Source organism: Bos indicus x Bos taurus, chromosome 8, assembly GCF_003369695.1.
Source record: "Bos indicus x Bos taurus breed Angus x Brahman F1 hybrid chromosome 8, Bos_hybrid_MaternalHap_v2.0, whole genome shotgun sequence".
Taxonomy (NCBI): domain Eukaryota; kingdom Metazoa; phylum Chordata; class Mammalia; order Artiodactyla; family Bovidae; genus Bos; species Bos indicus x Bos taurus.
This window is the reverse complement of record NC_040083.1, coordinates 10,147,570-10,291,748: the sequence shown is the minus strand read 5'-3', so window position 1 is coordinate 10,291,748 and position 144,179 is coordinate 10,147,570. Positions and strand designations below refer to the sequence as shown.

Genomic DNA, 144,179 nt, shown 5'->3' with positions numbered 1-144,179 from the left:
AATGAAACTGGAGCTTATACAGAGTGAAGTAAGTCAGAAGGAAAAACACCAATACAGTATACTAACGCATATATATGGAATTTATAAAGATGGTAATGATGACCCTATATGCGAGACAGCAAGAGACACAGATGTAAAGAACAGTCTTTTGGACTCTGTGGGAGAAGGCGAGGGTGGGATGATTTGTGAGAATAGCATTGAAACATGTATATTATCATATGTGAAACCGATCACCAGTCCAGGTTCAATACATGAGACAGGGTGCTCAGGGCTGGTGCACTGGGATGATCCTGAGGGATGAAAGAGGGGTTCAGGATGGGGAACATATGTACACCCATCGCTGACTCATGTCAATGTATGGCAAAAACCACTACAATATTGTAAAGTAATTAGCATCCAATTAAAATAAATTAATTTTTAAAAATAAATAAATAAAATAGCCTCTCCAGAAATTCTCATGTCTCACTGACAAAACCAAAATCCCAGGTTCGTAGCTACCAAAGGGGCTGAGAAATGTAGTCCTCTGTTCTAGAAAGCATTGTACTCTGCAATGTGATACTAAGGAGGAAGGTAAAAAGGATTTAGGGATAAATAACCTTTAATCTCACCAATAGTGGGTAAGGCTGCTGCTGACACTGGCTTCTGCTTAGCCTACCAATTGGCTTTCCCAACCCCTCCAGACTCCAAATCATAGAAATTTCAGTTAATGTAGGCATCAGGCCACAGGAAAAGAAAATCTCTCTTTAAAAAGTTCTATTTTCTTTTCTCTATCTCTCCTCTGAATTATTCCTTCTTTTGTAGGACTATGCTGAAATCTAGATGCAGATGAATAACACAATATATTATCCATGGACTTCCCTGGTGGTCCAGTGCTTGGGAATCTGCTTGCCAATGCAGGGGACACAGGTTCGATCCCTGGTCTGGGAAGGTTCCACATGAAAAGTGAAAGTCGCTCGGTCATATCCAACTCTTTGCAACCCCATGGACTATATAGTCCATGGAATTCTCCAGGCCAGAATACTGGAGTGGGTAGCTTTTCCCTTCTCCAGGGGATCTTCCCAACCCAGGAATCAAACCCAGGTCTCCCACATTGTGGGCAGATTTGTTACCAGCTAACCCACCGGGGAAACCAAGATTCCATATGCCTCAGGGCAACTAAAGTAATGCTCAAATTCTGCAAGCCAGGCTTCAACAGTACGTGAACTGAGAACTTCCAGATGTTCAAGCTGGATTTAGAAAAGGCAGAGGAACCAGAGATCAAATTGCCAACATCCACTGGATCATTGAAAAAGCAAGAGAGTTCCAGAAAAACATCTACTTCTGCTTTATTGACTACGTCAAAGCCTTTGACTGTGTGGATCACAACAGACTGCGAAAAATTCTTAAAGAGATGGAAATACCTAACCAGCTTACCTGTCTCTTGAGAAATCTGTATGCAGGAAAAGAAGCAACAATTAGAACTGGACATGGAACAACAGACTGGTTCCAATTCTGGAAAGGAGTACATCAAGGCTGTATATTGTCACCCTGATTATTTAACCTATATGCAGAGTACATCATGTGAAATGCCAGGCTGGATGAAGCACAAGCTGGAATCAAGATTGCCAGGAGAAATATCAATAACCTCAGATACACAGATAACACTACACTTATGGCAGAAAGTGAAGAACTAAAGAGCCTCTTGATGAAAGTGAAAGAGGAGAGTGAAAAAGCTGGCTTAAAACTCAACATTCAAAAAATGAAGATCATGGCATCTGGTCCCATCACTTTATGGCAAATAGATGGAGAAACAATGGAAACAGTGACAGACTGTATTTTGGGGGCTCCAAAATCACTGCAGATGGTGACTGCAGACATGAAATTAAAAGATGCTTGCTCCTTGGGAAAAAAGCTATGACCAACCTAGATAGCATATTAAAAAGCAGAGACATTATTTTGCCAAAAAAGGTCCATCTAGTCAAAGCTATGGTTTTTCCAGTAGTCATGTATGGATGTGAGAGTTGGACTATAAAGAAGACTGAGCATCAAAGGATTGATGTTTTTGAACTGTGGTGTTGGAGAAGACTTTTGAGAGTCCCTTGGACGGTAAGGAGATCCAACTAGTCCATCCTAAAGGAAATCAGTCCTGAATATTCATTGGAAGGACTGATGCTGAAACTCCAATACTTTGGCCACCTGATGTGAAGAACTGACTCATTAGAAACGCCCCTAATGCTGGGAAAGATTGATGGCGGGAGGAGAAGGGGATGACAGAGGATGAGATGGCTGGAGGGCATCACTGACTCAGTGAGTTTGAGCAAGCTCCAGGAGTTGATGATGGACAGGGAAGCCTGGTGTGCTGCAGTCCATGGGGTTGTAAAGAGTCAGACATGACTGAGTGACTGAGCTGAACTAAGCCCATGTACCACAACTACTGAAGCCCACGTGCCTACGGCCCATGCTGTGCAACAAGAGAAGCCACTGGAACAAAAAGCCTGTGCACTGCAGCTAGAGAGCAGCCCTCACTCACTGCCACTAGAGAAAACCCACACGCAACAACAAAGACTCAGCACATCCAAAAATAAATAAATTAAAAAATATATATATATATATATATATAGTATCCTGAATTTCCCCTGTATTTGCCCCAGTCCTAGAGCCCCAGGTCTCAGAGAAGGAGCCACCCACACTTCACGGAAGCAGCAGTACCACCTGGCCTGCCTCATGACCCTGTGTGTCCCATTTTGTTTCAAGCGCCTGGGCCAGGTTGGGATGCTCTATGGGGGCCATGGCAAGCCAAGACAGAGAATCTGAGCAGAAGCCCCAAAGTTGTGGAGCAAAGCCATATCCCCTCTTTAGCACATAACCATTTTCCTTTTGAGGAAGAGAAGACCTAATGGTGGGCCCCAGGAGGCCATGTCAATGAAGTATCTATGAACTAGATTCTCTGACCACTGAGTAGCCATCGTGTCCAGAGAACCCAGAACCAACAAAAGAAAGTCCTGCATAGTATATGCAGGACTGAACTGAGCAACTGGGAGCTAGGGTTCTTGATGTCTAAGAGGGAAATTACAGGTAAGAAAGGAAGACTGGGATGAGCCACGTGATACTGGATAAGAGTTGAAGACATCAGTATGAACTCATGTTAGCCTTATTATTAATAGATTCAGATATATAGAATAGTTGGGAAGATATGGAACAATTGTAGATATGTGTACTCACATGGATTAATATTAATATATACACATGTATTCCCTAGCTCTGTTCACAAAAAAGTCGACACCCAAGCAGCACCAAGAACTCCTAGCCCCCAGATCTTGTTATCTAAATACCATTTCCCAGGACTTCCCTGGCAGTCCAGTGGTTAATATTCCATGCTTCAAATGCAGGGGCCGTGGGTTCAATCCCTGGTTGGGGAACTAAGATCCTACATGTGGCCAAAAAATATATAAATGAATGAATGAATACCACTTCCCTGCCTAGGGCTGAGGAGTGGAAAACATAAGATGAGTCTGGAGTGTCTTGTCATGCCAGAAAGTAAGAAATTGTTTTAAAAAAGAAATGAGAAGTCACGTCAATGGTCAAAACTGGAAGAATTTGGGTATTGAGATAAATATAGCACTGGATTATAATCCAAAGTGAATCATTTCATAAATAAATAAGTGGGGAAGAAGAAGAAGCAAATTGTCCTTACAAAAGCATTACAAATAATTTATGCAGATGATGCCCCCTGCAGGAGATGGAGCTGAATCCACGACTCTCAGCGTTCACCCCCATATCCTCCACCCCAAGTGTGGACCAGATTTATAACTGTTTCCAAACATCACCATGTTGAAAGAAGGAAAAGTAACTTGAGACTGAAGAAACCCAGCAAGCTCGACCTTGATCAAGGTTAACCACCAGTGATAGGTCATGTTGATATCATGTATCCTGTTATATGATGTGACAGGAAGCATGCTTCTCCTCTTAGGTACTCTTCTCTAACCCAGCCTAACCATAAGAAAAACATCAGACAAAAACCTAATTAAGAAGCATTCTGCAAACTACCTGATCAATACTCAGAACTGTCAAAATGATGGGGGAAGAGAGACTGTTAGAGACCTGCTATAGAATAAATGTTTATGCCTCCTCCTAAAATTCTCATGCTGAAATCCTAATACCAAGGTGATAATACTATAAAGTAGGGCCTTTGGGTGGAGATTAGGTCATGAAGGCGGAGCCCCCCATGAATGAGATTGAGTGAGTGAGTGAGTGAAGTCGCTCAGTCGTGTCCGACTCTTTGTGACCCCGTGGGCTGTAGCCTACCAGACTTCTCTGTCCGTGGGATTCTCCAGGCAAGAATACTGGAGTGGGTTACCATTTCCTTCTCCAGGGGATCTTCCCGACCCAGGGATCAAACCCGGGTCTCCCGCATTAGAGGCAGACGCTTTAACCTCTGAACCACAAGGGAAGCCCATGAATAAGATTAGTCCTTCATAAAAGAGATTCCACAGGGCTCCTCTGCCCCTTCCGCCACCTGAGGACACAGCAAAAACATAGCCATCTATGACCAGGAAACACACCAAATCCACTAATGCCTTGATTCTTGGACTACCCAACCTCCAGACTACGAGAAAAAAATTCTGTGTTTACAAGCTGTCCAGTCTATGGTGTTTTGTTACAGCAGCCTGATCAAGTTAAGATCGAAAGAAACCATGGAGACGTAACAAATAAATGCAAGGCGGTAGCCAGGATTGGATCCTGGAAGAGAAAAGGTGCATTAGTTTAAAAACTAATGAGATCTGAATAATGTCTAGTATAAATAAACTAATTACCAGTTTATTAATAATTAATGTGGCAATGCTGCTTTTGTACATTTGACAAATGTGCCACTGATACAAAGATGTTAACAATAAAGGAAATGGAGTGAGGGGGCAACCAGCACTCTCTGTATCAGCCTGGTGGTGTTTCTGTTCATCCAACATTGTTAGTTAATTTCGGAAACAGTTTGTCAAAACAACCTGACTCACCTAAATCTGCCAAGGGAACTCCTTCTCCCAGGTATTCCCATAAGTATGTCTTTCAGATCTCGGCCCAAACACCACCTTATCAAGGAATCTTTCTTTGACCACTCTATTAAAAATAGCAAACCCTACCTCTAGGGTAGGGTAACCCTACCTGGTTACTCTAACCTGCTTTTTCTCCCTGGCACTTATCACCACCTAAGACTCTACATGCAGTTTATTGGTTTATTTTCTTCCTTCCCACCTCCTCCAACCAGAACTTTTCACGAGGGCAGGAAATTTTGTTCACTGCTGAATCCTAAGCACCTGAATGAGTACCTAATATACAGTTAGCACTCAATAAACATTTTTTGGATGAGTGAATGATTGAATGAACCTTCTTTTAAGCTATTTAATTGGGTTTTCTATGACATGCAGACAAAAGCATTCTAAATAATATGCATAAACAGTGTTTTAAGTCAATGGAGAGCCAGAGCCACCTGACACAGGCAGGGTCACCATGACTTCAGATTCTCAAGAATGATGATTTGGGTCACCCTATGGAAATACATCACTTGACTGACGAAGGTCCGTCTAGTCAAAGCTGTGGTTTTTCCAATAGCCATTTATGGATGTGAAAGCTGGACCATAAAGAATGCTGAACATCAAATAATTGATGCTTTTGAACTGTGGTGTTGGAAAAGACACTTGAGAGTCCCTTGGACTGTAAGGAGATCAAACCAGTCAATCCTAAAGGAAATCAGTCTTGAATATTCATTGGAAGGACTGATGGCTGAAGCTCCAATACTTTGGCCACCTGATGTGAAGAACTGACTCATTAGAAAAGACCCTGATGCAGGAAAAGATTGAAGGCAGGAGAAGGGGACATGACAGAGGATGAAATGGTTAGATGGCATCACTGACTCAATGGATGTGAGTTTGAGCAAGCTCCAAGAGTTGGTGATGGACAGGGAAGCCTGGTGTGCCACAGTCCATGGGGTCGCAAAGAGTCAGACATGACTGAGCAACTGAACTGAGGCTGATGGAAAGGCAAGGGCTTCCTTGATGGCTCAGTGGGAAAGAATACACCTGCCAATGCAGGAGACACAGGTTTGATCCCTGGTTGGGTAGATTCCCTGGAGAAGGAAATGGCAACCCATTCCAGTGTTCTTGCCTGAGAAATCCCATGGACATAGGAGCCTGGTAGACTATAGTCCATGGAGTCGCAGAGTCAGACATGACTTGGCAACTAAACAACCACCACCATCATGCATCAGACACTGTTTCAAATGCTTATCTATATTACCTAATGAAATCCGCAGACTAGTGGACACAGCAGGGTAAGGAGAAGGTGGGATGACTGACCTATATACACTACCATGTGTAAAATAGCTAGCTAGTGAGAAGCTGCTATATAACAGAAGGAGCCCAGCCTAGCCCTCTGTGATCACCTGAAGGGTGGGATTGGAGGTGGTGGGAGGGAGCCTCAAGAGGGAGGGGATATATATATATATCCAAAAGCAAGATATATATTGCTTTACAAGCTATATACACACACACACATATATAGTTATGACTGATTTGCATTGTTGTATGGCAGAAACCAACACGAACTTGTAAAGCAATTATCCTCCAATTAAAAATTTTAAAAAGTAATAAAATCTTTACAGCAACCCTACAAGATAGGTACTATTAGTCTCCTCCTTTTACAGATGAGGAAACTGAGTCACAGGGATGTTACATAATTTAATAAAAGTCATACAGTTAGTGAGTGGTAGACCTTGAATTTGTACCTAATTTGACCCCCAGAGTCCACACTTTTAACTACTGCTAAATATTGTCCTCACTGTACTGACTATATGCAGAAAATTTCCTATCTTGTGGTTCTGGTAGAAGTTAGAACCCAACCACCATCTTAGAACCATTTTATTTTTAGAACCATATAACCAAAAATTCAAGAAATTCACTTCCCCTGGTCCCCTTGCAGGTCAATCATGAGCATAGAATCTAGACTCCATCATCTGAGGTCACTGCCCCGGACTCTAAGCCAGTGGGCATTTTGTAAAGAAATAAAAATCACAGAGAATGTTTTCTGGAGGCAATTGCATTGTACCAAGACAGAACTCCCGAGCCACATGGCAACAAAACTATCACCCTGTCCAGCGTCTATGTGCTGCCCACACATGCAGTATTTGGTGGTGGAGTCATCTGGTCAGAGAGACAGAACGAGTCTACAGCGGTAATTTTGATCCTGATTTCTGGTTATACAGCCTCCAAGACTAGTTTCCCAAGCAACTTCCTCCATGTGCTTCTCTGAGCTACCCAATATCCTTTTTTTAAGAATGATTAGATTCTGCATGAATTCATTCATCTACGATATTTGTTTTTCTCTTTCTGACTTAGAAAACAGGCATGTGGACACTTGAGGGGAAAGTGAGGGTGGGACGAATTGGGAGAGTCTGACTGACATACATACACAACCACGTGTGAGACAGACAGCTAGTGGGAAGCCGCTCTACACCCAGGGAGCTCAGCTTGGTGCTCTGTGACGACCCAGAGGGGGGCTGGAGACAGGGGTAGGAGGGAGGTCCCAGAGGGATGGGATATCTGTACACAAATGGCTGACTCACTTCATCGTGCAGTAGAAGCTAACACAACCTTGTGACGCAATTATACTCCAATAAAAAATGATTATTATCTTATTACTGGGTTTATATTTTTCCTTTTTAAATTGAGCTACAATTGACATTGAATGCATCTCAGGTGTACAAAATAAAGATTTATATATGTATATACTGCAAAATGATCACCACAGTAAATCTAGTTAACATCCATCACCTCACAGTCCTAATTGGTTTTTTTTTGAGATGAGAACTTTTAAGGTCTACTGTCTCAGCAACTCTTAAACATATAATACTGCAATATTAACTGCAGTCACCACGCAGTACATTACAACCCCAGGACTTATTTATCTTACATCTGGAAGTCTGTCCCTTACCTACACCCATTTCCCTTACTCTCTACCACTCACCTCTGGCAACCACCAATCTGTTCTGAGTTTCTTTTCTTTCAGATTCTAATGAGTTGGCCGAAAACTTCATCTAAGTTTTTCCATAAGGTGTTACAGAAAAACTCGAAAAACTTTTTGGCCAACTCAATACATGCAAAGTAGATCATACAGTATTCACCTTGCTCAGCCTGACTGACTCCACTTAGCACAGTGCCTTCGAACATCCATCTTGTCACAAATGGCAAGATTTTCTTTTTTTTTTTTAATGGCTGATTAATAGTTTATTGTGTACATGGACCACATCTTCTTCATCCATTCTTCCATCAATGGACACTTAGCTTGTTTCCATGTCCTGGTCATTGTAAATAATGCTACAGTGAACAAAGGAGTTCAGATATCTTTTCAAGATAGTAACTTTGTTTCCTTCAGATAAATACCTAGAAGCAGAATTGTTGGATGATATGGTGGCTCCATTTTTAATTTGTTGAGGAACCTCCATACTGCTTTCCATTGTGGTGGCACCAATTTGCATTCCCACCAATGGCGCACAAGGGTTTCTTTCCCAGTAAGCGTATAAGAAATGACTTTGCTACTAATATCAAGCAGAATCAATTCTTGTTGCTGGCCATTAAGGACATTGATATGTGAGTCCTTTCCTGAGGATAAGAGACCCAGAAACATCTAGGCTCTAGCCACACCTGGGAAGCTGATGGCACAGTCATGACAGAAGCCTCTCAGTACAGGACTCATGTGGGTTGTGGTGCCTCTTGGAAAGAGAACTTAAGCTCTGTTCTCTGCTGGCCTTCATCTGCATCTTGTGTAACAGACTGATGGAATGGCCATGTGTAAACCTCTGTTCAGGAGGGCTAAGGACCCTGTGATGGTTCATTTTATGTGCCAACCTGACTGGGCCACTAGGCACCCAGACATTTGGTTAAGTTGTATTCTGAGTGTGTCTATGAGGGTCGTTGGAGATATGATTACCATTATCAGGAGACTGAATATAGCAGATGGCACACCCCAGTGTGGGTAGACCACACCCAATTCACTGGGGGCCTGAAAAGAACAAAAGGCTCAGCAAGATAGAATTTGTTCTCTCTCTGATGGTAAACACTGTCTTCTGCCTTTGGACTCAGATGGAACTTACACCACTGATTCTCCTGGTTTTTAGGCCTTCAGACTACATCTCTTGGGGCTTCTCAGCCCCCATAATCATGTGAGCCAGTTTCTCAATAATGAATGAATGAATGTTCTGTTTGTTCTGCTTCCCTGGAGAACCTTGACAATTACAGACCCTCTTGAGAGAGAAATGATCCTAGGTGAATAAGGAAATGTATTTGATCTAGTAAGGAAAGGAAGGGCAATTCTTTTTTTTAACTTAACATTTATTTATTTATCTGGCTGTGCTGGGTCTTAGCTGTGGCCTGTGGGATATATTTCCCTGACCAAGGATCAAACCCAGGTCCCCTGCATTGGAAGCACAGAGTCTTAGCCACTGGACCACCAGGGAAGTCCCAGAAGGACAGTTCTTTAAGAAGAGTTGTTACACTTAACCAGGATCTCCTTGACTTTAGACAACTACAGATCACTTAATGAGCCAAATTTTAGGTCATTTCTAAAGACAGCCATCATAATTTTAATAATAAGAACTAGATCTTTAAAATCCATACTGCTTATTTCATATCAATTGGAAGAGTGGAGAGTTTGAAATATTTAATTCTTTGACTTGATGACAAAGTTTGTGTCACCAGATTCCACACCGACTTGGTTTCTCCTCTCCACTTTTTTCTACCTAATTATAAAACTCTAAGTACCAATTATAAGTTATTGAGAATGGCAGGAAGAGTTTGGCTCTGTGAGATAATGCTAGGTATTTGGGTTGAACAGGGACACGGAAATCATGAAGAGATGACTCACTGAAGACTTCTTTCAGCTTTGCATCAGATGCTCTGTCAATACGCATATCACATTCAAAGCTGCAGAAATGACTCTCACTCAGGAATTGGTGCTGAATGGATTCCTAATCTACCCTTTAGAAAGTAGCTTGTCATGCTCCATTGCAGCCCTTGGAGGTAATTTTAAAATATGGCCAATAATCATTGATTTCTTTCTCCCTGAGAAAAAAAAATCAGCAAGTGCTGGAGAAAAAGACAGACTTTCTGCAACTGAGCTATTTGCATCACGGAGAAGTTATGGTATTTTATTTTCTGTATTAAAATTCATGATTGTTCAGCCCTGAGGCAGTAGGCTCAGGCTCTCAAGACAATAAACACAATGCTGAAATACACACTTGAGCAAAAACACTTGAAGTCCTAGAAATGGGGTTTATGACATTTATCAGTGTCATAGAGAAATGTTTTTATTTCCTTCCTAACTTCAAAACTTGAGAGCTGTGTTCTCTGTGACAGCTAGGGTACTTCAGGGTGGAAGAAGTCTGGTACTTGGTGCCCATTTCTTGACATCCTGCATTAAAAAAAATACTCTGCCACTGGGTACAATTTGGATGGATTCACAATTTTCACAATTTCTATTAACCTTAAATCAAGATCAAGATGTGTTTGAAAATGTAGGCTTTATTATTATTTGGGTATGATGAGGCCAACAGATCAGGAGAAGATTGCCATTGAAAAAAATAGATTTGTTAAACAGAAACAGACTTAGAGAACAAATTTATGGTTACCAGAGGGGAAAGGCTGGAGGGGGAGGGATAGATTGGGAATTTGGGATCAACCAGTACACACTGCTATATTTAAAACAGATAACCAGGGACTTCCCTGGTGGTCCAGCAGATAAGAACCCATCTTCAAGGGCAGGGGATATGGGTTCGAGCCCTGGTCAGGGAACTGAGATGCTGAGGTGCAGCTAGCTTGCATGCAGCGACTACTGAAGCCCAAGCACTCTGGAGTCCAAGCGCCAACTAGAAAGAAGCCTGTATGCCACAGCGAAGACTCAACGCAGCCAAATAAATGTTAAAAAACAGACAACCAGCAAGGACTCACTGTAAAATAATGTTTTTAAAAAATAAAAAATAGATTTTTTTATACAGATCCCAAGAAGTATTTTTATACAGAAGATTTCTTATGCAGATCCCAAGAAGATTTTTTATACAGATCCCAAGAAGTAAGGGCACACTACACCAATGGGGGGGGCGGGGGGCGGGCAGCACGTGAGGAAGCCCCAGGGTTGGTTACAAGGCAGAGGGAGAAGGCTCTAAGCAAGAGCCTTTATTGTGGCTCCCTTGGAAAGGAATAGGTAAGGCAGGGCAAAGCAACCAGGTCTTTTGGTTGTTGTTCAGTTGTTAAGTCCTGTCTGACTCTTGGCAATCTCATGGACTGCAGCACGCCAGGCTCCCCTGTCCTTCACTATCTCTCAGAGTTTGCTCAGATTCATGTCCATTGTGTCAGTGATGCTATCTAACAAGGTTTAGGAGTGGCTAAATAAATATTTCAGCAGGCCCTAGGGCAGAGCATAGGTCCCTACTTTCTGCTATGTTGTGTTGGAGGTGTTGGTGCCGATGGATGGTGGCCTGGAGTGTGAGAGCCTGATAAAGAAGGTGTTTGGGGGTGTGTTAGTCACTCAGTCGTGTCCGACTCTTTGTGACCCCATGGACTGTAGCCCACCAGGCTCCTCTGTCCATGGGATTCTCCAGGCAAGAACACTGGAGTGGGTTGCCATTCTCTTCTCCAGGGGATTTTCCTGACCCAGAGATCGAACCTGGGTCTCCTGCATTACAGGCGGATTCTTTGCTGTCTGAGCTACCAAGGGCTCTGAATTGGTTGGTGTGCATATGAGAGGCAATTCTGGTGATTTTCACTTACTTTCTCTAGGAATTAGCTATTCTGGGAGGAGCAGTCCCTCCAGTGTCAGCAAGGCCCCAGATGTCGAAGTGTCAGCACACAGACAATAAAAGACATGCTGAAGGTGTAGGGACTGTTATATACTGTTGACCAACAACTGTTCTCGGTAAGTAGAGCAGTGTGAACATGTGCATGACATTACAGAGGACTTTTCTTTTTTTTATTCCAGATATACTCTCTATGCTTTCCTTTTCTTTTTAAAAATTTTTCTTCTTGGTGTACAGTTGATCTACAACGTTGCGTTAATTTGTGCGGCACGGCAAAGTGAATCGGTAATATGCATACATGCATCTTTTCTTTTTAAGATTCTTTTCCCACATAGGTCATTATAGAGCATTGAATAGGGTTTCCTGTACTATACAGTAGGTCCTCATGAGTTATTTATTTAACTTTTAAACATTTTTATTTTATACTGGGCTATAATTGATTAGCAATGTTATGATAGTTTCAGGTGAACAGCAAAGAGACTCAGCCATATATATATATACATGTATCCATTCTCTCCCAAATGCCTCTCCGATTCAGGCTGCCACAGAGCACTGAGCAGAGTCCCTGTGCTATACAGAAGGACCTTATTAGTTATCTATTTTATATATAGTTGTGTGCATATGTCAATCCCAGTTTCCCAGTTTATTTCCCCCCCGCTTCATCCCCATTGGTAGGACTGATGTTGAAGCTGAAACTCCAATACTTTGGTCACCTGATGCAAAGAGGAGACTCATTTGCAAAAACCCTGATGCTGGGAAAGATTGAGGGCAGGAGGAGAAGGGGATGACAGGGGATGAGATGGTTGGATGGCATCACTGACTTGATGGATGTGAATTTGAGTGAACTCCGGGAGTTGGTGATGGACAGGGAGGCCTGGCGTGCTGCGATTCAGGGAGTCGCAAAGAGTCGGACACGACTGAGCGACTGAACTGAACTGAACCTTCATCCCCAGGTAACCATAAGTTTGTTTTCTACATCTGGAATGCCCCTTCTTGCTTTACAAATAGCTACATATATTTAGAGGAGGTACCAACACTAATTTTCTAGTCTACACCATCACTCATGAACTAACTAATCAGCAGCTATGTGAAAAAATCTCTTCTGCAACATGTGCTTTTTTAAGTGAGAAACAAGACAGTAAGTTTCCAAGCACTTCTCTCTCATGTATGTGACACACGTATTCCAAGAGCTATTTCACTCGCTCTACATCAGTAGTCCTGTCCAACTATACGCGATGGTAATTGTGCTTTCATACTGCCTGTGATATCCAACAGCATCATTTTTTAACCGCATCATTTTTTAAATGAATTTTTCAATAACTCGTTATGCTTTCTCTCCAAGCACATTTGTCATCACATTTGGCTGGTTTTATACGCTTCCCTTCAATAGCATAAATAACACCTCATTTTGCTCTGAGGATTGCAATTCTATATGATGCCTCTAGTTTTGGTCTCCCTTCTACCTTTAGCAATAAAATTAATCAGGTGGAGGTTTACTAAAGAGGTTTCTATGCTTCATTTGCAGGAACTTTGATGGCTCTGTATCACTACTCGACAAAGTTTCAGACAACATATTAGGGGGAAATAGGTGATCAATTGAACACAATCCAATTTCTAATTTATCATCACACTGCTTCTTTGCACTCCTCTTTTGACAAACAGCATGGTTTTGCTTTTTCTAGCACATAGAGTCACATACTACATTGGACTTCAGGGTTTATACTGTTTTCACCTCTATTTTTATGCTTCAATGAACCACTCCAAAGCCATCGATCTTTCTTTGTAAACTAGAGAAATACTATGACACATTTTAAGCTAGAAATACTCCCTTAAATATTGCTTTCACTGTTTCCAACCAGCTTTGATATAAAATATTCTGTTCTCCATTTCACTAGTTTTCTTGACATTACAATATAAAAATTAACTATGATGAATGCAAAATCCAATAAATGCATACAATAATCCAAGGGCTTTCCAGGTGGTTCAGTGGTAAAAAATCTGCCTGCCAATGCAGGAGACGCAGTTTCAATCTCTGAGTTAGGAAGGTCCCCTGGAGAAGGAAATGGCAACCCACCCTAGTGCTTCTGCCTTGGAAATCCCATGGACAGAGGAGCCTGGCAGGCTACAGTTCTTGGGGTCACAAAGAGTCAGATACAACTTGGAGACTAAGCGCACACACACCCATACAATAATCCACAACTGACATAGAAGTACAATGAGCTAGACGAACTGAATTCTACTCACTAAAACATTACATGAGATGATAGAGCAAAACTGGAGTATATACACAAACTTTCTTGTAATATATACAAGACCTTTGAGAATATGAAACATAATGTAGCGAGATTTCAGTTAAAATAAAAACTGAGATTATAAATTTGTAAAACTGATATGAATAATATGGTCTTATTGTTTTTTCCAGCGGTCCAGTAGTTAAGATGCCATACTTCCAAAGCAGTTCAACCTCTAGTCCAGGAACAAGGATCCCACATGCCAAGTGGCATGGCCAAAATTGAAAAGTAAAAAACTGAAAATCCTTGTGAATCACTCGAAAGATGGGCAGGGACCACAATAATCACAGCAGGCTTGGTTCCCCTTTAGATCGTCAAGATTGTTAAATCAATCATGTTCGTTCCATTTTTTTCATATATTCTCACTTTTTAAACTTAGAAATAATTTTGCATTCCCAGAAACCTTTTTTCCTATTCACCCATTACTTTGCAATATCTTAAGGTCTATATAATCTTTTTAATCTCTTTTTCTTCCTAAGTCTGTATCAGAATTTATTCTGACTTTGGTTAGATTTGCCTTGCAGCTACTGAGCCCATTATATGATTTAGAGGCTTTCTTCACCTACTTAGGGCTTTCCTGGTAGCTCAGACAGTAAGGAATTCACCTGCAGTGCAGGAGACTCGGGTTTGATCCCTGGGTCAGGAGGATTCGCCTGGAGAAGGGAATGGCTACACACTCCACTATTCTTGCCTGGAGAATCCCATGGTGGGCTACAGTCTATGGGGTCACAAAGAGCTGGACACGACTGAGCAACTAACTCTCAGTTCCACCTACTTGCATCACTTAATGCACGTCATAACACAGGGCTTCTGCAGGCAGTGGGGAGCTGGCTGCTTCAGAAGGAACTGCTTCCTCTGTAGGTCAGAGCCACATGGCCTGGTAACCTGGGACTTCTCAACTGAAGCACCTAAAGAGGCACCCAAACTCTCAGGAACTACAAGATGAACAGTCCTGTCCCAAGATCACAGACAGAGAGCAGTTAAACCCAGCAGGGACATTCTCCTTGAGGGAGACCAGGGTCCTTGAAACCAACAGTCCTTCTGATCAGTGGGCGCTGGCTTAGCCTTTGCCAGACAGACTGGCTTCCTCTTAGGTCCTTTGACTTTCCTTCGTAATTCCAATAATGGTACCCAAATTCAACCCTCAACCAACCAACACCCACTCAAATTCCAGAGTGTTTGAGAGTCTCTTCCTAGGCTCCAGCAGTGAACTATGCTTTTCTTATGAGCTGATGATCCCAGCAGAAAGAAGGGGAGAAGGCATCATTAAAGTGGGCTCCAGCCAACATCTTATCAGAATCCTCAGCATGCATTCCATCCTTACACACACACACAAATCATATCTATTAGAACATTTCATGATTCTTCACCAGCCGAAGTGTGAAGTGGTGGTGTCTCCAGTTTTATTCTACCACTGACAGAAGGACATTCCACACCTGAAGAGGATGGAACTGCTTGTAGTTCCTACATCACTGTACACTGCCTTCCTGTGTGCTCCTGCTGGGGCTGCTACATTCCTCTTCCAAGCTTTCTTTTTCCCCCCAATATTTTTGTATTTATTTGGCTATGCTGGGTCTTAGTTGTAACACGTGGGATCTAGGTCCCTGACCTGGGATCGAACCCAGGTCCCTGCATTGGGAGCACAAAGTCTTAGCCAATGGACCACCAGGGAAATCCTCAAGTTTCTTCTACATCAAGATTAGCTTAGGTGTCACCCCTTCAAGAAGCTAAACACTCAGGTTGGGTTGAAATCCACACTCCCACAATACTTTATAACTGCCTCACTCTTAATGTTTATCACACATTATGTTGAACTTCTGTTGTGTTGGCTCCTTCTGAGCTGTTAGCCCCTCAAGTTAGAGGACTTTGTCTTATTCATTTGTGTATCATTGATGTCTAGCATAGTGTTGGCCACATGGTACATCCACAAAATATTATTTGTTGATTTATATTGAACATATATCACAGTGTCCAGCTAGACTGAAATGTGTGTTTTTCAATCCACCCACAAATGTTCCATGATTACTGCTATGGATTGATTGTCTGCATGCCCCCCAAAAGTGTATATTCAAAACCTAACCCTCAATAAACAAATTTATAAAAAATAAATGGATAAAAAATTTTAAATAAATAAAGTGTAAAAAAAAAAAAACAAAAAACCAACAAACCCTAACCCTCAGTGTGATGGTCTTAGGTTCAGGATGGTCTCTGATAGGTGCTTAGGTCATGAGGGTGGAGCCTCCATAAATAGGGTTAGTGCCCTTACAAAAAGACCCCAGAGAGCTCCCTCACTCTTCTGCCATGTGAGGACACAAGAAAAAAATGGTTTCTGATGAACTCATAAACCACCTCTCACCAGACACGAAATCTGCTGGCACCTTGATCTTGATCTTGGACTTCCAACCTCCAAAACTGAGAGAAATAAATTTCTATTGTGGATAAGCCACTCAACCTATGGTCTTCTGTTACAGCAACCCCAAAGGACTAAGACAACCAATTAAATCACAGTAATGTGCAATTCACATGATGATAAAGAATTTTCCTTTTTTTTTTTTAACATGCAACATTGGATTTCAAGAGCCATCTGAGATTAGACTATTAACCAGGTTTCTGCAGATGAACATCTCTGTCGAAACAACACCATGCTGTTTCTCTGATACTTGAAACTCCTGCTCACCTAGATCAGAAGAACTCATTCACATTGCCAAGGTCACAGGATTCTACAACAAACCGTGTGAAGCGGCCAACACGTGTGGTCAGCACTGAGAGATTCTCACCCTGGCAGAGGACCTGACTGCTTTGCTGGAAGGACTCCTTCAACCAGACCACAGTGTCAGTTTCCCCCTGAATCACCCATATTTCCAGTGCACTGTGATTTATTCTTTCTGCAAACCCTTTTTATCCAGCCTGATTACCAACTGACACATCACCACCACATGATTCCCATGACCCACTTTCTATAGGGTATTAGACTCGGCACCAAATCAGATTGTTTAGTCACGCTCAGGTGAAAATAACTTGGGGGAAAAACTTTTGAAAACCAACACTCATTCTTAAGTTTGAAGGAAAGGAGAGAAAGTAAAAGGGAGAGAGGGGAGGAGAGACAGAGGAAGGAGGGAGGAAGGAAAAGAGGAAGGGAACAAGAGAGGGAGTGAAGGAGGAAAGAAATGATAGAGAAAAGCAGCATGGACTACCTTTTAAAACTTAACAAAGGGCTTCCCTGATGGTCCAGTGGTTAGAAACCCACCTTGCAATGCAAGGGACACTGGTTCTATTCTTAGTCCAAGAAGATCCCGCATGCCACAGAGTGGCTAAGCTCCTGAGCCCATAAGCAGCAACTACTGAGGCCTGCACACCCAGAGGCTGTGCTCCATAACAAAGAGTAGCCCCCGCTGGCTGCAGCTAGAGAAAGCACGTGCATCGCAGCAAAGACCCAGTACAGTCAGAGATAAATAAATAAATCTTAAAAAAAAAACTTAAGAGGGTGGATTTTTGCACCCACATGACAACAAGCCACCACGTGATCACCTAGTTTCCTGAAAGAAGAATTTGCCCAGAATTCGCAACAGGGATGCAGAGAGGCCAGCAGTGCAGGCCGTTGTCTGGGAACACAAGCTTGAACCAACCACTCTGCTTTTTTAGAAAGCCTTGCTAAGAGACGTGACATTCAAGGAGGGCCTAGAGCCACCCACTCCCAACCCCAATCCTCCCTATTGTTCAGGTAAAACCACCAAAAGTCTTCCTACTTGGCCCCCAATAGTCTGAGGTACAGGATCATCTTCACTGAAGATCCTTTTAAATGTTTTAACATCAATTTTCATTGAATATCACTTCAGAAACAGGGGCTTCCCTAGTAACTCAACTGGTAAAGAATCTGCCTGCATGCAGGAGACCCTGGTTTGATTCCTGGGTTGGGAAGATGCCCTGGACAAGGATAGGTTACCCACTCCAGTATTCTTGGGCTTCCCTGGTATCTCAGGCAATAAAGAATCTGCCTGCAATGTGAGAGATCTGGATTGGATCCCTGGGTTGAGAAGATCTCCCAGAGAAGGGAAGGGCAATCCACTCTTGCATGGAGAATCCCCATGGACAGAGGAGCCTGGGGGGCTACAGTCCATGGGGTGACAAAGAGTTGCACAAGACTGAGCGACTAAGCACAGCATAGAAACAGTATATGAAATGTGATCCTGTTTTTTTTTTTTTAAAATCTCATTATTAAGTAAATGATTCAACCTTCCTGATAATAAGGACAACAGCAATTAAAACAAAACAAAACAAAACAAAACAAAACACCTTGGTGAAAGAAAGCCTGAGAAACACAATCCAGAAGAAACTAGGGAGACCAGAAGACTAAATTCAGGATTCAGTCCTGGTTATATCAATACCTGGGTACCAATACTGATTCTTGGATGAGAAAAAGGATAATAGGAAAACTGGTGAAATGTGCATAAAGCTGGAGTCTAATGGATACTTAAGAACCAATGTTAATTCAGTTTTGGCAAATGTAGTAGAGGAAATTAAGAGGAGAGTCTGTAGGAATATTGTACTGTTGTTGAAACTTTCCTGTAAATCTAAAGTTATTCCAAAATAAAAAATTTATTTAGGTGAACAAAAGCATGCCTGAGAAGCTTAGAATCAAGAAAAAATACAACTCCTAAGAGAGTCTTCCACGCATTCCTCTTTTTTTTTTTTTTAACAATAAGTTCCCTTAACTTACTGTCCTTATTTTTATGCTTGCTGTTCAGAAGCTCAGATCCAAATTCAACGCTGGATCACATCAGCTTCTTTAACCCTTGGAGTTCTCATCTGTGTTTCCTCATTTTTCCTGATCCTAATTTCCCATTGCAGGTAGAAACAGAGCCTAACCTTGCTGCATTTCTCCTATTATTGTCTAATCCTTTCAGGAAGGAGGTTCCGTATTAATTATATATGTGAAAATTGTCCAAAAGGACAGAAGCAAGATAGTCACGGCTCAGAAAGTCAGGGGTTATGGTGAAGGGCTCCTTTAGGCAGAAAGATGACTCAGGGGAGAAACAATGATTGTCTTCAAATAACTGATAGATTGCCCTTGAGAAAGCAGGAGAGACTTTCCTCTGTGTCACACCAAAAGGCCAAACCCCAACCAAGGGTAGCTCATCACTAGAGGCAGACCCTCAATTCAAAGTCAGGAAGAACTAACAAAGCTGACCAATGAGGGAGCAATTAGTTCTCCCAACCTAGAGACACTTAAGGCATAGCTAGATTATTTCAACACAATCCTCTCTTTTAAAAATGCTATTAAGGGACTTCCCTGGTGGCCTACCGACCTAAGACTCCATGCTCCCAATGCAGGGGGCCTGAGCTCCATTCCTGGTCAGGGAACTAGGTCCTATATGCCACAACTAAAGATTCTGCATGCCACAACTAAGACCCAGTGAGCCAAATAAATAATTCACTTAAATTAAAAACTCAAATGCTATGAAAATGCAATAAGTCTGAATAGATACATGCACATGTATGGCTGAGTCCACTTGCTATTCCCCTGAAAATATCACAACATTGTCTGTTAATTGGCTATGTGCTGTGCTTACTCATGCAGTCATGTCTGATTCTTTGCAACCACATGGACTATTGCCCACCAGACTCCTCTGTCCATAGGGATTCTCCAGGCAAGAATATTGGAATGGGTTAGCCATGCTCTCCTCCAGGGGATCTTCCCAACCCAGGGATTGAACCCAGGCCTCCTGCATTACAGGTGGATTCTTTACCATATGAGCCACCAGGGAAGCCCAAGAATACTGGAGTGGGTAGCCTGTCCCTTCTCCAGGGGATCTTCCAAACCCAGGAATCGAACTGGGGTCTCTTGCATTGCAGGCAGATTCTTTACCAGCTGAGCTGCCAGGGAAACCCTAATCAACTATACCCCAATACAAAATAAAAAGTTAAAAATAAATGAATAAAATGGATTTTTTTTTAAATGCAGTAAGACTGATTCAACGGGTAGCAAGACTCTAGTCTAGAGCATCTGTCAGGGATTCCATCATTGAAGAGGTTCAGCTAGGAGATCTGAACATTTCTTTCAGCTGCATATTCTGTGTAGTTCATACTACAGTTCTGGATGTGGAATGAATAAACATAACAGCAGTGTGTGATATTCATTAAATGCTTACTCTGCTTTGGGAGCTGTGGGGTGCACTTCAAAGCCATCATCTCTTGGAATCTTCCAGCAACTCTCCCAGCTGACCCATCAGGAGAGTTTATGCTCCCCGCAGTGACACTGCTTTTCACACTGCTCTTGTTCCCAGTGGCAGTGTTGGTGAGCTGGCTGCAGTGTGACACCCCAAAGGCAGAGTCTAGGAGAGCTACTTGTGTCTTTTTAGCAAGAGGTATGGGTGACTGAGTCAGGGGACCCATTTAGTCAACAGCTATGGCCTTGACAATCAACTTAATAATGTATTGTGCTAAGTCGCTTCAGGGCTTCCCTGATAGCTCAGTTGGTAAAGAATCCACCTGCAATGCAGAAGACCCTAGTTTGATTCCTGGGTAGAGAAGATCTGCTGGAGAAGGGATAGGCTACCTACTCCAATATTCTTGGGCTTCCCTGGTAGTTCAACTGGTAAAGAATCTGCCTGGAATGCAGGAGACCTGGGTTCAATCCCTGGGTTGGGGAAGATCCCCTGGAGAAGGGAAAGGCTACCCACTCCAGTATTCTGGCCTAGAGAATTCCATGGACTGTAGAGTCCATGGGGTCGCAAAGAGTCAGATATGACTGAGCAACTTTCACTTTCAAGTCTCTTCAGTCATGTCCAGTTCTTTGTGACCCTATGGACTGTAGCCCACCAGGCTGCTCTGTCCAGTGGATTCTCCAGGCAAGAATGCCATGCCCTCTTCCAGGGAATATTCCCAACCCAGGGATCAAACCCACATCTCTTTATGTCTCCTGCATTGGCAGGCGGCTTCTTTACCATTAGTGCCACCTGGGAAGCCCCAATAATGTATTGAGAATATGGCAAGTCTATCTGTTCAGGAAGAAAATATCCTTTTCCTCAGCACCCCTAGCTTCAAGTAGAATGTCCTTAAATGAATGCTGTGTCATATGTATAATATGGTACCTACTAGGTGTGTGACCTTGGGCCAGTCACTTAACTTCTGTCCACCTCTCACTCACTCTAGTGGGTCAGGCAAATATTTCTGAGAACACTTATTGCTAACATTTAGTGGTAAGAACCTGCCTGTTAGTGCAGGAGATGTGGGTTGGATGCATGGGTCGGGAATATCCCCTAGAGGAGGGCATGTCAACCCACTCCAGTATTTTTGCCTGGAGAATCCCAAGGACAGAGGAGCCTGGTGGGCTACAGTTCATGGGGTCACAAAGAGTCAGACACTACTGAAGTGGCTTAGAATGCACTTTGCTAACACTACAGATAACCGGTATTTTAAACAACATCCAAAAATCAAGTAATGAATGAAGGGCCATCTCAGTTCTTCATCTTGTGGTTTAAACTTTTTCATAAAGTACTCATTTGCCAGTGATTTTATTTTTAGCCTCAGTACCTCTTGGGAAGTAACTATTGAGCTCCATTTTTAACATCTGCAAAATGGGGACATAAGCCCAATGACTCAACCCTCCAGACTGTGGTGGATTATCATGCTGGGCTCCAGGACAACGAAAATGGTACTCTTTTGAAATCGCAGCTTCTGCCACAGGAAGGAGCTAATGATATTAACTGTTATTAAGCCATCCAGAGGAACATTTGGAAGCAGAATAGCATTGGCCTTATAGAGAATAAAAAACAGGAGTTTGTGATAGGGGTCTTGTTCCCCAAGAGGAATAGCTTGTAGGAAGAGAATCAATGTTGCCCAAGGTTCAAAGGAGACAGAACCTTGTTAATAAGGTAACGTTATAACAGTTTGTAACAGTTATAAAAATTTGTCACTGAGTGTCCAGATGCCATGTGGCATATACAGATCAATCAGACACCTTCCCTGCCCTCAATTACCAGCAGCTCACAGGAAAGGCAGAAAAAGAAGCAATAAACGAAGCAAACTGGGTCACATGCAATGATAGTACTGTGCCAGCACAGAAGAGGAAATGATGGATTCAGAGCAGTCTTGATAAGCATTCTGAACAAGGTGGCCTCAGAACTTGGTCTTAGGGTTGGTTAAGAATCCTATAGATGAGGTTAAAGGAGGAGGGAGGAAAAAGAAGAAGGTTCTGACCAGGAGGGCAGGTTATACATAAATTCACAGAAGCAGCCAAATTAAAATTATGACTTTCTGGGGGATTTCCCTTGTGGTCCAGTGGTTAAGACTTCACTTTCCAACACAGGGAGTACAGGTTCAATTCCTGGTGGGAGTTCAGGTCCCACATGCCTCAGTGCAAAAAAAAAAAAAAAAAAAGACAAAAGCAATATTGAAATAAATTCAATATTTTAAAAAATGGTCTACATTTTAAAAAGCTTTAAAAAATAAAATAAAACTGTGAATTTCTATAAAATGAGGAAGAGAGGGGATACAGGACATAAAAATAAAAGAGCAAGCTGAGAGACTTCAGTGGTTAAGATTCCTAGCTCCCAATAGAGGAGACATGGGTTCAAGCCCTGGTAGGGGAACTAAGATCCCATATATTTCTCACGCTGCCAAAGAAAATAAAAATTAAAAACAAAAACGAAGTGAAGGTCTAATGCTTGCTAAGGAAGTCAGCTGCCTTCAGAGGGGGTGGGGGGATTTGAGTTTCTCAGCCAGAGGAGAGGATTGCATTAATAATTGTGTTTTAGTAAGACTGCTCCAGAGGCACTGAAGAGGTTGTGATCTGAAGCAGAGACTGAGGCAGGAAGCTCAGGAAGGAAACTCTTACAATGGTCCAAATTCACACTATTAAAGGGCTCAGTTAGGGGCACAACAGTGAAGTGGAAATTGCATGTCATGGAGCTCTGCAGGATGTTCCCAGGGTCGGAGGTCCAGGTTTCTGGAAGGTATTATTGGTGTCCATCTAGTCAAGGCTATGGTTTTTCCAGTGGTCATGTATGGATGTGAGAGTTGGACTGTGAAGAAAGCTGAGTGCTGAAGAATTGATGCTTTTGAACTGTGGTGTTGAAGAAGACTCTTGAGAGTCCCTTGGACTGCAAGGAGATCCAACCAGTCCATTCTAAAGAAGATCAGCCCTGGGTGTTCTTTGGAAGGAATGATGCTAAAGCTGAAACTCCAGTACTTTGGCCACCTCATGCAAAGAGTTGACTCATTGGAAAAGAGTTTGATGCTGTGAGGGATTGGGGGTAGGAGGAAAAGGGGACGACAGAGGATGAGATGGCTGGATTGCATCACCGACTCGATAGACATGAGTTTGAGTGAACTCCGGGAGATGGTGATGGACAGGGAGGCCTGACGTGCTGCGGATTCATGGGGTTGCAAAGAGTTGGACACAACTGAGCGACTGATCTGAACTGAAGAGCCAACCACATTTGGTTGGCACTTCAGAGTTTCCACATCACTTCCTCTTCCTTCCACCCCTGGGCCACACATATCTTGCTCAGGGTGTCACTCCGCTACTATCCAGTCTTTCCTACACTGGGGTCCATTTCCAACAGGCTCTTAGAATCACATTCCAAATGCATTTTCCCACTGGCTCCAGAACCAGAAGTGGTTCCCAGTTCGACCCATGCCCAGCCCCACTTCCCCGCCCCCGGATTCCTGGCAGAAAATGGAGAGGAAGGACTTTGGATTACTAACAGTCAATCTATTTCATTCACATTTACGCCCCCAACTCGGGCCCTGGTGCCAGCCAAGGCCTGTTGTGTGTAAGTGACTGACTCGGTATTGTCGCTGGTGTTTCCTTATGTCATTTGCCAGGCTCCCACCCCACCTCCCCACTTCTCTATACCCCTTGCCTTCTTCAAAATCCAGCCTGGAGCTCACCTCTAGGAAACCCGTAAGTAGCACACGGATGACCACTATCAACTGGACATACCTGCCTGTTTGGGCTCCCTGCCCCCGCTTCTCTGCTGAAGACTGGCACCCCTAAAGGGACCCAGAGGGATGCCACCTATTCTCCCAAACTTGGTGGGAAACGCGGTTCCTTGAATTGCTTCCTGACAGAACTGCGCTTGTGCAGAGAGATTCCCCTTCCAAAGTCCCCAGCTTCCCCTTTACCTTCCATCTCTTCTCAGGGGAGTCGGGGGGGCAGAATATTTTTAAGACACAGACACCTCAGTCTCCTGGAATTTTGACCACCAGGAAGACTTTCAGGTCGTGGGGTGACCTGCCATCCTTCCTGCCAGCAATCTGCCAAGATTTCGTCAACTAGAGAAAGGAAGCTATTCAGCCACGCGGAGAAAGATAAATACTGTAGATAACTGGATAAAGCACTTGTAATCACTCAATGGCCCAGCCATCTTTTAATTACCTTGGGAAGAGGAGATAAGAATAATGGAAATCTACAGATAATCCATTAGTTGCAAAAAGCCTTCCACATCAAATGTGCAATTTAAGTTGAAGCTTACAAGACACAGAAGAGGCCAGGGAAGTGTTTTCGGGAAGGAAGTAAAATCCAAAAAAACAGGAAAGACACAAAAACGTTCTCCACAAATGCTAGGCACACCATAGTTATTACCCCAAACTCTGCATGCTCTTTCCCATTAACCAAAAGGCTAAAGTTTTTCCAGCGCTGACAAGTGGCATCGGATCACTCCCTAGGGATTCTCTGTTCTTTAGCCACTTAACACTCACAATAAATTTTCCTGTAGAGCCATTTAAAACATTATTCTCCAGGGGGTATTCTAGTTTACCTTGAAGAGCCTGTGGCATATATCCCAACCCAACAGCAAAAAAGCTTAAAATTCAACCCACTCTAAGAGGCAGAAAAGCCTGCCCAGCCCAGGTAACTTTGTGAGCCAGAATGGCAGCTGGTTCCAACTCTATTTCAGGAAACTCACTGTTACACACAAGAAAGGTCCATCCAGGAAAGGGAAAAAGACATGCCTGTCGTCACCCAAACATTAGTGGCAGAATCTGCTCCAGGTCTGGGTCCTCTAAATCTGAGACCACACTTAATTTAAAATAGAAAACTTCAGGACTTCCCTGGTGGTCCAGTGGTTAAGACCCTGCCTTCCAATGCAGGGGACATGGGTTCGATCCCTGGTTGGGGAAATAAGATCCCACATGCCACAGGGCAACTAAGCCTGCTCACTGCAACTAGAGAAGCCTGCGAGCCACAGCAAAGACCCAGCACAACCAACATTAAAAAATAAAGAAGTAAAATAGAAATTTCCTTCCTATTTGTCTGTCCCTACTATAACAGCCTGGGATGGACATGGGATATGCACCCCCCAACTCCCTTTCAGGAAGATCTGTGGCCCAGTTGTGGGATGCATGGTCAGCACATGGCCATCAACTCTCAGCTCCTTCGGGATCTGCCTCCCTGTACACGCCTGTGTCACCCAGGGTCACACGCTTCCTGGGTAGCCTTCACCCACTGACTTAGGCAGGGGGTAAAGACCCAGGCATTTCTGCCCAATACGGGTAATGCAAACGGGCAATTTTTACTCCCAAGCTCTCAGCTGAGCTAATAACGAGGATTTTATCAGACCCGCATGACACTGACTTCTTCCTCTGCCTGATCTCATTTTCCTCTGGCTTCTTTCACAGATGCTGATTCCCGACACACATCTCACACCCCAGACTCCTCCTCACTGCCAGCTCCTAGAGACCCTGACCTGCCCCACAGCCCACCGCAGGCCATGCCACACCACTCTCCACTGTCCTCAGTTTGGTCATCCCTGACTTACCCATCCTAATTCCAGGCTTGAACTCGGCCACCAATTGAGACAGACTTTCTCTCCTCACCCTGTACCCCGGTCTTCCCCTTTATCCTGAACTTCAACTCTCTCGAGCATGGTCTTTCTGCCTCCCCAACCAATGATGCAGCAGAATAGAAGCTCCGAAGAGCTGGACAGTCTCCCCACAGGCCTCTGTCCATCAACCCAGACCCATACAGGGGCTTTGGCTGACGTGGGATAAGCCAGGTTCCCAAAGCTGGTGGAGCTGTCACGTGAAGTATGTAAGAAGAGGCCCTCATGCCTTATCTTGGGAAATGCGGATCGCTCATGTACTGATGGCTGTCTTGGCTCTCTTGTTTTGCTTTAAGAGAATTGAAGTTTTTTAAAAACAGAGTTACCATATGATCTTGCAATCTTACTCCTGAGCATATATCAGGAGAAAACTATCATTCAAAAGGAGACTTGCACCCTCATGTTCATAGTAGCACTATTTACAATAGCCAGGACATGGAAGAATTGAAATGTCCATCAACAAATGAACAGATAAAGATTATCTGCAATATATATAATGGAAAATTACTGAGTCATAAAAAGAATGAAACAATGTCATTTGCAGCAACATGGATAGACCTAGAGATGATCATACTAAGTGAAGTAAGTCAGACAGAGAAAGATAAATATCATATGATATCACTTATATGCGGAATCTAAAAAGAATAAGACACAAATGAACTTATTTACAAAACAGAAATAGACCTACAGACATAGAAAACAAACTTACGGTTACCAAAGGAGAAAGGAGCCTGGGGAAGGGATAAATTAGGGCGTTTGGTTTAACATATACACACCGCTGCTGCTGCTGCAGTTGCGAAGTTGCTTCAGCCCTGTCCGACTCTGTGCGACCCCATAGACGGCAGCCCACCAGGCTCCCCCGTCCCTGGGATTCTCCAGGCAAGAACACTGGAGTGGGTTGCCATTGCCTTCTCCAATGCATGAAAGTGAAAAGTGAAAGTGAAGTCGCTCAGTTGTGTCCAACTCTTAGCGACCCCATGGACTGCAGCCTACCAGGCTCCTCCATCCATGGGATTTTCCAGGCAAAAGTACTGGAGTGGGGTGCCATCGCCTTCTCCAAACATATACACACTATTATATATTAAATAGGTAAACAGCAAGGACATACTGTATAGCACAGGAAACTATGTTCATTATTTTATAATAACCTACAAGGGAAAAGAATCTGAATTTACATGTCTCTGTGCATATATAAAACTGAAACACTGTGCTATACGTTAGAAACTAACACGACATTGTAAATGAACTATACTTAAATAAAATTTACACCTTTTTTAAAGAGACATTTTAAAATTAAGGTAGGATTTTGGGAAAAAAAAAACACAGGGCGCTTGGGTTGCAGTAAAATTTGACTATTGTGGGAAGAGTGCCCATGTCTAGTTTTCCCGAAATGGTTTTGATTTAAGCCTGCCATCACAGTACAGTTGGCAAATAGTGTTACTTTTCACTCTTGAGTGTCCTGGTTTGGTGATAATGAGGTCACCCAGTGTACAGGCCATCTGACTTCAGAGCAAGTCTCTGTCTATACCCCTCCCCAATGTTGGCCATGCTGAGAAAAAGAGATGGTGGCACTCTGGGTGATGAGTGGAAAGAACAGGACTGACGTAGGAATGAGTGATTATGGACCAGGCACCAGCCCAGAGACTTGGATGAATTCCTTAGTCTCTTCTTGCTTTATCTGAAAAAAATGGAAGTAATAAAGTACACTCAATCTTTTATACCTGGGTTGTTGAGAATATCACGTAGAATAATGGATATAAAGTTGCTTTGAAACTATAAAGCCCTATTCAGACATCAAATATGGACAAACTGAATGAATGAATAATTGATTGATTGAATAGCACGGGAGAGATGTTAGGTGTAATTATCATCAAGATGTGGGAAAGAAACTAGCATATTTTCCTAAAAGTCAGTAGGCCTCCCATTGAGAGGCAGAGTCTAATTCCCCTACGTTTGAGTTGAGTTGGACTTAGAGACTCACTTCTAATGAAGAAATGCTGCAGAGGTGACTTTGTGTGACTTCCAAGGTACTTTAGCCTGGCTCTTCCTCTCTTGACATGACTGCTTTTCCATCTCAGCTACCATGATGTAAGGAAGCCCAAGTAACAATGGAGAGCCCAAGAGTAGGGTTTCAACCCTCACCCCAGTTGAGGTTCAGCCTTTGAGGCTAACAAACAGACAGCCTTTGAGACGACTCCAGCTCCAGCCACTACCTGATTACAACCTCAGGAGAGACTCCAAGTGAGAACCACCTCCTAAGCCCAGTCAACAATAAATGATCATTTTGTTTTAAAAAAAGAAGAAAAATAAATCAATGAGCATGTGCTCTGAAAGCAAGATGCTCCTCTTAGTACACACTGCCTCTAAAGGATGTAAGAAAGAGTGCATTAAATGTGACTCTGGGACTTCCCTGGCGGGCCAGTGGTTAGGAATCTGCCTGCCAATGTAGGGGACTCGGGTTCAATTCCTGGTCCAGCAAGATCCCACATGCCTTGGGGCAACTAAGCCTGTGCTCCGCAACTACTGAAGCCCACACACCTGAACCCATGCTCCTCAACACAAGAAGCCACCGCAGTGAGATGCCTGTGCACCTCAGCTAGAGCGTATCACCACCAGCCACGACTAGAAAAAGGCTGCCTGCAGCAGTGAAGACCCAGCACAGCCAAAAATAAACAAATGTGACTCTGTCTAAGCAGCTAGAAATCCATGGCCCTGACACTAGCCTTAGAGAAGGGTGACTCAAAACATTTAGTTTTCTTTAATAACCAATTATGACTGTCATCTTCACATTTATCGTAATCTTTGAAATTACATTTTCAGGCACTACCATCTCTTGGGATAATGGGTCCATAAGCTTCTTGCATATGAAACACTTCCAGAATTTGAAAAGCAAACATGTGCTCCATTTCTCTACCACACTTAACCATTTCAGAACACAATCCTATTCACTCTCAAACTTAACCTTCCCAGACTGAGAAGTCTGGTGGTTTTTTTTTTGTTTTTTTTTTTTTTACCATATCCCCTACTGGCAAACCAGTGTGGTACCTAAAATAGTCAAAGGCTGTGGAGGCAGTACAAATCCCCAGTGAAATGAAATTTAACTAAGTAGGTTATTTATTAATTTGTGTATGGTTTTAATTGAGTTTGAAGAACAGCATGTGGGTTTTTAATTTGTATGAAAGAATGTAATCCATACTGAAGTACTTGAAAATAAATGCATAATGGTCTGAACTGAATATTAAGATTCTTATGGGTGATTTTTATTACATGTTAAAAACTACAACTTTTCCTTGGGAAGAAAGCATCACAATCATAGTACAAAACTGCCAGAAAAAGTGTGCCTGCATCAGGTCTCAGGTGGTTTCAGACTAACCATGCCTTGCCTTGCAGAATCCAGGCTATATTGCTCAAATTAATGGTGGCCACAGTTGGATCCCCAACCGAGTGTCCTCTACTCAACAAAAAGTCAGCTGTGATAAATCAGATCTATTCTGATTCCCATACACACAGGGCTCCGTTGCCTCTCCCTGTTGCATCTGCTTGCCAACTCTTCCCCCCACAACTGGAGTGCCTGTCCATCTTCACCCACTTTTCCAGATCTCCTTTTGCATTTCTTTCTTAATTTCCAACTTTGAGGACTGGTATTTTATGATTCTTTCTTATAAATCTTCCAAAGAAACAAAAAGAGAATTTGCATATTTTTAATTAAATAAAAGCTCTATCTTTTTAATTAAATAAAACTTCTAAACTATGTAAACCCTTTTATCAAAGGGCAATGTGCCTAAGACACGATGTGGGATCTTAATGGTCTTATTTTTCCTGTCTCTTAAAGCATGCTACTTTTCCATTACCTGGAAGGTATTGTTGCTCATCTTTCCTCATCATTACTCATCAACTGTTCCCAACTTTGCTAAAAGAAGATGAAAATAATTTTTAAATGGAAGGATGATGGCACTGCCTAGGAAGATGAAGCAAAATGAAGAAATTATCATTCTTTGGTTTTCTTGTTGCCAAAAGGAATACGTCATCTTTTCAAGAAGGTATAAAAGAAGCCAGTGGGCCCTATCTTTGTAGTCTGCTCTCAGCCTTCATTAAACTCAAATGACAACTCAGGAATTTTTAATTTCCTACCTTTAAAGGCAAAGAAAAGAAGACGAACAGAGAAAGACATTTCAAATTATTTGATAAACCAGAAAATGAAAAGCGACAGAGAGCAGCACTCTAGACTTGAATCATGATGGGAAAATGAAACCTGTAAGTGAAACCTCAGACTGCGAGTCCTCAGATGATGGTATCCTGATGATTCTTCCCAAATTTTAAGAACCAAGGTGTGAACGATGTATATTTAAGGTTGAAAAGGGAATGCAGTATTTTCTAATCATTAGTCAAAGGATGGATAATTGTTACAAGCACCTGGCCTATCCCATTTTGCTAAAAGGACATGCAATATTAACAGCATTGTCTTATTTTTTTATTATATTTGTGCCACAAAATTTGCTTGATTCAAAGGGGTTTACTATTTGAATTTTTACCAAAATTTCTAATGAGGTTGTTTTCCACTACTCCTTTATGTTCACTTCTATAAAGTATTCATAAAAATGAGTGAAAGTCGCTCAGTCATGTCTGACTCTTTGCAACCCAATGGACATCCATGGGATTCTCCAGGCCAGAATACTGAAGTAGGAAGCCTTTCCCTCCTCCAGGGGGTCTTCCCAACCCAGGGATCAAACCCAGGTATCCCACATTGCAGGCAGATTCTTTACCAGCTGAGCCCCAAGGGAAGCCTGGAAAGTATTCATAGAGTGACTCAAAATAGAAAAGACAAATAAACCACTGGCCCCCAATGCTGACCATTTTTCCCTCTGCCTTCTGGAACCTTCCATGTGTTCTAACCCACCCTGACTTTCCCTTCCCAGAATTATTGTCCCCTAAATCTCCACCATAACAATAGCTTCATGTTGTTTTTACATTTGGTTTCTTACCTAGAACGAATCATAATGCTCTTATGAATACACAGTTATTCAGCCAACAGACATGTGAGAGCTGTGACGAGCGCTGTGGGAGCCACAGGGACACGTCAGTAAGCACATTAGACATCATCCCTGACTTTAGGGTGGCATTTACTTCAGCTGTGGCAACGCCAGAACTTAATCAAGGGGGAGAGCAGTGAAAAATGTCGTAGCTTCAGTGTGAGACAGACCTGGATTTGAATTTTGGTATTACCATTTCCTGGGCTGCCCAGGTAGCTCAGTGGTAAAGAATCCACCTGCCAACATAGGAGACATGGGTTCAATTCCTGGGTCGAGAAGCTCCTCTGGAGGAGGAAATGGCAACTCACTCTAGTATTCTTACCCGAGAGATCCCATGATCAGAGGAGCCTGGCGGACTACAGTCCATGGAATCGCAAAAGAGTCAGACATGCTGAAACTTCCCTGGTGGTCCAGTAGTTAAAAATCTGCCTGCCAGTGCAGGGGACATGGGTTCAATCCCTGGTCCAGGAAGATCCCAAATACTTTAGAGTAACTAAGCTTGTGCACTGCAATGAAGAGTAGCCCCCACTCACCACAACTACAGAAAGCTCTCATGCAACAGTGAGGACCCAGGGCAGCCAAAACTAAAGAAATTTTTTAAAAAAAGAGTCAGAACTGAGCACGCACCCATGCATGCATGACTACTTCCTACCTGCAGGAACTTGGGAAAGTGTCTTTGCCTGTCTGAACCTTGTTCTCTTCATCTGAGCAGTGGCGGTTCCAGTTCTTTCCTTGAATAAGTGTTTATTAGTTTACTAGAGCTTCCATAATAAAATACCACATAGACTGAGGAGGGGCTTTAAAAAAAATAGAAATTCATTTTTCCACAGTTCTGGAGGTGGAAATCCAAATCAAAGTCCGGGCAAGGTTTCTCCTGCAGCCTTGCTCTTTGCCCTGAAGACGGCCACCTTCTCACAGTGTGCTCACACCGCCTGTCCACTGCGCACACACCCCTGGGGTCGCCTGGTCTTCTTATGCGGACACCAGCCATGTTGGACTAGGGCTCCACCCTTATGACCTCAATTAACCTTAATTATGTCCTTAAAAGCCGTCTCTCCTATGGACACAGTAGGGGAAGGAGGTGGTGGGACACGAGAGAGTAGCACTGAAACATATATACAACCATGTGTAAAACAGGGAACTTGCTGTGTAACGCAGGGAGCTCAGACTGCTGCTCTGTGACAACCTAGCGGGGTGGGAGGAGGGAGGAAGGTTCGTGAGGGAGGGGATATATGTATGCCTGTGGCTGATTCATGGTGATGTATGGCAGAAACCAACAAAAAAATAAAACCAAAAATAAATTAATTTTAAAAAACACGTGAATTAAAAAAAAAAAACCTATCTCTAAATATAGTCACATTAGGGATGAGGGTTTCAACATATAAATTTAGGGAGGACACAGTCTGCAACAAAGTGTTATAAGGATTAAAGCATATACCGTCTACAGCATACCTGGCACACAACAGATGCTCCATGTAAAAATATTAATTATCATTCAAGTCTTTCTGGCTCCTAGGTCAGCACTTTTTGCACCAAGTACTTCAAACAAGTTGAAATGATGTCTCACAGTTGTTACAGTATCTATAACGTTAGATATTATATGACACCTTTTTCACATACTTCCTATTGCTTTGAGATGTGGGTCTTTCTAGGTGTCTTCTGTCACTCCCGAGTCTGAGTATAAAGCCTCAAACAATGGGAAGCGTGTCTTCATTTGCACACCAACCAGGAAGGTCCTCACCCCACACCCCAGACCCCTCCACAGCCACTGGGGTTGAGAATGAGGGGTAACAGGTTTGTGTTAAGCCATTCAGATGCTCTCTTTTGGTGGTCCCAGATCTAGGGTGAGGCAGTACAGGATAATTCTGGAACATATTGTGCCAGAAAACACAAAGTATTCGTGTGATCAGTTTAGGACACGAGCCAATTTGAAGAACTCCCACGGGCCAAATGTGGGGCAGTTTGAGTGTCAAAGTAGAGTAATTACAGTAAGTGTTTGCAATACATTGAGGGGTTTTTTTTAAGATTATAAATTCTATACTGCTCCTAAAGAAGTTGGGGGGAGGGGGAGAGAAGGAAAATAGCGAAAACTTTTCTGTGTAAGAATCCCATTTAAAAATGAAGAAAGACTGATAGAAAATCATCACTTTTCAACCTCTAACATAGAAGTAATTTAGGCAAAGCTCATCAAAGAATATTGAATGAAAGTTGCAGGGCAACAGAATATTCACGCCGTCTCCAGGCTATCACCCCACAGATTTCTTATGAATTAGAAAAGTCAAACATATAGTTACAATGGAAAGACTTGGTGATTTCTATATTAACTAAATAATCAAGATTAAACTCACCAGAAATTGCCTCCTGATGTGATGAAGTAAGTATACAATATCACCAAGGTAATTGTTTTACCAAAAAATGTTTAACCTGAATCTAACCATGAAGAAACACCAGACAAATTCAGAATGAAGGACATTCTATAAGACAACTGGCCAGAAAACTTCAAAATGGTCAGTGTCAAGAAACACAAAAGAAGGCAGGGCGATTGTTCTAGATTTTTAAATGACCAGAAATATGCAGCATAAAAACCTTGACTGAAGATTATCATACTAAGTGAAGTAAGGCAGACAGACAAAGATACATATTATATGATATCCCTTTATGTAGAATCTAAGAAAAATGATGCAAATGAACCTATGGTTGGTCGGTGGGCAGGGCGGGGCGCCAGGGAGGATGGATTGGGAGTTGGGGATGGACATGTACACGCTGCTATATTTAAAATGAATGACCAACAAGGGTCTTCTGTGTAGCACAGGGAACTCTGCTCAATATTCTATAATAACCTAAGTGGGAAAAGAATTTGAAAAAGAATAGATACACTTATAACTGAATCACTTTGCTGTACACCTGAAATGAACACAACATTGTTAATTAACTATACTCTAATATAAAATTTAAAAAAATTTTAAAACCTTGATTGGATCCTCAATTTTAAAAATCATAAAGGGGAATTTGGGACGCTTGAGAAACTTTGAATATATATTGGATATTACCTGATACTGTTAAATTGTGGCTAATTTTCTTGGGTGTGATAAGGGTGGTTCAGAAGAAGAGTCTTTACCTTAGGAGGCAATGCTGAAGAACTTTAGGGGTTAACCTCATATCTACTACTTACTTTCAAATAGTTCAGTCAAAAATCAGCTTTGTGTGTGTGTGTGGTGTGTGTGTGTGTGTGTATGTGTGGTGTGTGTGTGTGTCTGGTGTGTGTGTGGTGTGTGTGTGTGTAGGCAGAGAAAGAGAAAGCACACAAACATGGCAAAATGCTAATTGATGAGCATTAATAAACAGTAAGGTTTATTCTTCTATTCATTCAACTTTTCTATGGGCTTGAAATTTTTCAAGATACCCTTGGGAGCAAATAATCTCTTTTCCTGGAATTTGCAATTAGGATTTAGAAATGTCATTCTAGGTTGATCACTCAAGCCTAGAAATTGAGTTTGGGTTGTTTATCTTAACAAGTAAATCCAGAAGCTAAGGGCAGCCACCTTCTACCACAGGCTTGGAAAAACGGGAAAAACAACCCAGATGAAGAAACAGAAGAATCAGATGTCCAGAATTTTGCAGAACAGAGAAAGCAGGCAAACCCCAAAGACAGACAGACAGACAGACAGCATCTCCTTGTTTCTGGATCTTTGTTTCTTGGTCTCAGGCCCCTAAAAAGGCAGCCGCATGCCTGCCAATGGGTTTTAGGTGACATTGCTATATCTAAAGTCCTCCTCTGGGGACTTCCCTGTGGTGAAGTGGGTTAAGAATTTAAGAGTCTGCCTTCCAATGCTGAGGACAGAGTTTCCATCCCTGGTCAGGGAACTAAGATCCCTAATGCCAAAGGCCGCAACTAGAGAAAGCTGGCACATAGCAATGAAGACCCAATGCAGCCAAAAATCTGTTTTACAGTTTTGAAAACCAAAGTCCTCCTTTTGCTGAAACTAATTTGAGTGAGATTTTCAGTTACTTCAATCAAAGTGTATGTATATTATGTGTCTGTATAGTGGTAGAGTTTTAATCTAACATTGCACATTGTAGTAAAATATACATAGCCCATGGGATTAACAGGTACAGAGTACCAAAATAGATGAGCAACAAGGTCCTACTGTGTATCACAGGGAACTGCATTCAATATCTTGGAATAACTTAAAATGGAGAAGAATCTGGAAATATATATATATACACCAAATCACTTTGCCGCACACTTGAAACACAACATTATAAATCAACTATACTTCAATTTTTAAAAATACATATATAAATCCATAGCATAAATTTGACTATTTCTACCATTTTTAAGTGTACAGTCCAGTGGCATTCCCGGGTGGCTTACAGGTAAAGAATTGGCCTGCCAGTGCAGGAGACACAAGAGACGCGAGTTTGATTCCTGAGTGGGGAAGATCCCCTGGAGAAAGAAATGGCAACCCACTCCAGTATTCTTACCTGGGAAATCCCACAGACAGAGGATCCTGGTGGGCTGCAGTCCATGGGTCACAAAGGATCAGACACGACTGAGCACGAAGGCACACATACACTATCAGTGGGATTACATACATTCACCTCCCCATGCAACCTTCACCCCTACCTATCTCCAGAACTTTCCACCTTTCCCAAGTGAAACTCTGTACCCATTAAACAACAACTCCTCAATCTCCCCTCCTGCAGCCCCTGTTGTTAAATGTCGCTTCAGTTGTGTCCGACTCTGTGTGACCCTATGGACTGTTGCCCACCAGGCTTCTCTGTCCATGGGATTCTCCAGGCAACTCTGGAGTGGGTTGCCTTTTCCTCCTCCAGGGGACCTTCCCGACCCAGGGACCAAACCTGCATCTCTTATGTCTCCTGCATTGGCAGGCAGGTTCTTTACCACTAGTGCTACCTGGGAAGCCCTTCCCACAGCTCCTAGGCAACCACCATTGTGCTTTACATTGCTATGACTTTGAACCCTCTAGTCATCTCCTGTAAGTGGAATCCTACAATATTTGTTCTCTTGTGACTGATTTATTTCATTTCATTCAGCATCCTGTCTTCAAGATTCATTTATGTGATAGCCTCTGCCAGCATTTCCTTCCTTCATGGCTAAATAATGTTCCTTTGTATGTACATACACATTCTGTTCATCCATTCATTGTTGATGGGTTACAACTAGGGTTATATCTACCTTTTGGCTACTATGAATAAGGCTGCTATGAATGTGGTGTTAGAGTTTTAAAGATATGCTGTGTGGGCTTCCCTGGTGGTTCAGACAGTAAAGCTTTCACCTGCAATGCAGGAGACCCGGGTTCAGTCCCTGGGTTGGGAAAATCCCCTGGAGGAGAGCATGGCAACCCATTCCAGTATTCTTGCGGGGAGAATCCCCATGGACAGAGGAGCCTCGTGGGCTGCAGTCCAGGGGGTTGCAAAGAGTCAGACATGACTGAGCGACGAAGCACAAGCACACAGAGTTTTAAAGATATGCACATAAAAAAGTTTAGTTCTATGCAGTCAAATACTAATAGAAGTTATCTCTGAAAGAATTAAGGACAATTTTTTAAAAGATTTTTTTAGAAACGTTTTATATTCACAGCAAAACTGAGAGGAAGATACAGAAATTTCCCACATACCCCCTCCTGCTCACATGCACAGCCTCCCCAGCCATCAACATCTCCCCACCAGATGGCACATTTGTTGAAACTGATGAACCTATGCTGACAATTACTAATTACCCAAAGTCCATAGTTGACATTAGGGTTCACTCTTGGTGTTGTATACTCTGATTGTGGATAAATGCATGCACTGTTCTAGTGTCTTATATTTTCACTGTCCTAAAATCGTCTGTGCTCCACCTGTCCATTCCCCTTACCCTCTAGCCCTTGGTAACCACTTTTTACTGCCTACACAGTTTTGCTTTTTCCAGAGTGTTATATAGTTGGATGGCATCACCGACTCAATGGGCGTGAGTTTCAGCAAACTCCAGGAGATAGTGAAGGACAGAGAAGCCTGGAGTGCTGCAGTCCATGGGGTCAAAATAGTCGGACAAGACTGAGCGACTAAGCACATATAGGTGTGTAGTGGTGTCTCATCATGACATATGATGCAGAGCATCTTTTCATGTGCTTTTTTGCCATCTTATACCTGCTTGCCTGATGGCTCAGACTGCAAAGCATCTGCCTGCAATGTGGGAGACCCAGGTTCGATCCCTGGGTTGGGAAGATCCCCTGGAGAAGGAAATGGCAACCCACTCCAGTACTCTTGCCTGGAAAATTCCATGGACTGAGGAGCCTGGTAGACTACAGTTCACGGGGTCGCAAAGAATTGGACACGACTCAATGACGTCACTTTCACCTTCTTTGGTGGAGTGTCTGTTAAAGTTTTCAACTTATTTTTTATTCCAATTGTTTCCTTATTGTTGAATTTTAAGAGTTTTTGTATATTATGGATAACACTCTTTTAACAGATGTGTCTTTTGTAAATATTTTCTTTCAGTCTGTGTCTTGTCTTCTCATTCTCTTGGCATTGTCTTTTGCAAAAACGTTTTTAGTTTGAATGAAGTCCAGGGTATCAGTGCTCCCTTTTACGGATCATTCCTCAGGTGTCTTATCTAAAGTGTCACCTTCATACTCAAGGCCATCGAAGTTCTCTCCCATGTAATCTTCTTGGAGTTTTACAGTTTTGTGCTTTACATTTAGGTCTATGATGGATTTTGAGTGAATTTTTGAGAAGAGTATAACATCTGTGACTAGATTCTGTTTTCCTTTTTTTCATTGGATGTCAAGTTGTCTCAGCACCACTTGTTGAAAAAACTGGGGCTTCGCTGGTGGCTCAGTGGCAAAGAATCCACCTGCCAATGCAGGAGACACGAGTTCAATCCCTGATCTGGGAAGATCCCACATGCCATGTGGCATCTAAGCCCATGTGCCACAACTATTGAACCTGGGCTCTGCAGCCAGGAGCCCATGAGGTCTAGCACTGTGCTCACGACAAGGGAAGCCCCCACAGGAAGCAGCTTGTGCAGGGAACTAGAAGAAGCCCGCGCAGCAACAAACCCCCGGCATGGCAAGCTCACTTACGTGTGTGCGCATTTGTTCAGCCCCACGGTGGTGCGTTCGTTTCTTAAGGCTGGGATACAGTGGGCGTCAGGGACTTTGTTCTGAACCTGATGAGACATGTTCCTAAGGGCACAGAACCGTTCAGCCTCCGGGAAATCATCCTCACATGGAAGAGAGGAATCAGATTTTGTTTTTTGAAATTGATTAGGATCTAAAGTCTGAAATAAATATTCATACTTTACAAAAAAAAAAAAAACCTGTTTAATGGGAGCAAAATACTTTATAAAAAATAAATTAAAAAAGAAAGACTGTCTTTGCTCCTTTGTTAAAGAGAAGTTGACTATTTCTACACGGGTCTCCAGATACATTTTTATGCTTTTTTTTGTATAGTTTAAAAATTATTTGCTACAATGAACACATATTGCTTACATAGTAAGAAGAAAAAAACTCTTTTCATTTTGGGGGGGAAGACACTGTTTTCTGTTCCATAAGTGGTCTTTCCACCCCTGGAAATTATTGGAATAACTGTGTGGTAAAACATTCATTCATTTAGCAAACATTTCAGTATGAGAAAATTCTGTATTGCCTGCAAAGACTGGCTATATCTTGAAGGTTTTTCTCATCCAAATTCAAGCTTTTTCTCCCTATTTTATTCTATAAATATTACTGTAACAACATGAAATAAACTTCTGAAAGCAGGGCGGAAAATCTTCATGTCGATATCTTTCTTGTTTCCCCCTAACCTGTGTCCAGATAATTTTTTCAAAAGGAAGCCTTCATTGAATTTGTTACAATATTGTTTCTGTTTGATGTTATGGTTTTTGGCCTGGAGGCACGTGGGATCTCAGCTCCACAATCACAGATGGAACCTGCACCCCCTGCATTGGGAGGTGAAGTCCTACCCCTGGACACCCAAGGAAGTGCCTGTATTCATGCCATTTCATCCAGTCATACTTAATCATCTGGCCTTCCTTTGACTTCTCTCTTCACAATCTACTAACTCGTTCACTTAAAACCCTCTGGAATCTTTCATATTTGGAGCATTTTCTGCTTTGTGCTAATTCTAAACGCGTTTTTCAAGCTTCAACGGTTACCCTGTGCGACAGACAGGATCTTGTCTCATTCTTGCCTGGTACCCAGCTCTGAGCATGGTGATGGGCACAGAGGAGGTCGGTAGCCCCCGTGCTTATTGAATGAATGAACCAGAGTATGGATAGCTGTGTTGGCGGGGAGGGGATGGTCTGTGTTTAGGCGAAGCACACGTGCAAAGCTAGACAATGAAAATGAGAACATCTTCCCCTCCCCAATCCTGAACCCTGACTCAGAGCCCTCTGGTGCCTTTTGTCTCCAAGCAGCAGGGAATCCAAGCAGAAAATTCACTATTAATGGTTCAATAAAACATTCAGGTCCTGGATGCAGCCCCATGGAGGCCGAGTGGCAGCCCGTAATACACATGTGCCAGCTCAGGAGGAAGCCCCAAACTCATTTAGTCTGATCTGTCATTAGGACCAAAGCCGGGGCCCCCCCGGGCCAGGCCTGGGGAACTCTTTCCCCATCGGAAGGCAAAGCGGCAGAACCAAGTTTTGGCAAGCCAGCTCAGTGTCTGGAAATTTCCCCTCCTGGAGGTCTGCACTCGGTTTTGTAATATATGACACAAGAGGCTCATCGCCTACCTTTCCCTCGGAGGAACAATGCCATTATCTTCAACCGATGATGCGACTTTGGTTTTTTTTTTTTAGGCGCTGTGCTCCTGTTATTCAACAAGATACATTTTGCAAGTGATTCTGACGGCACCAGCTCCTGTTGCTTGGGGAAAGCTCTTTGATTGTAATGATGGCAGACAGAGCTGGAGGTACCAGCTGTGTGCATGACGAGTGTGGTCCACAGACCCCAGGGTGGGGAGATCCATAGGAGGGAGGGAGACCAGCAGGACAAAGTTCTTAGGTAATGTCTTTTAATTGATGGTGAAAACATGGACTCAGAGATCCATTATTTCATTTTTGCAAAGAATGAAAATGAGTTTCTTTTTTAAAAAAAATATATGTACTTATGTATGTTCATGGTGAGAGCTCATTTGCTCAGTCGTGTCTGACTTTTTTTGTGACCCCACTGGACTGTAGTCCACCAGGCTCCTCTGTCCATGGGATCACAAAAAAGTCAGACATAACTGAGCGACTGAGCATGCACCATACACATATACAAATATATATATTTTTTTGAGAAAGAAAATTGTTTTCATTCATAATAGAAAAATATTTTATATTCTTTACCACTGCTCCACCTGGGAAGCCATATATATATACACACACACACACATATATATACACATTTTATATATATATACACACACACACACACACATATATATATACACACACATATTTATATGTGTGTGTATATATACACACACACATATAAAATCTGTTTTGTATTCTCCTCTCCCAAAACCATGAAATAGCTTTGGGAAGATAGTCATCTTGTGTGACAAACAGCATCATTTCGTGAAATGGCATTCTGTGAACTTTGTTTGGGGAGAGGGAGGATGAATGGGCCCTCCTCCCATGCGGAGGGGCAGGCTCAGACTGGCTGTGGCTGTTTCAGGCCCCTGACTGCACTGGTGAAAGAGAGATGTGAGTTAATCTAGAAACAGGAGGTGTCATGAGATTAGGAGATTTTCATGCGACACGATTTGCTGAAAAAACAGTAAACTTTCCGTGCAGTTGCTTGACTGTTTGTATGGCTATTTCTGACAGGATTTTGAGGTTGGAGTCATCCTTGGAGGAAGAGCCTCAAGAGGAGAACCCACACACTCTCCTGCTCTCTCTGATCAGTAAGTATTTAGGGGCTTTCCTGGTGGCTCAGTGGTAAAGAATCCACCTGCCAATGCAGGAGACAGAGATTCAATCCCTGATTCAGGAATATCCGACATGCCACAGGGCCGCTGAGCCCGCACACCCTAGAGCCCAGACTCCACAACGAGAGAAGCCACTGCAATGAGAAGCCCACACACCACAACCACAGTAGCCCCCATTTGGAATCTAGAGAAAATCCCATGCGGTGATGAAGACTCAGCACAACCAAGCATAAACAAAGTTATTTAAAAAGTAAGTAATTAGTGTTAACCCTCCCTTAACACTCCAAAGACTGCCCTGAGTCTATCACTCCTGAGCAAAAAGTCTCCAAGTCTTTCAATCACCAAGACAGAGCACAAATCATCGAGGCTACCATTCCAGGCCTTCCACTGTCTCACCCAGCTGGCTGGTCCAGCTTTCCGTCCGATCGCCCTCTTCTGCCAAGCCTCCTCCACTCCAGGTCACCTGGCCTGTGCACTACAATCCACCTTTTGGCATATACATCTATCTGGATCTCACCCATCCTCCAAGACTCAGATCAAAAGCTTCCCTTTCAGCCAAGCCTTTCCCACCACCCAAGTGGGAGGGGATTCATCACCCTCACACAGCAACGTATCTTCTGGAACAGTTTTACACACCCTTTTCCACTCTTACAACTCGTCTTCCAAGCCAGACTGTGAGCTCTTTGAGTGCAGGGATTTTTATTATAGCTCATTGAATCTCTTGCCTATTAATATGTGCCTTGTGTGATGAAATATCTGATGTTCAATCAATATACATGAGATTCGTTGACTTCAGGATGCTTGGCACTGTGCTCAGTTGAAGAGGAACAGGAGAGAGTATAAATGCATCCCTCAGGTGGTTTATGTGCTTCCCAGGTGGTGAAGTGAGTGAAAGTCGCTCAGTCGTGTCTGACTCTTTGCAACCCCATGGACTATACCAGGAATCAAACCAGGGTCTCCTGCATTGCGGGCTGATTCTTTACCAACTGAGCTATCTGGGAAGCCCTCCCAGATGGTGCTAGAGGTAAAGAATGCCTGACAATGCAAGAGATGCAAGAGACTCGGGTTCAATCCCTGGGCCAGGGGAAGATCCCCTGGAACAGGAAATCACAACCTGAGCCAATATTTTTGTCTAGAAAATCCCATGGATAGAGGAACCTGGTGGACTACAGTCTATGGGGCCAAAGAGAGTCTGATATTCAGCAGCTGAGCAGGCAAGTGGTTTGCAATCCTCCTAGACAGGCAAGATGTGAAACTGGCAGGGAACAGCAGGGGGCGCACCAGGCAACGCAAACTGCAAATCTGAATACAAGCAATTGTCCTGGCAAAGGTTCTGGAAGCTCAGGAAAGGAAAAGGGCAACTTTTAATTAGTTGTAAGGCTTCCCTGGTAGTTCAAATGGTAAAGCATCTGCCTGCAATGCAGGAGACCTGGGTTCGATCCCTGGGTCTGGAAGATCCCCTAGAGAAGGAACTGGCAACGCACTCCAGTATTCCTGCCTGGAAAATCCCATGGATGGAGGAGCCTGGCAGGCTACAGTCAATGGCGTTGCAAAGAGTCGGACATGACTGAGTGACTAACACTTTAATTAGTTGTAAGACGTGGTTGTACTTAAGATGAGCTTGAGAAGCAATTATATGTCATAGTATTTATGTGGTGGCTCCCCAGGTAACTCAGACAGTAAAGAACCTGCCTGTAATGTGGGAGACCTGGGTTCAATCCCTCAGTCAGGAAGATCCCCTGGAGAAGGGAAAGGTTACCCACTCCAGTTTTCTGGTCTGGAGGATTCCATGGACAGAACAGCCTGGCAGGTTATAGTCCATGGGGTCGCAAAGAGTCAGACACGACTGAGCCTCTTTCACTTTCACTTGTGGCTCAGTGGTTAAGAATCTGCCTGACAATGCAGGAGACACAGGTTCGATCCCAGGGTCAGGAAGATCCCCTGGAGCAGGTAATGGCAACCCATTCCAGTACTCTTGCCTGGGAAATCCATGGAGAGAGGAGCCTGGTGGGCTACAGTCCATAGGGTTGCAAAAGAGTTGGACACGACTAAAACAACAAGTATTTGTGTGATACCTTAGCATTTTCAAAGCCCCTTCCATTACATTGACTGAATAAATGTTATACCATGTTAGGTATTACTAGACCTATTTTAAAGAATAAGAGGACAAGGTCCTGGAAACAGGAGAGATTCAGCCAGAGTCACATGGCAGGGTACGGGCAAAGCTGGGACTCAAACTCCGATCTTTGGAGTTCAAATTCAATGGGCCTTGCAGGGCCCCCACTGCTTCCAACCGTTATCCACTGCCTTTAAATTTTGGATTTAAAGGATTTGGGAGTAAGATAATGAAGCAAAATGAAAATGGCATTATTGGGCACACCGGGGTAGGGGGTAGGACGGGGTAAAGGGATAATTAGGGAGTTTGGGATGGACATGCACACACTAAGTAACACACTTGTTATTTTAAATGGATAATTAAGGACCTACTGTATAACAGTGAATGAAACGTTGGGCACAGAACCAGAATCACGGACAGACGGGTGGTTGCCACGGAGGAGGGAGCTCGGGGAGGGATGGAGTTGGGGGTTGAAGTGAGCAGACGTAAGCTTTTATACGTCGAATGGATAACAGACAAGGTCCTAGTGTATAGCCTAGGGAACTATATTTGATATCCTGTGATAAATCATAATGGAAAAGAATGGTTAAAAAAATAATGCATATGTATAAATATGTATAACTGAATCATGTTGCTGTACAGCAGAAATTAACACAACATGGTAAATCAACTGCACTTCAATTAAAGAAATTAATTTTTAAAAGTAATTTAAAATATTGGGCAAGGGGCTGCATACAGGATAGATTGAAGGGGTGGGGGTGCTGGGAGCCCTGACAAATGGCAATAAAGATGAAATGATGACACTTGATAACTCTCCGAATACAGAGGATAGGGAAAGAGAGAGGAGGGAAACACTCAGTTATAGAGCTGAGCAGCTGTGATGATGAGGTTGTGACGCTGGCAGTGTGGGTGGGGTGCATTAATGTCCCTGTGGGTATCGAGGTGACATGAGTGAGAATTCCTGAAGGCAGTGAAAATGTGGCAGGCGGGCTGAGGCCTAAGGGCCTCCCCACCTTCGCACCTTGTGCCTAGTTTGGGACTTCCTTGGTAGTCCAGTGGCTGAGATTCTGAACTCCCAAAGCAGGGGGCCAGGGTTCAAACCCTGGCTGGGAAATTAGATCCCACATGTCACAACTAAGAGTTCACATGCCTGCAACAAAATGCAGCACAGCCATCTTCTTATTTATTATTATAATAAACAATACATTATTATATTAAATTATAATAAAGCCATCTTTATTATTTATTAATAAATAAGTAAACAACTTGTGCCGAATTTAACAGAGGGACCAGCTCCAGACCTGGAGAAGGAAATGGCAACCCACTCCAGTACTCTTGCCTGGGAAATCCCACAGGCAGAGGAGCCTGATGGGCTACAGTCCATGAGGTTGCAGAGAGTCGGATGCGACTGAGTCTGAGCAGCAGCTCCAGAGGGGTTTTGTAGCATTTGTTTATAGAAAGTGATGGAACATAAGCATATGAGAGCCCCCCGCCCCCAGTATTCATATGCTAACCCATGATCTGGAGCCTGTGAAGTGCCTGGAGGCCTTCTTCCTCCTGAGCATGGCAAGATCGCCACATCCCAAGTTCCAGGATACACCTCCTCGTGGGGATGGGACTCTAAGACATGGCCCTGAGAACTGTGCAGGCACCAGGCACATCAAGATACAGCAGAGCAGACTGTCCGATGCGCTGGCAGCTTGGTGTCTGGGCTCACCAGGGCCTGGGTAACCCCAGGGGAGGATGGAACCCACTGTGCACAGCAGTCACCCAGTGGCCCACAGTGACCCTTAGTTCCCTCTCTGGGGTTTCATCCCCCTTATCTGATGGGCACAGTATCACTTCCCCTTGTTATTAATACACATGCCCTCCCCCACACACCAAATTTGTCTGTTGAAGTGCTCATCTGCAGGACCTCAGAATGTGACTGAAGATGGAGTCTACTGGAGGAGGTGACTAAGGTTAAATAAAACGATCAGGGTGGGCCGCGATCCCGTATGACAGGTGTCCTTCTAAGAAGGGATGAAGATACAGAACACAGAGAGACCAGACCACGTGAAGACACAGGGAGGAGAAGACAGAAGGAGAGAGGCCTCTGGAGGATCCCCTAAAGCCCAGCCAGCCAGCCTCCGGAGCAGTAAGAAAACGAATGTCTGTTGTTCAGCCTCTCGGGCTGTGGTGCTTTGTCTTAGCTGCTCAAGTCGACCTATATATCCCATAATCCTGACACTGGCCCAGAATGAAGCCCAGCTGCTCCTTTCTACCCATTCAGAACCTGCTATTGACCTTCAGTATCTTAACATTTCGTTCAAAAAGTAAGAAAATATATCCCATCTCTCCCTGCTCACCCGAACGGCTCTCTCACTTCTGGACAGATCTGCAGTTAGCACCAGATTACGTACTTCTTCATTCTCTCATTTCTAAGCCACCAGAGTGTGTCCTGTCCCCAAGGCTAGCTTCTCGAGGGCGGGACACCTGAGTTCACCTCCTTTTGGCTCTCCAGTCCCAGCACTTGGCCAGATGTTCCGGATTGTAAGACCACCACAACAGGCTACTTTGCCTTGAAACTGGATTTGCCTAACTCTTATTTTTATTTATTGTGCCAGGTCTTAGTTGCAGGATCTCTGATCTTCTTTATGGCAGGTGGGATCTAGTTCCCCAACCAGGGATGGAACCCTGGCTCCCCTGCATTTTGGAAGCATAGCCCCATAGTCACTGAACCACCAGGGAAGTCCCCTAACTCTTCATTTAAAACAGTCACTACCACTCAGCCTTCCCTGGAAAACCCTCAAATCCCACTGCTGGGGAAAAGAGTCTGGAGAGAGACAGGAGAGTCTCTTGATTTTCAAAATCCATTTGTGTTTTGATTGAAGGTGTTTGACAGTGTGGAGAGGGTTTGCCCTCTTTGAAAATAGGAAACAGCTTCTCCGTCTGGGACCCTGCTAGCGTGGTTACTAAGGAGACCAATCGGCAGTAGGTGCCGTAATTAATCACTAAATTTCCAGCAGCCAAATCCCTGGAGATGAGAGGCTTTTTCCTTTGAGAGAGACAAGTCCTGGGTGGGTGGAAGGTCGAGGAGGTCATGGTGGGAGCCCAGTCCTGCCTGCCTGCTTCCTCCTGCAGCTCCCACGACTGAGATTTGCCAGTGATTGTTTTAAGAGCTTCTAAATCTGCCTCCAGGCTTATCTGTTAGAACCGAATGAAGAATAGAGCTCTTTTCCAGTTATTGCGGCGTGGGGAACCATGAGCAGCAAAGTCTCCCCCGACACCCTCTACGAGGTGGTGCAGGAAGTCCTGCACGGGAACCAGCACAAGCGCTGGAAGTTCTTGGAGACGGTGGAGCTTCAGACCAGCCTGAAGAACTCAGACCCTCAAAGGACAAACACTTCCTGGGCCCCGTCAGGCTTAAGTCCACTCCCTGCCCCAAGTTCTCTGTGTGTGTCCGGGGGAACCAGCAGCATCGTGATGAGGCCAAGGCTGTGGATATCCCCCACATGGACATCGAGGTGCTGAAGAAACTCAACAAGAAGAAGCTGATCAAGAAGCTGGCCAAGAAATATGATGCCTTTTTAGCTTCAGAGTCTCTGATCAAGCAGGTCTGACGAATCCTGGGCCCAGGCCTGAACAAGGCCGGCAGGTTCCCTTCCTTGCTGACCCACAATGAGAACTTGGTGGCCAAAGTTGATGAAGTCCACGATCAAGTTCCAGATGAAGAAGGTGCTATGTCTGGCAGTGGGCTGTTGGCCACATGAAGATAACAGATGATGAGTTTGTGTACAACATCCACTTAGCTGTCAACTCCCTCGTGTCATTGCTCAAGAAAAATTGGCAGAACGTCAGGGCCTTGTACATTAAAAGCACCATGGGCAAGCCCCAGTGTCTGTACTAACACACAACTTAATAAACCATACTCAACCATCAAAAAGAAAAAAAGATTAGATATATGTATATGTATGGAGAAGGAAACGGCAACCCACTTCAGTATTCTTGCCTGGAGAATTCCATGGACAGAGGAGCCTGGTGGGCTGCCGTCTATGGGGTTGCACAGAGTCGGACACAACTGAAGCGACTTAGCAGCAGCAGCATACGTGAATCACTGCTGTACACCAGAAACTAACACAACATTCTTAATCAACTATACTCCAACGTGGGCTTCCCAGGGGGTGCTGTAGTAAAGGATCCACCCGCCAAGGCAGGAGAGTAGGGTTCAATCCCCCGGGCAGGAAGATCCCCTGGAGGAGGAAATGGCAACCGATTGCAGTATTCTTGCCTGGAAAAAAATTCCTATAGACAGAGGAGCCTGGTGGGCTACAGTCCATGGGGTCATGAAGAGTTGAACACAACTGAAGCAATTTAGCACATACTCCAATATGAAATTAAAATTAAAAAAAAAAATGAACTGAATGGCTCTAAAGCTTGTAGCCACCTGGCTTGGGCCCCTTGATTGCAAGAGGATGGGGAGCTGGTACAGGCAGAGATGACCTTTCTGCTCCAATGATTTGAGTAAGTGGGTGCTGTCATTCAGAAGAGCAGAGGGCAGCTTGATGCTCCAAGACCAAGTCCCACCTCCAAGGGAAGCCCATGGGCCTCAAGGTCCCATGATTCAGCCACCAAGTGCAGAGGAGAAACCCTGTAAGTGACCCTGAGCACCCAAGTTGCACCCACAAAGTTTGCATCCCTGCTACTTGGCTCCTGCTCTTCCCAGAGGCAAGGTTCACACACACACACACACTCCCACACTCCCCTCACATCCACAGACACAACTGTGACCACAAATTCCTCTGGGCTCATTCCTGCCCTCCCCTCCAGGTGGTACAGGAAACAGCCCCCCACAAAACACAGCTTCATTCAACCCAAGGGGAACTTCCAGTTCATTCAGTTTAATTCTTCCATTTGGTAAAGAAGCAAAGAAAAATGCAGAAAAGTTAAGTGACTTTTCACTCTTGCTTTTTCTTTCTCTCCACTTCAAGGGAAGAAGAGTGTTTGGCCACCCAACACCCAGGGAATAGGAAGATGTTCAAAAGTAAGATGGACCATGGAAGATGTTTTTCAACTTCAGGTAACAGAAAACCCAAGAAAGTGGCTGAAACCATTAGCAATGGTTCCAGTGAACGGCCTCTGTATAGCCACCCCTTTGTCCTCTGACCTTGGGGGTCTCCACCCAACCTGGCTCTGGACTGGCCTTATGGCAGTCCTAGGTGGCCCAGCAGTAAAGAATCCATCTGCTAATGCAGGAGACAAAAGAGACACGAATTCAATCCCCGGGTCGGGAAGATTCCCTGTAGGAGGAGATGGCAACCCACTCTAGTATTCTGCAAAAGTTCATGGACAGAAGAGCCTGGCAGGCTACTGTCTATGGGGTCACAAAGAGTTAGATGTGACTGAGCACGCACACACAGCCAATAAATGCAGCCAAAGCAAATGGAGTGCCAGCATCAGGCTTAGGTAATCCCCCAGGAATTCTACATGCTTCTGCTTGGTGCTTGCCTGGCTGGGATATACTTACTTGAACTTGCACCCCAGACCATGCCAGACCAGCCTGCTCAGGGGATGAGAGAGACACAGGAAGGATAAGACACTTGGTAGAGAACAAAGGTGCCCCTAGCCAGCAACCAGCCAATCTATAGCCAACTGCAGTCATGAGGGCGCCTGAGACCAAGACTGCCCTGCTCCTCCCAGCCTAAGTAACCATTCTGCAGGATCAAGAACCAAATAAGTGATTTGTTGTTTAACAAATTCTCTGACTTTGGTGCGGCTTGTTAGGAACAAAGAGCAAACCGAATCCTAACATTTGAAGAAAATATCTTGAGTTTTTTCCCTTAGAAAAAGTTAGAAATTGGAAATCCAAGATTGGTATGGCAGCCCAGAGTCATATCTGACCCAGAATCCTTCCAGTTTGATGCTCCATCATCTTTAGTTCCGGAGAAGGCAATGGCACCCCACTCCAGTACTCTTGCCTGGCAAATCCCATGGATGGAGGAGCCTGGTAGGCTGCAGTCCATGGGGTCGCTAAGAGTCTGACACAACTGAGCGACTTCACTTTCACTTTTCATTTTCATGCACTGGAGAAGGAAATGGCAACCCACTCCAGTGTTCTTGCCTGGAGAATCCCGGGGACAGCGGAGCCTGGTGGGCTGCCGTCCATGGGGTCGCACAGAGTCAGACACGACTGAAGCGACTTAGCAGCAGCAGCAGCATCTTTAGTTCATGGCTTTCATCCTCAAAGCCATCTCATGATCCAAGATACCTGCTGAAGCTCCACTCATCACATTTGTGTTTCAGGAAGGCAGGCAGTAGGGTAAAGAAGGGGCCTCTTCTAGGTGAATTGTTCCCCTTAAAAGAGTTTTCCCTGGAAGCTCCACCCAATGACTGGCAGATTGATTCTCATTGGCTACCCTTGGCCACAAGGAAGGCTGGGAAAGCTAGGCTTTTAGCTGAGCACTTTGGACCTAGAATAAAACCAGGGGTACTGTGTAGTAAGGAAGAACAGGGAAATGGGTATTGGGTAGGCCACCAGCAACATCTGCCACAGCGTGTGTAAAATCAAGCTCCAGGCCCCAACATACATCAGGATGCAAAACTGATCACATACCATGCTGATCTCTCAGAGCTCATAGTGGTGGCTTTGCCCTATCATAACAAAGTGTAAGATTTGGGCAATAGAAACCTGAGTGGAAAACTGCATATGCCAGTCTCCTGGGCCTTTCTATACAGATGAATGGATGCTTTATTCTTAGAACTTGTTGCTCGTAACCTGGGGCAGATGTTGCTTGCTTGCTCTCTTACTGGCTGTTTTTTAAAAAAATTGAAATATGATTCATATAACATAAAGTTCACTGTTTTAAGGCACACAATTCAGTGGAGGTTTTAGTATATACACCAGGTTGTGCAACATCAGCCCTATCTAATTCCAGAACGGTTCCATCGCCCCCAGAAGAAACCCTGTACCCATTAGCAGTCAGAGCAGATGCTTTCTTTAATGCTTCTGCATCCAGTCTCAGGTCGATGCAAGACCCAGACTCACTACATGAGAGAGTGCTGAAGATCCTTGCAGCACTAGGCTCGAACCCTGGGATTCTGGATTATTTGTGGATCTTCTTGGGACAGCCGAGGAGGAAGTCATGGTGTAATTCACCTGCAGCTGGGAAAGGAGGGCTGCACACCGGCCTGCAGAATTGAAACATTCCCTGCCTAGGCTGCTATTGTCATTCAGTCTGTAATTCCTTGCAACCCCATGGACTACAGCAGACCAGGCTCCCCTGTCCTTCACAATCTTCTTTCCTGGCAGCAGGTGAATTACACCATGACCTCCTTCTTGCCCGAGGAGCCCTCATGGGCTGACCATGAGCTCTTTTCACACAGAGAAGGGAAAGAAGCTGCATGCTGCAGGGCAGGTGCTCGGGTGGCAACACCCTTATGTGTAGCAGCAGGTTTAAAAGCACTCTGTTGTGAGAGTAAGCTGTTGGCAGAGGGAGTTTCAGATTCAGTTGGTCTGATTCCATGGGAAGAGATGAAGAGTATGCAGAACTCGCCTTTATTAAAGGTGTCTTAGATTCCAAATACAAAGATTATCGTGTTTTTCTACCCGCACAGCCATCCTGGGAGGTATTTGACTTTCCCCCTTCATAGGAGGAAACCTGAGGTTCACAGAGAGAACTCGCTCTAATCAGAATCTCAGACATGAAGTGCTGAGTCTCGTATCTCAGCACCTTCCACTGTGAGCACCTGGAAGGCACCCTTGGGCCCCCCCTCAAAGCAAGTGTGGCCATTCCCTCCAGCGGCCTAGTTGTGGCTGCCTGCGGGGCAGTGACAGCAGGAGGGGACTCATCTGAACTCAGCTCTGGGCTTGTCTTTGTCAGTGGGAGCTCCCCCGACTTCTGCCCACTCCAGCTTCTTCATTCTTCAGGAGAAAAGGTTGCTCAAGGAGACTCCAGGACTGGGGTCTGCCTCGTCACTGTCACCAGGAGGCTTTTTTTTTTTTTTTCTTCCTGACTTGCCAGAGCTCCCCGTCAGTCCTCCCAGCGCCTCTGGAAGCAGAGCAGAAGCAGCTGTGGGATCCTGGCTGAGCAGCGTCCAGGTAAAGCAGTTGGGGGGTGGCCTGATGGGGAGCCTGAGATGTCACAGGTCTGAGCACAGAGCCAAGGCGGGCGGGGAACAGCCAGGAGGGACTGTAGGTTCTGCTGCTCGCTTGATTAAGGGGGTCAGCCGTGTGTATGTGTCATCGAGGTGGGCAGGGAAGGGGAGGGCTGTGCGTGTTGGGGGAGGATATATATGCCGGTGTGGCTGACACAGCGGAGCCTCACACCCGGAGGAGCCCGGTTACTGACAGCTCGCAGGTAGGCGACTGCGCGCGAAGCCCTCCGCCCCAAGACACGCTGCTGGGAGCCTGGGGAAGTGGCGGACTGGCGGGCGGGCGGCAAGGCTGTCTCCCCAGCCCCTCTCCTTTGTCCAGTGTAGATGCTGCTGGCCTCCCTTTAGATTATTCATTCATCTTTTCCGTTCTCTCATGGGGGTGAGGGCGGAGGGTAGAGGTGGAGGGGAGGGCTAAGGCTTTTATTCTGAAGAGAGATGCAGAAGAAGAGCTGAACTTGGAAAGGATTGGAAAAGTTTCCATTCTCCAGGTGTGGTCCTCACTTTGTCACTTGTCTGCGGCGAAGAGGTGGTTGTAGAAGTGAGGTTAGGGGAGCGGCAGGCACTGGCGGGGTGGGGCGGGGGCTTGCCTTGCAAGGCAACCCTTCGAAAGCGCCCCCCACTCCCGACCTACCCCTCCAGGCACACTTTAGGAGGGGTTTCTCTCTGTGATGACTTCCTTTCACAGTGAGTGCAGGCTGCTTTTCAACATATCACTGAACTCGATTGCGATTTGGCTTTTTCATCCCGAGGGAACCCTGCTCCCCTCGGCACCGAATACAAATCGCTAGTGGTGATGTGGGGAAGAGTCGGAGCCTGCCCTGGGCTTGACCGGTACCCAGCCGATCACGGTCGCTGTGTGTGAATTCCGCTGTGTATTTCCGAAGGGTTGACCTTGGTCTCCAGTCCCTCATTCTTTCGGAAGTCTGTTCTCTTTTTTGCATCTTTCCTCCTCCTGCCCATCTCTGCCACCTAAAGGTTTCTGCTGGGGTCCTGCGAAAATGACGTTCAGAACTCATCCAAACTCTGGCTCTCGCTCAGCCTCCTTTTCCTCTGTCTTTGTGCGTCTCTCTCCCTGTGGGTCTGGCTTTCCCCTCCCACCGCTACCCATCTTTATCCTCCCACATCTCATTCTGAACATGGCCAAGTTCTGGGGGAATTTCAAGTAAGTCAGGATGATTCGGGAAATGGACTATTTAAAGCAAGCAGCTTTGGACTTGAATACCCTGATCCTGGGTTTCAACATCTGTGTTTCGCTTCCTCGAGCAGCCCATAATTGCCCCAATTATAACCAATAACATTGTTCGGCAGACTAACAAAAGATGAGCTTTGCATGGCATTTGCCAGCAAGCCGAAACTGGAGTTTTCAACATAGAAGGTTTGGGGCTGGGGGGCGGGGGGTGGGAAACGGGTGACTGCCTGGCTTCTCCTCAAAACCTCCCAAGGAAATTGCTGCTCTCTGCCTGCCTGTGGGTGGCTGCTGCAGGCACGCTCCTCTTTCTCAAGTGTGGCAGGGAAAAAGGTCTGCACCCTTCCACCGATGATGCTGCAATACCTTTCACAAAAAGCATTCGCGTTCCTTTGGACTAGCTGAGTCTTCTGTGGGGGAGGGTCCCTGGAAAGACTGTCCCCCCAGCCATCACCTTGGTAGAAGGAACAGCTTCCACGGTTCCATGTGCTGCCTGTTGAGGGCGCTCTGATGCAGCTGCAGGGTCCTTGGGTGCAGTTCCGTCCTCCCTGGCTTTATCAGCTGAAGGCTGAGGGTACAGGGGATTTAGAGGATGCAGATTTAGCATTATCAAAAAAAGGGAGTAATTGCAGGATCAGGTGCAAAGCAGTGTTTCTGGAGCCCAAGACAGGAGCTGTCGCGAAGCTATTCTGTATTCAATCAATCAAGTATTTATTATGCTCCACCAAGCAGGGGTCGATCCATCAGAGGTGATAATAACAGCCTTTACATTCACACAGCGATTTACATCTTAACGCTTTCACACCCATCATCCTCGGCAACAGCAATGAGAGATGGTGTCATTATCTCCATGGCTCAGACGAAGAAACTGAAGCTGAGAGGTTAAATAATCTGTTTCAGGATGTGGCCGAGAGAGGACCGAGCCAGCCTTGCTGGCTCCAGTGCACGGCTCTCTACGAACCTGGGGTGCTCACAAACTAAGGGGGTGGGGATGAAGCAACACACAGTGAAAGAATTTGAGGACGATGCAAGGCTGGGTGTAATTAAGTCCTAAATTTCGTAGTCCAGACAGCAAGCGCTGTAGGAATTTGGAGGAAGGAGCGCTTTCTCAGAGTCCAGGATTTCAAGCCGGTCAGGGAAAGAGATAGAATCTGGATGACCCAAGGGGAGAGGGATGTGGAGGTGGCCGCCAGGACAAAGGCACAAAAAGAGGGCAAAGGAATGTACATGTATTGAAACCTACTGTATGCCAGACAGTGAGCTAAACTTATCTATATGTCTATTTCATGCTAATGTGCACACACACACACAGTAGGGATGGGAGATCTGGGATGAGTTTTCTATACTTTTATCCATACGCAGCGAGACCCACACACACCCCACAAGCTCCAGCTCCCATGAAGGAAATCTACCTGATAAGAATCTGGCTAGAGAACAGGAGTAACAACAGCTTTCATGGCTTGAATGGCTGGGAGCTCATCACACTTCTATTTGAATGCCTTTAGGTCCTCCTAGTCACCAACATGCCACTTTCCTTCTAAACACAAACTAGCTGTGAGATTTATGGCATGCCTATTCGGGGGGCAAACCGGTTTTCTGGACATCTTCCTAGATAGTCTATGATCACGTTCGGTGTTGATTTTCTATGATCCCGAGATTTTTCAAATACTGGATGATGCCTCAGTGTTGCAGATACACAGCATCACCAGCTCTGATGGGACTGACTGGGTGAGTGATGTGTGGAGCTGGCCCCCAAGGAGTCTGGGTCTTGGTGAAAATGTCAGCGGATCACCCGCACACACCCAGGGCTCTGCCTAGCCACCCAGGCTTGGAGCCAGCCTCCCCGTAGCTCACTCTCCACCCCTCCACCCAGTCCCCATTCATAGTTTCATTCATTCAGCCGAGAAACGTGCCTGGATTCCTGATGCAAGCCCGCAGTGCTGAGTGCCTGGGAAAACAGACCAGGCAGCTTGTCCTCAGCTCCTGGCCAATGTCACTCACTATTAATGGGTCCAGGCTGGTGGTCTCTGAAAGGGGTGTGTGTGCCCAACAGTCCAGCGGGCTTTGGAAAACACATTGAATTTTTTTATGTGGCTATCTTATCTTTCTTAATTTGCACTTTAGTGGTTATTATAATGTAGGTAACAAATAAATTGGGAAGATTTGCTCAAAACGGTTTGATTGCTTGAGGTATAAAGTTAAAGACATTTGAAGATTTTTGGTCTTGGGACTTCCCTGGTGGTGTAGTAGCTGAGACTCCAGGCTCCCCCTCCCAATGCAGGGGGCCTGGGTTCCACCCCTGGTCAGGGAAATATATCCTGAATGTATGCCACAACTAAAAGTCTGCATGCTGCAAATAAGACCTGGTACAGCCAAATAAATACTGGGAGGAAAAAAAGGGTACTAGGCTTCCCCTGTAGCTCAGTGGTAAAGAGTCCACCTCTACCTGCAATTCAGGAGATGCAGGAGACAGGGGTTAGATTCCTGGGTGGGGAAGAAAACTTGGAGGAGGAAATGGCAACCCACTCCAGTATTCTTGCCTGGAAAATCCCATAGACAGAGGAGCCTGGTGGGCTGCAGACCATGGGGTCGCAAAGAGACACAAGTGGGCACACATGCACACTGATCTGTATCCATTGTTCTTTTGCTGATCTGTATTTTCTAATGTTTTTGAAAGGAAGATTAAGTGATTTTATTGTAAAAGCGATGGGGGAAAAAAACATTTATTTTTTATATAGGGAACCACAGGCCAGAATCAGGAAGATCCAAGACAAGAGTGATGACACCTTTCCACCTTTGCGACACCACTGACAGTAAATGCGCCTCTTAGGAATTCCCTGGTGGTCCAGTGATTAGGACTCGGCATTTTCACTTCTGGGACCTGGGTTCAATCCCTGGTCAGGGGGCAGCCAAAATATTTTAAAATAATATAAATAAAATTAAATTTAAAAAATAAAAAACTTTAAAAAAAGAAAAGAGGGGCTTCCCTGGTGGCTCAGTGGTAACAAATCTACTTGCCAATGCAGGAGACACAGGTTTGATCCCTTATCAGGGAAGTTCCCACATGTTGAAGAGCAGCTAAGCCAGTGTGCCACAACTGCTGAGCCTGTGCTCTGGAGCCTGGGAGCCGCAGCTACTGAAGCCTGCAAGCCCTAGAGCCCGAGCTTCTCAACAGAAGCCACTGCAACATGAAACTCGCAATCGCAACTAGGCGGTGGCCCCTGCTGGCCGCAACTAGAAAAAAGCCCTCAAAGCAATGAAGACCCAGCACAGCCAAAAATAAACAAGCAACATTTAAAAAGAAAAAAGAAAATGGGTCCATCTCTGCTCTGAGCCCCAGGTGGGCTGTTGTAACAAATATCTGGCCACTTATAAAATCAAAAATATTAATATTGACCATCTAATCCAACTGCCTCTTTTTGGAGAAGGGTAAACAGAGCCCCAGAGAAAGAAAGGGCCTTGCTCAAGATCCCATAAGAGGAGTTTGGTGGGCTACAGTCCACGGGGTCACAAAGAGTCAGACATGACTAAGCACTCAAAGCTCAAGATCCCAAAGGTGAGTGCAGAGCTGGAGCTGGAACCCAGGCCTCTTCCTCCCAAGGCACAGGGCTCTTGTTCATTCATTGCCCACGAGCTCCAGCACACCCGGTCTGTGTGGGGTGGGGACATGCTTAGCCCTCCACCTTCTCTACACCCACCTCCCACTCTCTTTCCAGGTGGGAATTTAGAAGCAGAGGAGGAACCTTTTTGGATGTAAGTCTATTAGAGGAAGAAAAGAAATAAAAGGGATTCAGTCATAACTGGTGAATAAGCAAAAGCTCAATGTAGGAGTCGGGGTTGCTATGGGTTAAAGAAATGAGACGACAAACCCTCGTGCTGGTGGGCAATGAAAAACCCCTTCAGGAACTGGGGACAGGCAGCAATAAAGAGGGTGTCAGTGGCAATGACATATTTACACTACCATGTGTAAAATAGATAATTAGTAGGAAGCTGCTGAATAGCACAGGGAGCCCAGCCTGGTGCTCGGTGACGACATAGAGGGGTGGGATGGGGTGGGGGAGAACAGAAGACACACTCAAGAGAGAGAGGAGATATAAATAATTACGACTGATTAGAGTGTGCCGCAGAAACCAATGTAACATTTAAAGCAATTATTCTCCAGTTAGAAAAACAAAAACAAAAAAAGGTGTATCATGAGAGAGGGACACCCAGAGTTCAGGACAAATGGAGCTCCTTGCAACGAATTTACCTGCAGGAAAAGACAGAAAACCACCAAAATCCTGTTTCTTTTCTTATTTTGGTCACGCAACTTGTGTAGCATGTGAGATCTTAATCGCCCAACCAGAGATCAAAGCCATGCCCTTGTAATGGAATCAGTGTCCTAACCACTGGACCACCAGGGAAGCCCCCTTGCCAAGATCAGTGAAACGTCTGATGAGAGGATGAGCTTGGAAATCAGATGTGTTGGGGTCTCAGTTCTGCCACTTCAAGTTATTTCGCCTCTTCAAGCCTCAGTCTTCTCAATTGTAAAATGGGGGCAATAACATTTACCCCATAGGATGGATGCTTACAAAGCCATCAAGACAGTGCCTGGCACAGAGGAGCGTGCTAAATATAATAATAATAATATGATTACTGTTAAATACAAACGGAGACCATCCCAATAAATGCCACCAGAATTTGTCAACCTTCCCAAAGCAGGACCAGCATGTGGAGTTTATGGTTTCCCAGAACATGTTGTAGAGTCAAAATACCTGAGTTTAAGTCCTGGCTTTTTTATAAGCTGGATTATCTTAAGTAAGTTGTTAACCTCTATAAACATATGTTCCTCTCAAAGAGGGGATAATATTAACCCTAGATTATAGGATTGTATTGGGCTTCTCTGGTGGCTCAGATGGTAAAGAATATGCCTGCAATGCAGGAGACCCAGGTTTGATCCCTAGGTCATCCCTAGGTCAGGAAGATCCCCTGGAAAAGGGAATGGCAACCCACTCCAGTATTCTTGCCTGGGAAATCCCATGGACAGAGAAGCCTGGTGGGCTATAAAGTCCACAGGGTGGCAAAGAGACAGACACGACTGAGCAACTAATGCTTTACAGGACTGTGTAAGAATATAAAACTTTTGTTACCAGCAAGAACATTCATACATGTGGCTGATGAGAAGGATGGAGGGAGATATGCCTCTAGCAGAAAACCTAGTCCCTCTTGCCTTCTCCACTAAAAGCACTAAAATTACAGGCTTTCTCATAGGTCATAAGACAAAACTCAATTAGCTTTTAGCTTCCGCTAAAGCTTCATACGTAATCCTCCAAACAGATAAGCAACTAATTATATTGCCCTTGGAAGCATGATTACAAACAAATAGATTAAATAGATTAAAGCTAAACACAGTGGTATTTTATCTTTATAAAGAGTGCTGTGGCTGAAATAAAAGGTAATTAAACATTTCTTTACTCAATACAAGATGTTCAGATGCATACCATCCCCATAAGGAAGTGTTAGCTGAGTTTGGTTCACAAAGTGAAGACAAACCATGTAAAATTTAGACACATTCAGGGAAATCTTATTTACTGACAGTCTCTATTGCACAATTAAAAACAACAATCACAACAAATCGGTTGTTCCCCCCATTTGGCAGGTGAGAAGACTGAGGCTCTCAAAGGTGAAACATGCCCAAAGTCACACAATTACAAAATGCAAAGATCAAATATAAACGTAACTCAGAAATTAATCAATTACTCGTCTACATTGCTCTTGGCATTAACTGACACACAGCTACAAAGAAAGCACACAGATGTTGTTACAATTTCTCAAAAAAGTGTTAACCTAGAACACAGTTGTACAAGGGTTGTGAGGATTACCCAAAGCAACAAAGTGCTGTCCCCTTTATGAGAATATATACTAGTCGCTCAGTTGTGTCTGACTTTTTGCAATTCCATGGGCTGTAGCCCACCAGGCTCCTCTGTTCATAGAATTCTCCAGGCAAGGATACTGGAGTGGGTAGCCATTCTCTTCTCCAGGGCATCTTCCCAAGGGGATCAACCCAAGGCTCAAACCTGGGTCTCCCGCATTGCAGGCAGATTTTTTACCATCTGAGCCACCAGGGAAACAAGACCCTTTATGAGAATAATTACATATATTTTGAGCTTTTATTTATTTTAATCTCATTTAAATACCAGAAACCACCTGTAAGTTTGGACTGTGTGGTAACTCCAATTTTTAGGATTCTTTGAATTGCAGAGCAGAATGAATAGCACTGAGTAAAGATTTTTCATTAAACAGTGGCGTCACTTGTTAAAAGTAATGGGTAGCAATCTCTGGCTTTCGGCTTCTTTTACTGCTAAATGCCCACTGACATTCATCAATCTTTCTGTTTCAGTATGGACGGAACTTTGTTTTGCCACACCATACAGCCTATGGGACCTTACTTCCCTGACCAGGGCTCAAACCTACATCCCCTGCCTTGGAAGCATGGAGCCTTTAACCACTGGCCCACCAGGGAAGTCCTGGATGGAACATTGTTACAAAAAAGAAATAAAAACTTTAGCCTCCAGCATCAGCTACTCTTTAATGCTAACTCATAAACAAGGATAATAACCAATCACGCCTCCCCAGCACTCAATTGCTACCAAGTGTTTTTCATTAAACTTAAGTGAAACACTTAAGTGAAACACCCAGGATGCAATTTTAAGATAATATTATTAATCACATACCTTGATTAGCCTGGGGGAGTAGAATAAGAGAACTAGCTGAATTTTAAAAAACGGTTTTCTTATTTCTGAAAAATAAATTAAAATTTAAAATAAATAATAGCAAGGGATAGGACTTGGAGGGTTGAGTAGGGAGCTCAGAGATGACACATGAAAGGTTGGTGTACCAAGGATCAGAGTGAGGACTGGGCTAACCACAAGTAGATTTGATAAGGTTTCCCCAAGGGCCAAACAGTTTCCCATGCAAGAAAGGTATGGAATGGAACACATGCTCAATGTCCCAGGGGCTCATCTTTCCTTACCTCATCCTAAAAACCCATTTACCCAGAATTTGAGATAAGGAGTAACAGTCAATCCGCCAGACATTTGCTGAATGCGCAAGTTGCCACATTTAATGAAGTTCATGAAAAACCTCAGCAGGAGAGCATTTCATTAACATCTGTCACAACTTATCAGCTCAGCCTATGCAAACATTACGGATTGCAATTTTGTATTAGGAAGGAAAGGCAAAGGTCCTTTTTCTTCCGGCTTTTCCCTTCTTTCTGTGACGTACGGACACTGCCACCATGTGGCCATAGAGAACATAGCATGCTGAACAAAGTAGACTCAGCTGTCTCTCCGCCCAGAATGAAACTGAGTAGAATGAGAAGCTTAAAGGCAACTACCAAATTAAACAAAGGATGTAACCAAGCAGTCCTCAGTTTGAGACCTTTGCTGATATGGTGACTGTTTGGAACTCAAAAGATATATTCTCTTCAAAAGAGCCTATAAGTGGTGATGAGTCTTCATTGCTTGTCTACCAACAGGTTGCACCACTGCAGACTTAGCACATAGCACCATCCCAACCATGCCTCCCAGACACTGGCAACTAGTCTTTTTCCAGAACATGCATGGGGTTCCAGCTTTGGATGGCATCTGGCTTTGCTCTGGAGCAAAACTTGTTCCTAGCCCTCCCACCTGGAGTGGAACAATTAACTACCAGAAACTTGTCAGGCCATGGGCTTCCCTGGTGGCTCAGACGGTAAAGAATCCTCCTGCACTGCAGGAGACCTGGGTTTGATCCCTGGGTTGGGAAGATTCCCTGGAGGAAGGCATGGCAACCCACTCCAGTATTCTTGCCTGGAGAATCCCCATGGACAGAGGAGCCTGGCAGGCTATAGTCCATGGGGTCACAAAGAGTAGGACATGACTGAGTGACTCAGCACAGTGATTTGTCAGGCAGGTCCTGAAGTGGCTTCTATGCCTGAGCATCCCAGGCTCCCAGGGAAGTGGGGGAGCCTCCTAAACACTCCCCAACTCTTATTTGTGAAGAATAGGCACTCCTGAGACACTCCACTGTCATCTATCAGACTTTCTTGAGCACCTCCTAAGCACCTGGCCCTGTGCTGGGTGCTTGAAATTCAGATAACCATAGAACATGATTTCTGCCCTTCAGGAAGTCACAGCCCAGTGGGAGAAATAGACACGTAAGTCCAAGCTTACAGTGTAGAGTGCTAAGTGCCAAACGGCAGACAATAATAGTATTACAGAGTGAAGGCTATGTCCTGGGCTCCTTCTTTGACAAACTTTTATTATACTTGTTCTGTGCTGGGTGCTGTTTTAACTGTGCCAGGTTGATATTTAAAGATATCAACCCATTAATCATCCTATAAGATGGTTACTCTTACTATCCCGGTTTTACAGATGAGAACCTGAGAGGCTGAGTTGTAGATGTGGGATTTTGCAGACCCAGGCAGTCTGCAGTGATGAGAAGATGAGAAAAGACAAAGCCCTCCATTAAAAAAAAACCCAAACAAAGTAGAGCTACCATATGCTCCTGCAATCCCACTCCTGGGCATGTATCCAGAAAAAAAGCATAATTCAAAAATATACATGCACCCCAATGTTCATACAGCACTATTTACAATGACCAAGACATGGAAGCAACCTGAATGTCCGTGGAAAAATGAATGGATAAACAAGCAGCGATACATATATATATAATGGAATATTACTCAATCATAAAGAATGAAATAGTGCCATTTGCAGCAACATAGATTATCATACTAAGTGAGAAAGACAAATTATATGATATCACTAATATGTGGAATCTAATAAAGGATACAAAATGAATTTATTTACAAAACAGACTCACAGACACAGAAAACAAACTTACGGTTACCAAAGGGGAAAGGCTGTGGCGGGGGCGGGAGGATAAACCAGGGGGCTGGGATTAACATATACACACTATACTATATAGCACAAGGGACTCTACTCAATATTCTGTAATAACCTACATGGGGAAAAGAATCCAGAATACATATAAGTGAATCACTGTGCTGTACACCTGAAACTATCACAACATTGTTGATCAATTATAAAAGTAAAGTTTTTTTTAAAAGAAAACAGGAATCCTAGCAACCCCATCTCATAGGTCTGTTGTGCCTGTTTGATGGACAGGTCTCCAGGGCTCACTTCTTCTCTCCTTGATGTACCTCACAATGCCACACAGAGGAGACTCATCTAACTCAGACCAGGGAGGGCTTCCCCCAGGGGACAACTCCGTGTGAAGTGTGAGCTAGAGATGGGTATTCTGGGCAGAAGGAAGAGCAGGGACCAAGACACAGAGGCATGAAGGGACCTGATAGATTTGGAAATTATGTGTGACTCACGAGGACTGGAGGAGATTCAAGGTTGAATGACAGGAGCTGAAGCCAGAGAGCTGGGTGGGAGTTGGGCTGAGTCCCATGGGGGATCAGAGAATTAAAGAATGAGGGAATCATCAGACGTGGAGATGGCTTGATGGGAGGCTGGATCATTGGGTAGACTAATTAGAGGGTGATCACAATAACCAAAGTAATAAATCTCAACTAAGGTACTATCCCCTGAGATACAGGAGAAAGATGCATATGAGGCATATTCATTTGAAAAGACAGTCTGTTACACAACTTAGCAACTAAGCAACAACAACATTTGAATACATGTTCAAGTTCATTAGCACAGACCTCCCAACCGGTAGGGTAGAGGGTGAACCCTGTAGATGGCAAACATGACCCTGTTTCACCTGCAATGGGCCTCTCTTTCAGAAGGGGCTTCCCTTAGGAAGACAGCCCCAGCAAGGCTGCCTGCTCACCATCCCCTCCCACCCATGCTGTGTTCTCCCTTCCTCTATGTCTTTGCTTTTTGTTTGTTTATCTTTCAGCCGTGTGGCAGGTGGGATCTTAGTTCCCTGACCAGGTATCAAATCCGTACCCCCTCCATCGGCAGCGTGGACTCTTAACCACTGGACCACCGTGGAAGTCCCTATGCCTTTGGAAAGTCATTCCCTGCGTCTTCTCTGTCCTCTTGGCAGACTCTTTTTGTTATAACTGGAGTACAATTGCTCTACAATGTTGTGTCAGTCACTGCTGTACAATGAAGTGAATCAGCTATAGGTATACATATATTCCATCCCTCTTGAACTTCCCTCCCACCCCACCCCCATCCCACCCCTCTAGGTCTTCAGAGCGCTGACCTGAGCTCCCTGTGCTATACACAGGTACCACATTATCTAGCAATCCCAGTACTGGGCATATGCCCTGAGAAAAGACACATGTACCCCAATGTTCATTGCAGCACTGTTTCAAATAGCCAGGACATGGAAGCAACCTGAATGTCCATCAACAGATGAATGGATAAAGGAGATGTGGTACATGTATATGATGGAAGATTACTCAGCCATTACAAAAATTGGGTCATTTGTAGAGATGTGGATGGACCTTGAGTCTGTCATACAGAGTGAAGTAAGTCAGAAAGAGAAAAACAAATATCCTATATTAACGCATATATGTGGAATCTAAAAAAATGGTACAGATGAACCTGTCTGCAGGGCAGAAACAGAGATGTGGATGTAGAGAGTGGACAGGCAGACACAGGGGAGAAGGGGAAAGAGGGATGAATTGGGAGACTAGGATTGAATATATACACTGCCACGTGAAAAATAGACAGCTAGTGGCAACCTCACTCATTATTCAAAACCCATCTCAGATGTCACCTCAATAACTTAACAAGCATTGACCATTGATTCAGTCGCCATACTCTTGGTATGAAAAGCTTGGATGATGCCCAGGAAGAGCTGGCATGGTTTCCGTGCATGGCCAGTGGCCACGGATCAACCCCCCTCCTCCTCCCACTGACTAGCGCCATCGCACACCTATTTTCTACCTCTGCTTCTCAAACTCTAAGCATGTATACAAATCACCTGAGAATCTTACTAAAAAGACAGATCCAGATTCAGTAGATCTGGGGTAGGGACCGAAATTCTGTTTTGCTTACAAGATCCCAGGAGATGCTGCTGGTCTGCAGACTGCATTTGAATAGTAAGGCTTATACATTGTCTCAGTGTAGTCTAATTAAAAAGTAATAAAGGCCATTATTTGTTTTTCTATGCTGAATACTCAAGGTAAAATTTACATACAAGGAAACACACAGAATCTAAATGTACAATTCAGTGAATTTCTAGCAAACGTATACACCCCTGTGACCTACACCTCAATCAAGAACATTTCACATTTCCAGAAAGTCCCCTCATTCCCCTTTCCATTTAACCCTCCAAATAAAGTTGATTCTACAGGGACCCAAAGTGATGCAGTCCAAGAAAATAGCTTTCCGATGCAGGAGACTCGATCACAGGATAAGTCTAAAGGGAAACAGGAAGAACTGCATTTCTTTGAGGCAATCCTACATAAAGAATATAAATGACTGATCTAACTCATAATCATTGGTGCTATTACCTTAGAATAGTCTCTTTGGTCGTTTTTCAATAAATGACTCCATCTGCCTGGCCCTGTGCTTTGCACAGAATAACAAGGTGAACATACTAGCTCTGTGTGCAGAGAGCTGGCTCCCATCAAGGAGGAGAAACAGACAAGAAACCTAGCAGATGCTTCCCAGAAGAGTGAATTTGGGGCTGCAGGGCATTCCTGGCCAAGGCAGGGGAGGATGAGTCATTCATAAATCTCCTATGTTACACATCTCATACTCTGCAAAACATTTCTTATGGATCTCATTTTTGCAACAGCCCTGGGCCAAGGCAGGTACCAGTGTTTCCCATTAAGAGCTGTGAAAAATGAGACTGGGAGGGGCTGTCTCAAGGCCACAAGTGGGCCTTGCAAGTGGGGCCTGCAGCTCCCTGGAAGCTCTCATGCACGTGGAGGCCAGTTGGATAGCAGGAGTAACAGGTGTGCCTGCTTCCCCATCCCCATCCCAGAACCCAGATGTGCCTGTGCGTGAACATCACCCCTGGCAAACAGGCTGGGCCACCTGTGCCCTTGACCATCCAACCCCTATTGGGAAGTGGAATCCAGGGCACTGTGCCCTGGATGAGGGTCTCCAGCTCCTACCGGCCCCCAGAGAAGGGCTGTGCTAACGGTACCCACCCTCACTTGTGTTTTAGCGTCTGGCTTCCAGCTCCTGCACCATGAAAATCCTGTTTTGTGACCTCCTGCTGCTCAGCCTCTTCTCCAGCGTGTCCAGCAGCTGTCAGAAGGACTGTCTGGTCTGCAGAGAGAAGCTCCGCCCCACTCTTGACAGCTTCAGCCTCGAGGTAGGTCCAGGAGTTTGGACCCTGTCTTCCCCTCCCCGCCCAGGTCACATGACTCTCCCAGTGTGGGATGGTCCCTAAGAAACACACGTGGACTTGAGCAGCTTCTGAAATCAAACCCTGTCATTGTCCCACGTTTCCACATTTGAGTAAAGACCCACCCAGGCCGCTGTTTTGTTCCTATTATTAAAAGCATTCACACTCATTCTAGAGAATTTGGCAAATTCCAAGAACTATGAAAAGAAAAAATTAAAGTCACCTTTAATCTCACCAGTCAGAGAAAAAAATCTTAGTTTTTTCACTTGCTGTTTTATACCAAGATAAGTTTCCCATTATTAGCATTATTTTAAGTATACTTGACTTAACCAATCCCTCCTGCTGAGCATGTAAGTTGTCCTCCAGTTTTGATGTTATAGACAATTCTACAGTGAACACCTACGTGCTGTCTTGTATTTATTTGAGCACTAAATTTCACTAAGTCAGCTGCTTTCTCCACTGCTTTTATTACTGTTTAAATAGTTATTCCTTTCCTACTAAATCCAATATAACTCGATTACTTTTTCTTTGTAGTCAAGAGAACTCCTTTCAAAAGATGTCATGTTTGGAACTCCTCAATCTTAAGAGTCACCTTTTCCCTCCTGTCCCTTGAGGCAAGTGTACAAATATAGAAACCAAGTACTCACATTGGGCTGACACACAGACATGAACAGACACAGCCCCCTGACCCACCAAAACACCACGCTCCTCCCATGCCACCTCAGTGGCTTTCGAGCCTGTTTTCTGAACAGTAATAACCATGAAATCATGAAGAAGCATCCAGAGAACCCATTCAAATTCATCCATTCTCCTCCTCCAGTCATTGTGGGTTTTCTGAGCACCTGCTATGCACCAAGCACCTACTATGCGCCAAGCACTGGGCTAGACCAAGGGCCCCAAGGCGAGCAGACAGATAGTGGGAGAGAAGAACCCACAATCCTTTCCTGAGAGTAATTACTGAGCAATGGGGAAGCAAGAGCAGTGGACCCCAACCTAGTCTAGAGGGGTGGAGGGGGGCTTTGGGAGGAACTGAAGCCTCTAAGGAGACCTCAAGATGGTCAAAGAGGCAGGGAGTGAGCCCAGGTGCCCAGGTAATGAGGGAGGCACAGAGTGGGGGAGGAGCGCACATGCGCAAATGCCTTTTGGGGGGAGGGGAGTGGCATGTAAAGAATTGAGGCAAGCTGGATTTGGCTAGAACACAGAAGACCCACATGCCTTTTCTGTGCAGGCCAGAGAGGCTTAAAATTTGACCCAAAACAAAACACTTTCCCGTGGTCTCAGTCAACAGAGCAGACCGGTAGTTCACAGGTAAACCAGTGAAGGAGCTGATAAAGGAATAATCTCATCATTGTCACACTCTTGACAAAGACTGAAAGTTGTACACAATTCCTAAATCACAAGTTTTAACTGCAACCCTATATCTCCCACTCCAAGAAGCATGAAGATATGTGTACACCCATGTTTATGGCAGCATTACTCACGATAGTCAAAAGGTAGAAAAGACTCAAATGACCGACGAGAGACGGATGGATAAACAAAACATGGTCAATGCGGACAATGGAATATTATGCAGCTTTTAAAAAGGAAGGGAATTGTGATACAGGCTACATCATGGATGAGCCCTGAAGATGTATGCTGTCACAAAACGACAAATACTGTAGGATTGCACTTACCTGCAGTTCAAGACCAGTCAAGACTCAAGAGACAGAAAGTAGAATGGGGCTGCCAAGAGCTGGGGAAACAGGGAGAGGGGAGTTAGTGTTTAATAAATACCAAGTTTCAGTTTGGGAGAACAAAAAATTTCTAGAGATGGGAGCAAGGGTTGATGGTAACCCAACAAAGTGAATGTACTTAATGCCACTGAGATGTACTCTTAAAATTGTTCCAGTGTAAATTTGATGGTAATTGGATTTTACAATAGAAAAAAAAGTATTTGGAGCTCAACTGTAAGGATAACACTGAGTCTGCACTAGTTTGTTTTTTCTTTTTTTCCACAAATTTAGGTAACTTGTTGAGAGCAAACATCATGCCTGACTGTGAAGCACTGTGATGTTCCGGCTCCCGGGACACCTTGACCTTGGGTGCCAATTGTAAGATGACAGAGGCCACCAGGGCAGGTTCCCTCCAGCCTCCTTATTGTCACCTCAGGATCTGTGCTTCTGCTCCTTCTTCTTCCCCCTTCCTGTGTACCACTGATTTTCCTGCTGGAAATTCTTTTTTCCCATCTCCCACTTGCTCTTTCTTTCCCTTTGTTGTCCTGTTTTTGGAAGAGTATCCCCATTTGCAACTTGGACCCCCTCACAGTTGCCTCGCCCTTTTGCTGTGCTCGAGCTCAGTTGCTCAGTGGTATCTGCCCGCATGGGCTGTAGCCCGCCAGGCTCCTCTGTCCATGGGATTCTCCAGGCAAGAATACTGGTGTGGGTTGCCATTTCCTTCTCCAGGGGACCTCCCCTACCCCGTGACTCGAACCCGTGTCTCCTGCACTGCAGGCAGATTCTTTAACGCTGCCCCACCTGGGAAGCCCGCCTTAACTCCTTAGCCAATCTCCAAGGTCACCAGCAGTTCCTAACCACAGAAACCTTCGCCAATGTGCAGGCTTCCCCTCCTCGTCCTCTCTGGTGAACCCCGCTCTCTTCTCCACTCTGACTCTTCCTTTTCTGCCTCCTGTTAGAGCCCCATTTCTCTTCCTGCCCCCTCCAAACACAAGTGGTAACCAAGATTCCCTGTTCTTACCTCCATGTCCTTTCTTCTTCCCAGCGTCTGCTTTCCCCAGGCAGCAGGTACACTTTTTGCCTCCTCTCTGCTGGGATCCCATCACTTTCCATAGTTCCTGGGAAATCCATGCTTCCCTTCCCTCCCCACAGCTCCAAGAACCTGTCCTGCCATCTTGCTCATACCTCCGACTCCTCCCCCAGCCAATAAGCCCTTCACTGCTACTCAGGAGAGGATGCCTTGCTGATTCCCCACCAGCCCCCAATTGAGCCAGCCCCTAGCACCTTTGTTCTCTGACAATTACTTGCATCTGCTGGGCTATCTCTTAGGTGCTTCTTTGCCAATTAATCTGGGCTTCTCCAGCACACAGTACAGTGTGGCACAGGGCAGTACTCAATAAACAGGTCCCGTGGAAACCGGAGGGCTTCCCAGATGGTGCTAGTGGGAACCCGCCTGCCAATGCAGGAGATGAAAGAGATACAGGTTCGAACCCTGGGTCTGGAATATTCCCTGGAGGAGGAAATGGCAACCCCCTCCAATATTCTTGCCGAGAGAATCCCATGGACAGAGGAGCCTGATGGGCTACAGTCCGTGGAGTCACAAAGAGTTGGACACGACGGAAATGACTTCGCATGCAAGCACAGGGAAACTGTAACATTCCAAGGCCTTTTAGTCTCCTAACGGGTGCAGATGCTTTAGAGGTTTTGCACAGGTGTCTTTCAAAGCCAGGAAGGAATTTGGAGCTAGTTTCTATTTCTCCGTAGCATCTTAAATCTCTGGGATCTGGAAAACACTAAGAAAATGGCCAGTTCCCGCTTCAGAGTGATGGATGACCTCTTGCAAGTGCCTGTTGACCCCCAGAGGACCTGGTTGCCTGGGTGTTTCTAGCTTATATTCACTTTTAACCTATTTTTTTTTTTAAAGTTTTATGAAATGCCTAGAATCGAGACAACCACATCTCACTTCCAAATCTTGCAACCCTTGACTATGTCCTCTCTGTGAAAGATGGGAGGACTCAGATATTTAGGCAAGGGTCACTGTCCGCCCCCACCCCAATCCTTCCACCAAATGATGGGATCCCAATATATTCCCAGGACCTTCCGGACCCTTGGCTTCATCAGGAATTTCATTTGTTCTCCCTCCAGGGCAATGGTCCAAGCATGCCTGCCTTTTTGTTAGACTATCATTTTGGTAAGTAAATGACTAGCACACAAGCCAAATGATTGGAAAGTCCTGGGCTTTCAGCTAATTGAGAATGATACTTACCCTACCAGCTTACGAAGAAAAAAGCTAGATTCACCGAGTCATTTTAGTGACCAAGAAGAAGGTAACTCCCAAGAAAGTTCTGCTTTGTTGTTGTAGTAGTTTAGTTACTCAGTCATGTCCAACTCTTTGCGACCTCACAGACTGTAGCCCAACAGGCTCCTCTGTCCATGGGATTTCCCAGGCAAGAAAACTGGAGGGGGTTGCCATTTCCTTCTCCAGGCAATCTTCCAGACCCAGGGATCAAACCCGTATCTCCTGCATTGGCAGGCAGATTCTTTACCCCTGAGCCACCAGGGAAGCCAAGAAAGATCTAGGGAAAGTTATTTAAATTCCCTAAAACTCTATTAACAGCAGAAGAGTTACTACTTCTGGTAGTTTCTGTCTTCATTACACAGAAAATCTTAGTAGTTGACTTGCCCTGCTGCTGCTGCTGCTGCTGCTAAGTTGCTTCAGTCGTGTCTGACTCTGTGTGACACCATAGACGGCAGCCCACCAGGCTCCCCCGTCCCTGGAATTCTCCAGGCAAGAACACTGGAGTGGGTTGCCATTTTCTTCTCCAATGCATGAAAGTGAAAAGTGAAAATGAAGTCGCTCAGTCGTGTCTGACTCTTAGCGACCCCATGGACTGCAGCCTTCCAGGCTCCTCCGTCCATGGGATTTTCCAGGCAAGAGTACTGGAGTGGGTGCCATCGCCTTCTCCCCTGACTTGCCGTAGGAGTTCCTAACACATTTTTCTTTTGTGCTGCGCATCTGCTGGCCCACTAGCATTGGCTCTCTGATATACTGGCAGAACCTCCCAAAGCAAATAGGTCCCAAGTGTCTCGGTCAGAAGTGGCTGGATTCCTTAGAGGCAGAAACATGACAATCTGAATGAATTGTTTATTTTCCTTCTGTAGGGCTCACTAATCTTTGATCCTAGACATTCAGATGACCCTTTGCTCATTGACTTCCCTCCCCCATGCAAAGCCCAGCTTTACAGATCAATTTGGCATCAATCTGGGACTTTCCAGATGCTCCTCCATGCTGTGTCTGAATATAGCAATGTCATCAGAGTGGGCTGTGAAAACGTGTCCAGCTCACTTAATGGGCCATTAACCCATCTCTGCAAACAGGCTGGTGAGTCCCTCAGACCAGAGAGTGTAGTCAGTAAGCTCATATGCCCATCTGGTGCTACAAATGTTGCCGTCAATTTGGATTCCTCATTTTTTTTTGCCCCAAAACCTTCTCCTAAATCAGGAATTAAGATCCGTTTTTTAGTACCTAATCATCTAACAGTATGTTGAGTCTCGGTAACAGCTATACATCTGGTTTGATCATAGAATTTCATTTCCTCTGATTGACATGCAATATAATTACCATCTGGGCTTAGAAACCCAGGGGCTTGCAGAAGATCTTAGAGACTCTAGGCTTAACAGTTTCCACTTGTTCCTGTAAATGGACAGAGCAGAACAAGGCAACGAGCACTTTGAGGATCCTATCCATGTGAGGACTGAACCAAGTGTGTTCAAAAGTCCTTTTGAGTCCAACAAGTCTACGCTTATGACCGCACAAGTCACGCTGGGACTTGAACCCAGCAAAACCCCAGGATGGAACTTGAACCCACTCCTTTTTTTTTTTTTTTTTTTTTTAATGTGACTGCTCCAGGTCTTAGTTGCAGCACACTGGAGTTTTCATTCTCACATGCTAGATTTTCACTGTGGCATGTGGGAGTGAGTGTGTGCTCAGTCACTCAATCGAGTCTGACTCTTTTTGGCCCCATGGACTGTAGCCCTCTAGGCTCTTCGGTCATGGGATTCTCTAGGCAAGAATACTGGAGTGGGTTGCCATTTCCTCTTCCAAGGGATCTTCCTGACAGAGGGATCAATAGCCACGTTTCCTGTGCCTCCCTCATTGGCAGGCAGATTCTTTACCAAGGAGCCACCTGGGAAGCCCTTAATAGCAGGATGAGGGATCTAATTTCCTGACCAGGGATGGAACCCAAGTGTCCTATATTGGGAGTGCAGAGTCTTAACCACTGAACGACCAGGAAAGCCACTGTCTTTTAATTGAAATTGCACACCTGGTCTCAGGACTTAATGAAGCTTAGATTCTTTATGTCTCCTTGCACAAAGAATTCCGTAAGAGACAAAGTGATAAGTAATAAGTGGATTTATTTAGAGATACACATTCCATAGACAGAATGCAATCTGTCTCAAAAGGAGAGAATGGCCCTAGAAGAAATACATTTCACAGACAGAGTGTGGGCCATCTCAGAAGGCAAGAGGCCCCAGAACATGGGGTGGTTAGTTTTTATGGGCTGGATGATTTCATGGGCTAATGAGTAGGAGAATTATTCCAGTTATTTTGGAAAAGGGGTAGAGATTTTCTGGAATTGGGCCGCCGCCCACTTTTTGACCTTTTATGATCAGCCTCTGAACTTTCATGGCGCCTGTAGGTGTGTCATTTATCACAGTGCTAATACCACAGCGAGCATATGAAGAGGCTCAAGGTTCACTGAAAGTCGAATCTTCCGCCATCTTTTATCTACTCATTAGCCCATGAAATCACCCAGCCCATAAAAACTAACCACCAGTTTATGTCGTATCCTCTAGGGCTATGTCATTTGATTAGAGGTTTTATCCTTCCCGCTTCCCTCCTATTTCACTTCTACTGACTTTCCCGGTGTTACCCATGCTTTCTGCTTCCTCCTTGACTCTGTAGAGTAGGGTTTCTCAGACTCTGTGGATATATTAAGCTGGATAATTATTTGTTGGGGTGCGGGGTGGGCTGTCCCTTACATTACAGGTTGTTTGCCAGTGTTCTTGTGAAATGGAGCCGGACCCTGGGGGTCCTCCTGGGTACAAGTCCTTTCTGTGTCCCCCAATTCTTGTTTGTAGGAAATAGGTCTCCTTCAGTCTCCTGAACCTGCCCTGAGTTCCAAAGGGAAGTTGCTAATCAGGGAAGGTAGGGGATGCCAAGAGCAGGGAGGAGCAGTCAAACAATAGTGCAGCCATTCTTGGTTCCCCTCAAGGAATATACATAACAATACCTTTGTGTTCAAAGGGCTGACTCATTAAAAAAGACCAGGATACTGGAAAAGTTGGAGGCAGGAAAAGAAGGGGATGATGGAGGATGAGATGATTGGATGGCGGCACCGACTCAATGGACGTGAGTTTGAGAAAACTCTGGGAGGTGGTGAAGGACAGGGAAGCCTGGCGTGCTGCAGTCTGTGGGTTGCAGAATCAGACACGACTTAGCGACTGAATGACGACAACGACCTTTGAATTCCTCTGTGGGACCTACGGCCCCCACCCAGGTGGATGATGGTAATTTCAGGCTGAGCACAAGATTCCTGGAACATCTGTTACCACCAGCCATTCAGAACAAAGTCACACACCCTACAGCCTTCACCCCATATCTTGCCTATAAAAACTTCTCCACGAAATCCATCAGGGAGTTCGGGGCTTTTGAATAGGAGTCACCTGTTCACCTTGCTTCACAGCACCCCCAAGAGGAAATCAGGCAGAGAGGGTGGAAAGCAGACGGCGGACTCACATGCTGACCAGATGGAGAGACGGGGTCCTGAGAAGGGGGATTCTGGAGAGGTGCCCAGGGCTCTACACCTGAACCAGCTGGGGAGTAAGGTGATGTTCAGAGAGAGAGACAGAGCAAAAAGATAGACTTGGGGTGGAAAAAAGTAGGAGTGAAGTACTGATATATATGCTACAATCAGTATTTCATTCAAACCTGTTCCACACATACTGAAAAAGTATATCAGAAAAGAATTAAAGTCACCTGCTAGTAATAAACACCTGAAGTGACACCTTTAATAAGATGGAGATTTAGGAGTTCTCAGGTGGCTCAGTGGTAAAGAATCCACCTGCCAATGTAGGAGACTCGGGTCCTATCCCTGAGTCGGGAAGATCCCCTGGAGGAGGAAAAGGCAACTCACTGCTGTGTTCTTGCCTGGGAAATCCCGCGGACAGAGAGGAGCCTGCTGGGCTACAGTCTGTGGGGTCGCAAAAGAGTTGGACGAAACTTAGCAACTAAACAACAGTACCTGGTAGTCCACCGGTAGGATTCGGGCTTTCACTGCTGTGACATGGGTTCAGTCCCTGGTTGGGGAACTGAGATCCCACAAGCTGCGCCGTGTGTCCCCCGCCCACCAAAAGATGGAGATTTGATTCCTCACACAGAAGTCAGGAGGAGAAAGTGGGAGATGCTCAAGTGGAGGCCTGAGCATGACCACATCTTGGAGAAGCTTGGCAGCAACAAAAGGAGGGCAGGGCCAGAGTGGTAAAGGCAATCAGGAGAAGTCAGACTGAAGGACACGTTTTGAGGATTTGGTGGAACAGCTGTTGAAGCCTGTGATTTAAGCTGCATGCGTATCTCACTACTCGGTTAGAGATCAAGTTGGAAACCTTGCTCATAGAGGCACATGTACCACTCTGAACACCCAGGTGGGAGTGTTTGCTCCCCAGAGAGCCCCAATGGGGCACACACGCATCTTCTCACATCCTGCACCTGTCCAACCAGAGCAGTAACTCCTGATGCTCTGTAAGCCAGGCACGGGCTCCTTGGTTTGGGGCTGTCTTGGTAGTCCAGTGTTAAGACTCCAAGCTTCCAATGCAGTGGGTGCAGGTTTGATCCCTGGTCCAGGAACTAAGATCCCACATGATGCATGGTACAGCCAAAAAAAGTAAAAATTTTAAAAAAGACTCCAAGGTTTGATGAAGGGCTCTGCAGCTTCCTGCTCACCATGATGTCAAAGTCAGGCTGAAGTGGGGTTTTCATCTGACCCCAAAAACACAGAGAGGAGTGTTCGGGTGAAGTGTGCTTGGGTGCTCAGTTGTTTCCGACTCTTTGCGGCCCCACAGGCTGTAGCCCGCCAGACTCCTCTGTCCATGGGATTTTCCAGGCAAGAATACTGGAGCAGGTTCCCATTTCCTTCTCCAGGGAATCTTCCTGAACCAGGGATTGAAGCTGTGTCTCCTGTGGTTCCTGCTTTACAGGTGGATTCTTTACCACTTGAGCATCCGGGAAGCCTGAAGCCAAAACAATAGGAAAAAAAAAAAACGTGGAGGCAGAGGCTTCCAGGAGATTCCAATCAGAGATAGGAATGTGGGAGGGAAGGGTTAAGGCCAGGGCCAGTCAGGAAGGTACAGGAACATCATGGTGAGGCTGGTGGTCTGGACGAGAGGTGGGAGATGCCAGGAGAGACAGAAGCTGCCGGGGTTCCTAGAGAGCTGGCAGGTCCACTGAATTGTGTTGGACAGTCCCAGATTATCCAACCTGTCTATATCCCAAAGGGTCTTAACCCCCCCTTTCTACTTTTTTATTGGTGTATAGTTGATTTACAATGTTGTATTAATTTATGCTCTACAGCAAGGTGACTCAGTTATTATATATACAAATTTTTAAATATTCTTTCCCATTATGGTTTATCCTAGGACATTGAATTTAGATCCCTATGCTATACAGTAGGACCATATTGTCCATTCATTCTGTATGTAATAGCTTGCATCTACTCACCCTAAACTCCCAGTCCATCCTTCCTCCACCCCCTCCTAACCCTTGGCAACCATAAGTCTGTTCTCTATTTGATCCCTATTTTCTATAACTCATGCACTGATAGTGATGATGAAGGTATGCAAGGTGAAAAACGAATCACACCAAGGTTGATCTTTACCAGGTGACCTTAGAATAACCATGCAGATTTAACTGCGTGACTACATGCTTTAACATCCCCAGTTTCTTAAATCACTCTGACCTCTCCCAGGCCTGATAAGAGAACAGAATAAAATGTTTCTTTATGGATGAGCTACGATGAGCTATATTTGGCTCCAAAAACCCAACAAAGACTATAACTCTGTTTGTGCATTTCGTTAACTTGCTGGGTTACCTGGGTAACTTAACCTCACCTCTCTGAGCCCCAAATTTCTTTGTGAAATGACAGAGATGGGCCAGTTCGTTTTCTATTTCTTTCCAACTCTGAAATTCTATGAACTTAAGTAACTATATGTAAAACTGCTCCATGGTACTGAAGAGGTGCTTCAGAAGCTCTTGCATCGATTGGTACCAAAATAGATCATGCATGCATGCTCAGTCATGTCTTGACTCTTGGTGACCCCATGGATTGTAGCCTGCCAGGCTCCTCTGTCCATGGGATTATCCCAGCAAGAATACTTCAGCTGTTGCCATTTCCTCCTCCAGGGAATCTTCCCGATCCAGGGATCCAACCTGCACCTCCTGCTTCTCCTGTACTGTCAGGCGGATTCTTCACCACTGAGCAATCTGGGAAGCCCTAAAATAGACAGCAAAAGTACTTGATCTCCTCATTGCCTTGGACTAACAGATGTCCCTGGTCTTTCTCTTTCCTCCAACCTCTTTCTTGGCAGATGTGCATCCTTGAGTGTGAAGAGAAGGCCTTCACCAGCCCTCTCTGGACTCCATGCACCAAGGTCATGGCCAGGGGCTCCTGGCAGCTCAGCCCTGCTGACCCAGACCACGTGGCAGCTGCTCTGGACCAGCCCAGAGCCTCTGAGATGCAGCATCTGAAGCGAATGCCCCGGGTCAGGAGCCTCTTTCAAAGGCAGAAGAGGACAGAGCCCGGCCTGGAGGAGGTGGGGGAGATTGAGCAGAAACAGCTGCAGAAGCGGTTCGGGGGCTTCACCGGGGCCCGGAAGTCGGCCCGGAAGTTGGCCAACCAGAAGCGGTTCAGTGAGTTTATGCGGCAGTACCTGGTCCTGAGCATGCAGTCCAGCCAGCGTCGGCGCACCCTGCACCAGAATGGTAATGCGTAGCTGGAAGGGGAGCCCCTCCCGGCTGCACCGTCCACTTCAACCCATGAGTGAGTGGGGCCCCAATGAGCTGGGGGCAAGAAGAAATGTCCTCTACCCTGTCTTAACCTTCCTCCCCGGCGGGGGCAAACATGTTGGCACCCAAACACAGATACATGCTCCACACCACTTCCTTCAGGGGTTCAGCTCCTAGGACTGCTCCAGCCCACCTTTTTTTTTCTTTCTGGGAGCAAAAATTTTCCTGGGATTTCTCCGAACAGCTCACCACTGTGGTGAAGAGACTGGTTACCATGGGGATAATAGTAGTGTGTTAAGATAACTAATTCCTCTATGGCTCTTCAGGAGCTTAGTTACTATGGGGACAATGAAGTGGACCAAGCCTCCTATCAGGTTGCCATAGAAACCATTCACTCACCTTTCCCCGGAGACTTTAAGGACCCAGAGGACCTGCACTTAGCCATTTGCAGAGTCTGATCTATGTCTGTGATGTTGCTGTTTCACCTTCAAAGATGGCTTAGCTGTCCCCTCCCCTCCTCCCTCTATCTCAAGGTAACTGGCTTCCATGGCAACCTTTCAACTTTCCCGCTCTCCCCAAGTCAAGGAGCTCTGGTTAGGACCAGTTCTTGTTAGGACACTTTCTGTGTTTCTTTCTGCCACACGTCACTTGTTCACCTGATCACTTTGGGCTGGTGGGCTGGTGCTTTGCAGCTGATGGCACCTGAGCAAGGTTTTGAGAATCTGGCCCTAATGACCTCAGTCACTTTTAGGAGAGGGACTAAAAGGATCATAATTTTTCCTCACTTTTTGCCTCTTTCCGGGTGCCATTTCTGGTTTTTTGTTTGTTGGTTGGTTGGTTTTAATTTTTATTTATTATTTTTGGCTGCGCAGGGTCTTTGTTGCTGCTTATGGGTTTTCTCTGGTTGTGGCGATGAGGGCTACTCTCTAGTTGCAGTGCACAGGCTTCTCACTGTGGCGGCGTCTTTTGTTGCAGAGCACGGGTTCTAGGGTGTGAGAGCTTCAGTAGTTGTGGAGTACAGGCTTAGTCGCCACACAGCATGTGGGCTCTTCCTGTACTAGGGATTAACCCACGTGCCCTTCCTTGGCAGGCAGATTCTTAACCACTGGACCACCAGGAAAAGTGTCCAGGTGCCATCTCTGTCTTGTGTTTGCTTGCTTGCCCTTCCTCCTACCTCCCTGCCTGTCTGTTCTTACTCCCCCGGGCACTTGTTTATACATGTACCTACAATGCAGATCAGATCATAAATATCAGAGATCCTAACTTACTTCCCAGTCATTACAAACTCGGCTTTCCTCAGCCCATTAACCTACACATAACTTTGAGTGGCAGAGGGAACTAGCACAATGAACTTTTCTGAAAATCTAAGAGAATTCCAAGCATTAAGCATATGTGCCTTAATTCATATGTAGGAATATGATTATCTGCAGGATTTCATCTGAGCTTCCCTGGTGGCTCAGTGGTAAAGAATCTGCCTGGCAACGCAGGAGACATGGGTTCAATCCCTGTGTTGGGAAGATCCCCAGGAGGAGGAAATGGCAACCCACTCCAGTATTCTTGCCCGGAGAATCCCATGGACAGAGGAGCCTGGCAGGTTGCATGCAGTTCATGAGGTCGAAAAGAGTCAGACAGGCTCAGGCGCGCATGCGGTATCTCATATCTCTCCTTAAAGAGAGAAGCTTCCCCTAACAGAATGAACTATTCAGTTGGTCAGAAACTTTGCACAAACATTATCACCCAAGTGGGGGCTTTTGCCTGACACAGAGGCATAAAAGCAAAAAGTTTGTGCATGGGCTCTTTTACTTTGCTTCCTATATGTCAAAGGTAGCCAGATGTTAATAATCCTCCTTCAATGTTTATTAATCCACATGTGAATCTTGAGCACCCACACTGCAGCAGGAAGGCAGCCCACACAACACTTTGCAGGTAGGCTAGCTTGTTTGCAAAACGCCCATTGCCAAATACGGATATATGTATTCAGTGGCGAGCCAAAGGCTGCCGTGTTTATTTTAGCAGAATGACTAATCTCTGAAGGCCCTGAATTAACCTGCACTGGTTTTGAAGTCATATTCTTGGATCCCTAATAAGCATTCATTTCTCCAAAGCCATATCTACACAGGACGTAATAAAAAATCTTTCAGAAATGGCATGGGCTGAATTCTTCCAAATCTTAAAGAAATTCTTCTTCTTTTTAAATTTTTAATTGGAGGATAATTGCTTTACAATATTGTGTTGGTTTCTGCCACATATCAACATGAGTCAGCCATAGGTATACATATGTTTCCCCCCTACTCCCGCCCCCACCAAACCTTCCCCCTAAACTTTAGAGACATTCTTCTTTAAAGGGACCATCAAGGTACCCTGAAGACACATCTAAGTCTGATCTATGACCGTTTACCTTATAAAGAGTTTCAAATCAGTCACGTTAGCAGGAATCAATTTAGTTTTTAGAAAAACTATTTGAGCCCCTATTCAGGCAATTGGTTTTTCTAGTTTTCTATTAAGCCTCCAACTGAGAGGTACTGGAACATAACAGGTAACCAGCTTCTGCCTGTGGCTTTGCTCAAGATATAAAGTTCTTGATGGAAACGCTGGTGATATTAAGCAGCTCATCTGGGTATTATCGATCGCTCTCCTCCTGCGACCATCTTGCTGATTCTTTTTTCTACACATTCATGGCTGCTGAGTTCCCGTGTGGATGTGTATTTATGAGTCCCTTAAGCCTGTCTTTATTTGCCTGTACACACCCCAGCCAGCCCCACACATGCTTGAGATTTCTCCATGGCTCGGGGACTCCTATTGCCAGAGCTGTTCTGGACACCTGAGACACCCAACACCAGCCTATATTTAGAATGCTGGGCGGAACGGCGCCACCCAACACATGCGACGTGTGTGTGCGAGCTCAATCATGTCCCACTCTGTGACCTCATGGACTGCAGCCCCCCAGGCTCCTCTATCCATGGGATTCCCCAGGGAAGAATACTGGAGTGGGTTGCCACTTCCTCCTCCAGGGGATAGGACCCATGTCTCCTGTATTGGCAGGCAGGTTCCTTACCACTGAGCCACTGGGGAAGCAAACACTTGGGATAAAGAACCCTTATTCAGAAAGTGTAATGATGTCCTAGAAGGGAGGGACACTGGTATATATGGAATCGAGAAAAATGGTACAGAGGAACATATTTGCAGGGTGGGAATAGACACGGACTGTAGGGAATGGACTTGTGGACACAGCAGGGAGAGGCGAGAGGTGGCACGGATTGAGACAGCAGCATTGACTATACCCACTGCCATGTAAAACAGCCAGTGGGAAGCTGCTGTATGGCACAGGGAGCTCAGCTCAGCGCTCTGTGACGACCGAGAAGGGCGGGATGGGGCGAGATGGGAAGGAGAGAGGTTCAGGAGGGAGCAGATATCTGTATGCTTATAGCTGACTCACTTTGTTCTACGGCAAACACTAACAACATAATAAAGCAATGACACTCCAATAAAAAAATAACAAATGGAACAAAAAAAGGGACACTGGGGTGCAGGACCAGTCCTAGAGAGACCTGTGAAGAGTACGCGACTGATCCCGATACCTGCCGTCCGTTTTCCTGGCCCCATGCTCCCCTCCTGTCTTCCGCTGCCCCAGACTTTGACTTTCTAGATGGTGGAGAGTGAGCAGATTCATTCCTGGTGAGGAATCAGTGAAGTTAGCACTTGTAATAGAGCCACAAATGAGGGCTCTTTTTAGCCTGAAGAAATGAATTACTATACAGAGATTCCAAATACTGATACCAGGGATAAGAGAACTGTTTCTGGGCAGGAGGCTTCCCCTTTGTTCTCTTGGTTCTGACGCTAGATTAGGGCCAGGGAAACAGGTGTGTAGAGGGAGTCAGGGACCCCTTCTTGCTGCTTTTGGGGATAATTATGTGGATTATAAAGCTTTTTTAAAAAAACATAATTTACTTGGCCGCACTGTACAACATGTGGGATCCTAGTTTCCTGACCAGGCCCTGTACATTTAGGGCTTCCCTGGTAGCTCAGCTGGTAAAGAATTCACCTGCAAGGCAAGAGACCCCCGTTCGATTCCTGGGTTGGGAAGATCCACTGGAGATGGGATAAACTACCCACTCCAGTATTCTTGGGCTTCCCTGGTGGCTCAGACGGTAAAGAATCCACCTGCAATGCAGGAGACCCGGGTTCGATTCCTGAGCTGGGAAGATCCCCTGGAGAATCGCATGGCAACCCACTCCAGTATTCTTACTTGCCTGGAGAATCCCCAAGGACAGAGGTGCCTGGTGGGCTACAGTGCGTGGGGTTGCAAAGAGTTGGACATGACAGTGACCAAGCACAGCACAGCAGCCCTGCATTTAGAGCACGAAATCTTAACCTCTGGAACACCAGGGAAGTCCCAGATGATAGTTTTTCTTTGCCTCCTTTCTATTTCTCAGGCACTAGGGAAAATCGAATTGAAGGGACAGAAAAACTGTCAGATTTGCCGTTTTAATCTGCCATTAATTTGTCATTTTAATTTATGTCTCTCCAGGTGTCCGGGCGATCCCCAAAGCAGCATGTCTCCAGCCCCAAACCTGCCGGCTGGGCATCAGGACGCCTCCCTCCCCAAGGCACTGAGGCGAGCTTTGCCTCCAGGCTGCCACCCCAGGGTCCTGCCCCATCTGGTTGTCTTTCCCTCCCTGACTCCTCCTGGCCCCTCCCCATTCATGGCATGTTTCATGACAGCCCTGTTGCTACATCAGAGTGTATTTTTGTAATTCCTCCAGCTAACATTTAAACGGCCCCATCTCTCCTTCTCACTCACCTCTTCCCCCTTTGAGGTGGTGGGTTCAAGGAACAGGAAATCAAGCCTGGGGTTTTGACTCGTCACTGCCGTAACTTGTTTGTAAAAGAGCTGTTCTTTTTGACCGGTTGTTTTAAACAGATATTTCTCCATTAAACTTCTACTGAGCAAATGGTTAGTAAATGGGTTGGCTGCTTCTTTAACTGAGAGCACAGACTCCAGATATACAGTCAGAGCTGCCTCTCCTGAGAGCCAGAGGCCAAACGCAGGTGACTCTGTTTTATGTCAAGTGTGTCGAGCAGGAACACCCCGACCGTGCTGGGTCCCCAGGTCCAAAGCCCGCTGCTGTGTGATTGGACCCAGCAGGCGGGATGGTGGAGGGGCCAGGCTACTGTACCCCACCCTCAGTTTCTGACTCACTAGAAAGTTGCATCTTTAACAATTTCCAGGTGATGTAGCATTTGCTGGTTTGGGACCCTCTGGATGGGGTCGAAACTAACTCAAAACATGTTAAGATGGGTAATATCAATTCAGCCAAGAATTGGCTGGTCCACCCAAATGGAGTGACTGAGGTGGGTCAAACTTCTATACAGATATATAGGGGGCCGTGGGAAATCAATAGGGAGGGTAAGGTGCTCTGTTGGGGAACTCAGGGCGGGGCGGGGGCGCCTGGTGAGGTGAGGGGTTACTGGAACCCAGTGAGGACTGTAGCTCCCTCTAGTGGTCAGGAGGGAAACAGCCACTCACTGTGCAGGCTGGTACCATCGGCGAGATTGAACTCTCTCCTTTCCAACTCTAGCCTGGCGTCTCCTGTTGGTCAGACCCAACTGGGAGCCAGAAAGTTAGGGGTGCAGCCTAACTTTTGGATGCAGTCACAAAGGTGGACCTGGGAGGGTCCAGAGCTGCAAATGGACAACGTCCAGCCCAAAGGCAGTAAACCCCTTTAAAGGAGGGGTGCAGGAAGGCAGGGTGGGGGTGGCGGGCACCGGCGGGAAATCGCAGCGATTCTTAGTCTGTCTTAGACCAAGTGGGGCAAGGACAGGGGAAGGGGGAGAAAGGGGCCCTCTAATCTACACCAAGGGGAGGGAAAGGCTAAGGACAACCTCTCCCCCAGGCTGCTGATCTAGACTGACTTTGGCAGAAATCTAGTTCTTAGGTCTTCTTCTCTGAGCAGCTTCATACCTCCCTGCTGGGTGGTGTGTGTCCTAGAACCCCCTCCCAGGGCAAGACAGAGCTTTCTGTGCCAGCTCCCCTTCCACCCAGGCCAGCTCTGAACCAGCATCGTGGGCCATCAGAGGACACAAAACCCACGGGTTGATGGGGGTGGGGAGCAGGGTTAGCACGCGTTGCACAAGCAGAAGGTGGCTCCTTCTCTCCGTAGGCACTTGCCGGCTCCCCAGCAAATTTAGGTCCACAGCCGGGACCTTCTCCCCATCGTCAACAATGCAAGCAAGAGAGAAAATGGTTATTTTCCTAAATCAAGGAAGTCACTGATGTAAAAAGTAAAAAAACAGTGGTTGCTTTTATGAGGAAAGGAGGAATAGCACCTAGCTAGAGGGCTTCCCCGGTGGCTCAGATGGTAAAGAATCTGCCTGCAATGCGGGAGACCTGGGTTTGATTCCTGGGTTGGGAAGATCCCCTGAAGGAGGGCATCGGAACTCACTCTAGTATTCTTGCCTAGGGAATCCCCATGGACAGAGGAGCCTGGCGGGCAACAGTCCATAGGGTCAAACAGTCAGACACGACTAAGCACAACACAGAGGTACAATGGCAGTTTCTGGAATGCTGGCCACGATCTGTTTTTTGAAGGAATGGTGGATACTTAGGTGTTTGCACTGTAATAAACCATTAAACTGTAAAAATTAAAATTAGAGATTAGGAAGAAAAAAAAAAAAGAAACTGGTTATCTCCTAGATTACAATCCTAATGCTATTATTTTCCAGATGATGACTTTGGGCAAGTTTTCTAACCTCTGGGCCTCACTTTCCTCACCTGTAAAATGGGAGTGATGAAATGAAAATAAATTAATAAATTTTAAAAATATTTTAAAAATAAAATAAAAATGGGACTGACAACAGTAATTCCTTTGTGGGTTTATCCATGTAAGCGCTTGGCCAGGTCCCTGATAATGTTGCCTGCTGTTACTATAAGCAAAGGAGTGTGCACACTTCTCCCCCGGGGCTACTGCTTGCTTAACACCAAGGACAAAGATAATCTTATCCTTTGCAGGGTGAGAGGGCGGAGGGACAGGCACACATCAAATCAGACAATGTACCATTTTATTCCTTATAAAATATATTTCATATTGCTGTAAAAACATTATATTTCACATTTTTAAAAAAATTTTTAACAGTAAAAATAATACTTGGAAGACAGCTGGGGGAAAAGGCGCCAATAAAGACAAGTTCACAGATGGGATTTATCTCCCTCTCCTTTTTTTCTTTTTGCCCCTGGTAAAGTCAGAACCTGTGAGGACCAGAAAGTAACAGGACAGATTTCTTCCGAAAAGTCAGAGTTTCCACATCCAAATCCATTATGTCCTTCAAAGAATCTAGCCTCGGGCCAACTGCAACCTTGTGGATGTTGCTCAGAATGTGTTCTGAAATTACAGGATTGCTTTCACAGCCAGCTTCGAAGTCAGATTATTAAATCTAAGCCATTTTACTCACCCGTTGGTCCTTGTGTTCTGCACCTGTGACCTCACTTGACCACCAGGAAATGGCAAGTCACTCCAGTCTTCTTGCCCGGGAAATCCCACGAACAAGAAGAGCCTGTAGGGCTACCATGAGGTTGCAAAGAGTCAGACAGGACTCAGTGACTCCACCACTACACCACCACTATTCACTGGACTCTCTTCGCACTGAAGCGCAAGCATGGGTGCAGATTCAGTATCATTAAGGCTGCTCAAAGCAGGCACCACAGACTCCAAAGGTACTTCCAAAATATTGGGAATAAGCATAACATCCCCAGAGTAAAGAGTTTCCCAAGACACTTGCTTTGCCAATCCGTCCTGTTAGTTTCCAAAGCGCACCTGTCGCCTCTTACCTTCCATCAGGTTCTGCCTCCCAGGATGGGCCAGGAAGTAGGGAGAAATACAGAGATGAAGAAAACAGGCGTGATGGTGGGGTCAGTTCACAAACCACCCCCTGCCCTCTGAGAAGAGACGAATGGGACAACCCCAGGACAGACCACACGTCAAGAACCCGCACGACAGCCACAGACGGAGCAGTGGGAGGAGAGAGGCTGGAGGAGGCCACCACCACCGGGAAGGAGGCCGGAGCAAAGGCCGACAGGGAAAGCTGCATCAGAATGTTAAAAAAAACAAGAACCTCAGTTTTGAAATTGTTGCATCAATTTCTTCTCTCTTCCTTTTCTGCCCTGTGCAGCAGTGAGGCGACAAGCCTGCCTTACTTAGAGAAAATCTTGATATCCAGTTGTACCTACATGGTCCAAACTGAGGAGGAAATGAAAATAGTGTCTCCAAAGGGGAGACCCAGCAAAGGCTTTGAGTAAGGAGGAAAGGGGAGACGCTGCTGGGCAGAGCTCCCCCCACCCCCGTCTCAAAGGCCCCCTCCTCACACGGGTAGGACCTACAGGTGCACAGGGCGCGAAGCCGGGAGTCAGCTTTGGCAAGCTGGGAGCTTGAAGGAGCGGGAGGAAGAACCCAGCACCTCTTGCTGGCTTGATTTCCAGCTTTACCGAGGGACAGAATTCCACATACATTTTTTTTTTTTACTAAGTTATAAAAATATACCCCATCACCACCAAAGACACTCATGTGTAAGAGTGCCTTTCCCTTCTGTCACCAAACCCAGGTCACCATCACCCTTCACACCATCATACCCCCTATTCCCGTCTGCCAGTTTCCAACATGCGTGTCACAGATGGAAAGGCATCTATCGGGTTCCTGCAGCCAGGTGAGCCTGCCTGGACGGGAAGGACAGCCTTGCTCACAGCCAAAGGCTGGATGCCGCTGTGCAAGCCCCAGAGAGTTGGCCTCATGGTAGAGTTCCCTGAGCCCCTGACATTTGGGACGTGGGCCCTGAGGAGTCCCCCAGACCAGTCCCGCTCGGCAGAAAGGTGAGGCTTTGAGCCAAAAACATACCCTCCCCCAGCCCTGCTCGCCCAGGCACAGAACCCCCTGCCTCTACTCATCCCTCCTCAAAAAAAATGGATTTACGTATTCAGCTCTCAGGTCACGCAGTTCGGGGTCCCCTCCATTCCTGAGGTCTCCAGTGGATGCTAAATCAACCCCAGTTCCCGTCACATGACCTCCTCAGGCCCCCTAACCTCCCCAGAAAAGACGCCCAACAGGTGTCTGGAACCACGACACCACATCCAACTGACCCTCCCCATCACACTGACTGGACCCTGCAGAAGCCCCCTGAAGAGTCCTGTCCTGCCTGTCACCTTAGGAAGAAAACCAGACGGTCCCCAAAGGGCCAGGTGAGCCTGTGGAGCCACGGGACAGCTCTGTGCCCTCTCACCGTGGCAGGAGCTGCCACCTACCTTTCTCTCTGTTCTCTTCACCAGCCCGGCCCTATGGCCTTGGAGGAACACGGGAAAATCCCTGGTTCCCATGAGACGAAGAGGGATCTACCTCAGGGCAGGATCTCTCGGCCAAAGGGGGAATCTTTAATCAGAAAGAGGCTCCTGAATACACCGTAAGTGAAAACAAAGTGTTTCTGAGGGGGTGTCTTCCAGAGCTGGTGGGGAGGGGTGGGTGTGGGTTCACTCGGGGAACAGCGAAGAACTCTTGCAGAGTTTTATACCGTCTGGTCTCTTCTCAAGGAAAGAGTGGGCAAGGGAGTCTTGATCTGCCACACTGTACGACGTGAATTCTTTTTAGCCTTTTGGCTCAGCTTCCTGGGGACAGTCTTTTTACAAACCTACGCATCTGGGCTTGGAGAAGAGGCCACACCGTATCTGTTGGGCTGCAACCTGACCTGAGGGACCCCACATCGGAGCAGCTGGCACCAGAAAAAGAGCTTTCCTTGCATTCTGATGGAAGCTGCTGGGGGAGGACAATCTCTCCCTTCTCCTAGATCTGGGTGGAGAAAGGGGGCCGGCTGCACCTCAAAAAGCTCACACATCAGCCCCGTCTTCCCACCCCAGCCTCAGCAGGTCCTGTTCTCTGGGTCATCAGCCAGAAATCTTTTTTCTAAAAAAAAAAAAAAAAAAAAAAGTAAATCCATGTTGCTCAAAGTCCCTTCTGAAAGAGTGGAGAAAGCAAAGAATCCACCAGCTCAGCAGGAAACACAATGAGCTGTCCCTTCCTTCCATACGGTACACATTAATCCCCTAGGGAGATAGGCTGTGGGGAGGAGAGGAGGGGGAGTCATTTCTTTGGTCTCTGGTTTGCTGCAGAATACCCTTGGTCAGTTTTGGCTCTCTCTTATTTTAGGGGAAAAAAAAATAATTTTTTTGTTTCTATTTAAAAAAAAAAAACTAAAACATTTGTTTTGAGTATTCAACCTTAGCCAATAGAGCCCAAACTCCCCGTGTCCACTCTGTAGCTTTTAGGCTTCTGCTGTGGGCTTGGGACCCATCTGCCTGTGTCCCCAGGCCACCGGGAGGGGCCGTGGTTCAGTCCAGGAAGCGCTGGCAGGCCTTCTTCCAGCGGCAGGCGGTGCACCACTGGTCCCGGTGCTCAATGCCGTACACCTTGCGGCACTTCTTAGCTTCCCCGCGGGCTTTCCTACAAGAAGGGTCAATGAGGGGATGGTCACCCGCTGGCCAGCCAGCAAGCGGACCACCAGGGCCGGAAGACCGACTGCCTCCCTCGCATCTGAGACGTCCCCCACTGGCTCCCTGGGACCAATCCTAGGGACGAGGGGCGGGTGGGGACAGGAGCCCCCAAGGAGATCTCGGGAGAGGACAGGCTCACCTGGTGGTGCTCTGGGCCCGAGGTGGAGACGTGACGATCAGGTGAGACTTCATGGCAGGGGGCGGCTGCTGGGGCTCGCTGAAGCTTAGCGACCGGCTCCGGACCTGGGCACAAGGAGAGGGGCTGTGAGCACGAGGGCAGAAGTGCAAGGCAAAAGGACCATCCCGGGGGACAGCCAGCTACCCCCACCCCACCTTGTGCCAGGAGGCCTTCTCTAGAAGGAGATTTCAGGGAGAGGTGAGCAGGGATCAAGGAGGGAGTGGAGGTGGAGAGGCAGGAGCCAGCCTTGAAAGGCACACTGCAGCTAGGGGAAAGGGCTCCAAGCAGGAGAGCCACTTGGCCTGGCCCCCTCGTGGGCTGCCACCTGCAGATTTAGAAGAAGCTACCATACTGGGGCAGAAAGAGGGACAGCACAGCCTCAGCGGCACCTTTGGGTACGTGGGTTTTACAGTGTGCGGTGATGCCTTCCTGCAGGAGGCGTTTCAGACTGCAACACCCTAAGGGTCTCTCAGTCGTATCCAACTCTTCGCAACACCATGGACTGTAGCCCGCCAGGCTCTTCTGTCCACGGGGATTCAAAATAACTTACAATTTATTTCAGTTTGGGGGCAAGCAACCTAAGGCGCTGGTCTGCGGTGGCCCGGGGAGCTCTGATCCACCTGCACAGCCCCCCACGCGCCCCTCTCTCCTTTCTCACCCTCCCTCTGCCCCTCCAGCTTCCCCATGTCCTCTCCCTCCTCCTCTTGGCATCAAAACCTTACCAAGCACCCCCAGGGGCTCAGAACTAAACAGAGCGCTGATCCCACCTGGCCTCACGATCTTGGCAATAAACTTCATCTTGGTGCTCCTCGCCAGCACGCCCCTCCCACATTCTATTGGCACCTATGACTCTCGGTGGTGGCGGGGCGGGGGGGGAGGGGGGCGGTGGGCAAGGGTATGAAGACCTTCAAGAAGCTGGGGTGCAGGAGGCACTGAGCTCGGGGGAAAGGCCTCCAGCACGGGGTGTGTGTGGCTGAGCCCTCAGCTGGTTCCAGGGCCCCTGGAAGGGCTGAGGGGCCTGGAGCGCTGGCGCACTCACCGGGGACAGGGAGGAGGTGCTGGAGGGGGCAGCAGCCCAGCTGATGCTGGTGTAGATGTGCGGGGAGACCGGGATCTGGAAAGGCGGCAGAGCCTGTGGAGACAGAGTGCGTTGGCCAGGGCCCAGCTCAGGAAGCTCTCAGGGCCCTCTTCCCACTCCAGTGACCTCATGGTCTGCAGCAACAGCAACCTCACACTAAAAAGTCCTGGGACACCCCAAAATGCTCCTCCTGAGAGAAATAGCAGAGCACTGGCTCTCTGGAGTCGTCTTTGTCTCGGGCTCCAGGCTTTTTTTGGAGCTCCCCTCTTGGAGCTGGTTTAACGTGCCAGCCTCATGACTTAATCATCTCCACAGATTAACTTCTTGGCGGCATCACCTACGAAGAACATGCTCGGGGCAGCTCCCCCAGAAATTCAGCCTTGTGAGTTGGGGCACAGGCACTGTGCTAAGTGCCTGCCACCCCTGGGGCAACCACATGGAAGCAGCGACTCTCCAGGTCAAGGTTTGTTTCTAAAATCACCAACCGCCCTTTCCAGGTCTCATGTCACAGGGACAGCTGGCGGCCTGAAGGGCCACCTGAGTTGAAATAGCTGAGTGACCACTCATGACCACTCATTCTAATGAGAAGGAGAGCTGGCTTGCTCTCTAAAGGCTTTCCGACGGAAAGCACTGCTTCTTAATTACTAACTTGCAAATAAGCCTACAGTCGGAAAAAAACAAGCAGTAGGCATCAAAGGATTTTAAGAAAAACTTGCACATGGCAAACAGAGTCTTCGGCACCTACTACATGCAGTAAAAACCACCCTAAATGCCACCCGCTCCATGACTGCTTTCCCAACCCAACGGGCATAATACCTTGGTCTTTACAGCTATTGTTGCTTAGTCACTAACTTATGTCCGACTTGTGAACTGTACCCTGCCTCCTCTGTCCATGGGATTTCCCAGGTAAGAATACTGGAGCCAGTTGCCACCTCCTTCTCCAGAGGATCTTCCCAACCCAGGGATCGAACCCGAATCGCCTGCATTGGCAGGTGGATTCTTTACCACTGAGCCACCAGGGAAGCCTGGTCCTTCCTGTACCCACAACAATTGCTTGTGCCTCCAGTAAGATATTTTAACTACTTATTATAATTAATCGTAGTTACATATTCATTTCTCTCTCCAGCTAAACTGTACACTTCACAAGCTCAAGAATTATATATCTTATTCTAACTGCAAAGCTTATCCTGCAGCTTGACACACAGTATGTATTCAAAAAACTGAGGGCCAGATTATTTAATGTAGTACAGTTCTGAGAATTGGGGATTTGCTCTCGGAAACCCTACTACACTAGTCTATCCCCTCTTATAACCAACAATGGACCAATTCCCCTATCCAAATCTATCAACCTGGTTACTTAGGGATTCAGCCAGATTTCTTAACCACTGGATTCAGCCAGATTCAGTAACCACTCATTACAGTCATCAAGGTACAACTCTGGAATTCCTGTGTTTATTGAGTGTGAAGTCATTTTCCTTATAGAAGCAAGAGATAGGTAATTCAGCTGAGGACTCAGCCTCCAATCAGTGTGGTCAGTGGCCTGTGATCAGGCTGACCAGTGACAGGCACGGAATCCCTCATGGCCCCTAGGCTGAGGTCCCAGGGGGTCCCCATACCTGGTATGCATGGTCGGCCTGAATGTGCCAGAAGGAGCCAGGAGCTGACTTGCTGAGAGCACCAGAGGGCAGGTAAGACTCCAGGCCAGGGTGATCCGGGCCTGAGGACTGGGCTTTGGGAGGAGGCGGTGGGGGCAGGATGGTGAGGGGCGGGCTGGTCATGCTGGGGGTCGGAGCCGAGTCGGCGGTGGGGACGCCAGCCGCAGCAGCTTCCCCCTTCATCTGCACCTCTGTGTAGTAGAAATCCTCCTCCCGCTTGAACTGGTCGGAGTCCACCGTGTCCCTGCAGGGGAGGGAGATGCGGTGACAACCAGCGACAAGCTGCCCTGGTCCAAACACAGGGGACAGCGAGGCACGAGGGGGAGCGCCTGCTCAGGGCCACCAGCAGGTCACAGGAGAAGCCCAGAGGACAGGTGGGAGCCCAGGTCCCGACATGGGCTCCCAGGGATTGTTGCACCCTGGCACGTCAAGGGGAATTATTTTTCCTAGCACCGAAGGCTTCTCCTCTGGCCAGATCTGCTTCACACTTTGCCCTGGGTCCTCTCTGGACCCCACTCACTCGCGGTCACTCTCTCCAGCAGGGGAAGGACTATGAGTCGGTCCCCTTGGGCTTCTGCAGCCCCGGCTCCGGCTGTCAGTGCGAGGGGAGCCCCAGCTCCCCAAGGGGAAGCAACAGGCTCTAAGTAACTAACCACCCTCTATGTGCCCAGAACTGAACCATCTTCCTTCCGGGGTGAGAAGACATACCCATCAACAGCATCACCCACCACCGGAGGAGGGCCTCCTTCCCAGCAAAGATCCCAGCAAAGGGGCTGTTCCACGGGGCCCAGGATCAGGGATGGGTGGGGTCCTCAGCCAGCCAGTTTCTCAGAAGCATTTGGGGGCGTGGGTCTCGGGGAATCAGCGGGTGGAGGAGGGCTGAAGAACGCCCTAGACAGAGGAGCTCTGCGTGCATACCCACCCCAGGTGGAGGGCTTTCACGTGTCGTTTGATGCCCACGATGGAGCGCAGGACTTTGCCACAGCTGGGCCACAGGCACTTGTACATCACCTTCACCGAGTTCTGGAGGGAAAGGAACAGGGATGAGGAGGTCATGTCCCCCCGCTCAGCCTCACCCAGTGGGGCTCCAGTCACATCCAACAGGACCCAGCAGAAGGCTCAATCGAGACTTCGAGAAGGCTAAACGGGTTCCCAGAGACCAGAAAGACTGACAAACAGGGGCAGAGAGCTGGTCCTGGGGGCCGGCATCGGTCTGCAGCAGAGATGGGGGTGGGCTGGCGGGAGGGGGATGGAGGAGAGGAGATGGGCTGGGGGAGGGGAGATAGGCTAGGGGACAGGGGAAGACCTGACGGAGGTCTCTGCAGGGGAGCTGGGTTGGGCAGAGGTGCAAAGGCCAACGATGCGGCATTGGAGAGGAGGGGCGGGCTTCTGGGAATATCAAGAGGAAAGAGAAGCAGCAAAAGAGAGCTGAAATGATGGTCCAGGGCCTGGGACTCGGCTCCCAGGGGGAAATGCAGGGGGGCCGGGGTTCGATCCCTGGTTGGGGGGAACTAGATCCCACATGCCACAACCACGATCTGGTGCAGCCTAATTAATTAATTAATTTTTAAAAAAATGGATCACTGAAACAGGATGGGGCCCGAGAAGGCCCAGGAAACCAGGCCTGGCCCCTCTGTGGCTGAGCTTGAAAGCTCAAGCTACTCACCTTTCTTTTTCGGGGAGCTGGTTCATCCAACAGGAAAGCGTCTGGGTCGGTCTCAAATCCATTATCAGTCTGGGGAGAGCCGAAGGCGTCCCCCAGGTACTTGGGGCTGGCCTGGGGGTGGGGGGGCGAGGGGGTGGAGACGCCGCTGCTCCCACTCCAGTGCCCGCTGGTGGTGCTGCTGCCGCTGTCCGACACGTCGCCGCTCTCCTTCCACGGATCGCAGGCCGTGCGGGAGGCTGGAGGGGAGAAGACAGAGGATGCTTGGTGCCTGTCCCTTTGCTCATGCCAGATTCTGCACAGACAGCCCAGGTCGGGGGCAGGACACTCTAGTTTAGACTCTGGGTTCCTGGGCTTCCCTGGTGGCACAGTGGTAAAGAATCCACCTGCCAATGCAGGAGACACAGATTTGATGCCTGGTCTGGGCAGATCCCACAGGCCAAGGAAGAACTAAGCCTGTGTGCCTCAACTGCTGAGCCTGTGCTCTAGAGCCTAGGAGCTGTAATGACTGAAGCCCGAGCACCCTGGAGCCTGTGCTCTGCAACAGGAGAAGCTGGCTCACTGCAGCTAGAGCGTAGCCCCCAGCTGCCACAACTAGAGAAAAGCCTGAGCAGCAACCAAGACCCAGCATGGCCAAAAACAGGTACATAAATAAAAATTATTTTCTTAAAAAAGCTGGGTTTCTGAATCTAATGCCGGGTTCTGCTTGCCTGGCTCTGTATTCCAAGGGGGGAAAATAAAAAACTGACAAAGTACCCCTTCCCTAACAAACCCCTCCCCTTTCTGGGCTTCAGTAAAAATGAGGAATGGGTCCCTTCATTGCAGCACTGTCTGTGGGTGGCAGACTGCTCTGTTATCAGGGACCCTTCCTGCCACAGCTGTGCTGATCATCACTGACCGCCAGACACACTCTGTAGCTGTATTTTGTGTGCAGGTGTCGCCCAGTTTTCAAAAGTTCAATTTATACCTTTTCCTTCATATGCAAGACCTGCGGTCTGCCCTCCAAATCCCCAGTTTCCGCACTGAAAATATTTAGGAAAAAGAATTCCAGAAAGATCCCCACAGCAACACTTGAATTTGCCACACAGCAATGAAACATTTAAACAGCAACATTTAAAAGGCATTTACATTGTCTTTCCAACTACTTACAACGTTGTACACAGCATCTGCCTTGTGTTAAGTATTATAAGTAACCTAGAGATGATTGACAATATGCAGGAGAATGTGCATAGCTTAGATGCCAGTACAATGCTGTTTTACACAAGGGACTTGAGTATCCATGGATCTGGGTATCCGCACGGGTCCTAGAACCAATCCCCCATGAATACAGAGTGACAACCTGACATCAGGACCTGTTTTCACTGAAAGAAATCTAAGGAGGACTTTCACTTTATGAAAAAAGGTGACAATAGTTTTCAATGCTGGTTCTGCAGCGAGCTGTTAAAGAGGCAGGGTGCCCCAAACAGTGAGAGTGGCCCCACCAAGCCCCTTCCTAGGAACACACTCAGCATCTCAGCACCAGCCCCCAGAGCTTTGAACTGAACCTGCGAGTATCTGTGCTTTATCACAATGTACTTTGTGCATCCGTTAGCAAGAGGCGTCCTAAGGTAATGGTTTCTTTGCCTTATACCATTTCAGTTTTCGAAAGTTTTCACAGAAATGCCCTACTTTCAGATAGCAGGGGACACCTGTATTAATGGAAAGATAACCTAATCAAAATGTACCTCTCACTTTAAAGGCAGGGGGAGAACAGGGAGAGGGGAGAGGAAAAGCCTCTCCTGCCCCCACCCCGCCCCTACACACAGACAAACTGGCTGGGTACCACTTGGGAAGTTTTCCCGGGAGTTGAGTAGGATGCAGAGGCCAGGAGAAGGGCTTGTTAACCAGGCTTTCTTAAAAGATGCCTTTTGATAATTTAAACCCAGGTAAGTACATCAAAACCTGCGTGAGGAAAGAAACCATTCAGCCAGCTCTCATAGCTGTCGGGAGGTGAAGACTTTACCAGAGCTGGCTCCTGTTTTTATCCACAGGGAACACGTTTAGAGCAGGAAAGACAAGCTCCGAGAACAGTTCAGACTCATCACGAGATGACAGGAGGCCTGCTTGCCCGACAGGGCCTGAACTCGCTGCCCTGCTCCCAGCAACGCGTCTGAACAGGAAGACCACAGTCAGACCTGTGAAATTTTCAGTTTTTAAACTGCCTCCCTTTGGGGTGCTTTAAGCCCAACCCAGACTCTTCCGTGCCTAGGCCATAAACCTGTACTGACAGCTTATTGACCAGAGACCCATTAATACATCTTTTGTTACCCAAACATTATTGATCAGAGATGTTTCAGTATTCACTGACGTAACAAATCGGTGGTCACTGGCATTAGGTTCTGCAAAAATTCTTGGGTCAATAATGTGCTAATTTACACCATTTTGTTGTTGTTGTTCAGTCTCTAAGTTGTTTCTGACTTTTTTCGATCCCATGGACTACAGCCCACCAGGCTTCTATGTCTGTGGGATTTTCCAGGCACGAATACTGGAGTGTTGCCATTTCCTACTCTAGGAGATCTTCCTGACCCAGGTATTGAACCTGCATCCCCTGCATTGGCTAGCGGGCACTGGCAGGTGAATTCTTTATCAATGAGCCACTAGAGAAGCCCAATTTATACTAGAGGACAACCTGAAATTTTGATACACAGAAATAGCAAGAAAAGGGGAAAAACCTGTGACACATTCAGGTATGGTGGCCTTGTCCCCAAGCCCCAACTTCCACATGGGCAGTGGTCCACAAGGCCTCCTTACCCTGGATTCTGAGACCATCTACCACATCCCCTGAGGCCAGGATAAGCATCCCACTGCTTTCCTCTCCTCCTACTCCATATTCCAAACCACTTTCAGGCTAACCTAGAAACCCAGCATTCCATGTTTCCAATGCAGGCTCTCCTTATTTAAGTCTCAGATGTTAGGAGAAGCCTGCCCAAACAGTGTGGGCCAAATGAACTCTGCCGTCCCTAAGCATCACTGTCAAGTCTCAAAGGTATGACTTCCTGGAAATTGAGAGTTTATGACATCTACACATGAGGCTAAAAATAGCGTAGCCCTTCAGGAAAGAAATCAGGGGCCACCAATGATTCTCATAGGTCCACAAAGGAAACCCATCAGGGAGAGCTGGGCGAAGGGGAAGAATGCTACATCTAGCATCAGAACAGGAGAAAGAACAGGCCTGCCCCACAACACAGCAGTCTTCCACGGAGGAACCACTCAAGTGGCTCTGTGCCAACCCTGGCAAATTGGCACCTAAGGAAAAATACAAAACAAAGCTAAAAAGTGAAACTCATGAATTAACCTGTATCTTATAAGTGAAACAAAGTTTTAGTCGCTCAGTCATATCTGACTCTTTGCAACCCCATGGACTGTAGCCCACCAGGCTCCTCTGTCCATGCGATTCTCCAGGCAAGAATACTGGAGTGGGTTGCCATTTCTTGACCCAGGGATCGAACTCGGGTCTCCTGCACTGCAGGCAGATTCTTTACCATCTGAGCCACTACTGAAGCCCCATGTACCTTATAAGAGGAACATAAATCACTCCACCTTAGATCATACAATTTTCTAGGACAGGGTCCACAGAGATTCTGTACCAGGAAAACAAAGCATTCCCTGGCCACTATACCCTGAACGTCTAAGAAATCCTTGTTCACACCTTCTGCTCTCCACAGGCCCAAGCAGAGCCATCCTAACAACACAGACACCAGGAGGAACGGGTGGTGCGAGCAAGGTTTGGTTGTTGTAGAGACCTCACCTTCCAGACTACGTCAACATAATTAGCTGCCAAGGGGGCCTTATCTTCCCACTTACTTCAACAGAAGACCAGAAATATGTTGTTATGGGAAAACACCTTTAACAGACAATAAAAAAATGTTTATCAAAGGGAACTTAAGATATCACAGCATATTATCAGTTAGATGAGTATATGCTAGCACTGGGGTGTGTGTGTGAACATATATGAATGGATTATACACACACACACAGTGTGTGTGAACATATATGAATGGATTATACACACACACACACACACACACACACAAGCTGAGGGGAATTTCAGTCAATGATTTTCTTTCCCTTTATGGTGTTTTCCTGGATCTTCTTCCTGTTGACCAACCTCCTCAATCTCCTAAACTCGTGGAGTTTCCTGAGAACTTAAAACCGACTCTATGGGACTTCCCTGGAGGTCTAGTGGCTAAGACTCTGAGCTCCCAATGCAAGGGGCCGAGGTTCAATTTCTGGTCAGGGAACTCGATTCCTCATGCCAGAACTAAGAATTCCCATGCCACAGCTAAAATTCAGCACGACCAAATAAACGAATAATTTTTAACTGACTCCTCTCCTCCTGTGTTGCTGGTGTGGGCCCCAGGTATTCACAGAACGGGTGTGTGATGCTCTGCCCCTCAACTGGTGCTGTCAGATTGCAATAGCTTCTTCTAGCAGTCTAGCCATTGATGACAGGCCTTGGGTGAAATAAGTAAATTTTATCGCTTCCTTAAATTTATTTTCTAAGTAGGGAGATTACTTATGAGGGATGCTTTGTAAAGGCCACTTTCCACCTGATATGTTCAAAACTGACTCCATTATTTTCCTATAAGCTTTTAAGAAGCTCACGATTCAGTTAGATCTCACCAACGAAAAAGTTATTCCCTGGGAGTAAGTTAGGCCAGCCAGATAACAAATTAAAAAAAAACAAAAAAAAGGTTCAGATTAACCACAAATCTTGTCAAACTACTAATATTCAGCAACCCACCTTTCTCCCATATTACTCATAATGTATTTGGGGGGTTGTGCTAGCATTCTCTTTTAATTTATAAATGTGTTATGAAGTCTTTCTATTGGTTTGCATTAAGCAATTAGATTTATTTCAGACTTCAGATCGTTTATTCCACACTAATTTACGAGGCTGAATGAGGCACCTGGAAGGGGGCCGTGAATCAGCTGAGGCCACGAGGGGATCATTTAGTACGTTCCTACCTTTACCACTAAACATTCCTCTACTGGCCTCGTGCCGCCTGAGTGCCCTGCTCGCTTACTCCCATGGAAGAACTTACTCGGGTGGCCATGAGGTTCAGTCTCGCGCTCAACCATCTTCACAACACACCAGGAAACTTTTCCCCAGAGGAGGAAACTGAGGAGAAAGAATGGAAGCATCGAACTCCGAAAGAATGGAAGCCTCAGCCGCACCCAGAACCCATTCGGCCCTGCTCCTCACCAGAAAAGTTGGCCTCGGCCCCGGGAGGACTCTGCACGACGGGGCTGCAGGACAGGGACGTGAGCACCATGGCCGCCATCATCTCGTCCATTTCCACTGCATCCGACTTCCTGGGTTCAGACAGGTGAGAGTCAAAGGTTACTTCCTGACACAGCAGGTCATGTGAGCATCTTACGTTCCTGGAATGTCCCTTCTAGCCCCCTACTCCGATCAGTCCGTGTGTGATCAAGTAATAGAGTTAAATAAAGCATTCGGACTTCTCCTCATTCTTCATGAAAAGTACTCAGTTCTGAGTGCCACTGATAATACCAGTCAACCCCAGGGAAAGCACTGCTGACACCCAGAGGCAGCTCCATTCTCCATGGAATTCATTTCCTAACTCTCATTCTGCAGCTTAAAACTAGGAATTTTATTTGAGGGAAAGGAAGACATGCCCAAGCAATGAAATAAAGCAAGGGTATAAAAGACACCTGGCTAGAATTTGAAAGCACTATAATTACCTTCCTTTTCTGGCTTTATATTTAAATTTTTTAATATTTATTTGCTTATTTAATGTATTTGACTGTGCTGGGTCTTAGTGGCAGCACACAGTATCTTCAATCTTAGCTGTAGCATTTGGGATCTAGTTCCCTGACCAGGGATCAAACTCAGGCCCCCTGAGTTAGGAACAAAGTCTTAGCCACTGGACCACCAGGAAATCTCTATATTTACATTTAAGGAAGAACAATTCCACTCACCAACCCCCTTTCCCTCCCCTCAATATTAGTGATGAGATAATATGATAGCTTCTGAATGTCAACAGAATCTGGCACATAAGCCAATGAGCAAAAAAACTTCAGAAACACTAAAATAAATCTCCCCACAAACCTCAATGCTTTATCCAGCAGAGATCTATGAAATTTTACACATAATTTTCTTAATCCATATAAAGTTACACTATTTGAAAATAAAATGAAAGCCATCAACAAGGTAATGTTAAAGTATGAAAAGTCAGTCTGAAATAAATTTCCAGGTGGCACCTCTATTTCAAAGGACTGTATTATACAATTTATTCGTTACAATTCAGATCCACTAAATTATACGACATGAAGCAGCTAAACCAAGACTAGTAATGTATTATACATGTCAGCGGCCCCCTTTTTGAATAATTATCTGTATTTTTATTTCTATAGATCTATTCTATAGACAAATTCTTTGCCAGGGTTCCACTGAATTCACAATCACAAATGTTATTTATTGCTCTGGTCTGGTCTCAAGACACAGAACGTACCGTCAATAATAGTAACATGTACAGACACACACAGATTGCGAGGTGGGGAGTTCAGCTGCTCACACATCCTGTATAGAAGAATCTCGGGGCTTCCCTAGTAGCTCAGCTGGTAAAGAATCCGCCTGCAATGCAGGAAACCCCAGTCTGATTCCTGGGTCAGGAAGATCCCCTGGAGAAGGGATTCTCTACCCACTTCAGAACTCAAGGGCTTCCCTGGTAGCTCAGATGGTAAAGAATCCACCTGTAATACAGGAGACCTGGGTTCGATCCCTGGGTTGGGAAGATCCCCTGGAGGACGGCATGGCAACCCACTCCAGTCATCCTGCCTGGAGAATCCCATGGACAGAGGAGCTTGGTGGGCTACAGTCCACGGAGTTGCAGAGTCAGACACAACTGAGTGACTAAGCATAGCACAGCATAGAAGAATCTCACTAGCAGATTTTCTTTTTTAATCTGAAAAGATCAATGTGCACAGAGTATATAACATAGAGCTTCCCTGGTGGCTCAGACGGTAAAGAATCTGTCTGCAGTGTAGGAGACCCAGGTTCAATCCCTGGGTTGGAAAGATTTGCTGGAGAAGGGAATGGCTACCCACCCCAGTGTTCTGGCCTGGAGAATCCCCATGGACAGAGGAGCCTGGTGGGCTACAGTCCAAGGGGTCACAGAGTCAGACATGACAGCAACTAACACAGTACAGTTTGTATTCTCAGAGGAAAAATTCATGTCATAAAGTTCTAAAACAGGGACTTTCCTAATAGTCCAGTGGTTAAGACTCCACGCTTCCAGGGCAGGGGGCAGAGGTTCAATCCCTGATTGGGGAACTAAGATCCCACATACTGTGCAGTGGGACCAAAAAAAAAATAATAATAAAAATAATTTTTTAAAACTTCTAAAGCAGAGTATACATTTTTCATTCAAAATCAATGGTTTTAAATATCTAGCTGGGGCTCTGTAATCTCCTGACTGAGTCTACTGTCTGTTTTTGCCTGGTTTGAAAGTTAAGAATGGCATAACTTTTTAAAAGTTTACTTATTTGTTTGTTTTTGGCCTTGCTGGATCTTCCTCGCTGAGTGTGGGCTTTCTCTAGTTACAGCAAGCTAGGGGCTACTCTCTTGTTTGTTGGGTGCAGGCTTCTCACTGTAGTGACTTCTCTGCTTACAGAGCGAGGGCTCCAGGGCACTCGGGCTCAGTAGCTGTAGCTCCCAGGCTTAGCTGTGGCATCCTCCCAGACCAGGCATCGAACCTGTGTCCCTTGCATTGTCAGGTGGATTCTGAACCACTGAACCACCAGGGAAGTCCCTGACTCAACAGTTTTTAAGTGGTTTTACAAATCAAAAGAAGGATATTATTTCTTGACATATGACACATGGAAATTACATGAAATTGAAATTTGAGTGTCCATAAGTTAAGTTTTAATTGGAGCCCAACATGCCTGCCTGTTTAAGTTCTGTCTGCAGCTGATTTCTCAAGATCACAGCCAAGCAGAGTAGCTGTGACACAGACCTTGTGTCCCACAAAGCCTACATAATGTTTACTATCTGGCCCATTCTGGACATGTTTGCTGCCTCCTGATCTGAGCCACTTTTTTTCCTCTCTCATCATGAAAAACTAAGAACTAATTTTAGTTTAAGCAGGAAAGGGAAAAAAATAGCCCTCAGCCAGATGAAGTTATATATATCACGCTTAACAGAGTTACCAGGGCTTCCCTGGTGGCTCAGCGGTAAAGAATCTACCTGCTAATGCAGGAGACTCAGGTTCAGTCCCTGGGTTGGGAAGATCTGAAGGGAAATGGCAACCCACTCCAGTATTCTTGCCCAGAGAATCCCACAGACAGAGGAGCCTGGTGGGCTACAGTCCATGGAATCACAAAATAGCCAGACAAGGACTGTGCGACTAAAACAACAATAACAGAGTTATGGGGAAGAAAAGATGCCCATCTAGGTTTTTTTTCAAGAGGATACCCTCTCACTGTATCTCATCCGACTGGTATCTTCACCAGTAGACAAACATCTGGAGTTCTACATTCCTTCCCCAACCCAAGGCATCCCAAAGCCCCTCCGTCAACACCCACATATCTTTCAGAGCCAAGGTTCTCCCACACAAACCTCTTTGGGACATCAATGTTCCTGGACACAGGCCTGTAGGCTGGCGCCTGGGTTCCCTGCTCTGGAGGTGGCACCTGGGGGATGCGGCCCGGTGGCTCGGCCAGCCACACCTCCTCCGCTTTGCAGCAGATCTGTGACTTCTGGTCCAACAGCCAGACAGTCACCTTATCCTCTGCCCAACTATGCCGCTCCACCAGTCCTGTGGACTCTTGACCCCCGTACCACACACAAACCTGGAGAGAGAAAGACAGCAACCAGTGGTCAGCGCTTGGGAGTTCTCACTCCGTGTGCTCTAGGTTCTGGGACCCAGGAGCTATCTGCCACAAACTGCATTCTCTGACTCATCATTAGTTCATGCAGATGCTCCCGGGTACCTGCTTCCAACCTGAACATCCAGATCGGCCAAAGTGGATCAGTTCTCACTGAAACAAATCTTTATAAATTCTTTAGATGGAGACAGCAAAAGTATCAATTTCTGAGACTTCTTTTTTTAAACTTGGAGTCTATATACAACTAAAGTTGCTATCATCTTAAAACAGACTTAGGTTTTCTGTAAGCTTCATGGTAACCACAAAGAAATTAGTAGACACACAAAAGATAAAGAAATCAAAGCACAGGACTACCAGAAAAAAAAAAAAAAACTCACAAAGGAAGACAACAAGAGAAGAAAGGAAAAAAGGAATTATAAAACAGGAAAAAATTAACAAGATAGCAATACCAAGTCCTTACCTATCACTAATTACTTTAAATGTAAATGAATTTGGCGGATTCATTTGATATACGGCAAAACCAATACAACATTGTAAAGTTAAAAAAAAAATAGAAAGAATAAAAACTCCAAAAAATAAAAAATTAATAAAATGAAGTATTAATAATCATTAAAAAAATAAATGTAAATGGATTAAATTTTCAAATCAAATGAATTTGGAATCTGTATCCATCCTCTTGAGTTCTTAACCTAACTTGCCTCTAAAGTTCTACATATCTGCTGGTTCCCAACTATTGCCTTGAATTGCTCACACCCTGCATTTTTCCCTTCAGAAAATCCTGAGTCTACCTGAGAGCAAGATGATAGTGATGAAAATGCAGACTTACTGCTTTCAGAGGTGCCTAGCAGTTGGCAGGTTCCCCACCTTGTGGGAAAAGAGGTCTGCACCACACAGGTCTTGAAAGAGAGGCAGAAGGCAGAGCCTCTATTATTATTTAGCTCTTGGGAAGGCAATGAAAGAGAAGCCCACTCATCTGGATCTAGTGATAACACGAGGCCAAAGGGGTCTGGTGATAACACAGAGGAGCAGACTGGAAAAGAGAATCCAAATGGCATTCCAACGAAACAGACACCTTCGTCTTGAAACGTCTCAAGGTAATTCAGTGGTGCAATCTTCGTTGTTGTTGTTCAGTCGCTAAGTTGTGTCCAACTCTTCGCAACCCCATGTCCTTCACCATCTCCTGGAGTTTGCTCAAACTCATGTCCATTGAGTCGGTGATGCCATTCAGCCGTCTTATCCTGTGTTGTCCCCTTCTCCTCCTGCCCTCAGTCTTTCCCAGCATCAGGGTCTTTTCCAGTGAGTTGGCTCTTCACATCAGATAGCCAAAGTATTAGAAATTCAGCTTCAGCATCAGTCCTTCCAATGAGTATGAAGGGTTGAATTCCTTTAGAATTGACTGGTTCAATCTCCTTACTGTCCAAGGGACTCTCAAGAGTCTTCTCCAGCACCACAATTCAAAGGCATCAATTCTTTGGCGCTCAGCCTTCTTTATGGTCCAACTTGCAAATCCATACATGACTGAGGGATGCAATTTTCTCTCTCTCATAAATCTGAGCTCCTTTCCCTTGTTTTTGTAAAGTTGTAAACTGGGGCAGATTAAGAGAAACTGAGCTCTGGCTATGCTCTGCACTGAGGTTCTGAGCAGGCTTGAGCCCAGAACTGTCATGAAGGAGCCCTAGATCTGCTAACAATGGCTCATTCTCTTGGGAAGCCTGCTGTCCAAGGGGCTCATACGGCTGCAGGGAAAAGGTCTGCACTCAAGTCAGTGCCCAGAGAGTTTCTGGCCTGTCATGTGGGACACCACTGGACTGCAGAACCCCAGCATGGGGACAGCGGACACTTGTCTATTTGGGGATCAACCTACCTTCTGCCCGGGGTGAAAGGCCACCAGCTGGAGGCCTGAGGTGCCCGGAGCCTTGAGGACTTCCTTAGGCTGCTCCTGGCAGGACGCATCCTTGGAGGCAACAAAGGGCTGGGGAGCTGCCCCCTCCAGCAGCTCTGCCTGAGGCTCCGAGGGTGGGGCAGCCCCAGGTGGTCCCAACACCCGGGCTCCCAGAAGGGACCGCTTGCCGAGGCGCCGGGACAGGACGCTGGCCATGCTGTTGCCTTTCCTGGGGAGACAACGGAGACACAGGTCCTTTATCCGGTATCCGGGGAAGCAGGAAGATGCCCCCCACACAGCCGGAGCCCATGAGTGTCCATGAAAAAAGATGAGACATTTTAAAGTAATTTTTACAATGGTTTTCTTTCTACAAAAGCTGAACACCTGTTTCGAGTAGGACATTGAGAACATCCTGATAAGCAGAAAAACAAATCACTCAAGAAGAGACTTCCCAGGGAAACGCCCATGTTTCCTGGACAGAGTTTCAGGCTTTCTTCTACACAAGCATTTACATACTTGTATTTCTACAAAAAACAGGATCATGGCTTGGTAAACAGGGAATTTTCGCTTATCCTGTGTCGGCTTTACTGTATCATTAAACGTTATTCTACAAAAACTCTTTTGGGAGACACAGCTATGTTTTCTTAGGCTGCTGCATCACTGCTAATTTAACAAATCCCTTTAACAAAGCCATTATGCCTAATGGCTGTACCCTTGGGTTGTGTTACCGAAACTTCTCTGCCCACAGTGAGCATCTTAGCAGTACCTCAGCATACACATCAAGGGTCACTTTCCAGGTCAGGATCCTATTAAGATAGTGTGAAGTCAGAGCAGGGGTCTCCCCAGGTGGCTAGTGGTAAAAAAATCCATCTGCCAATGCAGGAGACACGTGTTTGATCCCTGATCTGGAAAGATTTCCTGGAGAAGGAAATGGCAACCCACTCTAGTATTCTTGCCTGGAGAATCCCCATGGACAGAGGAGCCTGGCAGGCTACAGCCCATGAGTCACAGAGTCAGACATGACTTAGCAACTGAACAACAACTAAGTTAGAACAAGAGGGTGTCTGTGAGATACTCACAGAATCCCACACTGAGCTGGCTTCAAAGCTGCAGACAGCCACAGAAATGAGCCATGGTAACTTTCCTTGTTTTACACTTAAGGAAACTAACCCTGGGAGCTTAAGAGACTTATTCGTGGCGATAAAGCTTGTTGGTGTCAGATAAATGGGATCTGGTGTCCTGACTCCAAACCCAGATTTTCTCACTGCCTCCCAATTGCCTGTACACTGCCCCCTTGTGAGTTCAGGGCTGATAGAAATGCAGGACAATAGGCCTGCATGGACCCTCGGAAGACCACTCCAGGCCTCTGCAGTCACCCCATGATGGGCAGGAGCTGCTCCAAAAACCGATATATTATTTCTGCCTGCTCAGAGGTGTCAGCGCACCCTCCACGGATCCTACTCCAGAAACCAGAGCCCTGTCCTCTGCATTTTATGGCGGAAGGGCTAGAAAGGTGACAAGACGAGATGCTTGCTGATGCTCCTTTGGTCAAAATCCTACTGCCTGAGAGGTGGGTTCTAACCACCTGGCAGTATATAAGCCCCAGGACAGGGGTGGTTGAGGGGTAAGCCCTTGACCTTCAGGAGCCCATACCATTCCAGAAAAGAGGAAGTCAATCTTCTAGGGCCTCCGAGAATCAAAACAGTCAACACAGTTGCTCTTGGGAAATCCCACCCATGCTCCACAGCCTGTCTGCTAATAATACAGTTGCAAATATGGAGGAGAAGGGTTTGGCACATTTTTATAAATGTTTTACTCAGAGCTTCACAGGCTAGAATCAGGGAGTATGGTATCTCTATCATGAATTCCCTAGAAAGCAAAGAAGAGGTAAGAAAAAGGTCAAAATCAGACCACCCTACCAGAATTCCTCTCTAGGTATCTAGTGACTTTATATTTAGTAACACTCTATTGGAAAGCTTTACTATGCATGTCATCAAAAGGAAGAAAAACATAAGGAGTAAATTCTTCACCACTATCAAAAAAAAGCGTCCACTCAGTCATCTTCATGCATCAAGCCAGAAACAAGAACCTCTAACTCTCACTTTAAGCACTGCCAGGTGGCACTAGTGGTACCAATGCAAGAGTCACAGGTTGGATCCCTGGATTGGGAAGATCCCCTGGAGAAGCGAATGGCAACCCACTCCAGTATACTCGCCTGAAGAATCCTATGGACAAAGGAGCCTAGCAGGTTACAGTCCATAGGTTGCAGAGTCAGACATGACGGAGTGACTGAGCACACATGTGCACGCATGCACACACACACACATGTGTGCACAGGCGCACATGTGCACGCACGCGTGCACGCGCCCACACACAGACAGACACACACACACACACACACACACACACACACAGAGTTAGTCACTCAGTTGCATCCAAATCTGTGTAATCCCACGGACAATAGTCTATCAGGCTCCTCTGTCCATGGGATTTCCTAGGCAAGAATACTGCATTCCCTTTTCCAGGGGATCTTCCTGGCCCAGGGATGGAACCCAAGTCTCCTGCATTGGTAGGCAGGTTTTTTGTCACTGAGCCACCAGGGATACCCATAACCCGCTGTTTAATGTCGCTGAGCTAAAAGCAAAGCCAGAGTGCCACTTAGAGACGTCAGATGGCAGCAACCATCCAGAGAAAGAAATAACCCTGCTCTTGACCAAAAAAAAAAAAACCACACACACAAAACACAGTGGCCGCCCCCACTTTCCACAGCAGGAAATGTGAGGTTTCTACCACTGAACATGAAGAAAGGGTAGTATTTCCAAAATTCCTGGGCTTCCAGTCTTCAGAAGGAGCCTGAAATATTTGGCTCACAGTCTCTGATGATGTTTTTTTTTTTTCCTAAGTCTTTATTTTTTTTTAACATAAAGAACACTTTTTATTTGGTTTGTGAAGCTGCACCTTCCAAAGCCTGCTGGATTTGCACAGCTGGTGAACATGCCCACTTCCGGCTTCTTTCCACATGCATTCTTTGGCCTTTCTCCTTTGACTGGCCTGAATTCCACCCTGAAATACATTTTATGATTTGCTTTATTTATAGTGCACTCAAATCTTAATTTTTAAAAGCAGAAGAGAAAGAAGGAAGGGAAACTGCCTTTATTAAATGCCCAATAGCACGAGCTTTCACAAACTGTATCTAATTTAATCCTCAGAACAACTTAAGACAAACATATGGTCTTTTATTTCTGATGAGGAAACTGAGCCACTGCCAGCTTAGGTTGCCAAGGCAACACAACCATGAAAGGCAGTCCCAAGGGACTGAACTCTTGCCTCGTTGGTGTCAAAGGGCATGATACTGCCATCAGTCCAGTAGGTATGAGATGTCTCAAAAGAAAACACTCAAGTTGCTTCTGACCTACATGGTATTTTTTCCCCTAAGTCAGTGAACCTCGATAGGAAAAAAATAAAGCAAAACCAAATAAAACCCAGCTCCCAATCCTGCAAGTTTCTGCATCCATCTCCTGTGCTTTTTTCTTTCCTTGAAAATCCCTTTTCCACTTGCACCTTAGCTTCCTACCTACAAAATAAAGGTCAATGCTTTCCTCTGATCTTGTTTAACAGTCCAGGTCATTGTTAATCATTTAGTGGTTTGGGAAGAACTTTATACACATATTGCCCTCGTGAGGGTGCAGAGAGATACGGAATCAATCCCAAAAGTTAAGGAAAATTTTAGCCAAATTTACACTGGGGACTGACAGCATGGAAGTGAAAAAATATGACTCTAGATTAAATGTAGGCTGGGTGGGATGGCCAAGTGTGTTGACCAGCACTGAATCAGGAACACGGCTTGGGAGATAACACCATCCCTCAATTCCTGAATTCCTTCAGGAATTCAGAAATGAACTCAAGCACCTACAGAGGTGTGCCAGGCTTCCCAGGAGGCACTAGTGGTAAAGAATCCGTCTGCCAATACAGGAGAGTAAGAGAAGCATGTCTGATCCCTAAGGTCGGGAAGATCCCCTGAAGGAGGGCGTGGCAACCCATTCCGGAGAAATATTGCCTGCAGAATCCCATGGACAGAGGAGCCTGGCGGGCTACAGTCCAAGGGTCAGATATGGCTGAACTGACTTAGCATGCACACACGTACAAAGGTCTGCCATGCAGACAGGCAGAGGTGCCAGGTTAATATGGAATTTGCCAGGGGCTTTCCAGGACTGCTTGTCACTTTATACCTTAGATCGAGGGTCCCAACTCTCTCCCAGTATGTTTCTATCAGTATAACCACTGCCCCCTTCAAATCTTCCTTCCCTGATCTCTACTTTCTATTCACTTCCCTATTAGTTTCTTTCTTCAGAGCTATAGATGTTCCATATAAGCCAGTCAGTCCCTAACTTGCCACAGAGTTCTGGTACCATAAAGAGAAATCAAGAAACATCTATTTCAGGGTAACAATGACAGTGTTTCAACAAGTAGGCAAATCCAACTTTACAATGCTACATTCTCGAGTTAGGGAAGTCCTTGACTAAAACATAAACTCATGCTAAAAAAGACTTCCTGGCTGATGTAGAGTTTTAAGAGAACCTGCTTGTCTTTGCTTCTCATGCCCTCTGCTGTCCCCCGCCCCCAGGGTGCGGTTGGCTACCGGAGATGTATTTTGGTCCATGTCCAAAGCGGTGAGCCCTTTTCCAAGCTCAGCAAACATCTTCTGACGTGCTAACAGCTCTTAATGAGGACGTCTGCCGTCAGTTTAATAACTGGAACAGACAGAAGAAGAAAACAAACCCTCTCTGTGGTTCTAAGCTGCAAATTGCCATTTGACATGTGACTGTTGCCAGACAACCCCTCGTCTCAGCACATCCACGTGTGTGTGTGCATGCCCTCATGCACAATGATTGCTCTCTTTAGCCTCCCATGGCAACAAGCTATGACATCACTGAGTAGCACTTGCAGGACACAGGTCATAGAGTCAAACTGATTCATTACACAACCAAAGGGGTTTTTTTTTTGGGGGGGGGGAGGGGTTGTTTTGTTTTCCTGTTTGTTTTTGTCATTAAAGAGGGTGAGGCTTGGAGTAAGACTTTCACATGCCAAAGCGTGGAAGACTGCTGCTTCTCTAATGAATAATTTGGGGACCAAGGTGAGGGGCGTCACTCCTCTGCTGAGATTCCCCACTAAACCTCAGCTTTCTGTTTTATGATCTCCCCTGAGTAACCACTGCACAGAGCAACGATTTGAGTTTTTAGATCTTTGGCTAATATTTTGCATATTGTTCTTAATCTTTTATCAGTGTTGCTATTATGTTCTTTTAAATCTGTAACATTTTCACTTAATGTCTTCCTTCCACGTGACATTCTAAGCTCACGTAAAGGTCAAAAATGCTGCAGCACACCACATCTTTTATTGCCTAATGGAATTCAGTGGAGAATAGGACAATTCATTGGTCCCAAACAATTCATTTTTCAGCAATCCTTGACCAGGGATGATCTCTGTTGAGAGATGCCGCATGCGTCCACAGCATACTGATGATTATATGCAAATATGTCTGTGGTCCTCACCATCTGAACCTTGCTTGGCAGAAAGAAGCAAGTTGTCATACTTTGTCCTCACTGCCCAAATCCTACCTGGTTCTCAAGCTTTATTTTCTTCTGGGTGCCTTCTCCAGGAAAAGTAAAAAAACAACAACAACAACAAAAAAAACACCTCACTTCATTGAGCATATATTGATTATTTCTTCCCAGAGGACCTTTTTCTCAGCCTGGTTTTGGACAGAAAAATCTCCAAGAGTAGCCAAGGGCCTGTGCTAAAACATCTAGGTCTCTCAAGTTACACATCAGGCCCTATGACACCATTTTTTAAATGTGTAGTGTGCATTTTAGTTTTTTCATGGTATGAGCTTAAGATCATAGCATTGAGCATATTAGTAATTGATTCAATGCCAAGATTTCTAAATCAGCTGTTCAGAGGATGACCATTTGGATTCTCAAGTCATCTTAGTCGTGTCTTCATCTGAAGGTTTTTAAAAACCGGATTATACTGTCTCAATGTATAACAGTTTAGACTGCTAGTAAAATTAAAATTAGGCGATCAGGACTGGCAGAGATCTTAAAGGCTGCCCATCTCCCCTTCAGGGCTGGATCTTCTCCACAGGATCTCCTGTAACTGAGGGCCCAGCCTTCCCATCATTGAGTAATAGAAGTAACAGCAAAATGGAAGGGGAAAATTAGGGCCCCAAAGAGCGGTGCTATTTTCATATCCCAGCATACAGGCTGCAGAAACAGGTCACCTTATCTGGTTACACTGAATTTTCTCCAGCAAACAATAAATGACTCCGATCCACAAATACTTTTGTTGGTGTGAATGCAAAAGAGCCATTCTAGTCAAGTAAAAGAGACCATTCTGTTTGCGCTGCCCACAGGGAAGGAAAGGGTTTTCACAGTTCAGCCCAGGAACAACTGTACTTCCTCTTCCTTCACACCTACCTCCTCATCTGCTTACAAAACCAGCAGTGTCCTTTATTCACGGCTGTCATGCATGCACTACTCTGTATGAAACACAGGGCTCAGGGACCTGAAGCTCCAAGGGACTCCATCTCCCCAAGACAGCAAGCCCCTGCTTATCCCATTAAATGCATTATTTTGAACAGATGTTGCTATTCCCATAGGTAAGGAAAGCCCCAGATTAAAAAATAATATGTTGTGCACTTCCCTGGTGCTCCAGGGGTTAAGAATCCACCTGCCAATGCAGGAGATGTGGGTTCGATCCCTGGTCTGGGAAGATTCCACACACCATGGAGCAACTAAGCCCATGAGTCACAACTGCTAAAGCCCACGTGGTCGACAGCCTGTGCGCCACGATGAGAAGCCACCTCAATGAGAAGCCCTTATGTAGCAACAAAGACACAGTGCAGCCAAAAATAAATAAACATTTTCAAAATAAAATACAGTTAAAAAAAATAATGTAAGAAATAAGACCTACTACTCACCCTAAAATGATAGGCAGATGTCAAAAGTAAGGGTAGCATTTTAGCGTTTAGACTTGGTTCTAAGAAAGTACAGTAAGTCCCCTATATACAAACAAGTTCTGAAAGAGTGTTAGTAAGTCCAACATGTTCATAAGTCTAACAAAGTTAGCCTAGGTATCCAGCTAACACAATCAGTTATATAGTACTGTACTGTGATAGGTTTATGATATTTTTCACACAAATAGTACATAAAAAACAAACACACATAAAAAAAGAAAATTGTTTGTAATCTGACAGTACCTCGAAAAGTCACTAGTATAGTACAACGGCTGGCACTTAACAGTACCAGGTACATCACTGCTGCTCTTGCACCTGCTTTCGGATGTGTGCGTGCTAAACCGCTGCAGTCGTGTCAGACTCTGTGCAACCCCATAGACTGTAGCCTGCTAGGCTCCTCTGTCCACGGGATTCTCCAGGCAAGAATACTGCAGTGGGCTGCCATGCCCTCCTCCAGGGCATCTTCCTGACCCAGGGATCAAACCCAAGTCTCTTAACGTCTCTTGCATTGGCAGGCTGGTTCTTTACCAGTAGCATCGCCTGCGAAGCCCTGCTTTTGGACATCCTGGGGTTCAAATAAAGACACTGCACTCTGTAAAGTACACAAAACTACCACCACTTGTAGAGGACACATGCACGTGACAGGGCATGCCAGACACGTGAACCGATTTATGAGGCGAAACATGAGAATACACACTTGCATCTTTGAAAGTTCGCATCTCGAAGGCTCGTGTGTAGGGGACTTAGGCAGGGTGTTCTTGAAAACAGGTAGAGCATGCTGTTTAAGGAAGCAGGGATAAGTAAAAGCACACCTACAAACATGCCAGGCGAGGTGGAGGGCTGGGCCAGCGCTGTTTTCCTACCTGCACGGGGCACGCATGCACGTGTGTACATGTGGGTGCCTGTACTGCGGTTAAACCTGATTCGGCCGTACCAAAACTATGTGAGTTCCCGCAGGAGGCAGGGAGATGCCTGACTGCTGACTCGGCATTCTACCCAGAGCCAGCACGCAGGAGGCGGGGAGAACCGGCCTCAGAGCACTGACAGTTCCCTCCAGCGGTTTGCAGAGAAAGCTTCCCTCCTGCACATTAACCCAAACCACCCATGAATGCCTGAATAGCACTCGGGATTCCACGTACTTTGATACACACATCTGGGGGCTTCCTGTTTTCCCGGGCCTCCCAGCAACTCAAGGAAACACGGAGGGACAATTTAATCCCAATTTTATAGCTGAGAAAACTGAGGCTCCTTCAGAAGGCCACTGCTTTGCTGGCCTAGTCAGCTGGGCTGTCTGCAGCTTTTCCTAGTTCATCCCTGGACTCGTTCTCTCATCCCTGGACTCGTTCTCTCTTCCCTGCAAGTGGAGACCCTGCAGCAGGACAGGGGCTCAGATGGAAGGGCTTTGGAGTTCCCTGGGGCCTTCGTGTTGCCTCGTCTGATCCTCACAGTGCTGTGAGGAAGGAAGTGTGAGCTTCACCGGGAAGAAGGGATCTATCAGAGGTGCTTGTGCGTATGCATGCTCAGTCGCTCAGCTGTGTATGAGTCTTTGTGACGCCATGGACCGTAGCCCGCCAGGCTCCTCTGTCCATGGGCTTCTCTAGGCAAGAATACTGGAGTGGGTTGCCATACCCTTCTCCAGGGGATCTTCCTGACCCAGGGGTTGAACCAGTGTCTCCTGCATTTCCTGCACTGGTAGGCAAGTTCTTTACCCTGAGTCACCAGGGAAGTCTATCAGAGGCACTTACAGTTATGAAAAGGGAAAACTGGCAACATAAGAACCACCTTCCCAAATCTAAAGCACAGAGGAAAGAATTTAAAATGCCTCACAGGGACTTTCCTGGTGGTCCAGCGGCTCAGACTCCAAGCTCCCAAATGCAAGGGGCCCTGGTTGGATCACTGGTCATCAGAGAACTAGATCCCACCTGCCGCAACTAAGACCCAGCACGGCAGAATAAATAAATATTTTTTTTAAATAAATAACAATTCAAAAACAAAATGCCTAACAACATGGGGCCCCTTAGGTAAGTTCCTGAGTGGTGCACACCCCAGAAAGGGAAGCTATGTGACTGTGATGCCTGAAATGCCGATCCCGAGACACAGGGGCCCCTTGTGTTCCTGCCTCTCTGAAGGCAGAGATGTGCAGGCTCTATTTCTTCTCTGAAGTGGTTAAAGCAGAAAAACCATGTGGAACTCAGCAGTCATTTGAATGAATAATCACCTACCCTGGCAATCCTAAATAAACAGACTGGGGGTGGGGGGGGAGGTGGTGCTAGGGGGGTTGTAGGGAAGGTGAGAGTCATCTGGTGACTTTCCTGGCCAAAATCAATAGGTAATAAGAAGGCAGGAGCCCTCTCCCAGGGTGGACAATCAGAGCACACAGGGTTGCAGGTACCCAAGAAAGGAGCCACCTGGTCTGGGGGCCGGGCCAGGAGAGGGGAGCCAAATTTATGGATGAGAAAGCACCACACGCAAATAAGAATGAGCCAAGCAGAAATAGCACCCCACTCCAGTACTCTTGCCTGGAAAATCCCATGGACGGAGGAGCCTGGAAGGCTGTGGTCCATGGGATCGCTGAGGGTCAGACATGACTGAGCGACTTCACTTTCACTTTTCACTTTCATGCATTGGAGGAAATGGCAACCCACTCCCGTGTTCTTGCCTGGAGAATCCCAGGGACGGGGGAGCCTGGTGGCCTGCCGTCTATGGGGTCGCACAGAGTCGGACACGACTGAAGTGACTTAGCAGCAGCAAGCAGAAAAGAGCAACAGGGAAGGGAAGGGCCCCAATACCCCTCCGGAATCCAAGTCCCACCCGGCAGCCACCAGAGCCAAACGTAAGCCAGGACAAAATAAAGTGCAGTCTTGGAAATTACAGGTAATGAGACAAGGAACACGCGCTGTTGGAATGACAGAACATTCTAGTGGCCGATGACACTTAGGAGCTTGCAATAAGAGCTGGATAACGAACAGAACTAGTTTTAAGACCAGAATGGCTGACTGGCCAAGGGAACAGACGTGTCTGGTCAGAAGGACCATATCCCGCTTCCACGGATCAACTGTTTTTGGGGGGAGGGATCGCACCCTGGCCCCCTGTATCGGGAGCTCGGAGTCTTAACCACTGGATCATCAAGGAGGTCCTTCCACGGATCAATTTTTCATCTAAATTTTGCCTCCACTCTGACTCCCCGCTTCCCAGTACAAGTTTCCTGTTTCAGGATGGGGGCAGTTCCCCCACACTGTCACTCTGGCACCTTCTCCTGGGAGACAACCCTTCGCTCCTGGGACTGGAGCATTTTCCCCAAGAGCCGCATGAATGCTTCCCATCCCCCAGGAGCTCTGTGGCCGAGGGAAAAAAAAGGCTGGATACACCTGAGTAACTGAAACCGGCCGCTCAAAATGGAACCAGAGAAGCTGAGTCTGGGCACACTGCCAAGGGCACCGCTTCAGGAAAAGCGCTCCAGGCAAGCCCGTGCCCCTGGCCGGTGTGACGTCTGGCAACAAGCCACCACCTCAGAGCCTCAGTTTCCTGCCTCACCGTGAAAACTGAGGCCACTTCCCAGTATCCGGAAGGGTCTCCACAGATGTGTCCCCTCCTCTGCTGCCTGATCCCAGACTGGCACTGGGCAGCTAACAGACATGGCCGCCACTCGGACAGCTTAGTAGCCACAGTCCAGCCGGCACCTGGGAACTGAGGTTGTGAAAGGGTGTTCAACCAGAATCAGTGATGCAGCTACTAACTCTAAAGGGAATCAAGAAGCTGGCCATGGGGACTTCCCTTGTGGTCCAGTGGTTAAGACTCCTCGCTTCCACAGCAGAGGGCATGGGTTCAATCCCTGGTCACGGAACTAAGATCTCACATGCTGCAAGACACAGCCAATATTAATATATAATAATATAATATTATATATTTTATATATTTGTATTATATACATTATTTATAAATAACATATAATATATAATTATATATTATAATATTATATAATATTATTTCTTATAAAATAATAAAATACTTAAATAATAAAATACTTAAAAAAAAAAGTTGACCATGAGTGAGTTACTAATTAACTGAAATCACAACGGAACTGATTTCGGCAAGCAGGGGAACTGAGAAATTCAACATATTCCACCTAGAGGCCAGCTGGCCATGGGGAACCAACGCCAGGGCTCCCAGCTTTGAGCTCAACACCCAGCTGGCCAGCTCTGCCCTGAGCCCAAGGCAAGGCCCATGTGACTGGCCCCTCACCTGGCTCTCAGCACACAGTTCCAAGTCTGCTCTCCTCCCCCGCCCCTGGCCAAAATCTCCATCTTGGTGGCCTGCCCGGGGTGGTTCAAGGCCCACTGCCAAGCCTCCCCGAGGCGGAGCGTGACCAGCGTGACCAGCCTCTGTGAGCAACCCTCCCAAATCCGACACCTTGGTCCCAGATCCCAGCTGCCTGGATCTGGACATGCGTTCACCCATGCAGACCCACCCAGCACACAGGGCAGCGCCAGCTCACCGGAAACCCAGGGAAAGGGGCACCACAGGACCCCAGCACCTGTGAGCTAAAATAATCTGCTGGTGCTAAACATATGTGCCAGGTTCCTGCCCATAAACTCAACGGAATAACAAAGGAGCCTCAGCTTCAGACTCTTCTTTCAGAGAACTTTAGGCCTCACTGAGCTCCACTTGCATCTCACACCCAGCTCTTGTTTATTAAAGCACTTCATATGCTCATGAGTGACAGTCAGCGATCTGTGCAATTAGATGAATGGATCAGAATCTGCTTCTTTCAGGAAAAGGCAAAAAAAAAAAAAATTCAGCAATCTGAAACCAAAGCCCAGTTTTAAAAAAGATGGTTTTTAGGATGAAGCTCATAAACATAGATGACTATGCATGTTAATATTTTCAGTGCTTGACACAGTTAAGTTGAAATAAAATGTTATGGGTTGAACAAAAAAAAAATCTGCTGAGTGACTGGAGGGTGAGGGAGACAAACATGTTTCCTCCACAAAACAGAAAGTCAACCTAAGTGAATACAGTATAGAAGATGGTTTAAATAAATACATTGTGAAAACGGGCACAGTGAGGGAGGGGGCTTGCCCCAGGCCCAACCCACCAAGGAAGTGGCTTTCTCTGGGGTGGCCATTTATGGAATTCTCAGCTTCCCAGGTAGCTCAGTGGTAATGAATCCACCCGCCAATGTGGGAGATGCTCAGTGGTAAAGAATCCACCCTCCAATTTGATCCCAGGGTCGGGAAGATACCCTAGAGAAGGAAATGGTAACCCATTCCAGTATTCTTGCCTGGGAAATCACATGGACAGAGCCGCCTGTCTGTTGGGCTACCGTCCATGGGGCCACAAAGAGTCGGACATGACTGAGCACACGCACACACATGTCCCAATAACTGTGGGCCTGAGGATGAGTTCAAAGGCTGCAGAGAGATGGAGAAACAGGCTAAATGAGCGGGCATGCCTGTCTGAGCTCAGGATATCCAGGCATCCACTCTTGGATGTTTTTCCTGAAATGGACAGAGGATGAAAGCACATTCGCTAGTGACTGAGCCAAAGTAACAAAGTTAATGTGGACCAAACGGAAGGACCAACGGGCCCACACACATGCACTCTGAGAAAAGAGAAGAACGACCCTGGCATGCGGTGGGTCACCACAGTGGCTGCCCAGCACTAGTAAGCCACTACTGGCCCCTGGGACCACATGGAATCCCACCCCAGGTCAGGCAGGGAGGCTGAACTTGGGCCACGCAGACAGCTAGTCTCTTTTGAGAGGAAAGGCCCCTGGGTGTTCACAAGCCCCCAGATCGCATCTATCTGCTTCATTAGAACTGTCAGAGTCAAGGGCAAGAGAAACCCAGCATTCTGTCCATCCTGCAGCCTTTCGAAGACTATAGTTGTTCAGGAATGTTCCGAGAGCTATCATTACTCAAAGACAGAAGGGCTGGCCGCTGGCTATGTATTTCACAGACTGTGTCTCACTTCATCCCTCACAATAGCCCCACGAGAGAAGCAGTATCACCTCCTCCACTTGACAGATGAGGAAACTGAGACGTGGGAAGGTTGAGCAACATTCCCAAGGCCACAGAGCTAGGAAGTGACAGAACCGTGTATAACTGAGTCACTCTGCTGGACAACAGATATAATGCTGGAAATTAACTATACTCCAATAGAACTTTTTTAAAAAGAAAGTGTTCCCTGGTGGCACAGTGGATAAGAATCCACCTGCCAATGCAGGGGGGCAGGTTTGATCCCTGGTCAGGGAACAAAGATCCCACATAACACAATTAAGACCCAGGACAACCAAATAAATTTTTAAAAAAGAGAGAGAGAGAGAGAGTCACCAAGATCCCCTTCCTAGAGATTCTGATCACCCAGGTCTGAGAGAAAAGCCCAGGAAGGAATGGGGAAAGAAACCTCCAGGGCTAAGTTCAATAAACGTTAGCCTTAAAAAAGGCATCAAGCTCTGGGTGGTGATGAGACAAGACTACAGGGAAAACTTCACTCAAGGAGGGAAAAGCTGACAGTAAGGCTGAACACTGACAAGGGCAGTGTAATACATTTAAGTGGGGAGGGGAAACAGGAATCATGGAAGAGCTCTGACATAGGGACCTCTGTCTGTGTAGACTGGATTGTCATCCTACCGTTATCACAAAGCAAAACAAACAAACAAACAAACAAATCATTTTGTCCAGCATCGATGCAAAAGTACTAAACCAAAAGGAAACACGCTACCCACCGCCACCTATAAACTTAAGAGAATCATCCACACACTGGGGACACAGGTGGCTGCCCATGGAGAAAGAACTTGTGAAACCCCAGGACAGTCAGCTCAATGGGCTGTCACGGGGACGGCACACTCAAAGGACCAGAAAGATTAAGGCCAGTGAGCCCTGGGAGAGTCTAGCAAGTGAGAGAGATAAAATAGGGTGCCAACCTTGACCGAAGCGGGTCAACACCCCCAAAGAAGGCAATATAAATTGCCTTACTGGGTTTGGATAACTGTGTGAGTGCAATCAGTGGGGGGGCCCTGGATTCAGAACCAGAACTGTTTTCTAACCTCTGCGTAAGAAATCTGAGGGCGAACGCACGTAGGATGATTAAGGTTGCAACGGGACCTTGCCCTCACCAGCTGGGTGACCAGTAGCATCAGCATGCTCCGTTCAAAAAGGACAGAGCCAAGCCCTTCCTTGCCACACACCCTCCTAAAGGCATGGGTTTGGCCTGACGATGACTTTTCCTGTCTTCCAGGAGTTCTCAGAGATCTAGAGATGATGGGAAGAAGGGTAAACACAGAGAGATACACTCCGTCCTTCTCCAAGCACAATGGAACTGCCAACAGGAGTAACACAGACGGTGTTCTAGGTTTTTTGTTTTTGTTTTTTTTTTTAAAGAACACAAAAATGCTTCCAGAGGCCTGACCCTTGGCTTGCACGTTGAAGCCACACTTTGTATTCTAAAGATGGACAGAGAACCATCACAGATGGGTTGAAGGTCTCCAGCTAGGGAGTGAACTAGATTTAGAATTCAGCATCTAGGGGCCACCACGGCTGCTCATCCATCCAGTGGTTCTTCTCCAACACACAGGTCAAAGTCCTCGGGGAACTAGACCCAACTGACTATGGGGTTCAACGGACTCTCCCCAACACCCAGCCTCCCAGCCAAACTGCATACTCGCACACCCTGGGGCCTGCCCCATTCTCAGAAAACAACTGCTTTGTGTCTGAGCCCACCCGAAGAACTTCTGGCCTACATCAAGCCTAAGCTCAGAACTGACCCTGTAATGGGTCTTTATTTTTTTTTTTTAATTAAAGTATCAGGACTTCCCTGGTGGTCCAGTGGCTGAGACTCTGCATTCCCCAATGCAGGGGGCCTGGTTCCATCACTGGTCAGGGAACTAGATCCCATGCGCCTCAACTAAAGATTCCACATGCCACAACTGAGACCCAGCGCAGCCAAATAAATAAATACAACAACAACAACAAAAATTAAAGTACCCTGTTACCCAGCAAATCCCCTTTCTCAGTATCTATCCTTGGTCACATGAGTGACAAGCAGGCATGTCTGGCCATGTTTACTGCGACAGCATTTGTATCAGTAGGGGATTTGGAAATAACTTCAATGGCCATCAATTAGGCTAAATTAAACAACTGTTTGTGTGTGTGCTAAGTCACTTCAGTCATGTCCAACTCTTTGCAACCCCATAGACTGTAGCCCACCAGGCTCCTCTGTCCATGGGATTCTCCAGGCAAGAATACTGGAGTGGGTTGCCATTCCCTTCTCCAGAGGATCTTCTCCACCCAGGGATCAAACCCACATCTCTTATGTCTTCCCCATTGGCAGGGAGGTTCTTTACCACTAGCGCCACCTGGGAAACCCACAAACAACGGTTTAGCCTTCTAAGGAAGGTTATGCAGGAGGTAAAATCAGTAAGACCTATCCACAGTGACAGAGAGCTATCACCAAGATGTAAGGGGGGTGGGGGGAGCACAATACTACTTGCAGCGCACTTTTTTTTTAGTTCTACAGGTATAATTGCAAGTATGTTAAGCATCTGAGAACACCAACAAACTCGTAACAGTGGTTAACCTCTAGGGAAGGACTGGGATTACAAGTGGTTGTTAAGGAAGATTTGGTTTTGCTCTGGAAGGTTTGCATTTTTTTTTTCCTACAGAGAATGTGTTCATGTACTACTTGTGTAGTGAAAATTGCATTTCACCATGTGATTTTTTAAAAAGAAACCGACCTTGTTCCGTACATCTCAGTCCTATGTTTGGGGGCAATTTCTAACTGAATCTGCCATACAACTCCCTAGGAGGCTGAAAGCAGAGTGGTGCAAAGCAGTGGGCTTTGCAACACAGATCTTTAAGTATTAGGATCCCAGCTCTGTGACTCTGTGGATGGTTCAATTTATACGCCAGTTCAGGGAAGAGACAAGAAAAAAACGAGAAAGGCATGTCAGAGGGCTTCTGGGTAATATAAAGGGATGTCCTAGGAAAGATTTCAGTTGTTCGAGTTGAGCATTCCAGCTGTTCAACATCACACACACACACACACACACAGACTCGCCCATAATGGCAGCTCTCACCCAACCACACGTAATCCACACCAGGGCCCCTAGCCAACCAGCTGTGCTTCAGACCCTTCCATCTGGGAATCAGGATTTTTAACATCAATTCCGATCCCATGGGTTCATGAGAAGGAAGAAGCTGACCACCACATCAGACAAGTTCCAAAATCTCATTTACTCCTGGGGGCCACCTAATCACACAAAACACCGATCTTTTAAACACACACACACACTCTCCACCTCTTCAAAACGCCATGTGAAAAGCCCATAGAAACACAAAAGTCTATTATTAAGGACCCAGGGTCACCAAAACTAGCCTAGGCTCTTAGAAATCAGAGTTGTGGTCCTTCTGGTAGGGGTGAGGATTCACTCAAAAAGGTCACAGGAACACTTCGGAGGTGACAGAAAGGTTCTGTCTCGGGATGCATTTGTCAAAACTGATCAAACGGCACCGTTCAGATCTGAGCATTCCACTGTATGCAAATTACACCTCAATTTAAAAAGAAAACTACCCCAGCACCGGTTCTCCCTGGCTGCAGCAGTACTTCGAGCTGTCCTATGAGATATCTGAAATCTCTGTTGTGCTATGTAAAGTGCACAAGTACCATGGTGACAGTCGCCATAAAAATAGATAACAAGATTAAAATGGATAGAGGACACAGGAATTTAAGAGCGGCACACCAGGAGCAATTCGTGTTCGGCTGAAGAAGAAAAATAGAAAGAGGACAGGGAGGTTTTCATTCCTCCCCCACCACCACCAAGTCCCCCGCCCCCTTGCACTTTGAAAAACAGCCACCCCGTGTGGTTGTTTTTACTAAGAGAGTTTTATGGCTTCCTAATACTCAAAGGACAAAAACGGCTGAGAGCTGTTATTTCTTATCGTGTTTTTGCCTTAAAAAAAAAAAAAAAATCTGATAGCCTAAGTTTTTCCCATACTCACTGTTATGTGGCCCAGGGAACTGATTCCGAGCAACTCAACAAGCACAGTCGATGTGCCATATACTGTGTGAGATCCAAATGATGCTGAGATAAAGGCGGCCTGAGCCCTTCATCATCAAAGGCACAAAGATTTCCCACTTTAGTTCTCAATTATAGAGTTCTGTCTGTACTTTTTACATACACCTAAAACTGACGCCCCCTAGGTAAGCACCCCGAAATTGCTCCACATGAAGAAAGCACTTTCGGGCAGCTCAAAGGTAAAGCATTTGCCTGCCAATGCAGGAGACACAGGTTCAATCCCCGGTCCCGGAGGATTCCACATGCCTGGGAGCAACTAAGCCCATGCACCACAACTACAGAGCCTGTGCTCTAGGGCCTGGGAGCCGCAACTGCTGAAGCCCCTGAACCACAGAGCCCATGCTCTGCAACAAAAGAAGCCGCTGCGATGAGAAGCCCGCGAACCTCGACTGGAGAGCACCCCTTCTCGTCTCAACAAGGGAAAAGCCTGCACAGCCACAAGGACCCAGTCCAGCCAAAAAATTAAAAAAAAAAAAACAAAAAACACTTTCTTGCCTAATACTGATTCTTTCAAATGCCAAAAGGCCGGCATGAATGGCCTGGTGACATAAATCTTGCATTCTTCTCCAAAAGATGAGATAAACCTCTATTCTCCTTGCGGAATTTCTGAGAAACATTTGCTATGTGAGTTAGCCCTGACAGTGCTCCCAACAAAAGAAGGAATCCAAAAATATCAGCAAGAAAATCTAAAATGTTGAACCAGAGTGGATTCTAAATAAACCACATATTTGAGTAAAATTTAGGCAAAATCAAACTTCCACACGGAAGCAACAAATAATAAAAATGTGAAAACAAAAACATTTTTATTCAAATCACACATTTACTAACATAAAATAACATTAACATATGCATTTCTGGAAAATCCCACCCAAAAGTGTCTTTATCTGTTCCTTGTCGTCACTGTCACTAGATCCACAGAGCAGCCACAGTTCAGATTCCTCCCTGGTGTCAGGATGGCATTTAATGTGCTGAGGGTCTCCCAGGTGACCCAGATGGTAAAGAATCAGCCTGCAATGCAGGTGACCTGGGTTCGAGGTTTGACCTCTGGGTCCAGAAGATCCCCAGGAGAAGGAAATGGCAACCCACTCCAGTATTCTTCCTTGGAGAATTCCCATGGACAGAAGAGCCTGGCAGACTATAGTCCACGGGGTCACAAAGAGTTGGATACGACTGAGTGACTGAGCTCAGTAACAACAATAACCTGGTAATAGAAACCTGCCTGGAAAACATGAGGAAGGAGGTAGTCAAGGACACTTTCAGGTCCTCCACAGCCAAGCAGAGGACCCCAGGAGTCAATTAAAGGTCCCCAGCTTGATTCATTCATTATACTGAATACAAATGCCCAATAAACACGATAGTCTTCCAAATGTCAGCCTGCTTTGTTTATCGTTATTTGCCATCTCCACTCCACCTCTGACTTCTTGCTTTTCCTAAAGACAAAATTCAATTTTCGGCAGTCCTGGCCACAAACTGACTCCTGAGCCACCACTGAATAGTTCTCTTCCTCCTTTCTAAAATGACCCCAGCAGATTTCTTGAAAATGTTGGGACCCACTTATTAACATTTTCTAAAAAGCTTACAATGATGATGTTGACCCTAGTACTGTACAATTAGAGGTATATCCCATATTTCACATTATCTTTCAGCTGTGACAGGTCGCACAATAACCCAAGAATTGGAAAGGACTTTGGAAGCCAGCCTAATTCTTGTTCTCTTCGACGGCACCCTTAATCCACAGCATTCAGCCCACGCTGAATACCTTCAATGATGGGGAGCTCACTATTCCATGGGAAGACATTTCCACTGTTGGTCAGACCTGCCAGCTAGAAAATTCCTTTTCCAGGATTCCTCTGGTGGTCCAGTGGCTAAGACTCCACACTCCCAGTGCAAGGGTTTCATCCCCTGGTCAGGGAACTAGATCCCACATGCTGCACCTAAGAGTTCAAATGTCGGAACTAAAGACCCCTCATGGCAACAAAGATCAAAGATTCTGTGTGCCACAACTGAGATCTGGCACAGCTAAATAAAAAAATCAAAATTAAAAAAAATTCCTTTTCTGACAGAACTGAAATCTGGTCTCCTAGTCTTTATGGTTTAAAGGAACCTTAAAGCTCATCCTCTTCCATGTAATCATTCAACAGGTAAGGAATCATGTTAAGCAATCATTCTACAGAGGAAGAATCTGAAGCTAGAGAGGATAAAGTAATTGTTCCATCCACTGGTCATATTCTAACACCAGGAGCAGAGATGAAAAAGTCAATAACTGTGAAAACATCTGAAAGCACTACTGGGTGCCCACGCCCCTGAGCATACTCCTGTCATTCCTAATCCCACAGCATCCCAGGCCCCTTCCTGTGGGTGACGTCTTCTCTGTTCGTGTTTTTTTTAAATCATAGCCCCACAGTGGTCCAAATGGCACAAGACCAGCAGAGGCCATCAACACCAGATCCTGGGATTGGACTGATAAATTTCTGATCTAGTTATTAATGGGATTTGAATTCTAAAATAGGGCTTGCCCAGTGGCTCAGATGGTAAAGAATCTTGCCTGCCAAGGCAGCAGACCAGGGTTCGATTCCTGGGTTGGGAAGATCCCCTGGAGAAGGGAATGGCTACCCACTCCAGTATTCTTGCCTGGAGAATTCCATGGATAGAGGAGCCTTGCAGGCTACAGTCCATGGGGTCTCAAAGAGTCAGATGTGACTGAGCAATTAACATTAACTTCTAAAAAAACCTCATGTCACTCAGGGCTCCCATTCAACTTGTGAACAACAGAACAATCTCAAACTTTTTCCCACATGATCTGTCCCCTCCTTGGCACCTGGAGGACCACTGGGGCTACACTGTGCTTGTCTGTTTGACTACTGGTCTCCCGCTTTCAATCAGATCATCAAATTCAGGTCAGAGACTGAGTCTTCTTTTGTGTCTCCAGTCAGTGCTTGACACATAGCAGGTAAATAACTCAAGATTAGTCACTGAATGAATCATCTACCTTTACCCCATCCTGTCCCTGAATGATAAAATGTTTTTTAAAAATAGTGTTCAGGAGAGTGAAGAGACAAACCACAGGCTGGGAGAAAATATTTGCAAAAGACACACTGATAAAGGACTATTATCCATAGCATACAAAGAACTCTTAAAACTCAACAGTAAGAAAGCAAACATTTTAAAAAGTGAGCCAAAAACTTTAACAGATACCTCACCAAAGAAGACATACAGACAACCAAAAAAGCACATGAAAAGATGTGATCACAAGTCATTAGGGAAATGCAAATTAAAATTATACCACTACCCACCGATGAGAATGGCCAAAATCCAATAACTGACCACGCCAAATGCTGGTGAGGATACAGAGCAACAGGAACTCTCATTTATTGCTGGTGGGAATGCAAAGTGGTGCAGCCACTTTGGAAAACATTTTGGTGGTTTCTTCCAAAACTGAACACTCTCTTACCATACGATACAGCAGTTGCATTCCTTGGTATTTATCCAAAGGAGCTGAAAAATTACATCCACATAAAAACCTGCACACAGATGTTTACAGCGGCTTCATTCATAATGACTGCCCATACTTGGAAGCAACCAAGGTGAACGGATAAATACACTGTGCTACATCCAGATAATGGGATCCTATTCAGTGCTATTTATGCCTTGGAGAAGGAAATGGCAACCCACTCCAGTGTTCTTGCCTGGAGAATCCCAGGGACGGGGAAGCCTGGTGGGCTGCCGTCTATGGGGTCGCACAGAGTCGGACACGACTGAAGCGATTTAGCAGTAGCATTCAGTGCTAAAAAGAAATGCTGAAAAGAATTATACTACCAAGCCAGGAAAGGACATGGAGGAAGATTAGATGCATATTATCGAGTGACATAAGCCAATCTGAAAAGACAGCACGCTGTACAATTCCGATCATATAACATTCTAGAAAAAGCAAAACTGTGGAGCCAGTAAAAATAAAAGGGGCTACCTGGAGTTAGGGAGAGGGATGGATGAATAGGCAGAGCACAGAGGATTTTAGGGCAGTGAAAATACTCTATGTGATACTGTAACAGTGGATACATTTGTCCGAAATCGGAATATCCTAATATAAACTATGGATTTTGGGTGATTAGTAATTGTCAGCATAGGTTCATCAGTTACAACAAATGTACCATCTGATAGGGGATGCCGATGGCTGGAGAGGCTGTGCATGCGAGGGGCAGGGAGAATGTGGGAAATTTCTGTATCTTCCTCTCCATTTCGCTGTGAATATAAAACTGCTCAAGAAAATGAAGTATATTTTTAAAAAATATATGGTAGTGTTTTTCCCACTGTGACATACATACATGCTATAAAAAATATAAATAGCAAACTTAAAACGTTAAAAAAAAGTCACTCAACTTGTCTATCTAGAAGTAACCAATATTAGTATTTTGATATTAGAATTATTGGAATATTTCCTTCCAGTCATTTTCTACGCACTTTTTTAATTTTAAGATTTGAAATCATAGGGGCTTCCTGGGTGGCTCAGTGGCAAAGAATCCACCTGCCAATGCAGGAAACACAGGTTCGATCCCTGATCCGGGAGGATCCCACATGCCTTGCAGCAACTAAACCCGTGTGCCACAACTATTAAGCCCACGTGCTGCACCTGCTGAAGCCTGCGTGCCCTAGAGCCCATGCTACACAAGAAGCCACCACAATGAGAAGCCCGCACGCCACAGCGAGAGGAGCCCCCGCTCGTCGCAATGAGAGAAAAGCCCACGGGCAGCAACAAAGACCCAGCACACCCAGAATAAATACAACTATTTTCAAAAACTTAAACAGATTTGAAATCATACTGTAGATGCTCCTTAACTTTTCGCAGAAACCTCTGCCCATGTTATTTTAAAATATTCCTAACCATGATATCAATGGCATAATATTCCACTATGAAGACACACCCATCAGAATCACTTATGGATTACTTCCTGCCCAGTTACACTACTGGACATTTACGTTGTTTCCAATTTTTCATTACAGTTTAAGAAAAAAAAAAAAACAACAACTCTAAATAATCTCTGTGTACAAAGCATCCTGTACACCTGCAATGTGGTCTCCAGGAGGGGGATTATCTTACCAGAATGTATAAGTATTACAATTCAAATTTTAAAAACTAAATCAGGCTTTACATTTATCCCTCACGGAATTTCTTTTCTAAATTTGAGCCCTCATTCTGTATATCTCTGAATCTTGGTCTATCTACTAAATAAGCAATTCCTCCCACCTCTACACTGTCAACAATGTTGACAAACACACCTTCTGTATCTTCACCCACAAGGATGGAAAAAAAATGTTGAACAGCTCAACGCCAAGAATAGAACCCTATGGCACTCATTTCTGGACCCCTTTCCAGGCTGACTCAGAGCCACTAATTAACAGTTTTTGCATACAACTGTCAAATTAAATTAATACCACCACCCAGCCCACATTCCACCACTTATTTAATATGGACCATCCTACCTAAAGAAACTGATAAATACTTGCATGGCTTCTCTGATGTAGTAACCAAACCGTTATATAAAACAGGAAATGGGGGACTTCCCTGGTGGCCCAGTGGTTAAGAATCCACCTTCCGACGCAGGGAATTTGGGTTCCAACCTTGCTCGGGGAGCTAAGATCCCACGTGCCGTAACTACAGAAGCCCTCGCACTGCAACTGCTGAGCCCACGGCCGTTCTGGAGCCCACACAATGCAATAAAAGACTCCGTGTTGCAACTGAGATCTAACGTGGCCAGTAAATAAATAAAATGAAGATATAAAGTGAAAGAGGGGCACTGGACACTTATTTTTAAAAAAGCAGGAAATGGGTTTTAATTTGATATGGTTCGGCTGACTTCTGGTTATCCTTGCATCCTATGGTGACATATTTTTAAGCAATTTGGTAAAAAGTATGTCAGTTTTGACTTTTTTTTTTTAACAAAGACTGCATTTTAGGGGCTTCCCTGGTGGCTCAGCGGTAAAGAATCCACCTGCTAATGCAGGAGACACGGGTTCAATCCCTGGGTCTGGAAGATCCCACATGGGGCGGAGCAGCTAAGCCCATGCACCACAGCTACTGAACCTGTGCTCTAGAGCCTGGGAGCCTCGACTGCTGAGACCACACGCGGCAACTACCGAAGCCCACTCTTCCTACAGCTCTCGCTCCCCAACAAGAGAAGCCACCACAGTGAGAAGCCTGAGCACCACAACTAGAGATGGCCCCCGCTCACTGAAACTAGAGAAAAGCCCACACAGCAACAAAGACTCAATGCAGTCCTCAATAAATAAATAAATTTTTTAAAAAAAACTGTATTTTAAAATAGTCAAGCCGCACATCTGTAAAAAGCAGAGTGGTTCTTGTTCAGTCCCTGTCACCTGCAGCTTCCCCCAGGGAAGGACTATCAATCATGGGTGGTTATGGACCCACTAGTTTTCTAGGAATCATTTGCATTCATACCTGGTCTTGAACCAATTATTACAGGGTCATTATGCATCCTGGGTTATCAGTCTCTGGATCCCGGAAGCCCACCTCCGAGACCATCCTAGGAAGGATTTAAGAGAAGAAATGACACCGTCTCCTCACCACTCCTTTATTATTCACTCACAGAACCAAAGCTCCTGAGAACCTAATGTCAAATGGCACTTGGCAATTGTGACTCACATCTCACCAAATTATTACCTCAACATGGTTCCCAGAAAGGACGTGCCAGGAGTCACCATCTAACCAGGCCAGCCAGAAGTGGAAAGGCGGAGGACTGAGAGATCCTGGGGGTCACTAGAAACCGGCCTCACCAGAGAATATAGTCCAAGGCCATCTCTGATTAGTACCATTCCAATCATCAGGAAAATATTTCAAAGTGCCAGCCGGCAGCAACTCAGAAAAGACTACTGACAAGCCTCAAACAAGTCATCTGCACACAAAGCTCTCAAATTCAGTGTCACACTCCTACCTGAACCCTCCGACAGCGATCCTAAATTCCCTCCTTGGCCTCTGCGTCTCTTGGAAACTCAGATCACAAACCCAAAGGCCTGCAGAGCTGAGCAGGGAACTGACATCAACTGGATTAAAGCAGCGGAGAGCAGGGAAACCCAAATGTCTGTCGGCCCACCCCGCCAGGGTGGTGCTGTCTCCCATCTCCAGGGGCCAGCCACCACTCAGTTGCACAGGCTGGCCTGATCTGACTTTTTACGAGAGTTCCAACTTCAGAGGTTTTTCTGGACTGCTCCTGATTTTTGAAAACCTTTGTGTGGCAGAAAACCTCCCAGGGACAATCCCAGTCTGCAAACTGAACACATTCTTCAGGCCTCCTGTTTACAACCCCTCCACTACCCTTTGATCCTAACCAACCTTTCCAGTCTGACTGCTCCCTCCTCTCTCACAAGGACCTCTTCTGCACACTGTATACACCCCTAACCCCTGGCCATGGGCCCCCACCTGCGCAGCATCATAGTGATAAACCCCCCACCTGTGAGGCACCATGAGACACCACAAAGGAATCACCCCAGACTTCCTTCCCTATTTCAGAAGTTTTTTCCAAGTCACACAAGCATAGCTCCTTCCCTTGTACCCTGTGGCTACTTATTTTTCATCTTGGCATTTCATCACCTTGCCTTGCTCCTTAATCACAGGCGGACCTTATCTCTCATGGAGCTTGTAAACGTTCAGTCCCTTCCTCATGCTTCCTTCCACCTTCAGCACTAATCAGGGGTGCTCTGCACAGAAGCAGTTTACTCAATACTTCTTCGATGTGAAAATGCTCTTTAACTGTTTTCCTAACTATGGGTTATGATCCATTACAGACTCGTTAAGTTGACTTGGTGGAAGACAATAAACATTTGTAAATGAAAAACAATAGAAAAGAAAATAAAAATATCAGGATTGAGATTGACATGTACACACTGTGCTGTGCTGTGCTGAGTCGTGTCCAACTCTCTGCGACCCCGTGGACTGTAGCCCACCAGGCTCCACTGTCCATGGGATTTCCCAGGCAAGAATACTGGAGTGGGTTGCCATTTCCTCCTCCAGGGAATCTTCCCAAGCCAGGGATCAAACTCGTGTTTCCTGTGTCTCCTACGTTGCATGCGTATTCTTTAGCCACTGAGCCATTAGGAACTAACAAGGAGCTACCATATAGCACAGGGACCTCTATGCAACACTGTAATGATCTATATGGGAAAAGGATCTAAAAAAGAGTGGATGTATGTATATGAATATCTGATTCACTCTGCTGTACACCTGAAACTAACACAACATTGTAAATCAACTATATTCCAATAAAAATTCATTAAATAAAAATATCAGAGGTGACTGCACCAAGCAAGAGAGGTAGTACTCATGAACTTAAATTAGGTTTTTACATACATGATTGGGTGTACTGGTTCATGATGTAAATCTTTTTTCTTAATGTAGGTCATGGTTGAAACAGTGTAGAAAACACTGTTCTGTAATCAGTAGATTAGTTCCACCAGTGCTCCATGCAACCTTTTTTTTTTTGATAGTCATATATTCCCTAAAAAGAAAAAAAATATCCGATGGCCACCTCTCCCCATATGAGCCAGTTTGCCCTGCTAATTCATTGATCCTGCATCTCAGAAGAAGAGGGAGACTAAGTAGCTGCAATTACATTGTCACTCATTCTGCAACTCTGTGCAATCATATCCTTCAAATTCACCAGCCCTGGGATGTTGCAAGTTGAAGCTTGGGGAATTTGTTCAGTACATCACCCTTGCTCAGCCTTGCAACAGGAAAGCAGAGTTCAGAGCTCAGGAGAAGCACCCTCTGCAGACAGACAGGCAGGTGGCTGGCTTCCTGGGACCTGGCTAGGGCTCCGGTTAGCAGGAGGAACCTGTCCCTGGAAAAGGCACTATCCGAAATTAGGGTCCAAAATTTCCTCCTTCCTCTTTTAGATCATCTGGCTGTCCCCTCGTCTTGTTGCTCCCCCCATGCACACCTGCAGTGGGACACCAGGACTAGACTGAAGGTCTCTGTGGAGAGCAAAACTCAACATGTTTCAAAGTCCAGCAATTTATGTGCTTAGTGAATTCCATTCTAGTTCCCGCCATTCTCCACTCCCTCTCTCCCAGTTAGAAGAAAAGGTGTCCCATATTCCTTGGAGCCTCAACTGCTTTGCTAACTTCAGGTTCAGGACCAGGTGATGTCATCTGAATAGCAAGACAGAACAAAGCCTTCCAACTCAGACCCTAGATCCCCTCACCAACATCCTCTACTGCACCCCCCATGACCACGAAGACACTCATCAGAGTGCCTTCCGTCCCCCAGCTCCAGCAGCCCTTCCCACCCTATACACCCTGGTTTCCCACCAATCTCAGGGCTGCAGTTGCTAGCAGGACACCTACCTATGTTTCAACTTCTTAGCAAACAAAAGAAACTTCTCCGCAGCCTGAGTATCAATTACTTCTCTCCAAAACATACATTTCCGATTTCTCCAGTTACCAAGCACAGCAGTTCCAAGGCCCTGGCGTGTAATCAATTTCCACAAAGAATTAATTTGCATTCATCTCCTCCTTCACCCTGCCCCTGTCAACAGATTATTTAAACCATAATGCTTCTAAAACTCATCCACTTTTGCATTTCCAGTTATCCCAGTCCAAATCCTGGGCATTCCACAACTGTAACATCCTACTGATTTGTCTCCTAACATAACTTTTCAAAGGGCTTCCCTGGTGGCTCAGCAGCAGAGAATCCGCCTGCCAATGCTGGAGACTCGGGTTAACACGGGTTTGATCCCTGGGTCAGGAAGGTCCCCTGGAGGAGGAAACGGCAACCTACTCCAGTATCCCAGCCTGGAAAATCTCCTAGACTGAGGAGCCTGGAGGGCTACAGTCCACAGGATCCCAAAGAGTCAGGCTAAACAACATTATTTTTCAAAATCTTTCCAAAGACCCTCTCGTGACATCACTCTCTGGCTCCGAAACCTTGACTGTCTCCCCAGTACACACAGAGTAAAGTGCAATCCCTCAACCTGGCCTTCTAGGATGTTCACAACCTTAATCATCGTCCTTCCCCATCTTTACTCCTATTGCTCAAGAAACATCCCCTGGTCTGACCAAGGACATCTCCTGTCTCTCAGGAAAGTCATGTCCGTTTGCACCTTGTGGCCCACCTCAAGGGTCTCTGGGAAAACAGTTCTGTGATTCCTACCCTATTCCTTCTCTGAACTCCAACAGCACCTATTCTACACTTTGCAGCTTGACAGGTAATCGTGCCCTATCTGGATGCCTTACTTCCCATGCTTAAGTCTTTCTGTCTCCACCCCGAATGATAAACCCTGGAGGAAATCATCTCCTGTATCTTTTACATCCTCCTTACTGAATAGCTGTCTGAATCTCTTCTCCTCCCATATGCAATCCCTTTCTGACCTCTCACACCTGTTACGTCTTCCTCCCCTACCTCTGGCCTTTGCCAGAGTTATTTTCCATGTGCATAACGGATTTCATAACTTAGGACTCTAAGTCTAGTCCCAGCTCTGACCTTGCCTTTGACAGTCCCCCTGTCCCCCAGCATTTAGTCACTCAGGCAGTCAGAGTACATTAATTTGAACTTGAGCTCTCAAATCACTTCCACCTTTCCTTGGGTGCTGTCTGCCAGACAGCCTGGCATGGTGCTGAGAAGGCCTGCAGTCCCCCAAAGGTACCTGTGGAATTGAACTTAATTGCTGTTTTCTGGTGTTTCCAGTGTCCTGAGACCCGGAATCTCTGTTTACACAAAACCTTAGGAGGATGTCAAAAAGGCCTTGGATACCTGTTGATCACTCACTTGCAGGCAAAGTGCACCATATGGGGTGTAAAGAACGGATCGGTGGCCTGCAGGTAACCCCTGCACCTGGCTGCCTGACATATGGAGAACACTCGCCTGCGGGAAGCTCTCCAAAGTCACCGGGCATTGGCCAAGGCCGTCTGAAACCAAGAGGCAACAGAACCCCCTCGTCCCCTGGCAGGTGGGCGTCTTTAGATTTCTGAGTCCGTCCTAAAGTGAAGGCGCTGAGCTCCGAACTCCCAGGCAGGGAAGAAAACGCTGCCTTGGAAATTGTTTGCACATGACAAACTCCCCGTCCAGGCCCCCACCCGGGCACCCCACAAGTCCACAGTGCCTGCGCCCGGGGCTGCCGGCGAGGACAGGCAGGGTGAAGGCGCGCAAAAGGAAGCAGGGGGGTGGACAGAAGAGTGGGGGCCAGCCCCCGAGGTGGAGGGTGTGTCGCGCCGCGCGTCCCAGAGCCCGGCACTCGCCCGCCCGGCCGCTCTGTGGAGCGGGCAGGAACGCGCGGGGCGCCGGAACGACTGGGCCGACCGCCCAGCCGGAAAGGGTCAGGGAGGGGGCAGGTCACCCTCCGGCGGAGAGGCGACTCCGGACCGGCGCTCAAAGTTGGGGAGGGGATTCCTCGGCGAGCGTGATAAACAAGGCGGCGCACGCGAGGGAGGGAGGGCGCGCAGCCACCCCCCTCCCGGCCGGCGCGGCACTGCCGCAGCGCCCCCGCGCCCCGACCGGCGGCGCCCGCCTCCCTGCCCTCCGGCCCGGCCCCCGCGGGCGTGCAGAGCGTGGGAAGTTCCCGGGCCGCCCCCCGTCCCCAGGCTGCAACGCCGCGAGGTCCTCGCGCAGCTCACCTCGCCCCGCCACGAGTGGCGGCACGGGCCGGGCAGCTCCCCCTCGGACAGCTCAGCTCGGTTCGGGGCTGCGGCTGCCGCGGCCCCCGCCCGCCCGGCGAGGCCCACCGCCCCGCTCCGCTCCGCTGCGGCCGCCCGCCCGCCGAGGCTCCGTTCGCGCCCACCTGGCCGGCCTGCCCTCCCTCTCCGGGACACTGCGCTCACGTACGCGGCCGCGGCCACAACCCGGCCCGGATTCCCAGCCCGGGAAGGGAGCGGAGGCGCGCACCAGCCAGCGAGCGCCGGGCCAGGCTGGAGACACACCCCCTAGCCGCCCTCCCCGCGCGCGCCCCCCGTCCCCCGGCGCCGCGCGCGCCCGCCGCCCGCGCGCCTCTCGGCGGCCACACGCGCCCGCGCCGCCCCCGCCCCCACACTCCCGCCGCGCGCCCGGCGTGCACACCCCGGCCGCCAGTAGACAGTGGGCGCTCAATAAGTGCCCGAGCGACTCCTCGCGCACATGCGCACTTGAACCTGACCGAGTGGTGACGCCCCCGCTTCCCCCCACCACCACCCCCAAATCCGACCCGGCGGCTGCAGCTCCGAACCAAACTTGAGCGTTTGCCTGTTTTCACTTGAACCGCCAACCGAGCCAAAGTTTCTCGCTGTTGTTTTTCCAAGCCGAGCTCTGGGACCGGCTTCACCGAGACAGGCCGAACTCGCCCCAAGGCGGGAAAGGCCGCCAGCAGCCTCCGAGCGCCGCCGACGGACGCTGGGCGGGGGCAATGGAGACCCAGGCCGCGCAGCCCCGGCCCGCCGAGCGAGAACGAAAGGCCGGAGGGAGTGAGGGTTGCAACCAACCTTTCCATCTTCCTTTGCTTTAATGTTTTCTTCTCCATTTTATGACATTTTACTCGAGCTCACTCGTTTGTAGTTGTAAAGTGAGGCGTTATTTACTGTTTCTGGAATTAGCAGGAGAGAAAGTTAACTATTAGCTTTCAGCCCTTATGTAAACAATACCAGTTGCTTTTGGCACCGTTAGGCTCTGGCTTTTGTGTAATTTGTAACGAGGAGAATTGAAGCTGTTCCATTGTGTTGCTCTGTGTTTTTCAGAGATAAGACCAAGAGCCACAACGGTAGTGAAGGGCCCTAGTGCCTGTATGCGTGGGCATATAGATTCATATTCAAATAAATTTAAAGGATAGAAGAAACCAATCCCCTCCCCCCAAAAGTTTTTAAATATTTTTGGACTTACTTGTTGAGTTTGCAGTCAGTTCACCTTCAATTTGAAGTGTACTGTTTTTCTTGCAGTGAGACGGTGGGGAGTGTGCAGGAAAGGACTGCAGGCTTTGCAGTCAGACAAGCCTGGTTTGCAATCCTGATTTTACTGTCGAACTAGTTTTATGCTTTTCAGCAGGGTCTTTTCTCTATCTGAACCTCAGTTTCTTTATCTGTAAGATGAAATAAAAAACATGGGTACAGTGCCTAGGTCACACCAAAGAAACACATTTAAATATTCTTTCCCTTCCCTCATGGTCCACCATTTGTTAACATAAGAAAAATCTCCTTTAAAAAACTCCAAAGTCCCTAAAGGATATCAGTGCTCAACTAGGGGTGACTTTTGCCCCCAAGAGACATTTTGGCACTGTCTGGAAGTATTTTTGATCGTCACAACTGGGGGTAGTGGTGCTCCCAGCATCTAAACAGGTATAGGGCAATGCTACTGCTAAACGTCCTGGAAGGCACAGGATGGCCCCACACCACAAAAGAATTACCTGGTCTGAATTGTCAATAGTGACACTGTTGAAAAATCCTGCTATAGGCTAATTCGGCCATCAAACAATTCACCAAAGACTGGTTCCCCCTTTTCCTTCTTATCCTCAAGGAAACATTCTTCTTTTGCGTTCAAAAGAGGAACAGAAAGCAAAGCATTTGGGGGATCGAAGCAATGATATGAGTATGCAAAACGTCCCCTTAATGGGAAAATGCAGATTTGAATTTTACTTTTTATTATTAAAGGAATAGTCTACTTCATGAACAACCAATGTGTGCACCCTTATTAGTAAGGTATCTTATGATGTATTATGTATTACTACAGTTCACGAATGCACTTCCCAGGTGGCCCTGTGGTAAAGAACCCGCCTACTAATGTAGGAGACTCAGGTTCGATTCCTGGGTCAGGAAGATCCCCTAAAGGAGGGCAGGGCAACCCACTCCCAGTATTCTTGCCTGGAGAATCCCTTGGATAGAGGAGCCTGGCGGGCTACAGTTCATAGGGTCACACAGAGTTGGACATGAAGCAACTTAGCACACACACACAGTTCATGAATAGCTTTCGGTTCTGTTTCCATTCCTCTTCAAACCATAGGTGCTTACTGACTTTTGCAGATTCACCTCTCTGCCAAGTCCCTCACCGATCCTGACATTTATAAAATAGTCCCTGCCCCCAAGGGACAGCCAGCCTAGTTGGAAGTAAATGAATGCACTGGCAATAATTAAGGAACAATACAAGATAGCATATAATTAAGCTTTAATTGCAGCACCCAGACCAAGGTAGTGAGGAAACTGAGTCCAGCAACACCAGGTGCTCCCTGGCTGAGGTGTTCTGCCAATGTTTGTTGAATGAAATGAAAATAGTAAACACTTTTGACACCAGATAGCACTCCAGGTAAATTCTATTCCAGTCTTTTTAAACTGCTACCCTTTGTAAAGGGATTTCGGTGCCTGGCTATGAGTTTATTTTTCTTAAAACATCCAGTTCAAACTTGTAACCCAACCTATATATTTCTGAAAATGATTGAATTTTAATAAAACGGAAACAATCATTCATTTGACAGCTATGTCAGTGCCTGCTGTGTGCAGTGTGAGCCACCGGTCTCTAAATTTGCACCGAACCCAGAGCTTGTTCTGTTTGAGACAGGCCGTCCAAAGGCATGCGCTCTCTTACTGCATATATTGAATGAATATCCCCTTTGACTGCAGGTATGTACTTGTCAGTATGCATTCCAGAGTTTTGCACATTAATACAGACTCTGAACTTTCCCTCACAAACATCCGTTCCCAAACACATAGCCAGCACCCGGTCTCCTGACCCTGTCCTGAACACACCCCATAGCACACCAGACACAAAGCAGGATGTGCTTAGAAAGATTATACTGGTTGGTTTCCAATCTTGGCTTCCTCCCCTAACCCCAACCACCAGCAGTACCCCCAAAGTAGAGCTTACCCTCCCTGGAGGCTGTCCCATCCGAGAACTGCCCTTCACCCTGCTTTCTCCCACAGCTTGGCCCGCTATGAAAATGTAGGCACCTGGGGACTTCCCTGCTGCTCCAGTGGTTCAGAACCCACCTGCCAATACAGGGGACATGGTTTAATTCCTTGAACCTGGTCTGGGACATTTCCACATGCCTTGGGGCAACTAAGCCCAAGCACCACAACTACTGAACTCTGGTCTACGGCCTGTACTCTACATCAGAAGCCACCACAATGAGAAGCCCAAGCACCGCAACTGGAGAGTAGTCCCACTCACCACAACTAGAGAAAAGCCACTCACAGCAACAAAGACCCAGTGCAGTCAAAACTAAACAAATACAACAAGCAAACATTAAAAAAAAAAAAAAAGTAGTCATCTGGTACCTCCTCCCCTTCAAAGTCATTAGCTTCTCAGAGCTGTTAGAGCTGTGCTTGTGCTCAATCATGTCCTACTCTTTGTGACCCCATGAACTGTAAGCCCACCAGGCTCCTCTGTCCATGGGATTTCCCAGTCAAGAATACTGGAGTGGGTTGCCATTTCCTCCTCCAGGGGATCTTTCTGACCCAGGGATCAAACCCAAGTCTCCTGCATTGACAAATGGATTCTTTACCACTCATTAAACTGAGGTTCAGCAAAGCAGACTTAGGACTTGTCTCTTATTTCTCATATTATATGTACACATTCATAGGAGATTTTCAGGGTGAATCTGAAATTGCCACTGTCTCCCATCACCTGATGACTGTTTCCAGGCTTGCCTCCCTCCAGTCCATGCTTTTACACCAGCCTCTTTCCTCTGCTCCAGACTCCTCAAAGGCTTCCTGTAGCTTTTATAATAAAGTCCCAGCGTTGCTCATTAAGATCCTTCCTGGTAGGGCTCTTAATTAGTTCTCCAGCCACTACTTGCCTCTCTCTGCCTCCACCCCCTTCACTCTGCACTCTATACACACTAAACTGAACTTCTGTCCTTTGCCAGAAGAGACTTTCTCCTTGCTTGACCCAAGCTGTTTTCTCCACCTCGAATACTCTCCGTCCATCTCTCTCATCTCTTTATCTTACTATTCCTGCCCATTCTTCAGGAGTCAGCTTAGATAGCACTTTCTCTGGCCTCCCCAAGGCTGGATTACCTGCCTTTCCTTTAAGTTCAGTGGCACCTCTACTCACCCCACCTTACCCTCAACACTGCATCATTCCGAAATCTCCATTCCCTTGTCCTAATCTCCCATAAGTCTGAACATTCTAGGGACTTCTCTGGCAGTGGCTAAGACTCCATGTTCCCAATGCAGGGAGCCTAAGGTTGATCCCTGGTCAGGGAACTAGATCCCACATGCCATGACTAAGGGTTCGCATGCTGCAACAAAGATTGAAGGTTCCATGTACCGTAACTAAGACCCAGCACAGCCAAATAAATTAAAATATATTTTTTTAAAGTACCGAACATTCTATGCAGACAAGGAGTGTGTCTTGTCTCCATGCAACACCCAGCATTTGGCAGAGTACCTGGCATGAGGTGGGCACCTGATAAACACTGGTGAATAATGAGTTGCTTGTTGAACTTTGGGGAGTGACTAGAGCTTTTCCATCCATAGTCCAGGCAATTCCTAGTTGGAAGCATGCCTCAGATGCCCAGAAGATGTCAGGACTGGTGAAGACTTTCTAACCATTTATTAATATTTGGAACAGGATGCAGCCTATAGAATGAACTCAGTTTTGGGGTTCCACCAGAGCCCATTTGATACTTAACCTGGCTTCGTGAACACCAGTGATCTACTTGACACCTCCACTTGGATGTCAAATAGTATCTCAAAGGTCCACGTCCAAAGTCAGACTTCTAATTTCCCTCCCAATTGGCTTCTCCTCATTCCAGTAAGTGGCAATTCCATCCTTGTAGTTGCTCAGGAAACAAAGAGAAAAGCAAAACCTTGGAGTCCTTTCTTTAATCCTTAACTCCTTTTATTTTCTTATACTCCACATCAAACGCACCAGAAAATCGCTGAAATATATCCAGAATCAATTACATTTCCCCATTTCCAGCCCTCTTTCCCTAGCTGGACCACCATCTCCCTGAGTTGGATTTCCAAAATAGACTCCTATCCACACTGGCAGGCAGATCCCCAACCACTGGACCACCAGGGAAGTCCTCTCCTTGCTTTTTTGGTTGCCTCTCTACACTCTACTCAACACCACAGCAGCCAAAGTGATCCTTTGAAAACCTAAGTCCAATCATATTACTATTCTGCTCAGAACCTTCAACTGCTTCCCACTTCCCTCACTACAAGGTCTCCAGTCAACACTTTGGCCCCAAAACCTACCACTCTTCCCTGGCTCTCCCAATGCCAGCCACACTAGCCCCCTTGCCCTTCATGAGACCCACTTCCAACTCAGCCTTTTCAAAGCTATTCCTTTGGGCTGGACAGATCTTCCTCCAGGTATCCACATGAGCAGCTCTGTCACTTGACTCAGGTCCCTACTCAAAAGCATTCTAATGGGAAAGACATTCCCTCCCTCACCTATCTAAAGTAGCACCACCCAACCATCCCTTGGCCTAGCTTTATTTTCCTCCTTAGCACTTATCACCACCTGACAGGCTGTCTCCATTCATCGACTGTAAGTTCAAGGATAGTAGAGACTGTCGTTTTGTTTATGTGTCCCCAGCTTCTAGAACAGTGTCCATCATATTGTAGGCATTCAGGAGATAATCACAGGACCTCCCTGGTGGCACAGTGGTAAAGAATCCGTCTGCCAGTGCAGGGGACATAGGTTTGATCCGTGATCCGAGCAGATTCCACATACTGAGGAGCAGTTAATCCACATCCGAGAAGATTCCACATACTGAGGAACAGTTAAGCCACATCCGAGAAGATTCCACATACTGAGGAGCAGTTAAGCCCATGAGTCACAACTACTGAGCCTGTGCTCTAAAGCTCTCAAGCTGCAGCTGCTGAGCCTGCATGCTGCAATCACTGAAGTCTGCATGCTCCAGGGCCTGAGAGCCACAGCTAATGAGACCCTGTGCCAGAACTACTGAAGCTGTGCACCCTAGAGCCTGTGCTTTGCAACAAGAGCACTCACCACAATGAGAAGCCCATGCTCAGCAACTAGAGAGTAGCCCCTGCTCACCACAACTAGAGAAAGTCCAAGTGCAGCAACGAAGAGCCAGCACAACCAAAAATAAGACAAATAAATAAATGATTTGTTTAAAAAAAGAAACAAAGAATCATGAATCAAGGACAGGTATTCACTACTTTAATCTGACTCATTTGAAAAGACCCTGATGCTGGGAAAGATTGAGGACAAGAGGAGAAGGGGACAACAGAGATGAGATGGCTGGATGGCATCACTGACTCAATGGACTTAAGTTTGAGTCAACTCCAGGAGTTGGTGATGGACAGGGAGGCCTGGTGTGCTGCAGTCCATGGGGTTGCAAAGAGTCGGACACGACTGAGTGACTGATCTGAACTGAGTCTCTTGGGAATACCAGCTATATACCATCAGGATACCAGCTGCTCAACTGCTCTGCCACCCTGCTTCTCACCCACTTAGACCAGGGACCTCTGTTACCTCTATGCTACACAGTTTGAAACTGGGCTTCCATACCTCAACCTCAAACTAGCTATGAGTTTCAAATGAAAAGAGTAATACTGCCGATTTTGTGACTGTAGCAGACTTGATCCTTTTCTTTTGGTTGAGAAAATGTCACAATGTTTCCTAGTGACAAAAACTCCTATTTTAAGTTTTTAAGGTTAAAATGTATAAGACTTAGGAACTCTAAAGAGAAAGTCACTTGTAGGGAGGCCTGTGGCAATTGACATCTTCTTTCTAATCTACCCAATTTGTAAGACTTTCCTGGAGAAGCTGGGCTTTGTATTTCATTGAACAGAAAGGATTGATAGGTTGCAAGTAGGCTGTTCAAAGTTTAAGGATACACCTGAGTAGTTGCTTAGAGCTACATAGCCACGTTGTTGTTAAGTAGCTGAGCCGTGTCCAACTCTTTGTGACCCCATGGACTGTAGCCCACCAGGCTCCTCTGTCCATGGGATTCTCCAGACCAGAATACTGGAGTGGGTTGTCATTTCCTTCTCCAGGGGTCTTCCCAACCCAGGGATCAAATCATGTCTCTTGCGTCTCCCACATTGACAGATGTGTTCTTTACCACTGAGCCACCTGGGAAACCCCTGCACAGCCATATTTTTGAGCAAACAAGCCCCCGCATGTGTGAAGCTACCCACAGACACACCCCAGTCCATAAACACCCAGATCCCTGCTTATCTCTTCCCAGCTCTGAAACTAGGAATATGAGCAGGAGTACATATTCAAAGCAGGGAAGAAATGAGCTGGCTTTGGGAACACAGACCAGAAAGCCCTGTGACTCTGGGTATGAAAGAATGTGTAAGCCCAGGCAGGCTCTCTGTGCACATCTGGTTTTCCCTTTTATGCTTCTGTGATTTCTATGACACAGGAAATCCACTCTGGAACAACCCTGTCTGCTTTCTAGTGAGTACATAAAAAATGAGGATTAAAAGTCTGTTTATCTCACTGTTGAGGGCAGGAAGATAAAATCCAGAACAGTACCGATTTGGGGGTGGACCAAGTCTGGCTTCATTCTCCACTGTGCCCCTGGGGAGATGCTAAGTAACTGAGACCAGAGGAATGAGAGGCCAAGCAAAAAAATTCTGCATAGGCTTAAGATTATCTAGGCATGGCTCTCACTCTGAAGCAGACCAAGTACAGGAAAATACCACGTGGTGAAAAAAGCAGTTCAGTCAACTCAACCAACATTAATACTGTTGGAACTACTCTCAGTCTCACTGGGAGCCCTTCTCCATTTGGCTTTCACAGTGTAACCTTTGTAAAAAAAAGAGAGTCTTCTCATAAAAGTCCTTAAAGTGGGCAGAAGCAGCCAGCTTTCTCACTCCATGAGACAACACAGAGCTGTTTAAGAGAGGAGCAACATTAAATCAAGTGGGAAAGGACAGGAAAACTTAGACTCCGAAAGGGAGAAAGAGGACTGGGTCCCACCCCAGTGGGGGTTAGGGGTGAAGTTATCTCACGCCCTTGATAACAAACATGACTAGAAAAACAGATTGGGAGAAAAGAGAGATCAAGCAAAGGCCCAACAAGCAGTAAGAAGCCAAGAAGTGCCAAAAAATTGTGTACTGTGAATGCACACCCAGGCCACTCCTTATTTTAGTTTCTTAGGTTCCAATCAATGATAATTACTTTTCGGAAATTCCCCAGTCCAGGACTCTGAGCTTCCACAGCAGGGGGCATGGGTTCGATCCCTGGTTGCAGAACTAAGAGTCCACAAGCTGCCAGATGCGGTTAAAATTAAAACAAAAAACAAACAAAAAAAACAGTTGTTACTTTTTTGCCCCATGTTGCTCTGAAGCCTTTTGTTTGTTAGTTTTTTCTGTGCCAGGCGGCAAGGTCCCTGACCAGAGACCCAACCTGTGTCCCCTGCAGCGGATGCCTGGAGTCTTAACCACTGGACCACCAGGGAAGTCCCAAGCCTTCTACTTTTATTTTCCTTCCCATGGCAGTAGTACTCCATCCCCTCCCCAGCCTCCCAGAGAAGGGGTTGCTGCTGCTGCTGCTGCTAAGTCACTTCAGTCGTGTCCAACTCTGTGCGATCCCATAGACGGCAGCCCACCAGGCTCCCCCGTCCCTGGGATTCTCCAGGCAGGAACATTGGAGTGGGTTGCCATTTCCTTCTCCAAAGCATGAAAGTGAAAAGTGAAAGTGAAGTCATTCAGTCGTGTCCGACTCTTCGTGACCCCATGGACTGCAGCCTACCAGGCTCCTCCGTCCATGGGATTTTCCAAGCAAGAGTACTGGAGTGGGGTGCCATTGCCTTCTCCAGAGAAGGGGTTAGTGGCCTTTTCTCTGGAGAGTTCACCAGAGTTTCATTTTGTTAAGCTGTTAACCTTCATCTCCTCAAATACCAACCATTCTCTTCACTAGCCCCACATAAGTATTCTGCCCCTCTTCCTTATTCTTCTGTGAGACCAAACTCCTGCCCAAGACAGGTGTGTCTGCCGCAACCCAGATTACCCAGATGGTTAAGAATGGCTCAGGGATTTCCCTGGTGGTTCAGGGAAATCTGAACTCCCAATGGACCCAGGTTTGATCCCCGGTCAGGAACCCAGATCCCACATGCCGAGACTGAGAGTTTGAATGCTGCCACTAAGACTGAGCTCAGCTAAATAAATTAATTAAAATAAATATTAAAAAAAGAGAGAGAGAGAGAATGACTCAGAGCCTGGCTACCTCCTCCAAAGCGGAATGATCATCTGGGAATACCACAGTTTTGGACAAGTGACACGCAAAGGGCACAGGAAGATCTGAACCCAACATACATGCCGTGGGATGCCAGCACCACAGAGCAGTGGGTCAGGCTAACAACCTGCACAAGGTCACACCACTGATGTGCTAACTAACCATTGCCCAGGACTGGGGGTGATGAACTGAATGACTTCTTAACAAACAAAAATGAAAAAAAGAAGATTTTTGTTTGTTTTAGTCCATATATCCGTATACCAGTTAGACAAAAACCCCAACTATAAAAGCCAGTTTTAAAAAGCAATTTAAAGGCTCCCAGTCATTGGATGGCAATTTCTGGCTCTTCCGAATTAAACAGCAGACCCTGTTCCCTATTTGTACCAAACATCTTACTGTATTTGCAGTCAGCACAGTTTTGTACATCCTTCACAGGTTGGCCTCTATCATGACCTGATGGGATGTTCAACTTCATAAGACCAATTTCTAAATCTTTAGAGGCTAAAGGAGATTGACAGACACTATTGAATTCCCGCTTGTTTTCAGCATAGATTGCAAGATCTGAAACTTAGATTCTCCTCCAAATTTAATTTTTTCAAGTTGAAATCATTTATGGACAGAAAGTTTCTACTCTTTCCATGTTGTTGTTGTCGTCACTCAGTTGTGTCTGACTCTTTCCAACCCCCTGGACTGCAGCATGCCAGGCTCCCCTGTCCTCTACTATCTCCAGGAGTTTGCTCAAATTCATGTCCATTGAGTTGGTGATGCCATCCAACCATCTCATCTTCTGAGGTCTCTTTCTCCTCCTGCCATCAATCTTTCCCAGCATCAAGGGCTCTTCCAATGAGTCAGTTGTTTGCATCGGGTGGCCCAAGTATTGGACCTTCAGCTTCAGCATCAGTCCTTTCAGGATTGATTTCCTTTAGGATTGACTGGTTTGAGCTCCTTGCTGTCCAAGGGCCTCTCAAGAGTCTTCTCCAACACCATAAATTGAAAGCATCAGCCTTCTTTATGGTCCAATTCTCATCATAGACCTCTTTCCATAGACCTGCCTAAACTAATTTAGATGAAAGGAGTGAACCTTCCCGATTTTTGGTTTTCTGAAGTCAAGCCAATACTTGCCTGTGAAACCCATAATCTTACCTTGATAATATATGCATATAATCACCATAGGGATTCTCTTAACCTACAATTCATCTAGGTTTAGGCCACATCCTGCCTTAATAATCCTAATATATTAGAGTAGAAATCCTGTGAGTTAACAAAATCCTGTTCAATTACCCTTTTGCATTATCCACCTGGGAGCACTCCAGTTTGCCAATACTTGTTTTCAACATGGCCATTCACAATCTTCTCATTTATGAATTGTTGAACCACCAAATCTCAACCTTCTCCATCTGACAGTGTAATTGATTGCCTCTCAGATCACCCCTGACAAGCCTGAAATTATTCCCGAATACAAGAGAAATGGCTAGTACCTAGGTTTTCAGCCATTTAGCATCCAAATGTGGGAGTGAAGATCTGCCATATATAGGAACCAGACTTCTATCCACTCCCAGACCATCCTAGGGTTTTTGTTTTATTTTTTTAACTAATTAATTAATTAAATTTTGGGCTGCCCTGGGTCTTTGTTGCTGTGTGTGGACTTTTCTGTAGCTGTGGCGAACTGGGGCTACTCTCTAGTCGTGCTGTGCTGACTTCTCATTGCAGTAGCCTCTCTTGTGCAGCACGGACTCCGGGATGCGCAGGTTTCAGTAGCTGTAGCATGCGGTCTCAGTAATCGTGGTGCATGGGCCCTAGAGCACAGGCTCAACAGTTGTGATGCTCGAGCTTAGTTGCTTCACCACACGTGGAACCTTTCCAGAGCAGGGATCGAAACGATGTCCCCTGGATTCTTAACCACTGGATTCTGAACCAGCTAGTCCATCCCTCTGATATTTCTCTTCTTCCTTCATGGCTGATCTCCTGATCCAAACCAATCACCCAAAAAGAAGTTTGGAAATTCACTAGCTGATAATCTGCTAAGCTTCTTTGACATGAGTACTAAGAGCCAAAAATGACTGGGAAATCATTACTATAATGTACTTTAGCATCTGCTGACCTCATGGCCAACATGCTAACCCACCACTTGATAAATAATAGTTCTCACTGTCACTCTGATTTGCTACTGGGAAAGGTGCAGGAGGTGAGATGTGATATTACTCTCAGTGAGCCAGAGAGGTGATGAAATGCAGAGGACAGTCTTATGAAACCTGGGTGACACAGCCAGGAGAAAAACCAATTCAGTTCAAAAAAGCCTTAAAAATAATGCAAGTCTTTGCTGATATTTTCTTTAGGAGGAAGCCAAGGAGGAATTTCATCTCATCATACACAATGAAACTTTCCAAAATCCTCTTTTCAAGCTTCTGTCCTCCAATTTCTCCTCCTTCTGTCTTCCACTGTCCTCCCCTTGTTCTCTTGTCTCCTTATTACCCCCTTCTCCTCTTTCTTCTCCTTCCTCAAGTGAAGAAAGAGGCTTCCTGAGTTTGGTCTCTTAACTTGGTCAGAGATCTGGCAGCTGACTGAGCCAGCCAAGAATCCTCTCCCTTGAAATTAGGGAGTGGCAAGGGATTGGTACTGTATACATTTAAATTTTAATGTTTCTCTTTTCTTCAGCTCATGACAGCAGTATTAGTATCAGATCAGTTCCAGGCTCTCTAGGGCCTCCACAGTTTTATCCCCAGATCCTTAGAGCAGCTGACAAAGGATGGGAAGGAGGATTCTTCCCTGCTGTCCTTGGGCCACTGACCAGCTTTTATGTTGCTCCTCAAAAACTGACCACTACCCTTCCAACACTTCAGCTTGAACCCACTAATACAGTACTTGTTATTGGACCCACTCATTTTCTTTACCATTTCACTAAAATCCTTCTAATAATCTCATCTCAAAAATCTCAATCTTGGGACTTCCCTGGTGGTCCAGTGGCTAAGACTATGTGCTCCCAATGCAGGGAGCCCAGGTTTGATACCTGATCAAGGAACTAGATCCCACATGTCGCAGCTAAGAGTTCAAATGCCACAACTAAAAGATACCCCACATGGAACCCACGATTGAAAAAAGAATGGCATGCTGCAAGGAAGACTGATGACCCCAAGTGCCACAACTAAGGCCTGGTGCAGCCAAATAAATATATAGATATTTAAAAAAAAAAAAACCCTCAATCTTATCCTCTCCATGATTCAGACTGTCAGACTGTCACACTAGCCCAGGGTTAAATGTTATCTACCCAACTCTGAATTCAGGTTTGTTGGCTGGTGTCCTGTTCACCATACAATAATATTGAGGAAGAATTCTATTTTCTTTTGTTTACCCATATCCATGGGACTCACATTTGGTATGACTCATGGGAACTAGAACGCTGAAGAAGTGATAGTTGTGGCCAGCACCCAACTTCCATTATTTTCTGAAGGATAAAGAAATAATAATGTGCCAAACTTATTAGTCAAGCTTCTCTTTGGAGGCAAGTGACAGGAACTCAATTCATGCTAACTTAAGCAAAAAAAGAAAAAAAGAGAGAGAGAGAATTTGTTGGCTCACTGAACTGGGAAATCCAGGAGTTTGGACTGGCCACAGGCACAGCCAGACCTTAAGTTTAAACAAAATTGTCAGGGTGTGTACTCTAAGTCTCTCCTTTCTGCTTGCCTCTTCTTAGGAGTCCCCTTCTTTCCTATCTCAAAATAGCCCCCCACCCCCAATAAAAACAGCTTCCTTCATACACTTGGGAATCCTGTTGTTGGCAGCTACCAACTATGACATCCCCATTCAGCAACACCAGCAGAAAACAAAACTCAGTATTCACATATTCGTTCCAGGGAGAGCTTCTAATTGATTCTGCTTAGTTAAAATGCCCCACTTTGGACTACTGCTGCCAGAGGGATGGTTTACTAGGCTTTCGAGGCTAAATCAAACCACAAGCAATAGAGGACTGACGTCCCCAGAGGAATAAATGCTGGAGAGAGACGTTACACGTCTCCACTACAGAAACGGGAGGGAGGGAGGGAGGGAGGGGAAGATAGCATTTGGGAGTCAAAGGACTCATGTTCCTCTGCCCGTTTATCAGTTGGGTGATTTTTGACTTGCCACTTCTTTCTGAGCCTCAGTTCCTCAAGTATAAAATGGTTACATGGTAGTTACTAGTTACAATATTAAATGATATGTTACAGTGTCTCTGTATGGTACCAGGTGATCTTTCAGATAATGGAAAACTGACTTAGTTGAGGAAGGCATTGAAACGGTGTCCTCGGTCCTCTTAATTTTATATGGATACATTTATAGAGCACATTTTACCAAAGGCTTTTTTCACCTACCGTACAAATTGCAAAAATGAAGTTCAAGAGGCTGCAATGCCTGGACTATAAGCCGAAATTAACTTATTTGTGTAACTGAGGCCCCAAGCAGACCCACAAAATACATGACGATCCTGCAACTGAATCATTTCCTGGACTGAGAAGTGGCAGAGACCCGCTCCGGGACAAAACGCACGCAGGCATCCACCTCTTAAGGCAGCGATCCCTAGGAGCACGTCCGCACAGCCTCTCCTCCGGGGAGGGGAGCCCAGTCTAGGTTTAAGGAATTTCAGGGCCGAAAGGACTGCCGGCGAGTGAGTGAGTGTGTATGTGAGTGTGTGTGTGTGTGTGTGTGTGTGTGTAGAGGGGGCGGT

At 46.2% G+C, this 144,179-nt stretch overlaps 2 protein-coding genes and 1 pseudogene across 6 annotated transcripts; 2 read left to right on the top strand and 1 right to left on the bottom strand.

The window, feature by feature from the left end:
• Positions 1 to 46,241: 46,241 nt before the first annotated feature.
• Positions 46,242 to 46,887, top strand: LOC113897778 (annotated as a pseudogene).
• A 3,658-nt stretch (positions 46,888 to 50,545) lies between these two features.
• PNOC (prepronociceptin) lies at positions 50,546 to 80,359 on the top strand. 3 transcript variants are annotated; one of them, XM_027549039.1, is made up of 4 exons: positions 50,546 to 51,075; positions 64,441 to 64,590; positions 74,979 to 75,372; positions 79,925 to 80,359. In XM_027549039.1, exons 2-4 carry the CDS (start codon positions 64,465 to 64,467, stop codon positions 80,008 to 80,010), a joined length of 606 nt encoding a protein of 201 aa, XP_027404840.1. In that variant the 5' UTR covers positions 50,546 to 51,075; positions 64,441 to 64,464; the 3' UTR covers positions 80,011 to 80,359. The 3 variants fall into 3 exon arrangements, with proteins under 3 accessions (XP_027404840.1, XP_027404839.1, XP_027404838.1); XM_027549038.1 differs by lacking the exon at positions 50,546 to 51,075 and adding an exon at positions 51,155 to 51,334 and having other exon boundaries at positions 74,979 to 75,430; XM_027549037.1 differs by lacking the exon at positions 50,546 to 51,075 and adding an exon at positions 51,228 to 51,334.
• A 2,258-nt stretch (positions 80,360 to 82,617) lies between these two features.
• On the bottom strand, positions 82,618 to 131,385 carry ZNF395 (zinc finger protein 395). 3 transcript variants are annotated; one of them, XM_027549034.1, is made up of 11 exons: positions 131,210 to 131,385; positions 130,816 to 130,916; positions 101,252 to 101,498; positions 99,119 to 99,351; positions 95,744 to 95,853; positions 90,502 to 90,737; positions 89,758 to 89,858; positions 88,797 to 89,079; positions 87,142 to 87,234; positions 86,064 to 86,167; positions 84,791 to 85,874 (listed from the first exon to the last, which is right to left on the bottom strand). In XM_027549034.1, the coding sequence occupies exons 2-11, from the start codon at positions 130,851 to 130,853 to the stop codon at positions 85,763 to 85,765; spliced, it is 1,557 nt and encodes a 518-aa protein (XP_027404835.1). In that variant the 5' UTR covers positions 130,854 to 130,916; positions 131,210 to 131,385; the 3' UTR covers positions 84,791 to 85,762. The 3 variants fall into 3 exon arrangements, with proteins under 3 accessions (XP_027404837.1, XP_027404836.1, XP_027404835.1); XM_027549036.1 differs by lacking the exons at positions 130,816 to 130,916; positions 131,210 to 131,385 and adding an exon at positions 130,143 to 130,227 and having other exon boundaries at positions 82,618 to 85,874; XM_027549035.1 differs by lacking the exons at positions 130,816 to 130,916; positions 131,210 to 131,385 and adding an exon at positions 129,979 to 130,135 and having other exon boundaries at positions 82,618 to 85,874.
• Positions 131,386 to 144,179: the final 12,794 nt, after the last annotated feature.

Coding starts and splice junctions, on each gene's coding strand:
- ZNF395 (XM_027549034.1), bottom strand. CDS start 130,853: ATGGAGAAGAAAACATTAAAGCAAAGGAAGATGGAAAG. Junction 90,738..95,743: donor GGCCGAGGCCAACTTTTCTG/GTGAGGAGCAGG, acceptor TCTCCCCTCCAG/CCTCCCGCACGGCCTGCGAT. Junction 89,859..90,501: donor CAGCTCCCCGAAAAAGAAAG/GTGAGTAGCTTG, acceptor CTTTCCCTCCAG/AACTCGGTGAAGGTGATGTA.
- PNOC (XM_027549038.1), top strand. CDS start 51,212: ATGTGTCATCGAGGTGGGCAGGGAAGGGGAGGGCTGTGCGTGTTGGGG. Junction 51,335..64,440: donor CGGTTACTGACAGCTCGCAG/GTAGGCGACTGC, acceptor CTTGTGTTTTAG/CGTCTGGCTTCCAGCTCCTG. Junction 64,591..74,978: donor TTGACAGCTTCAGCCTCGAG/GTAGGTCCAGGA, acceptor CTTTCTTGGCAG/ATGTGCATCCTTGAGTGTGA.